General features: G+C 42.0%; 1 protein-coding gene across 5 annotated transcripts; it reads left to right on the forward strand.

Annotated features, from left to right (window-relative positions):
- The first annotated feature begins 8,263 nt into the window (after window positions 1-8,263).
- Window positions 8,264-101,590, forward strand: cfap46 (cilia and flagella associated protein 46). 5 transcript variants are annotated; one of them, XM_029698089.1, is made up of 60 exons: window positions 8,276-8,606; window positions 8,698-8,819; window positions 20,755-20,886; window positions 24,822-24,886; window positions 25,894-26,058; window positions 26,243-26,366; window positions 26,557-26,651; window positions 27,543-27,704; window positions 27,977-28,076; window positions 28,552-28,653; window positions 28,958-29,148; window positions 29,243-29,471; window positions 29,922-30,042; window positions 31,222-31,351; window positions 31,870-31,994; window positions 36,349-36,488; window positions 38,248-38,360; window positions 41,227-41,439; window positions 43,865-44,090; window positions 46,209-46,358; window positions 49,023-49,133; window positions 49,467-49,648; window positions 50,132-50,263; window positions 50,477-50,642; window positions 50,857-50,926; window positions 51,473-51,620; window positions 52,476-52,659; window positions 53,410-53,563; window positions 53,674-53,736; window positions 55,605-55,828; window positions 56,083-56,217; window positions 56,791-56,955; window positions 57,753-57,901; window positions 58,575-58,673; window positions 58,804-58,879; window positions 59,435-59,587; window positions 59,779-59,979; window positions 60,090-60,196; window positions 60,453-60,635; window positions 60,768-60,900; window positions 62,919-63,116; window positions 65,762-65,950; window positions 66,083-66,205; window positions 67,570-67,752; window positions 69,555-69,728; window positions 70,054-70,151; window positions 70,670-70,746; window positions 72,870-73,039; window positions 74,351-74,457; window positions 77,474-77,559; window positions 81,557-81,724; window positions 89,879-89,961; window positions 90,184-90,244; window positions 90,650-90,682; window positions 94,330-94,432; window positions 94,621-94,733; window positions 98,694-98,775; window positions 99,077-99,213; window positions 99,378-99,479; window positions 101,243-101,590. In XM_029698089.1, the coding sequence occupies exons 1-60, from the start codon at window positions 8,558-8,560 to the stop codon at window positions 101,368-101,370; spliced, it is 8,004 nt and encodes a 2,667-aa protein (XP_029553949.1). In that variant the 5' UTR covers window positions 8,276-8,557; the 3' UTR covers window positions 101,371-101,590. The 5 variants fall into 5 exon arrangements, with proteins under 5 accessions (XP_029553954.1, XP_029553949.1, XP_029553952.1 ...); XM_029698092.1 differs by having other exon boundaries at window positions 50,860-50,926; XM_029698091.1 differs by having other exon boundaries at window positions 8,277-8,606; window positions 89,882-89,961.
- Window positions 101,591-144,179: the final 42,589 nt, after the last annotated feature.

The following is a 144,179-nucleotide window of genomic DNA, read 5'->3' on the forward strand; positions in this document are numbered from 1 at the left end:
GATCACTATATCCAGTACAGTAGAATACAGTACAGTAGACAGTGGTGTACTTAAGTAAAAATACTTTAAAGTACTACATAAGTCTTTTTTTTAGTCTGTACTTTACTATCTATATTTGACAACTTTTACTTCACTACATTCCTAAATAATACATTTTCCCTGAAACCCAAAAGTACTCGTTACATTTTGAATGCTTAGCAGGACAGGAAAATAGTCCAATTCACACACTTATCAAGAGAAAATCCCTGGTCGTCCCTACTGCCTTTGATCTGATGGACTCACTAAACACACAACTTACTTTGTCAATGATGTCTGAATGTTAAAGTGTGCCTGTCTATCCGTAAATAAAAGAAAGAAAAGAAAATGATGCCGTCTGGTTTGCTTAATATAAGGAATTTGAAATTATTCCTACTTTTACTTTTGACACTTAAGTATTTTTCAGCAATTGCATTTAGTTTCACAACTTACATATATTTAAAACCAAATACTTTTACACTCAAGCAGTATTTTACTGGGTGACTCACTTTTATTTTTACTCAATTATGACAATTGGGTTATTTTTCCCCCACTGACAGTAGACTACAGTACAGTAGAGAAGAGCACAGTAGAGTAAAGTACAGTGCATTACAGAACAGTATAGCACATTATAGATAATATATTTATGTTTTGGCTAAATACTGTTTTGGCCAAATTTTGACTGATTTTGGCCGAAATCAGGTACTAGGCTGTTTAAAGAAAAAACAGAAACTATAAGTCTGACATAAGTATGACATATCAGCTCATCGCTTTGCTTCCACCCTTACGAAAAAAGATTGCAGTCCGATTGCAGTGTAACTGCAGCACACTAACGCCTCGATCACACCGATAGCGTCATTGCGCAAAATGGTAAGCAGCAGCATCTGGATATGTGTGCAACAAAAGTTAAACATTAAAACCTCTCTAGGGTTTGTGGGACGAAATCGTCCCACCTACTCAACAGCCAGTGGAATCCCGTGGCGCAATATTCAAATACCTTAGAAATGCTATTACTTCAATTTCTCAAACATATGACTATTTTACACCATTTTAAAGACAAGACTCTCGTTAATCTAACCACACTGTCCGATTTCAAAAAGGCTTTACAACGAAAGCAAAACATTAGATTATGTCAGCAGAGTACCCAGCCAGAAATAATCAGACACCCATTTTTCAAGCTAGCATATAATGTCACATAAACCCAAACCACAGCTAAATGCAGCACTAACCTTTGATGATCTTCATCAGATGACACTCCTATGACATTATGTTATACAATACATGCATGTTTTGTTCAATCAAGTTCATATTTATATCAAAAACCAGCTTTTTACATTAGCATGTGACGTTCAGAACTAGCATACCCACCGCAAACTTCCGGTGAATTTACTAACTTACTCACGATAAACGTTCACAAAAAACATAACAATTATTTTAAGAATTATAGATACAGAACTCCTTTATGCAATCGCTATGTCCGATTTTAAAATAGCTTTTCGGCAAAAGCACATTTTGCAATATTCTGAGTAGATAGCTCGCCATCACGGGCTAGCTATTTTGACACCCACCAAGTTTGGCCCTCACCAAACTCAGATTTACTATAAGAAAAATTGGATTACCTTTGCTGTTCTTCGTCAGAATGCACTCCCAGGTCTTCTACTTCAATAACAAATGTTGGTTTGGTTCAAAATAATCCATAGTTATGTTCAAATATCCTCTGTTTTGTTCGTGCGTTCAAGACACTATTCGAAGGGTGACGCGCCCGAGTTTCGTGACAAAAAAACCCGAAATATTCCATTACCGTACTTCGAAGCATGTCAACTGCTGTTTAAAATACATTTTTATGCGATTTTTCTCGTAAAAAAGCGATAATATTCCGACCGGGAAACCCTGTTTTCATTCAAAGACGAAAAAATAAAAACATGGTGTCGGCTCGTGCACGCGCCCCCAGTCTCATTGTTCTCTGATCGACCACTATCCAAATGCGCTACTGTTTTTCAGCCATGGCCTGCAAAGTCATCATTCAACGTTTTGCCGCCTTCTGAGAGCCTATGGGAGCCGTAGGAAGTGTCACGTTACAGCAGAGATCCTCAGTTTTCAATAAAGTCACGCTATCGGTGTGATCGAGGCGTAATGGTTTAACTGCAGTGAGACTGCAATATAACTGCAGTATGCGGCAAATAATGCGTCCAAAATTACACCTTTTTCTTTAGTTTTGCAGTGTAACTGCAGTTATTCTGCAATTACTGCTCCAAAATACCACAGGCGTCTGCAGTTTCGGCACTTTTACTGCAATTTCAAAACTGCAATCTTTTTTTTGTAAGGGCGATGTTGTGCATTATACTGCCATAAAGTCGATTTAAGCGGTACTACATTTCCTATGACATCTGGGGTGAAAAATCTTGTTTTAACTTTATGTCAATTCAATTTTTTTATATTTCGTATTAAAACTGTAAATAATGTTCTGTAAACAAATCCGATCTGGACGAGAGAAATACCTATGTAAGAATGCTGTTTATTGACTATAGCTCAGCATTCAACACCATAGTACCCTCCAAGCTCATCATTAAGCCTGAGGCCCTGGGTCTCAACCCCGCCCTGTGCAATTGAGTCCTGGATTTCCTGACGGGCCGCCCCCAGGTGGTGAAGGTAGGAAACAACATCTCCACTTCGCTGATCCTCAACACTGGGGCCCCACAAGGGTGCGTGCTCAGCCCCCTCCTGTACTCCCTGTTCACCCATGACTATGTGGCCATGCACGGCTCCAACTCAATCATCAAGTTTGCAGACGACACAACAGTAGTAGGCTTGATTACCAACAACGACAAGACAGCCTACAGGGAGGAGGTGAGGGCACTCAGAGTGTGGTGTCAGGAAAACAACCACTCACTCAACGTCAACAAAACAAAGGAGATGATCATGGACTTCAGGAAACAGCAGAGGGAGCACACCCCTATCCACATCTACGGGACAGCAGTGGAGAAGGTGGAAAGTTTCATCTTCCTCAGAATACACATCATGGACAAACTGAAATGGTCCACCCACACAGATAATGTGGTGAAGAAGGCGCAACAGCGCCTCTTCAACCTCAGGAGGCTGAGGAAATTTGGCTTGTCACCTAAAACTCTCACAAACTTTTACAGATACACAATTGAGAGCATCCTGTCGGGCTGTATCACTGCCTGCAACCGCAAGGCTCTCCAGAGGGTGGTGTGGTCTGCACAACACATCACCGGGGGCAAACTACCTGCACTCCAGGACACATGTAACAGTATAGCTTCCGTCCCTCTCCTCGCCCCGAACCAGGGACCCTCTGCACACATCGACAATAGTCACCCTCGAAGCATCGTTACCCATCGCTCCACAAAAGCCACGGCCCTTGCAGATCAAGGGGAACAACTACCTCAAGGTCTCAGAGCGAGTGACATCACAGATTGAAACGCTATTAGCGCGCACCACCGCTAACTAGCTAGCCATTTCACATCAGTTACACAGATACAGCAGCCGATGTCACAGGTAGGTCAAAAAGATCATCAAGGACAACAACCACCCGAGCCACTGCATGTTTACCCCGTTACCATCCAGAAGGCGAGGTCTGTACAGGTGCATCAAAGCTGGGACCGAGAGACTGAAAAACAGCTTTGATCTCAAGGCCATCAGGCTGTTACACAGCCATCACTAACACAGAGAGGCCGCTGCCTACATACAGACTTGAAATCATTGGCCACTTTAATAAATGTATCACTGGTCACTTTAATAATGCCACTTTAATAATGTTTACATATCTTGCATTGCATATCTCATATGTATATACTGTATTTTATTTCATACCATCTATTGCATCTTGCCAATGCCGCTCTGTCAATGCTCATCCATATATTTATATATTCTTATTCAATTCCTTTACTTAGATTTGTGTGTATTAGGTAGTTGTTGTGGAATTGTTAGATTACTTGTTAGATATTGCTGGACTTTCAGAACTAGAAAGGGAAAGGGGGATACCTTGTCAGTTGTGCAACTGAATGCATCCAACTGAAATGTCTTCCGCATTTAACCCAAGCATTTCACTTCACTCGCAATAACATCTGCTAACCATGTGTATGTGACCAGTAAAATTTGATTTGATACATGTCATTAAAAAAAATTATGTTCAGTAAGCACAACATTTATTTTGAAACTGTCACGCCTCGATCACACTGATAGTGCCTTGCATTTTGGTACACCAGAAGTATATTCATTTCCAATTGAACGCTGCATTTGCCATGCATTTTGCACAAACACTGTGTGATCGAGGCATCAGACCAGGGATTCTGTTTATTTTAAACCCTCTATGCTAGGTTAGGGGTGAAAAAACAGACTTCTGCAACCCGATTGGCTGAACGCGATATGCAACATCTAGGACTAGTATTTATTTGCTCTAGCATGATTGTGAAAAATGGTGTTTCATAAAATAAGTAGGCATATTTTTCCAACTTCTCACCATTAAATCGAGTTAAGGACGAGCGTATTACCTGCTTGGCACATTAAGCCCAGACAATAGAACCTTCGTGCCCACTAACGGCTTCCCAGGCTACAACAGCAGTTGCATACAGCAGCCTATGCACCCTATTCAGTATCCATCTGGCCAGGTTAAATTAATTGGTAACGTTATGTAGGCTAATTATAGTCCATTTGTTTGTTTTAGGAGAAAATGTGAAAGTGATCAAATTTGGTTTATATTCAAAATTATGAAATGGAATTAATCAAGTTATGACATACATGTTTAATTAAGCCTACAGCTGCATAGGCCTACCCTACACATTGCAAACATGCATAAGCAAGCTCAGCTCATCTTCCCCAGGGCCAAGAGTTTTCCCATCATAGCCCATATAAAAAACCTTTTTAAAACAGATGAATCACTGTCATAACCAATAGGGTCCAGAGTTTTAACTGGTAAGGTTAACACATCAGGAAAAACTATGGGCCACACGGAAAAACATTTGCCACCTCTGGCAAATATTATGTTGTTATGAGTAATCAAAGGCATTCAAAAAATATTTTGTATCCTAGTTTACGTCTGCTTTAATCAAGTGATTATGACAATGTTGTGTAGTGCCTGTTTATATTTTTAATTAGGTTAATTAGACTTTCTCCTCTTAGATGGGCCTCATGGTACGCTCCAAGGTGTGGCCACTGGCCATGGGCTATGTTCTTATACCTGCATGTGGGCATGGCTCAAGCATGCAGAAACTGGTAAATGCCTGGTAGACCACCTGTGCCAAATTAGCAGACATGCTTATAGTAGTCATTTTGTTATTGTACGGTTTCTGTGCTTTGATTAAAACAGTCTACATTTTGCCGACCTTAGTTGTAGTACCTATTCTTTAATAACTCTAGGAAGCTACAGTACACCTGTTTTTTCCCTCTGCTGTGTCATGTGTCACAGCTGTCGCCATGGAGAGAAGTGGACCAAGGTGCAGCAGAGTTAGTGTTCATAATTTTAATTCAAAACGATCACTGGAACACTACAAAAACAAGAAAAATACCGACAGCTAAACAGTACTGACAGCATATCACACTGAACAGAAAACAATTACCCACAACCCCAAAGAAAAACACACACTCCTATATAGGACTCCCAATCAAAGGCAACTCAACACACCTGCCTTCAATTGGGAGTCCTAATCACCAACAACCATTCACACACACACAAAAACCCTGTCACATCCTGACCAAAACTAATCCAATTGCTCCCTCTGCTGGTCAGGATGTGACATGATGACCGTGGGACGGTCGTCCTACGTTTTCAAATCACATTGCCTACAGTCGCGGCCAAAAGTTTTGACAATGACACAAATATAAATTTTCTCAAAGTCTGCTGCCTCAGTTTGTATGATGGCAATTTGCATATACTCCAGAATGTTATGAAGCATGATCAGATTAATTGCAAAGTCCCTCTTTGCCATGCAAATGAACTGAATCCCCCAAAATATTTCCACTGCATTTCAGCCCTGCCACAAAAGGACCAGCTGACATCATGTCAGTGATTCTCTGTTTAACACAGGTGTGAGTGTTGACGTGGACAAGGCTGGGTATCACTCTGTCATGCTGATTGAGTTCGAATAACAGACTGGAAGCTTCAAAAGGAGGGTGGTGCTTGGACTCATTGTTCTTCCTCTGTCAATCATGGTTACCTGCAAGGAAACACGTGCCATCATCATTGCTTTGCACAAAAATGGCTTCACAGGCAAGGATATTGCTGCCTGTAAGATTGCACCTAAATCAACCATTTATCAGATCATCAAGAACTTCAAGGAGAGCGGTTCAATTGTTGTGAAGAAGGCTTCAGGGTGCCCAAGAAAGTCCAGCAAGCGCCAGGACCTTCTCCTAAAGGTGATTCAGCTGATTTTAGTAATTTTAAATATTACTATTATACATTTTATACATACAAATTATACCCATCCACCCCCAAAAAATTGTGTCAGAGGAAACACCATAAACCTGGTGACCGTGTCAGCGTGCATGCGCCTGGCCTGCCACAGGAGTCACTACAGCATGATGGGACGTGCTGTGGCACGAAGGATATCCCGGCTGGCCAAACCTTCCCTAACTTGGACGACGCTGGGCCAATTATGCATCCCCTCATGGGTCTCCCTGTCGCGGCTGCAATGCAGTGTCTTAGACTGCTGCGCCACTCAGGAAGCTCCATCCGCAAAGTTTTTTATGCTTATCAATTGCCTTGCACAAAGTATCAAAATACTAAAATACTACACAGGACTCTTAAAGAATTTCATTTAAATGTTAATTGTATTTTTTTGATCACAGAAACAATGAGAAAATACGTTAAAATAAATAATGACAATAATAATAAATAATATAAAGCAGCCCGTGTAATCATCTGCCAGAGTAGCCCCAATCGGCCCGAGCCCCAAGTAATACATTTGGGCCAGATAACTGACACCAGAATCGGCCCGAGCTCAGCACGCCCAGCACCTCTACGAGTCTACACACTAATGCCAAATAGCCTAAAATTAAAGAAAAACCTCAATGCAGCCTATAGATATAAATTGCACAATAATTAAACATTTTTGGACTGTAAGGTATTTTTTTCTTTTTAAGTCAATCCACACATCACTAGGCCTACTGCAGATGTTAATAACATTCTCTGAAGATTATAATTCCTCACTGCAGGAACTATACAGTGCCTTCGGAAAGTATTCAGACCCCCTGACTTTTTCCACATTTTGTTACTTTACAGCCTTATTTTAAAATGTATTAAATATATTTTTTCCCTCAATCTACACACAATACCCCATAATGACAAAGCAAAAACAGGTTTAACAACATACATAAGTATTCAGTTCGGGTTTTTAGTCACCTCCCTGACCAATGCCCTTCTCCCCGATTGCTCAGTATGGCTGGGTGGTCAGCTCTATGAGGAGCCTTGGTGATTCAAAACTTCTTCCATTTAAGAATGATGGAGGCCTTCTTTGACCTTCAATGCTGCAGAAATGTTTTGCTACCCTTCCCCAGATCTGTGCCTCGACACAATCCTGTCTCAGAGATCTACGGACAATTCCTTCGACCTCATGGCTTGGTTTTTGCTCTGACATGCACTGTCAACTGTGGGACCTTATATAGACAGGTGTGTGCCTTTCCAAATCATGTCCAATCAATTGAATTTACCACAGGTGGACTCCAATCAAGTTGTAGAAACATCTCAAGGATAATCAATGGAAACAGGATGTATCTGAGCTCAATTTAGAGTATCATAGAAAAGGGTCTGAATACTTATGTCAATAGGTATGTGTTTGAATGTTTTGTAATTTTGCAAAGAATTTCTAAAAAAAACTTTTTTTTCGCTTTGTCATTACGGGTTATTGTGTGTAGGTTGCTGAGGATTTTCTATTTTTATTTTTTTGTACATCTATTTAATCCATTTTACAATAAGGCTGTAACATAACAAAATGTGCAAAAAGTCAAGGGGTCTGATTACTTTCTGATGGCACTAGCGACTCGGGGAGAGACTTTTTCTGGTCCACACGTAATTTTGTAGTGCGTTCATATTTTATTCTTTTTTTTGCAGCCCATATAATTATTTGTTGAGGTAAAGCTTTATTTGAACTCACAGGTCACAATCTGACATGATGCCAGTAAAATTTGTAGGCTTACATTAGACATTTGCTATTTTTACATGGTTTTAGGTAGCCTACATTTTTAAGTGCTACTGAATGAAGAGCGATTTGGGAGCCAAATGACCCTCTTTATTAAATGAATGGATCCAAATGAACCGGCTCACTGAGAGTCGCTTCCGCCGTTAGTTGTTGCTAAGATACGCTCCCAATTTCCTAACCACAACAAGCAGCAAGCTTAGTAGTGGTGCGACGCAAAAACTTGTCAGTAAGGCTAAGTATTTAGCTAGTAGTATCTATTAAAGTAGTAGTGACATATAAATGACTTACCAGGTTAATTAACGTTATGTTAGCTAGCAAGCTAGTTATTTGCTAAAGCTAGCCGGGCTCGGCTAAGTTAACATAGCAACCACCTGTCAAGACTGAGCATCATGGATCTTCACATTCGCCAGTATTTGACCAAGGCACGCCAACAAAAAGGTAACACACTACTAGCTAGTTTCTTAGCTAGCTAAATAGTTGACTGACAATGTTGTTGAACACGTTTCATATCATGTGGCTTTGTCTTTAGACACTGATGCGCTGAATGCAGCCTATGACATGATCCGTGAGGGGACACCTGAAGAGACAGCGTCAGATACGCGATGCTTCTGCCCGGAGTTGTACGTTATGTGCGCAGAACAAGCCCTACAGGTAGGCCTATGATGTGCTATAATGTTGCAAACAATTCTATTAGCTACAGTGTTACAATGTTGTTACATTGTTGTTACAATGTTGCATTGTTACCATTGTAAGCCGTCCCAACCTCAGCTTTCTTTTCAGCACCATGGAGTGAATCCATACCACCGCTACAAGCGGTGCCTTGTCTGGCAGCGAAACTGTTCGGAAACAGTTCAGTTGATATGGCTGACTTGCTTAAACAATTGATATGTACAAACTATGGCATAAGGGAATGATGAGCGGATAAGAGGCAATCCATAATTTCAATTAAGACATGCATGAACGAGCTAATGATATGTACAGAGACAAAATTCAGAACATGGGCCATTCTTACAGTATTCTCCCTGTACACCAAGTCAAAACCGTAGGATAAATAAAGGGGCCTATAAGCAGACAATGAAAGCTCTTATAATATTCAATTATGACATTTCTCTAAAACAGGCTATAGGCTACATGTACACCAAGTCAGAACAGTATGTTAAGCTATGAGGGGTAAGGGGACCAAATTATTAGGGTGTGGCACATTGTCACATATGTTGTCATGGAGAGAAGACCAAGGCGCAGCAGGTATGTGAATACTCATATATTTTTTTTTTTAAAGTAGTAAAGTATCCACTGACAAAACAAATAACACGACAGCAACAGTTTGCAGGCTAATCAAACGCAGTGCAAAACAACCACCCACAACGCCAAAGAAAAACACACACACCTATATAGGACTTCCAATCAAAGGCAACTCAACACACCTGCCTTCAATTGGAAGTCCCAATCAACAACACAAACATTCACATACACAAAACTGCCACGTCCTGACCCCAAAACTAATACAATAGCTCCATCTGCTGGTCAGGACGTGACACGCATGGGCTACTAACAGCTTACAACGCAACATACACTTAGTATTGCTTTCTTAGCTACAGTATACATATCTCCCTGGCATATTACATAATTTATGTAGTAGCAAACATTTTTTGGACTCACCTTGTTGTGCTGTGCTCACTTGAACAGGAAAGTGGTGCGACAGTCCTTGTGGGAAAAGTTAGTCATCAAAGTCTGGCGTTCTCTAGATTTATGGCGCTTTCAAGAAAACTGGGAACTCTGGAAATCGAACTCTCGAATCATGGCGTCAGTGATCTTCAGTTCAGAGCTCTAGAAAGAGGCCAGAGTTCCCCACTTGGAATTCTGATTTGGATGACCGTTCAAAATGCATTTTCCCAATCGGAGGTCATTTTTTTCCTGAGTTCCCAGTTGTCTTGAACTCACTGAAGTTTGAGATTTCCCAGTTCCGAGTTTCCAGTTGTTTTGAAAGCTGTAGAAATCATGCTGGATTAACAGAATGGCCATTGTATTCAACCTTTTCATGCCCATGGTGTTGCATGTGAATGTTTATTCTTTTAAGCTTGGAAAAGGGACCATTAAACCCAGACCTGGACCACACACCCACTCTCCACTGAATAGCAGGCAAGTGATTGCTTTTCAAAGCTTGCTGTTAGCCACTGATTCCTTCCAAACCACTTATTGTTGAATTTGCGATTTCCAACTTGTGGAATGTTTGTCCAATGAGCACTGATACGTTTTATCTATAATTTCTCTTCAGATGACAAGGATTGAAAAGGATTTGCCAGTAGATTGTCGACTTGATTCATGATGACTGCTTGTCTAGCTTGCTAAGATTTTGAAAGTATGATGTTGACATGAACAGTCAAATCAAAGCTACGGTAGATACAGTTGAAGTCGAAAGTTTACATACACTTAGGTTGGAGTCATTAAAACTCATTTTTCAACAACTCCACAAATTTCTTGTTAACAAACTATAATTTTGGCAAGTCGGTTAGGACATCTACTTTGTGCATGACACAAGTAATTTTTCCAACAATTGTTTACAGACAGATTATTTCACTTATAATTCACTGTATCACAATTCCAGTGGGTCAGAGGTTAACATGCACTAAGTTGACTGTGCCTTTAAACAGCTTGGAAAATTCCAGAAAATGATGTCATGGCTTTAGAAGCTTCTGAGAGGCTAATTGACATCATTTGAGTCAATTGGAGGTGTACTTGTGGATGTATTTCAAGGCCTACCTTCAAACTCAGTGTCTCTTTGCTTGACATCATGGGAAAAACAAAAGAAATTAGCCAAGACCTCAGAACAAGTCTGGTTCATCCTTGGGGGCAATTTCCGAACGCCTGAAGGCACCACGTTCATCTGTACAAACAATAGTACGCAAGTATAAACACCATGGGACCACGCAGCCGTCATACCGCTCAGGAAGGAGACGCGTTCTGTCTGAACGTACTTTTGTGCGAAAAGTGCAAATCAATCCCAGAACAACAGCAAAGGACCTGGTGAAGATGCTGGAGGAAACAAGTACAAAAGTATCTATATTCACAGTAAAATGAGTCCTATATCGACATAACTTGAAAGGCCACTCAGCAAGGAAGAAGCCACTGCTCCAAAACCGCCATAAAAAAAACAGACTATGGTTTGCAACTGCACATGGGGACAAAGATCGTATTTTTTGGAGAAATGTCCTCTGGTCTGATGAAACAAAAATAAAACTGCTTGCAAGCCGAAGAACACAATCCCAACCGTGAAGCACGGGGGTGGCAGCATCATGTTGTGTGGGTGCTTTGCTGCAGAAGGGACTGGTGCACTTCACAAAATAGATGGCTTCATGAGGCAGTAAAATTATGTGGATATATTGAAGCAACATCTCAAGACATCAGTCAGGAAGTTAAAGCTTGGTCGCAAATGGGTCTTCCAAATGGACAATGACCCCAGGCATACTTCCAAAGTTGTGGTAAAATGGCTTAAGGACAACAGCATGGCTACCACAGCATTCTTCAGCGATACGCCATCCAATCTGGTTTGCGCTTAATGGGACTATCACTTGTTTTTCAACAGTACAATGACCCAAAACACACTTCCAGGCTGTTTAAGGGTTATTTAACCCTTAAGGAGAGTGATGGAGTGCTGCATCAGATGACCTGGCCTCCCCAATCACCCGAACTCAACCCAATTGAGATGGTTTTGGATGAGTTGGACCGCGGAGTGAAGGAAAAGTTGACAACAAGTGCTCAGCATATGCGGAAATTCCTTCAAGACTGTTGGAAAAGCATTCCTCATGAAGCTGGTTGAGAGAATGCCAAGAGTGTGCAAAGCTGTCATCAAGGCAATGGGTGGCTCCTTTGAAGAATCTAAAATATATATATATTTTGATTTGTTTAACACTTTTTGGGTTTCAACATGATTCCATATGTGTTATTTCATAGTTTAGATGTCTTCACTATTATTCTACATTGTAGAAAATAGTAAAAAATAAAGAAAATCCCTTGAATGAGAAGGTGTGTCCAAACTTTTGACTGGTACTGTATATATTTTTTTTGCTAAACAGGTGTCTCAGACAGGTGGGGTTTAGCCTCAGCTGCCCTGAATGACGGGTCACCACTGCAATCATGTCCCTAATCCCACATTCTATGCGTCTAACTTTTCTTTCTGTGCTTAGCACAGTCATGTCATGGTTGTTGGTATTAAAAGGATATAGTTAAGTCTAGGCTTCTCTATAAAATGTTTCTATTTAAAGTCAGGAAGTAGGCTATTTCCTTTGAACAAGATTGAATACTCAACAATGACATATACAGCAAACAATGACATTTTTTGAATGAATGCAGAGCCAACCTAACAGGATAACACTATATTAAGAAAACATGAGAAGAAAAATAACATAATGGATTCTATAAGGATTCCTGTACAAAACACATTTTAACCGTACAGGAATTTCATTAAAGAAAAGACAAAATTGAGATGCTAAAATCCTCTCAATGAAAAGTTGAGACATGTCCTCTGTGTGCATCTGGCATTTGTTTTGAAAAGTGAGTGATCATGGTGTAAAGAGATCCTGGGGCTTGTGTTGGTATGACCTGATGTTGTACAATGGGTCACGTGTTCCCAAACTTTTTCACTCAGGCCCCCCTTCCAGGATTGGGGAAAGGTATGCAATGACTGACATGACGAGAAAAAACTGATGATGCACTTCCCAATTTGTGCATTCTACTATTACAACTTTCAAGAGTAAGTTAAAAGCCGGACTGAGTTCCTTACATTTAAAAAAAAAAGTTTGTCAACCACTGGAAAGGGGGATAAGCCGTATCTGGCTGTGCAGAATATAGAAGTGAACCACACGCCTGTTACGTTAAATGCAACATATTGGAGTCTAAATTCAATAGAGTGTGTGTTGTAAGGGCTCTCTTTCGATATAATAATGATGGAACTATCATATGCTCACTTGATCGAGGATTTAGTCTGTGCTTGAGACTGATAGCATTGAGAAAGATGTCGGCAGCAGTTTTGTGTTGAATTGCTGTACATCAATCAGTCAATCAAATGTATTTATAAAGCCCTTCTTACATCAGCTGATGTCACAAAGTGCTGTACAGAAACCCAGCCTAGAACCCCAAACAGCAAGCAATGCAGGTGTATAAACACGGTGGCTAGGAAAAACTCTCTAGGAAGGCCAGAACCTAGGAAGAAACCTAGAGAGGAACCAGGCTATGAGGGGTGGCCAGTACTCTTCTGGCTGTGCCGGGTGGAGATTATAACAGAACATGGCCAAGATGTTCAAATGTTCATAGATAACCAGCAGGGTCAAATAATGATAATCACAGTGGTTGTAGAGGGTGCAACAGGTCAGCATCTCAAGAGTAAATGTCAGTTGGCTTTTCATAGCTGATCATTCAGAGTATCTCTACCGCTCGTTCTATCTCTAGAGAGTTGGAAACAGCAGGTCTGGAATAAGGTAGCATGTCCGGTGAACAGGTCAGGGTTCCATAGCCCACTCAACCCACTCAAGTGACGCACCCCTCCCAGGGACGGCATGGAAGAGCACCAGTAAGCCAGTGACTCAGCCCCTGTAATAGGGTTTGAGGCAGAGAATCCCAGTGGAGAGAGGGGAACTGGCCAGACAGAGACAGCATGTCGGTTCTTTGCTCCAGTGCCTTTCCGTTTACCTTCACACTGCTGGGCCAGACTACATTCAATCATAGGGCCTACTGAAGAGATGAGACTTCAGTATAGACTTAAAGGTCGAGACCGAGTCTGCGTCTCTCACATGGATAGGCAGACCATTCCATAAAAATGGAGCTCTATAAGAGAAAGCCCTGCCTCCAGCTGTTTGCTTAGACATTCTAGGGACAGTTAGGAGGCCTGCGTCTTGTGACTGTAGCGTACGTGTAGGTATGTACGGCAGGACCGAATCGGAAAGATAGGTAGGAGCAAGCCCATGTAATGCCTTGTAGGTTAGAAGTAAAACCTTGAAATCAGTGCTTCATCCGGGTAGCCGGAAAGTAGAGCATTGCAGTAGTATAACCTAGAAGTGACAAAAGCATGGATTCATTTTTCTGCATATTTTTTGGACAGAAAGTTTCTGATTTTTGCAATGTTACGTAGATAGAAAAAATCTGTCCTTGAAACAGTGTTGATATGTTCGTCAAAACAGATCAGGGTCCAGAGTAACGCCGAGGTCCTTCACAGTTTTATTTGAGACGACTGTACAACCAATAAGATGATTGTCAGATTCAACAGAAGACCTCTTTGTTTCTTGGGACCTAGAACTAGCATCTCTGTTTTGTCCGAGTTTAAAAGTAGAACATTTGACGCCATCCACTTCCTTATGTCTGAAACACAGGCTTCCAGGGAGGGCAATTTTGGGGCTTCGCCGTGTTTCATCAAAATGTACAGCTGTGTGTCGTCCGCATAGCATTGAAAGTTAACATTATGTTTCCGAATGACATCACCAAGAGGTAAAATATATAGTGAAAACAATAGTGGTCCTAAAACGGAGCCTTGAGGAACACATTTACAGTTGATTTGTCAGAGGACAAACCACCTACAGAGGCAAACTGATATCTTTCCGACAGATAAGATCTCAACCAGGCCAGAACTTGTCCATGTAGACCAATTTGGGTTTCCAATCTCTCCAAAAGAATGTGGTGATCGATGGTATCAAAAGCAGCACTAAGGTCTAGGAGCACGAGGACAGATGCAGAGACTGACGCTATTAAAAGGTCATTTACCACCTTCACAAGTGCAGTCTCAATGCTATGATGGGGTCTAAAACCAGACTGAAGCGTTTCGTATACATTGTTTGTCTTCAGGAAGGCAGTTGTCTTCAGGAAAGCAGTTAGTTGCAGTGCAACAGCTTTTTTTTTTAAGGAATGGGAGATTCGATATAGGCCGATGAGTTTTTTATATTTTCTGGGTCAAGGTTTGGCTTTTTCAAGAGAGGCTTTATTACTGCCACTTTTAGTGAGTTTGGTACACATTCGGTGGATAGAGAGACGCTTATTATGTTCAACATAAGAGGGACAAGCACAGGAAGCAGCTCTTTCAGTAGTTTATTTGGAATAGGGTCCAGTATGCAGCTTGAAGGTTTAGAGGCCATGATTATTTTCATCAATGTGTCAAGAGATATAGAATGAAAAAAGTTGAGTGTCTCCCTTGATCCTAGGTTCTGGCAGTGTTGTGCAGACTCAGGACAACTGAGCTTTGGAGGAATATGCAGATTTAAAGAGGAGTCCGTAATTTGCTTTCTAATGATCATGACCTTTTCCTCAAAGAACTTCATGAATTTATCACTGCTGAAGTGAAAGCCATCCTGTCTTGGGGAATGCTGTTTTTTAGGTAACTTTGCGACAGAATCAAAAATACATTTGGGATTGTTCTTATTTTCCTCAATTAAGTTGGAAAAATAGGATGATTGACCAGCAGTGAGGGCTCTTCGATACTGCACGGTACTGTCTTTCCAAGCTAGTCGGAAGACTTCCAGTTTGGTGTAGCGCCATTTCCGTTCCAATTTTCTCTAAGCTTGCTTCAGGTATTTTCTGTATACCAGGGAGCTAGTTTCTTATGACTTTTTGTTTTTAGGGGTGCGACTGCATCTAAGGTATTACGCAAGGTTAAATTGAGTTCCTCAGGTGGTTAACTGATTTTTGTACTCTGACATCCTTGGGTAGGTGGAGGGAGTCTGGAAGGGCATCTAGGAATCTTTAGGATGTCTGAGAATTTATAGCACGGCTTTTGATGATCCTTGGTTGGGGTCTGAGCAGATTATTTGTTGCGATTGCAAACGTAATAAAATGGTGGTCCGATAGTCCAGGATTATGAGGAAAAACATTAAGATCCACAACATTTATTCCACGGGACAAAACTAGGTCCAGAGTATGACTGTGGCAGTGAGTAGGTCTGGAGAAATGTTGAACAAAACCCACTGAGTCGATGATGGCTCCGAAAGCCTTTTGGAGTGGGTCTGTGGGCTTTTCCATGTGAATATTAAAGTCACCAAACATTTTAATATTATCTGCCATGACTACAAGGTCCAATAGGAATTCAGGGAACTCAGTGAGGAATGCTGTATATAGCCCAGGAGGCCTGTAAACAGTAGCTATAAAAAGTGATTGAGTAGGCTGCATAGATTTCATGACTAAAAGATCAAAAGACGAAAATTGTAAATCGAAATTTGCTATCGTTAATGTTTGTAACACCTCCGCCTTTGCGGGAATGCGCGGCGGATATGGTCACTAGTGTAACCAGGAGGTGAGGCCTCATTTAACACAGTAAATTCATCATTCTTAAGCCATGTTTCAGTCAGGCCAATCACATCAAGATTATGATCAGTGATTAGTTAATTAGTTAACTGCCCTGGAAGTGAGGGATCTAACATTAAGTAGCCCTATTTTGGGATGTGAGTTATCACAATCTCTTTCAATAATGACAGGAATGGAGGAGGTTTTTATTCCAGTGAGATTGCTAAGGCGAACACCGCCATGTTTAGTTTTGCCCAACCTAGATCAAGGCACAGACACGGTCTCAATGGGGATAGCTGAGCTGACTACACTGACTGTGCTAGTGGCAGACTCCACTAAGCTGGCAGGCTGGCTAACAGCCTGCTGCCTGGCCTGCAGCATATCTCATTGTGGAGCTAGGGGAGTTAGAGCTCTGTCTATGTTCGTAGATAAGATGAGAGCACCCCTCCAGCTAGGATGGAGTCCGTCACTCCTCAGCACGCCAGGCTTGTGTGAGTCTCAGAAAGAGGAACAATTATCTACAAATTCTATCTTTTGGGAAGGGCAGAAAACAGTTTTCAACCAGCGATTGAGTTGTGAGACTCTGCTATAGAGCTCATCACTCCCCCTAACTGGGAGGGGGCCAGAGACAATTACTCGATGCCGACACATCTTTATAGCTGGTTTACACGCTGAAGCTATGTTGCGCTTGGTGACCTCTGACTGTTTCATCCTAACATCGTTGGTGCCGACGTGGATAACAATATCCCTCTACTCTCTACCCTACATTTAGGCTACTCTACTAGCCATTTCCTTTGGTTCACAGGAGTGTATTATTGGTCCAGAAATAACCATGTCCATATTATTCAGGGCAGTATTCAGACTTGACTTTGAGCGTAACTCAGACTTTCAAGTGAATCATTCATTGATGTCAAAGGGAGACTCGCAGATGTCACGTCTCTGAATACTGCACTTACTGTGTATAGCCCTGGTATACCTGAAATAGGACATTGAAGTGTTCAAAACATCAGATTTTATATGATCTGACTGTGTTTTTACACTGACTGAGTAGGTAACTCAGGTGAGAAATACACTACGTGACCAGAAGTATTTGGACACCTGCTCGTCGTACATATCATTACAAAGTCATGTGCATTAATATGGAGTAGGTCCCACCCTTGTTGCTATAATAGTCACCACTCTTCTGGGAAGGCTTTCCACTAGATGTTGTAACATTGCTGCAGGGGCTTGCTTCTATTCAGCCACAAGCATTAGTGAGGTCGGGGACTGATGTTGGGCGATTAGGCCTGGCTCGCAGTCGGCGTTCCAATTCACCCAATGGTGTTAGATGGGATTGAGATCAGGGCTCTTTACAGGCCAGTCAAGTTCTTCCACACCGATCTCGACAAACCATTTCTGTATGGACCTCGCTTTGTGCACGGGGGCATTGTCATTCTGAAACAGGAAAGGGCCTTCCCCAACTGTTGCCGCAAAGTTGGAAGCACAGAATCGTCTAGAATTTCATTGTATGCTGTAGTTTTAAGATTTCCCTTCACTGGAACTAAGGGGCCTAGCTCAAACCATAAACTTCCCCAGACCATTATTCCTCCACCAAAACGTTACAGTTGGTACTATACATTGAGGCAGTTAGCGTTCTCCTACCATCCACCAAACCCAGATTAGTCCGTTAGACTGCCAGATGGTGAATCGGGAGTCATCACTCCAGAGAACTTGTTTCCACTGCTCCAGACTCCAATCGCAGTGATCTTTACACTCTAGCTTGGCATTGCGCATGGTGATCTTAGGCTTGTGTGCGGCTGCACGGCCATGGAAACCCATTTCATGAATCTCCCGAGGGACTGAGTAATGAAGTGGCTGTACATAATTTGAAAAACATTTAAATGAAGAGAATCACAGTTGGCTGAGTAATTGACTGAAATTCACTACAATTGTGTTTATTTTCCACTTCGATGGTGAACTTTCTGTACTGCTAACATTCACTTCCAATCATTTTTGCTCGCATTGCTAGTCCCATTGTTTCTAATTCTTCCACATGTATGCAAATCTTTATGGGATATTACAATCCTCTTGTCTTAATCTGTATATTTTCATCCTAGCCTGTAAACTAATCCTGCCTGGCAGATCTTAATGTGCCTTTAGCTTCTACCAAGCCCCATTCCTCTCTTACATAATCTCAACAACAGCCATTAGAGTGTTATATGATGCAGAAGGGAATAGCCTATGTTGTTTAGTAAATAAAAAGTTAACACATCAAAATACTGTTTAATTCCTAATGAGCCATCCTTGTTTACAGCAATTAGAGACTCAGGCTAATGACAAATATATTGTGGTTAAGATGAGCTGAGATGTATGTTGTTTATATATGGGTCAGGTTGGATAGCACAGAAGAAGTCAGTGTGAATAAGAATCACATTTGTCTTTTGCTCAGAGATCCATGGGCCATAAAGAATGGTTGAATAATGTTTAATTCTTGCCAACAGCAATATGAGCTCACATGGAGCAAATCTTAGGCATGTAGCCTACATGCTTCACAAGATTAAGCATTATTCATATGAACCCTTTCAGAAGACGTACGGGAAATCCCAACAAAGACTCATCATGATTGTATGCTTTTGCCCAGAGAAACACGTGCCATAAGAATTGTTGAATACACCAAACTGAATATTTACAGTGCCTTCGGAAAGTATTCAGACCCCTTGACTTTTTCCACATTTTGTTACATTACAGCCTTATTCTAAAATGGATTAAACTGTCACGGCTGTCGAAAGGAGGAGCGGACCAAAGTGCAGCATGTGTGTCATTCCACATTTTATTTATACTGTGAAACTATTCAATACATAAATAAACTGAATGACAAAAAACAACAAACTGTGATGCAGAGGTGAAACATACACTACTCAAAATTATCTCCCACAAACCCAGGTGGGACAAACACCAACTTAAATATGACCTCCAATTAGAGACAACGATGACCTAATTTCTAATTGGAGATCATCCCAAACACAGCCCAACATAGAAATGCAAAACTAGAACAACCCAACATAGAAATACAAAACTAGAAAATAACAACATAGAAAAACTAAACTAGAAAACCCCCCCTGTCACGCCCTGACCTACTCTACCATAGAAAATAACAGCTTACTATTGTCAGGACGTGACATAAACAGTTTTTTGTCCTCATCAATCTACAAACAATACCCCATAATGACAAAGCAAAAAAAAAATGACTTTTTTGCTAATTTATAAAAAAAATAAATGATGACATTTACATAAGTATTCAGACCCTTTACTCAGTACTTTATAGAAGCACATTTAACAGCTATTACAGCATCAAGTCTTCTTGGGTATGAGCTTGGCACACCTGTATTTGGGGAGATTCTCCCATTATTCTCTGCAGAACCTCTTAAGCACTGACAGGTTGGATGGGGAGCATCGCTGCACAGCCATTTTCAGGTCTCTCCAGAGATGTTCGATCGGGTTCTGGTCCGGTCTCTGGCTGGGCCTCCCAAGGACATTCAGAGACTTGTCCCGAAGCCACCCCTGCATTGTCTTGGCTGTGTGCTTAGGGTCATTGTCCTGTTCGAAAGTGTGCCTTCGCCCCAGTCTGAGGTCCTGAGCGCTCTGGAGCAGGTTTTCATCAAGGATCTTTGCTCCATTCATCTTTCCCTCTATCCGGACTAGTCTTCCAGTCCCTGCCACTGAAAAACATCCCCACAGCATGATGCTACCACCACCATGCTTCACCGTAGGGATGGTGCCAGGTTTCCTCCAGATGCGACGCTTGGCATTCAGGCCAAAGAGTTCAATCTTGGCTTCATAAGACCAGAGAATCTTGTTTCTCATTGTCTGAGAGTCCTTTAGGTGCCTTTTGGAAAACTCCAAACAGGCTGTCATGTGCCTTTTACTGAGGAGTGGCTTCTGTCTGGCCACTCTACCATGAAGGCCTGATTGATGGAGTGCTGCAGAGATGGTTGTCATTATGGGGTATTGTGTGTAAACAATTTAATCAATTTTAGAATAAGGCTGTAACGTAACAAATTGTGGAAAGGGGTCTGAATACTTTCTGAATGTACTGTATATTTAATAAACCCTGTTCTGGATCCAGACCGCAGTCAGCCTGTTGAGTATGGCTGGTCTACATAGCTTTTGCCAGTGAAACACTGGCTACCATTGCAAAGTGAACTTTGTTTAATGGGAAAACACATGCATACAAAGAAGGAAATAAATCAACATCGAACTCCGATTTCTGTCAACTTGTTGAATTACAGATTAAAAGTTGAATACTGTTTGAAAACAGCATATTTCAGGGTCTGTTTTGTGTTTTTAGCTGGGATGTGCAGATATCAGCCGAGACTGCCTAATGATGTACTTTGAAGGGAAACCCCCAGCCAATCAATTCCTGTGCCGAGCGTACCTCTGTCAGGGCCAGCTGGAGTCTCCACAGAGCTTTGGGAGTGTGGTGAGGACAAACACGACTAAAAGTCTTCTGGTTTGTGGTTGTTCAGCGATGTTTGATCGTCTAAGTGTATCTTCTCTGATAACCATTGGTTTGACATTTTATAATGGATGAACAGAGACAACCTTTGTGACTCTAGCAGCACTGTCTGTATTTTCCCATAGAACCAGCAGCTTAGCATTGGTTCCTCTGCTCTGACCTCTGCATACTTCCATATGAGGCTCTGGGCCCGGTTGCATAAAACACCTTAAGTTAAACCTCTTACATCTAGATGTTCCGCTAGTGGAACACCTGCTCCAATATCCAAGGATGGGCGTGGCGTGAAATACAAATTCCTCTAAAATCCGAAAACTTCCATTTTTCAAACATATGACTATTTTACAGCATTTTAAAGACAAGACTCTCGTTAATCTAACCACACTGTCCGATTTCAAAAAGGCTTTACAGCGAAAGCAAAACATTAGGATATGTCAGCAGAGTACCCAGCCAGAAATAATCAGACACCCATTTTTCAAGCTAGCATATAATGTCACAAAAACCCAGAAGACAGCTAAATGCAGCACTAACCTTTGATGATCTTCATCAGATGACAACCCTAGGACATTATGTTATACAATGCATGCATGTTTTGTTCAATCAAGTTCATATTTATATCAAAACCCAGCTTTTTTACATTAGCATGTGACGTTCAGAAGTAGCATACCCCCCGCAAACCTCCTGTGAATTTACTAAATTACTCACGATAAACGTTCACAAAAAACAATTATTTTAAGAATTATAGATACAGAACTCCTCTATGCACTCGATATGTCCGATTTTGAAATAGCTTTTCGGTGAAAGCACATTTTACAATATTCTCAGTAGATAGCCCGGCATCACAGGGCTAGCTATTTAGACACCCACCAAGTTTAGCACTCACCAAAATCAGATTTACTATTAGAAAAGTTTGATTACCTTTGATGTTCTTCGTCAGAATGCACTCCCAGGACTTCTACTTCAATAACAAATGTAGGTTTGGTCCAAAATAATCCATAGTTATGTTCCATCAGCGACGTTATGTTCGTGCGTTCTAGACACTATCCCAATGGTAAATAAGGGTCGCGCGCATGGCGCATTTCGTGACAAAAGATTTCTAAATATTTCATTACCGTACTTCGAAGCATGTCAACCGCTGTTTAAAATCAATTTTTATGCCATTTTTCTCGTAAAAAAGCGATAATATTCCGACCGGGAATCTGCAATTAGGTAAACAGCCGAAAGAAAATACAGCACGGGGTCGACTCGGGCACGCGCCTAAGCCCTTTGTCCGCTGATAGACCACTTAGCAAAAGCGCTCGTGTGTTTCAGCCAGGGCTTTGAATTACGTCCTTCAGCTTTTTCCCGGGCTCTGAGGGCCCATGGAAGCCGTAGGAAGTGTCACGTAACAGCAGAGATCCTTTGTAATGGATAGAGAGAATCAAGAAGGGGAAGAAATGGTCAGACAGGGTACTTCCTGAACATAATCTTCTCATGTTTTGGCCTGCCAAATGAGTTCTGTTATACTCACAGACACCATTCAAACAGTTTTAGAAACTTTGGAGTGTTTTCTATCCAATGCTAATAATTATATGCATATTCTAGTTTCTGGGCAGGAGTAATAATCAGATTAAATTGGGTACGTTTTCTATCCAGCCGTGAAAATACTGCCCCCTATCCATAACAGGTTAATATCCCCGTTATCTTTTCCTTAAAGTTTCCCTAACTTTAAGTCCGTTGCACAAAACATTTTAAGGTGAATTTCCCCCTTAAAATAAGTGAAAAGTTAAGGGTGCCCATGAGGTCCCTTAACTGCTTAATTCAGTATGGATATCAATGTAAACAGCAGTGGTGTAAAGTACTTAAGTAAAAAATACTTTAAAGTAATACTTAATAAGTAGCCTTTTAGTCTATCTGTACTTTACTTTATTTATTTTTTTTGACAACTTTTACTTTTACTTCACCACATTCCTAAAGAAAATAATGTACTTTTTACTACATACATGTTTCCCTGACACCAAAAGTACTCCTTACATTTTGAATGGTTAGCAGGATAGGAAAATGGTCCAATTCACACTTATCCAGAGAACATCCCTGGTCATCTCTACTGCCTCTGATCTGGCGAACTCACCTAACACAAATGCGTTTTTTGTAAATGATGTGTGAGTGTTGGAGTATGCCCCTGGCTATCCGTAAATTTAAAAAACACGAACAATTGTGCCATCTGGTTTGCTTAATATAAGAAATTTGAAATAATTTTTACTTTTGATACTTAAGTATATTTTGATCAATTACATTTACTTTTGATACTTAAGTATGTTTAAAACCAAATACTTTTTTACTTTTACTCAAATAGTATTTTACTGGGTGAATTTCACTTTTACTTGAGTAATTTTCTATTAAGGTTTCTTTACTTTTACTCAAGTATGACAATTGGATACTTTTTCCACCACTGGTTAACAGCATTTGTTGAGGTGAATGTTGCTTTCATTTGCTCTGGTTACAAAAGGAAAACATCAACCAGCCACATACTTAGCAAAACAATGGAAGGAGCTCGCTATAGCTACTCTGTAAACTTGCTTGAGGTACTAGAAAGTAATATAAACAAGTTGAGAAAAAAGTAAATACAAGAAACGTGGTTTATTATTGTCTGAATCAATTTGGTTATCCTGTCTTGATTGTAGAAGTTCTATTTTGCTATCTAACAAAATGAAAGCAAATCTATTTGAGAGAAGTTTAGTCCGTGAAATCAGGCCGTCTCCATGGAAACCAGATACTCTTTCTGCCATACATGCCTTCAAACTACCGTAAAACCCCTTAAGTATGCCCTCGACTAAGGAAATATTTGAGGGTCTCAACTCCCTTAAGCAATTCCCTTAGGTAAGGGAACATTGTGCAACATCATAAAACATCTTAGGTAATTTTTCCATCATCTTTTCCCACAAAAGTTTCCTTAACTTTTAAGTCAGTTGCACAAAACATTTTAAGGCAAATTTATCCCTTAAATTAAGGGCCCGGTTGCATAAAACATGGCTATAAAACCCTTAAATTATGCCCTTACTTGAGGAAATGTTTGAGGGCCTCTATGCAACACCCTTACATAAAAGTGTTTCTCTTATTAAGGGTTTACTTTTAATAAATAATTTCCCCTTACCTAAGGGAATTGCGTAAGGGTGTTGCGTAAAGCCCCTCAAACATTTCCTTACACAAGGGCATTATTTTAAAGGTTTTACGGTAGTTTGAAGGCACGTAAAGCAGAAAGACTATCTGGTTACCATAGAGACGACCTAATTCACTGACAATGTCTCTTCAAAGAGATCACATTTATTTTGGATGATTGCAAAATAGAAGTTCTACGTTCAAGACAGGAGAAACAAATTGATTCAGAAGATGATAATAATAACTCGTTTCTTCAACTTTTTTTGTCTCAACTTGTTTCTATGACTTTCTAGCAAGCCAAGCTAACTTACAGAGTAACTTAGGTACCTAGCTAGCCAGCTAGCTTTGTAGCCATGGATTGTGCACCTCCGTTGTTTAGCTATGTAGCTGGCTAGATATCTATTTAGCTGGTGGATGTTTTCCTTTTGAAACCAGGGCAGAGGAAAGCAACATTCATCTCCACAAATTCTGTTTACATTGAGATCCGTAATGAATGAAGCGCGTAAGGGACCTGCACCCTTAACTTTTTCACTTCATTTAATAAGGGGGAAATGCACCTTGAAATGTTTTGTGCAACTTTAAGGGAAAAGATAAGGGGGAATTAACTTAAAATATGTTATGCAACCAGGCCCAGATCCCAAGCTTTGATATAAATACGATGAATGACTCATATAACATACATCTGTAGTGTTTATTATGATATTCCTCCTCTGCCTCTTTGTTATTGTGACCCCTCCCTTTCATACTCATTATTTCACTCTTAGGAGGAGATTGAAAAGGCTGTGATTTATTTTCTGAAGGCTATTGAGATTTCAAAGATCAAACCAAGGTATGAATCTAACATGAGTCATTTTCCTGTCTCCATAGTTGACCAAAGTGAGCCGTACCCACACTCTTTGTGACAGAAAAGTTGAATTATTTATTTGATATGTGGTCCGTCTTTCAAATTGTCTAGCAGAAAGTGGCATCATGTCAGTCTATGTTAAAATAGATCATAGAGGGGAAATATTCACAGGATGAGGACAGGCTTAGGTGGGGAGTATGGGGGATGAAGGTTCACTCTGTTGCTGGGGCACAGAAATATCCAGGAGTGAGAGACTTAGTGAAAATGTAGGCCTTTTTTCGATATAGTTCATCTCTTGGTGCGCAAACATATGGTGCAAGTATGAAGTTGCTCTTAAGATTCATATTTGTTTCACCTTAAGGGTGAAAAGGCTAGCCATAAGCAAATAGCAAAGCAATAAGAATATCAAACTGAATTATCTACTGGCTTATATGCCTTGTGACTGTACACAGATATGTTATGAGATTTATGCAAAAGGCTCTACAGACAGTAAGAGGTGCATTATTAAGTCATAATATCATATAGGGCCCACAGAGATCCTATTAAATTACAGATCTAATATGTAATTATATGTGTCAATGAAGGGCTGCCGGAACAATCCCAATTAAGACCAAAGGGAATGACTAACACAGCCCAGACTAAAGTACTCCTTCATCCCTGGAGGATAAATTAGTTTTAATTATGTTAGAAAAACTCCAATAATCTCTGCATCCTTTTTAGTTGATAAATTCCACCCTCGTGGCCTGTAAGCCATTAATGGCTGTACTCCAAATGGAGATTTACCATAGGGCTAAACTCTCCAGTCACTCATTGAAAGACTGCTATACTGTACTGTGTACATACATTTTCAATGTATAGTCAACACTTGGCCTAAATTAAAAATGTACTGTATAACTGTACTAAAAAGATCAGATAGTGTTTTTCTGCTGTGTAAATTATTGATCTCAACAACAGGTTTTCTTCTTTCTCTCATACTCTTTACTTTCGGGCAGATACCACTTTTTGGTGTTCAATGCTTCAGTGCTCTACTTCCAGATGGTCCGCCCGCTCCTGCGGTCCGGGCCACGCCAGCACCTGGTGCCCACCCTCACTCAGGTGGTCAAGGCACTGGAGGAGGTTGGGGAACAAGACTACAGTTGGAGGGCTCAGCTCATGCTGTAGGTGGCTCTAACTGTCATGCTTTGTCTCGTCATACAGTAACAATCAGTAATGCCGAATGTCCCTCAATTATGACACTGAACATTTATGAATCAAGATTTTTCTTAAAATATATTTCAGTACAACGATTTGTATTGAGGTGCAGAGTATAGTGATTGTTGTATCCATTGTCTCTACATGCAGACACCTTGTCGAATGCCTTGTGGATGCTGGGAAAGGGAAAGAAGCTTCTAGTTTTGCCAAGGCCACCTCAGACTTCATAGAGTCACATATCCCTGACCTGTATCCAAAGATATTTTCCCTACAGGTAAAGCCTCTTTTTTTTTTTCTTATGTGCTGACTAAAGTCATGAACTCCTTTTCGAATGTGGTGTCAGAGTCTGGAAAGACACAACTAGGGTCTCCCTTGTTTTGACTGTCTTTGGGTAGAGCATGGTTACATGTGGGGTTAAACTGGGTCGTTCTATTTATCTACTAATACAATTACGTTACTCCTAGGTACGACACAAGCTGTTTGACTTCACTAAAACCCCCCCAAAAACTGAAGCAAGTCCTGTTTTATCAGTCATCTACAAAATGCAGAAGCTCAAACAGTAAGTGTTTTCCCCACCTTTATCTAACATGATATTATTTGGTTTAATCAACTTAAGAGTTCTTTGTCACTTAACTTTTCCATGCCCCGTTGAGCGTCTTCGTAGGCTCAATGTTTTTTTTTTGCGGCAAAACATCCCAAGAGATTACGCATCAGAGTATGTTTCTTTTCCAACTATGAATGTATTCTGTATCTTCATTGATGAGACTGAAAAGCAATAACCACAATAACCGTTAACAAGTTGCAGCTACATATTTTGAAAGTGCTTCTGGGATTAGGTTGTGATGTGCATATTGTGATGTGCATATTTTCCTTTGAAAAAGCATTTGAAGAATCATACTGCAGCCACTGTCATTTCTTTCCCAAAGTTGTTTACAAGAAGCAAAAAGCTTTGATATCATTTTTTTGCAGCCATACACATTGTGCTTTTTAAAGACTAAAAGGTTATTGTTTGCTGTGGTATGTCTGTTTATTTGTTTGCCATGGTTTAATGAGTTGAGAGTGGGCAGTTCTTTATTGGTGGTCCTAAAGATCACGTTGCATAAGTTGATTTGGACCCTCTGTACCCACTGGACCTAGGTCATTGGCTTAGTGATATGCTGTCTTTCAGCTAGACCCGGAGCATCTCAGAGGGGACAAGGTTATTAGACCACTGATATTTATTGCCCGTTAGTATGGCTTTTGGTACTACTGAGAGGAAGACCAGCGCCCTCTCCGCAGGCGTGTACTCTACATGTCAGACTATCTCACGGTTAACAAGCTGAGCTATAGACATGGGCAGCATGAGTCATACATCACCCAGACCCTACCATCATCATGAGAATTATAAACAGTAGGTTAACATGCCCTGGTTTCAGTGTGTGTGCGTGTGTGTTCATTCTGTGTTCCACAGTAAGGTTGATGACGTTTGCGAGGCCAGAAAAGAGGACGCTGCCAGGATTAAGGAGATTTTCCTGCTCCTTATGCATTCTGCTGCAGCCCAATCCCCTGTTATAGCTTGTGGCTCCAGCCCTTGTCTTGCAGAGAGCCCCTCACCCATCCCTCCAGCTGACAGGTCTACATCTCCTCTCCTGTTGCAATACTTACTATCATCACTACAATTGGCCTAGTAATTGCCCATATTTCGTTTGACTCTATTGACCTGTTGTTGAATTCATGTGAATTGATAGTCTATATTCAACACCAATACAGTTGCTTTACATCTCAGTAGCATCAGTCTGAATATTACATCGATAAATAGTTTTTACTCTTACAGATGATCAAAGTATTGTGAATGTCTTATGAATGTCTGACTAACCATGTTAATCTTATACATTGTTTCTAAAGAGTTGCCTTCCTCCTGGAGCTAGCCTTTCTGGCCTTGCAGTTGAAACATCACCAGATGGCAGCGGACTGTCTGAGAGAGCTGAAGACTGCGGGAGTCACTGTGAGTGGCGGCCAATCACAGATAACTCTATTATCATGTCTCTATATTCCATATAGAGTAATGCAATTATGCAAACACATGCACGTAAATTGACCCAATTTTCCAGTCGAGGTCTCGACAAGAGACTTGATTAGCTAGAAGAGGCCCACTTATTCCCTTTACCATCAGTTGTATTTCTCAGTAATTCTACATTACATGTGTGGGTGGAAATGGGTATTGGGTAAAGATAAAAGTTAGACGTACAACGTCATCTACACTCTCACTTTTTTTCACAGAGCATCTCAAAGAAATAATGCTGATCAAGGATCATTATTATAGAAAATGTATCATAATGAATACGATTATGGACATGGGGGTCCTGATCCTGAATCAGCACTCTACTCTGAGACACTGTGGATACACATGGCTGGTCTCACTATAATTTAGCAGTAGAAATGCCATGCTCCTTACATGTTTTGAAATTCTCTATTTGTAGAGTGTTGGCCAGTGCATCATGATGGAGTGTGTCCAGTGTGACCTGGACCTCCAGAAGAAGCAGGAGGGGGGGATGAAGGACTACTCCAAAGCCAATGTGGAGGTGCCCTCTCCTGTGCATGAGTTAGCAACGTTAATGTGCCAGTTTGCCACCCAGAACATATTATAGTTCATCAATACAGTGTTAACTGAGCTCAGAAGAGCCTAGCACCTTTTACACATTCATTCTTTTTACTGCAAACCAAGCTGTGGATGCCATTGGGAATGTGTGTTGTAGTATCATGATGTTACAGTATTAGCTAGTTATTATACTGTTAGCGTGATTCAATATATTTGATGCACCATACTTTGTAGAATCTGTAGATGCATTAGGCAGTCCTTGCTGTAGTTGTTGCCTGGTCCCTTAGGCCCAGCTGAAGGTGATAGGCAGACTGGACAAGGTGCTGCAGAGTGCAGTAAGAGAGGGGGATGCCAAGGTGATGCAGGCGGTGTGTGCCTCACAGTGGAACACCTGTCTGCCCCTCCTTCAGCACAACCTCAGGAGGAATGTCAAGGGGGCGCTCCTCAAAGTGGCCCAAGTCCTGGAGGACACATACAGGTGACTAACCCACACACAGAGGCCATTATGTGTGTTTGTGCACTTTCATGCCTGCTTGTGTGTCCAATCTAGTGTTAACTTTGTTCTCGCTCAGTGTGCAGCTGGAGATGCGCTGTCAGGTCCACAGTGAGCTGGCAGTGATCGAGGAGGAAGAAGGGAGGCTGGAGCCCGCTCTGCTCCACCTCCAGAGGGCATTGCTGCTGGACGAGAGGGGGGTGCACCACGAGCGGCTCACCTCAGCCCTTAACCTTTTGCAGCTTCGCGGCACCCTATATCAGACCCCCAGCAGCACAGAGGACAAGGCTGCCATGCTCATCCAGCAGGTCTGCGGACCCCTTTACACTAAATGCAAAGCAGGACTGGGGAGACTTGACCTGACTTATCCTACTGTAAGGTGAAACCTGGCAGTAGGGTGAAGCAGGCATTCATTATAATTTCTGTGAAATATAGATTGTGATGTTCCTGATAGGCATGCTTGTTGTTGCCCGACTGTGTGATGAAAAGTCAAACTGTGATGATATGTCAAACTGTGAGATGGTCAGTCAGTTGGTAAAATGCTTTGAGTAGACATCAGAGTCGGCCTTACAGAGAAGAGAGATCATAGTAGGTGAAAACAGCATGCGTGTCAGTCTCTATTCTCATCTTTGTCTGTCTGTCTGTCTGTCTGTCTGTCTGTCTGTCTGTCTGTCTGTCTGTCTGTCTGTCTGTCTGTCTCTCTCTCTCTCTCTCTCTCTCTCTCTCTCTCTCTCTCTCTCTCTCTCTCTTCGTTGAAGGCTAAGAATGGTCAGCCACAGGAGGAGGTGAGAAAAAGACGGCCCATGCTGGTCAACGCAGGCCTCACCCTGGCCCCCGACGCTTTCCAGGTGGTGCTCGACGCAGAAAGCACTGCAAAAAGTACAAACTATCTTTTTGAATAGCCATTTCATTTTAGAATGACTTTTGTCTTTCACCAGCCATCTATAGGATTGCCTAATCCTCCTATGTAAAGCTCATTATTGGTGTTAAAGGTACCCTCAAAACTATGACCGAGTTTGGAGGGGGCTTAGTTGGAAAGAAAGGCTTACTTACTTCACAGCCCAGCATCCAAGTACTAGAACCATTTCTTGGAGGATTTGACTGACTCCTTGGTTCGATATTTCTGCATGACAAAAACCCTATAGCTCATATGCACTGGATCAAAGAACCTATGGAGCCCTGGGGCTAAGGGGCTGGCACTCTTTGATCTCTCCCCTCTTTGGCCCCCTTGTGCCCAGGATCAAATGAACACTCAGTTGCCTAACGACCCAGCCAGGCCATGAGACTGGAGCAGACTAGTTGCCTATACAGACACGGGTCATGACTACTTTTACCTAGCGATACCTCCTGTGTTACGAAACTAACACCTCAAGCACAAACTGGCTTTTGAGGCATAAAGGCAAAGAAACCCGATGATGAAGCCGTTTGAACATCTAAGCAACCCGAGTGACCCCGGAGATTGGAGAAATATGCTGAGCATGTGCTGAAGATGAACGAATGAATAATAGGATGTAGTGTTTGTACCATGCTGTCATTGGTCCCCAGACTGTCATCGGCAATGTGCTGTAGTGAGACGTGTCTGGCTGTATGCGAACTCCGCAAGCGAGAGCAAGGGTCTAACCTTGGAGCACTCTGCCTTTTAAAACGCTGCAATCAGACGGAGGCAGAGACCTCTTTTACGTTATTCAAGCAGGAACACTATGTGCCTCTCGCTGTTGCAGACACAGTTGTGTGGATCCTTTGTTCAGGGATGTCGTTTCTTGATTTCTGATTAATCACTGATTCCTGGATTTTCGGAGTTCATTTTCTTTTTAGAAGCCGATAGCTTAAGTTTTTTTGATTTTATGCCAATCACAACGCTGTTTGTAAGGGCTGGGAAGAGTCTGTGGCAAGTTGTAGGCTCCTTGGATTTGTTCCAATTTGAAAGTGATTGTCCATCATTGTCATATGACGTATTTTTGTATTTGTTTGTGTGTACGGCACCAATATGATGGACTATTTATCACTATTCCAATGCAGTTGGTTTCTTCATGTAAATGTGTATTCAAATGTGTTTAGTCCCCTCAGGCACCAGTGGACCTGGTGGTGTGGCTCATCTCTCTGCTAAGGCTCAGCACCACTCTGCATGTGTTGAGAAGGTACAGGGACACCTGACCAGACAGGGAGCTGGCAAGAATGACAGGGAGAGGTGTGTATCATGTAAATATGAGTGAATGTGTGTGTGCATGCGTGTTTATGAGTGAGTGAGTGAGTGAGTGAGTGAGAATATATCAAGGTTTTCTACAAACATGTGCTCTTGTCTTGATATCTTACCGGCATTAGTACAAATGAATGAACATGGTGCGTAATCAACATTTTATGAACATGAACCATTTGGTAGCTAGCAACTTTAAATACGTTTCTATGTGCTAGGACACTGATGAAGTCCAGCTGAACTATGTGGCTTATTCATTTTTTCTGAATACTACTGGTACTGAATATCATTAGTAGGAGGTTTTTCAGGGTGAGGATATGGGATGATGTGTAGCAGCACAACCAGCCTTCCACCAGGCTTCAGTAATACCCTGAAGAATAAACACATCAAAAAGATCTGGAATCACAGTGGGGGAAGAACATAAAACCAGGGCAGTCAAACTAGCTAAAGGAAACATTTATTATTTAACAATCCCCAAACAAAGTATGGATAATTGTATACATTTTTTTCAGGGTGAAATTGTGGGCAGCCTTGGCAAAGACAGCTAGGAAGCAGGAGGTTTGGGATGTGTGTCGAGCTGCCTGTCGTTTCTGTCTGCTCTACGACGATGGACGATGGAAAGCTCCTAAATCAGACTGTGAGGAACTTCCCTTTTGACAACAGAAGGGATATATATATATATATGTATTTATATTTATTTATATATATATATATATTATATATTTATATAATATATGTATTATATATTTATATAATATATATATATATATACAGTGCCAGTCAAAAGTTTGGACACACCTACTCATTCAAGGGTTTTTGTTGGCTGCTTTTCCTTCAACCTGCGGTCCAACTCATCCCAAACCATCTCAATTGGGTTGAGGTCGGGTGATAGTGGAGGCCAGGTCATCTAATACAACACTCCATCACTCTCCTTCTTGGGTCAAATATCCCTTACACAGCGTGGAGGTGTGTTGGGTCATTGTCCTGTTCAAAAACAAATTGTAGTCCCACTAAGCGCAAACCAGATGTGATGGCGTATCGCTGCAGAATGCTGTGGTGGCCATGCTGGTTAAGTGTGCCTTGAATTCTAAATAAATCACTGACAGTGTCACCAGCAAAGCGCTCCCACACCATCACACCTCCTCCATGCTTCATGGTGGGAACCACACATGCAGAGATCATCCATTTACCTACTCTGCGTCTCACAAAGACACCGCTGACGGGCCTCATGAGAGCCAGTTTTATCATTGCGCTTGATGGTTTTTGCGACTGCACTTGAAGAAACTTTCAAAGTTCTTGAAATTTTCCCCTTTGACTGACCTTCATGTCTTAAATTAATGATGGACTGTTGTTTCTCTTTGTTTATTTGAGCTTTTCTTACCATAATATGGACTTGGTCTTTTACCAAATTGGGCTATCTTCTGTATACCACCGCTACCTTGTCACAACACAACTGATTGGCTCAAATGCATTAAGATGGAAAGAAATTCCACAAATTAACTTTAAACAAGGCACGCCTGTTAATTGAAATGGATTCCAGGTGACTAGCTCATGAAGCTGGTTGAGAAAATGCCAAGAGTGTGCAAAGCTGTCATCAAGGCAAAGGGTGGCTACTTTGAAGAATCTCAAATAATTGTTTGGGAGGGTGGGGTTCTACATGATTCCATATGTGTTATTTCATAGTTTTGATGTCTTCACTATTATTCTATAATGTATAAAATAGTAACAATAAAGAAAAACCCTTGAGTGAGTAGGTGTGTCCAAACCTATGACTGGTGCTGTGTGTGTGTGTGTGTGTGTGTGTGTGTGTGTGTGTGTGTGTGTGATATAAACTCAGCAAAAAAATAAACGTCCTCACTGTCAACTGCGTTTATTTTCAGCAAACTTAACATGTGTAAATATTTGTATGAACATAACAAGATTCAACATCTGAGACATAAACTGAACAAGTTCCACAGACATGTGACTAACATAAATTGAATAATGTGTCCCTGAACAAAGGGGGGGGGTAAAAAGTAACAGTATGTGGTGTGGGCACCAGCTGCATTAAGTACTGCAGTGCATCTCCTACCCATGGACTGCACCAGATTTGCCAGTTCTTGATGTGAGATGTTACCCCACTCTTCCACCAAGGCACCTGCAAGTTCCCGGACATTTCTGGGGGGAATGGCCCTAGCCCTCACCCTCCGATCCAACAGGTCCCAGCCGTGCTCAATGGGATTGAGATCCGGCTCTTCGCTGGCCATGGCAGAACACTGACATTCCTGTCTTGCAGGAAATCACGCACAGAATGAGCAGTATGGTTGGTGCCATTTTCATGCTGGAGGGTCATGTCAGGATGAGCATGCAGGAAGGGTACCACATGAGGGAGGATGATGTCTTCCCTGTAATGCACAGTGTTGAGACTGCCTGCAATGACAACAAGCTCAGTCCGATGATGCTGTGACACACCGCCCCAGACCATGACAGACCCTCCACCTCCAAATCTATCAGTACAGGCCTCGGTGTAACGCTCATTATTTCGACGATAAACGCGAATCCGACCATCGCCCCTAGTGAGACAAAACCACGACTCGTCAGTGAAGATCACTTTTTGCCAGTCCTGTCTGGTCCAGCGACGGTGGGTTTGTGCCATAGGTGACATTGTTGCCGGTGATGTCTGGTGAGGACCTGCCTTACAACAGACCTACAAGTCCTCAGTCCAGCCTCTCTCAGCCTATACAGGACAGTCTGAACACTGATGGAGGGATTGTGCGTTCCTGGTGTAACTCGGGCAGTTGTTGTTGCCATCCTGTACCTGTCCCGCAGGTGTGATGTTCGGATGCACCGATCCTGTGCAGGCGTTGTTACACGTGGTCTGCCACTGCGAGGACGATCAGCTGTCCATCCTGTCTCCCTGTAGCACTGTCTTAGGCGTCTCACAGTACGGGCATTGCAATTTATTGCCCTGGTCACATCTGCAGTCCTTAAGCCTCCTTGCAGCACGCCTAAGGCACGTTCACGCAGATGAGCAGGGACCCTGGGCATCTTTCTTTTGGTGTTTTTCTTTTGGTGTTTTTCAAGAGAAAGGCCTCTTTAGTGTCCTAAGTTTTCACAACTGTGACCTTAATTGCCTACCGTCTGTAAGCTGTTAGTGTCTTAACGACCGTTCCACAGGTGCATGTTCATGAATTGTTTATGGTTCATTGAACAACCATGGGAAACAGTGTTTAAACCCTTTACAATGAAGATCTGTGAAGTTATTTGGATTTTTACGAATTATCTTTGAAAGAAAGGGTCATGAAAATTGGACGTTTTTGTTGTTGTTGCTGAGTTTATAAACACCACCGTTCAAAAGTTTGGGGTCACTTAGAAATGTGATATGGGATATGAGATATGGCTTTTCTTTGCAACTCTGCCTAGAAGGCCAGCATCCCGGAGTCGCCTCTTCACTGTTGAGACTGGTGTTTTGCGGGTACTATTTAATGAAGTTGCCAGTTGAGGACTTGTGAGGCATCTGTTTCTCAAACTAGACACTCTAATATACTTGTCCTCTTGCTCAGTTGTGCACCAGGGCCTCCCACTCCTCTTTCTATTCTGGTTAGAGCCAGTTTGCGCTGTTCTGTGAAGGGAGTAGTACACAGCGTGGTACGAGATCTTCAGTTTCTTGGCAATTTCTCGCATGGAATAGCCTTCATTTCTCAGAACAAGAATAGACTGACGAGTCTCAGAATAAAGTTCTTTGTTTCTGGACATTTTGAGCCTGTAATCGAACCCACAAGTGCTGACGCTCCAGATACTCAACCAGTCTAAAGAAGGCCAGTTTTATTGCTTCTTTAATCAGGACAACAGTTTTCAGCTGTGCTAACATAATTGCAAAAGGATTTTCTAATGATCAATTAGCCTTTTAAAATGATAAACTTGGATTAGCTGTGACGGTGTTCGTAAAGAGTGGACCAAGGTGCAGCGTGGTAAGTGCTCATTATAAATTTTATTATAACTCAGAACACTAAACAAAACAACAAACAAAGGAAAACGAACACCACGTTCTGCAGGCTTTCACTGAGCTGTACAAAAACAAGATCCCACAACTGAAGGAGGGGCTGCCTAAGTATGATTCCCAATCAGAGACAACGATAGACAGCTGCCTCTGATTAGGAGCCATACTCAGCCAAACACAAAGAAATACAAAAACTAGATTGCCCACCCCACATCACACCCTGACCTAACCAAACTAGACGAAATGAAACGTCTCTCTAAGGTCAGACATTAGCGAACACAACGTGCCATTGGAACACAGGAGTGATGGTTGCTGATAATGGGCCTCTGTATGCCTATGTAGATTTTCCATAAAAAAAATCTGCCATTTCCAGCTGCATTAGTCATTTACAACATTAACAATGTCTACACTGTATTTCTGTTCAATTTGATGTTATTTAATGAACAAAAAAGTAGTTTTCTTTCAAAAACAAGGACAAACTTTTGAACGGTTGTGTGTGTGTGTGTGTATACACACACACAAACTAGATGTGTGTATATATATATATATATATATATATATATATATATATATATATATATATATATATATATATATATATATATATTAAGATTAACTAATTGTATCAAGAGGAATTGATTATGAATCCTAGACTAGTAACTGATTGAAACCTAAGTAGTGGGTATCTCTGGAGGATTGTAGTGTCTGATACTCTTTGAGTTTACATGTATGTGTAAAACATGTTTTCACAGCCTAATTGATTTCACTAAGCCAGTCTATCCACAGCGCTCAACTGCTTAATTGAAATCATTAAATCATCTTACCTGTTTATTTGGGTGGAAATTAGTTAGTTATCAACCAATATATTGATAACTAGCAAGTGGCTCACTGGTTAGTGTCAGCGGTAATGGAGATTAGTGTAGGAGGGAGGAGAGACTGGGTTGTTAACAGAACCACTGATGCATAACTGCACATGCTCACTCTGGCTCACTCGATACCCTCTGGTCCCCAGGTGAGCACAAGGCGGGGGACGAGAGCCCGGTGGAGGGTGGACTCCATGGTGACCGGCGTCCATCGGCAGGGCGACTGGCCCAGAGTACGGAGAAGGACCTGCTCCGTCTGCTGGCTGAAGTCTGCTTCATCAATGCTGAGGTCAGATGACCACCTTTGACCCTTGACCCCTGTCCCTTAATATGCTGAGAAAATCTGTCTTCTCACGAAAACTTCTGTAGCCTTCAAACGGTTTGGCTTACAAACTGCTATGACCACTCTATGGTAAGATGAAACTAACGAACATGATGTTGTTCTTCATTTTTCTCGACAAGCATCACGGAACTCATCTGATGTCGGTACCGCCGATCTGCCAAGTTCTCTCCGTAGCGTACAAACAGTTTGGGCTATGCTCACAAGCCTTAAGACTCATCTGAAGGTTGCCCGGTACCACTTTAAAAAATGAATGGAAGTGTATTCGGAAGTAGTTTAGGGGCCAATATTTGGGGGGTAAATATGGATCCCAAAAAATATAAATAATTTCATGATCTTTCTTATATCTCTGATATTGGACAGACACTTTAAAACAAACTTCCTTTGTCTGTTTTCCTTCCGTCTGTTTTTCTATGTATGAATCTGTTATTCAATGCTTTTCTATGGGCTAATAGCAGTAAGGCCAAATTCAGTGTTTCATCAAATAATGTTGATTCTAAAATCCAAAATCAAATTGCTAAATTATCCTTGGTATGACCATCTTAAAATAATTCCATATGTTAGCTTACTAGAACCCAGACTTGATGCGCTGTTAAAACAAAATACAGCGAGTGACTGTGACTAGCACTCGTTGCCTCTCTCTCCTCCCTGCTGCAGCAACCACCACAGAACATCAGTGTGTGTATAGCGCTGTCTGTGTTGCTGAAGCTGCAACATAATTACATCCATTTCTGACTGAAAAGTTATGTTACCAAAATCCCTAATTTGTTTAGGAAATAGATTACATATTCCCTCAACCCTTGCTCTCTTTACGTGACACATGTATTCTTCGTATGCACATGACCAATAGGGCCTGACCTATAGCATGATCACATTAATAAACTGGTTATATCAAACTATGAATACTGTAACACATGTGACAGCAAAATGGATGCAGAGGACGTGACAAATAAACTCGAAACGGGGGAAGGCTTATTGGTTGCTCATGAGGTAAAGGGGAAGTCAGATGTGTGGAATAAATTTGACTAGTTGTGGAAAATAGGTATGGAGCAAGCGCTGTGTGCATATTAGGCCTATGTGTGCCAAACAGGTGGTGAAAAATTACAATAAATTTTTTTTGACAGTTTGGAACGATGTAAACTACACAAAATAAATTATAAGTGTACCAGAGAGTCTGTAGAAGGAGATCAAAGAAAAAGGAGGGTTATTATTATTAATATAATTTTTCTGACAATTTGGAACAGTGTAAACAACACTAAATAAATAATACCAGAGATGTTGGTCTAACAAAAAGTGTAAAGCCTTTATTACAGCATAGCAAAGATTAAAAACAGCCAAATTTGTGAAATTGTTGCGTGAGGCTTGGTGCTCACGGAATCAGTAGCCTATCAACCAAACACTCAAACAGGGAAATAAGATCTGTCTTATTTCCCTTTGTTCTTAGAGAGGTTGACTCTTCAAAAAAAAAGTGCCCCATGTGACGATACACAAAACGTTTTAAGTTTCACCTCAGTTGTCAGACAGCCACAGGAGTTAAAATCATTGTTCTCTGAGTTCACCAGTTATATTTGCTGCCTTCGATGACTATGGCTGTGTAGCTGCCCGTTTGTCTCTTTGCTATTTGTTAAGTGGTGTTATTTGCTCCTTTGAGGCAGAGTTATGGGGAGGGCAAGTCATCATCAATATCATCCGAGGTTGTCCTTTACAGGCCACCATACACAAGCTCCGCTCTGAGGGGGTACAGCTCAACACCCCAGCCGCCCCTCCTGAGGAGAGAGGACTCCGCCTCTCTGAGGACAATCCACAGTGGGCTGTCTACAGGTGAGGACACATCATCAAATCAAATGTATTTATAAAGCCCTTACATCAGCAGATGTCACAAAGTGCTGTACAGAAACCCAGCCTAAAACCCCAAACAGCAAGCAATGCAGGTGTAGAAGCACTGTGGCTAGGAAAAACTCCCTAGAAAGGCCAGAACCTAGGAAGAAACCTAGAGAGGAACCAGGCTATGAGGGGTGGCCAGTCCTCTTCTGGCTGTGCCGGGTGGAGATTTGCACACACACACTCATGTTTTTTTTTTTATTCTGTCCTAAAATGTATTTCCATTCAAAATCCTATTTGTCTTACCCTAAGCTTAACCTTAGGGTAAGGCCACAACACTTGTCCAATACCTGTTCCCCTGGGAGGCGCTCCTCTCCTGCCCCTAACTCCTCCAAAACCCAAGATATACTCCTCCTTATCTCCTTAATTGTCCATAGCTCCATATCACGTTGCTTGGTCCCTTGGTGGTGGGTAGTTCTGTCACAAGCATCGTATAGAGGAGACCAAGGCGCAGCGTGTTGCGTGCTGATAATATATTTTAATGAAAAACGAACACTTATACAAAAGAAACAAAAACGACAGCACACAGTTCCGTCAGGCAACATACAACTAAACAAAGAACAACTATCCATGAAAACTAAAGGAAAAAAGGCTGCCTAAGTATGGCTTCCAATCAGAGACAACGATAGACAGCTGCCTCCGATTGGAAACCATACCCGGCCAAAACATAGAAATACAAACATAGAATGCCCACCCTCTATCACACCCTGACCTAACTAAACAGAGAAAAAACAGCTCTCTAGGTCAGAGCGTGACAAGTATATTAAAACTGTAGTGTGACTTCCTTTGCTTTCTCATATATTATGCACTGCCGACAACATAACTATGAATTACCGTCATGTGTATTGTGTATTGAAGGACTCTGTTGCTATATATGACAAAACCGAAATGCTGAATTGTTTCAATGAGCACTTTGTATCATCTGGAAGGCTGTTTGATTCAGTGTCCTCTGTTTCTGTACAACCCTGTGTGGATGAACCAGTGAGAGCTGGTCAAACTTTTAGCTTTTTGCCATTCTCAGTGCAGGTGGTACATAAAGCCCTGAAATCCGTAGATCAGAGAAAGCCTCCAGGTCCTGATCTTTTGGATCCCTGCTTTTTAAATCTGGCAGCTGATTTCATAGCTGAACCACTTGCATATCTGTTTAATCTAACCCTGGAATGTAATGAAATTCCAAAGATCTGGAAATCAGCATTTGTCCTGCCACTTTTAAAAGGGGGAGATCCAACTCTTTTAAATAATTATAGGCCAATCTCAAAGCTGTCACCCCTGGTGAAAATACTTGAAACCCTTGTGAGTGAACAGCTAAAAGAGTTTTTATTTACTAACTCTATTTTATCAATGTACCAATCGGGTTTCAGGAAGAAGCATAGCACAATTACAGCAGCCATGAAGGTTTTAAATGATATCACTGAAGCTCTTGACAAAAAACAGCATTGTGTCTCACTTTTTATTGATCTCTCTAAGGCTTTTGATACAGTTGATCATGCTATACTAAGGCAGAGATTGTCGAGTGTAGGTCTTTCAGAGCATGCAGTTGCATGGTTTGTTAACTATCTGTCTGATAGAACTCAGTGCACTCAATTTGATGGGCTTAGGTCTGTTAAATTGTCTGTTTTAAATGGTGTGCCCCAAGGCTCTGTACTTGGTCCTCTCTTATTCACTATTTATATAAATAATTTAGACAAAAATGTCCAAAATGCACAACTTCATTTTTATGCTGATGATACTGTTATTTACTGTTGTGCTTCATCTCTTACAAAAGCTTTCCAGAACTTGCAAACTGCTTTTAATACTGTTCAACATACCTTGTCTCAATTGAAGCTTATCCTCAATACTGACAAAACTAAACTACTGGTGTTTTCTAAAGCAAGAAATAGACCTCTGAACCTTTCACCTATTACTACTTGTCAGGGCAAGGAGATTGAGGTTGTAACCTCATATAAATATCTTGGAATTTTGATTGATGATGGCCTCTCTTTTAAAATGCATATTCAACAACTTACAAAAAAATTTAAGCTGAAATTAGGATTTTATTTTAGAAATAAGGCTTGTTTTTCTTTCGAAGCCAGAATGAGGCTAGTATCAGCTACATTTATGCCTTTACTAGACTATGGGGATATTTTATATATGAATGCTTCCGCTCAGTGTTTGAGATCAATTGACACCCTTTACCATGGCACTTTGAGATTTATTTTAAATTGCAAAACCCTTACGCACCACTGCACTTTGTATACCAGGGTTGGATGGCCTTCTCTAGTCACTCGTAGGCTCAGTCACTGGTATACTTTTATTTACAAAGCCATTTTGGGTTTACTACCTTTTTATTTGGGCATTTTTATTGTTCAGAAATGTGGTGGGTACTCTCTTCGTTCGCAGGACTTTATCCTGCTAACTGTTCCAAATGTCCGAACTGAATTTGGTAAAAGGGCTTTTATGTACTCTGCGCCATCGTCTTGGAATGCCTTACAAAATACTTTTAAACTGGAAGAACTTGTCCCGATTGGTATTTTTAAATCACTGATGAATGAACTTGAGACTGATTCCCTGACATGTCAATGTTTTTAATTTGCTGTTTTTGATTTTGTTATATTCTTTGTTAATTTTATGTTTTTTACTAGATTAATTGTAGTTTTTCATGTTGTTTGTCTGTAATTTTTGTAATGACTTGGCGCTGCCTATCTTGGCCAGGACGCTCTTGAAAAATAGATTTTAAATCTCAATGAGCCCTTCCTGGTTAAATAAAGGTTTAAAAAATAAAAAAATATAAATAAAAAAAAATTGTTCCCCTCCTTCCCACTCCCAGAGATTGGATCCAGGACTTATCTGCCTACGCCACCTCCAACTTCCTGCGGGGAGCCGAGCTGGGAGCAGAGATTCGCGAGGCCTGGGTGGTGGTCAACGCAGCCGTGTACTTATGGAACTACAACAGCCACCTGGTGGCAGCTGGGGAGCAGCGACGCCTCCTGCCCACCTTCCAGAGAGCCGTGGAGCTGCTGAGACAGACCGGACACGCCGGGTAAGTCTAAGAGGAACATCTCACTGGACGGTAACACTTAAACACTACAAATTGTAACATTTTCTTGTTGCTGTCACACACTTAATGCTCATCAGCGTTTTAGTGACATAGTACATATGTGACCCGATTCAGGAACCTAGGCGTATGTTGCAAGTCACGACTTCACAGGAGAGCTGTTTGATCGTAAAAGAAAAATAATAATCAAAATGCGTTTTTTGGCAGAAATGCCTTCTCGAACATGTGAACTTTCATCTGCCTTAATATCAAACTTGTATGTAGAGGTTGCACAATTTGGGGAATATTCAGAGGTGGAAACTTTCCATGGGAATTAACGGGAATATATGGGAATTAACGGAAATATATGCTAATTAATATTAATACCATTTAAATGTAGATGTTTTTTGCATTGGATATATTTACCATATCGTATGGAGACAGAAACATAAACCTTTTACCTTATCATAAGTACACATAATTGCAATTGATTAAATCCTTCCTATAGAAATACAAAAAAACAATTTAGTTACGAATTGAACTTTAATTAAATTAGTTGACTCTTCACATGGGATGATTTCACTTAACAACAAAAGAAAGGGAATAATGAATTATCCCCAATGATCCATTGCATCTCCCAAAAGCATTTTCAACATATATCTGTAAAATGATAGTCTAGAAACTAAAGCTTTGGTTGTCTTCCTCTCAGGCTTCCATGTCTTCTCCCTGGACCTCCTCAATGTCCACCCCTTGAACATGAGACTCTGAGGCCTCATCTTCACTGTCACTTTCCAACCTTGTTGAGGATGGCTCATTGTCAGGCTCAAAAATCCTCAAATTTGCCCGGATGGCCACCAATTTTTCAACCCTTGTATTGGTCAGCCTGTTGTGTGCTTGGTGTGTGTTTTCCCAAACAAGGACCAGTTGTGCTCTGAGGCAGCTGATGTTGGTGGGATTTGGAGGATGATGGAGGCAACAGGGGAAAGAGCCTCAGATCCACAAAGTCCCTTCCACCAGGTGGCTGATGAGATATGTTGGCACCATAGGCCTTGTTGATCTCTGCACCAAACAGGATGCTCTTGCCAGCATACTTGGGGTCCAACATGTACGCTGCGGCGTGTATGGGCTTCAGGCAGGAGTCTTCACGCTTTTTAATTTATTTCAGAACTGAAGTTTCCTCTGCTTGGAGCAACAGTGAAGTGGGCAGGGCAGTACGGATTTCTTCTCATACATCTGCAAACAGAGTCTGAACATCAGACAGGGTGGTATTGTCTCCCTCAATCCATGCAATGCCTACTGCTATAGGTTTCAGGAGTTTCAAGCTGCTTACCACTCTCTCCCAAAATGCATTATCCAGGAGGATCCTCTTGATGGGGCTGTCCATATCGGCAGACTGTGGTATGGCCATTTCTTGGAGAGACTCCTTCCCCTCCAGGAGACTGTCAAACATGATGACAACACTACCCCAACGGGTGTTGCTGGGCAGCTTCAATGTGGTGCTCTTATTCTTCTCACTGCTTGGTGAGGTAGATTGCTGCTATAACTTGATGACCCTTCACATACCTAACCATTTCCTTGGCTCTCTTGTAGAGTGTATCCATTGTTTTCAGTGCCATGATGTCCTTGAGGAGCAGATTCAATGCATGAGCAGCACAGCCAATGGATGTGATGTGAGGGTAGGACTCCTCCACTTTAGACCAAGCAGCCTTCATGTTCACAGCATTGTCTGTCACCAGTGCAAATACCTTCTGTGGTCCAAGGTCATTGATGCCTGCCTTCAGCTCAACTGCAATGTAGAGACTGGTGTGTCTGTTGTCCCTTGTGTCTGTGCTCTTATAGAATACTGGTTGAGGGGTGGAGATGATATCGTTATTTATTCCTTGCCCACGAACATTCGACCATACATCAGAGATGATTGCAATACAGTCTGCTTTCTCTATGATTTGCTTGACCTTCACTTGAACTCGGTTGAACTCTGCATCCAGCAAATTAGTAGGTAAAGCATGTCTAGTTGGAGGGGTGTATGCTGGGCGAAGAACATTTAGAAATCTTATCCAATACACATTGCCTGTGAACATCAGAGGTGAACCAGTTGCATACACTGCTCGGGCAAGACATTCATCAGCATTTATCTCACTATGTTCCTCTATTTGGGTCAAAAGAAGCTGTTGCTATCGATAGGGTGTCTGGTTCATTATTTTCACCTTGAATAGAAATAGAAGAACTTTTGTCAGAGGTTGCTTGTTGTGAGCACTGAGGGAACTTTATGCACTTGGCCAGATGATTCTGCATCTTTGTTGCATTCTTCACATATATGATTTGGCACAGTATTTGTAAATGTACACAGCTTTTCCTTCTACATTAGCTGCAGTGAAATGTCTCAACACATCAGATTGTATGTACAGAGTATGACGCTCTTCTGTGCTTCCAGGGAGCCGGTCTTGTTGGTTATGCTGTGTGATGCGGTGTCCCAGGGGCTGATCCAGCCCTGGTCTGTGCCGGCTGCTGGGCCGGGAACTGGCCAGGGAAGGGAGGACAGCGGAGGCAGGGGGGAGCTAAGGAAGAAAGGAGCCGGGAAGGGAGCCGAGAGGACAGGCAGCATCCACAGCCTCCCCCTCGACCATGCGGCCCTCCAGGACATGCGGAAGGCTCTGGAGGTGTGTGTGTGTGTGTGTGGGTCAAGTAGTGAGCTAGCCAGGAGACGGGGCCATGGGAGATTCTAAAGGTGACTTGCTAATTGGGTTTGGCAGAGAGTCAGGTTCTATTATCCTTCAATGTGCTGTCAAGGGTACTCCCTCCCCTGAAGAGGTCTTAATTTGGGCTCTGCCAAAACAAACACCCTCTCTCCCACTCTGAGCTTATTGGGATAGGCAGAGGGCAGAGGTGGACCTGCATAGAGACCTGGACTGTATTACTGCAGGGCAGTTTGAGGGATCAGAGAGCTGTGCCTGTGTATTCCTCAAGGGCAGCCTCTGGTCTTCAGGTTTCCCAAGTTTCTCTGAATAAGTGATCTCTAAATAAGTTCCTTGAGGGCTGTTGAAACTCTTTCTGTCTTACATCTTAGTATCTCCAGTATCTTTCTCCTATCACTTTTTTTTGAAAGGGGGGGGCAAAAATAATGAAAGAATCAAGGCACTTTGATACATTATGCTTTTCAGAAATACTCTAAATACAACTAGGGCTCTATTTTAACAAATCAATATTTCTACAACTAGGGCTCTATTTTAACAAATCAATATTTCTAACCTAGCGCTATGGTAAATCTTAGTGCAGCCGCTGTTGAGTTGTGGTTGTTTTGAAATATTTATTATATTTTCACAGCGGGAATCATGGGCGCAATAGCTGGTGGTGGCGAGGAAAGGCTGGGTTTTGATGAATAAATAAGTTGCAGGTGTGGCGAGGGCTTGACTACTCACTGGCTAATAAATGTTCTCCATAGCTTAATACTGCATGCGGTTGTCTCAAGTTGTTTAGGCTATTGACAGTCTTTGCGTTATCATCAGCTCCAATTCATCTGGAGGGAATGGAATATTCTCGTCCTAGTCCTTTGTGGATTGATACTGTTTATTAAGTAGTGTACAGCAACAAATAATAGCAGTAACAATAAAATACATTATTTTGCTTAATGTTTGGCATATTTGCGGTCTACATTGTTCTATTTGGCTTCAACATGTAGGCCTAAATGTCTTTACGCATCACATTTTCACTTCTCCAGAAAAAAAAAATTATTAACTCCTATAAATTGTGAATTAAGCAAAAGCATGAGGGCAAAAACATAAAATATTTCAAGGCATTCTCACGAGTAGAATATTTTAGAACCTTTCATTGATAGACTGCTTGGCTAATGTATGGCCAGAATAAACAAAAAAGATACAAAGACACATTGCTGTTGAACCAGACTTATAGTAGGGTAGCCTACTGCGGGCTTGGTTTTTAATCTGGCAAATGCCAGAGCGACAGTTTTTACAAGCCTAAATTGCCAAATACCGTGCATTTGACAATAGCGCCGCCTTAGAGGCAGCCAAAATTAGAGCCCCAAGTCTGCGTGTAACCCAAGTGACTCATTCTGACATTCATCCATCTTTTACAGAGATTGATCTGCTTTGTTTTAACTATTTAATGTGAATGAAGTGCATTTGTTCCCAATTGAATCCCATTTCCTCCATCTATTCTGATTTTCTCCAAAGGGTCTGCTATATCATCAGCACATACTCTGGATAGAAGTAACTTTATCAGTGAATTATTAACTAAGTGTTCTCTTTCAGAACTGAAGATAAAAATGGTTCTCCATTTTCAACATATAGGCCTATATATCAGATAAGTCTTAGATAGCTGACTTAAACAAACTCAGATTATGCAATGGATTTTCTCTAGATACTGTCATATGTGAAACTCAGAGCTGCAAAGCCCCGGCTATGGAGTCCCAAGGTTATGAGTGTATATGGATTCGAAAAGAGTATTGTGCAGATTCACATGGTTAAGCTAGTTACTTTGCTAACTGCTATGGTTATGCAAACAGTTTTAACCCTTTTGCAAAGCAGACAGCCTAGCTGTTAAGACTGTTGGGCCAGTAACCGAAAGGTCGCTAGTTCGAATCCCCGAGCCGACTAAGTGAAAAATCTGTCTGTGTCCTTCAGCAAGGCACGTAATCCTAATTGCTGCTCTAAGTCGCTCTGGATAAGAGCGTCTGCTAAATGACTAAAATGTAAATGTAACCCTTATGCTGCTATGGTTACTATGCTAACTTTTATTTCCCCCACTTTATGGGCTTTTAGCTGTGTGACTATGCACTGCACCTGTCTAATGGCAATGTGCCGGGAGAGAGCGTCCCTATCGCAGCGAGGAAACAGGTAATTTCTACGTGGGTGTGGACCAAGAGGCTCCTCCAGCAGCAGATTGGACAGAAGCTGGACATTGATGATGAGGTACAGTAACATAACAGTCCAAGTCTCCCTTGGGAAATATGTTTTCTGACCTCAATGGGACTTCCTGGTTAAATAAAGGTTAGATAAAATCAAATAAAAACATGCTCACCCAGTCAAGTTAGTCAGTATGATGAGCTGTTCATGAATCTGCCTGGCTGTCAGCCCAGCCCAGCACCTCAAGCTCAACCTCGAAAAGACGGAGCTGCTCTTTCTCCTGTGGAAGGCCTGCCCGTTCCAAGACCTCCATCACGGTTGACAATTCCACAGTGTCTCCCTCCCAGAGTGCAAATAACCTTGGCTTGACCCTGGACAACCCTGTCATTTTCCACAAACATCAAAGCAATGACTCTTCTGCAGGTTCATGCTCTACAACATCCAGAGTACAACCCTACCTCGCACAGGAAGAAGCACATGTCCTAATCCAGGCACTTGTCATCTCCCTTCTGGACTACTCTCTGTTGGCTGGGCTCCCCGCTTGTGCCATCAAACCCCTACAACACCGCAGTCCGCCTGGTGTTCAACCTTCCCAAGTTCTCCCATCTCACCCCAGCAAGGGGAACTGCCCCTCCCTACCTATGCTCAAACCCTACACCCCAACCCAAACACTCCGTTCTGCCACCTCTGGCCTTTTGGCCCTCCCACCCCTACGGGAGGCCAACTCCCGCTCAGCCCAGTCAAAGCTTTTCTCTGTCTCTGTCCAAAACACAACTAACTAACACCCTTGCCTTTTGTAAACTAAAACTTGCACTTTACTTTTTTCTACTAGCACTGGCTTTGTTAATAGCTACTTTGAGGAAACTATAACTGAGATGTAGTTGTCTCACCTAGCTATCTTATTAAGATGAATGCACTAACTGTAAGTCGCTGTGGATAAGGCGCGTCTGCTAAATGACTAAATTACAAAATGTGGTTATTTCCCCAGACTCTGAGTCAGTGCAGTGTTAATGTGAGAAGAAATATGATTCATCACCCAACCGTCTGTATATAGTAAATCAATGTTTTAACTCAAGTTACAGTCATGGCCAAAAGTTTGGAGAATGACACAAATATTAATTTTCACAAAGTCTGCTGCCTCAGTGTCTTTAGATATTTTTGTCAGATGTTACTATGGAATACTGAAGTATAATTACAAGCATTTCATAAGTGTCAAAGACTTTTATTGACAATTACATGAAGTTGATGCAGAGTCAATATTTGCAGTGTTGACCCTTCTTTTTCAAGACCTCTGCAATCCGCCCTGGCATGCTGTCAATTAACTTCTGGGCCACATCCTGACTGATGGCAGCCCATTCTTGCATAATCAATGCTTGGAGTTTGTCAGAATTTGTGGGTTTTTGTTTGTCCACCCGCCTCTTGAGGATTGACCACAAGTTCTCAATGGGATAAATGTCTGGGGAGTTTCCTGGCCATGGACCCAAAATATCGATGTTTTGTTCCCCGAGCCACTTCGTTATCACTTTTGCCTTATGGCAAGGTGCTCTATCATGCTGGAAAAGGCATTGTTCGTCACCAAACTGTTCCTGGAAGGTTGGGAGATGTTGCTCTCGGAGGATGTGTTGGTACCATTCTTTATTCATGGCTGTGTTCTTAGGCAAAATTGTGAGTGAGCCCACTCCCTTGGCTGAGAAGCAACCAAAAACACATGAATTGTCTCTGGATGCTTTACTGTTGGCATGACACAGGACTGATGATAGCGCTAACCTTGTCTTCTCCGGACAAGCTTTTTTCTGGATGCCCCAAACAATCGGAAAGGGGATTCATCAGAGAAAATGACTACCAGTCCTCAGCAGTCCAATCCATGTACCTTTTGCAGAGTATTAGTCTGTCCCTGATGTTTTTCCTGGAGAGAAGTGGCTTCTTTGCTGCCCTTCTTGACACCAGGCCATCCTCCAAAAGTCTTCGCCTCACTGTGCGTGCAGATGCACTCACACCTGCCTGCTGCCATTCCTGAGCAAGCTCTTTACTGGTGGTGCCCCGATCCTGCAGCTGAATCAACTTTAGGAGACGGTCCTGGCGCTTGCTGGACTTTCTTGGGCGCCCTGAAGCCTTCTTCACAACAATTGAACCACTCTCCTTGAAGTTATTGATGATCCGATAAATGGTTGATTTAGGTGCAGTCTTACTGGCAGCAATATCCTGGCCTGTGAAGCCCTTTTTGTGCAAAGCAATGATGACGGCATGTGTTTCCTTGCAGGTAACCATAGTTGACCGAGGAAGAACAATGATTCCAAGCACCACCCTCCTTTTGAAGCTTCCAGTCTGTTATTCAAACTCATTCAGCATGACAGAGTGATCTCCAGCCTTGTCCTCGTCAACACTCACACCTGTATTAACAAGAGAATCACTGACATGATGTCAGCTGGTCCTCTTCATAACATTCTGGAGTATATGCAAATTGCCATCATACAAACTGAGGCAGCAGACTTTGTGAAAATTAATATTTGTGTCATTCTCAAAACTTTTGGCTACGACTGTACAGTATCACAAGGGGATAGTGAGTAATTTATTCATTGCAAATGTCAGTCTCATTGATATACTGTACATGTATGATTGTGCCTGTCAGAGATAGCGTTGTTAAGACATCTCTATGGTTTTGACTGGTAAGCCACGGTACCATTGTGATGAAATATTCAGTTGTATCTTTATCTCTTTTTGTCTTTCCAGTGTAAGAATGAGGCAGTGTCAGCCATGACACGTGTGTTGGTAGGAGTGGAAATGCTGTTATGCAACAGTCACCCCAGGCAGATAGAGTTCTCTGTCCCTAGTCTCTCTACGGTAGGTCCTGCTTTCTTGGCCAGGCGGCAACAGATGCCTTGAGACCGTACTGGTAATCAGAGCATTTGTTCATGTCTATGTCTGTGAATTTGGTAAAAAAAATGTTTCCTCAAATAAACATCTTATTTGATATGTTTTGTTATCATTTCCTTGCCCTATAGGACTGTATGCATTTCCGTCCTGCATTCTTGTATCATTAAACCCCAGTTCTATGGAAGCAGAGGACAGAGCACTCATTGCCCCTTTCTCCCTCATCTCCCTCCTCTTCTCCTCCTTCCCTACTATTTTCCTCTCCGCTCTCCTCCCCTCTCCTCTCTCCATCCTCTCCTCTAGCTGGTCCGCATGGCGTCAGACTGCAAGTGGAGTGACCCTGTGGTCGAGCTGCAGGTGTGGACACACCTGGCTTGCTTCTCTCACCAGGCCCAGGACCACAACCTGGTCATGACCTGCAGCCACAATGCACTGCAGCTGGAGGCCGCTGCAGCTCAGAGGTTGAAGGTCATGACCTATGCTCTGTAGGTGTTGGTCACTATGGTGACTTTGATTCCGTCTGTTTTACCAAGGCTGAAATGGTCAGATCTTCCCTGTATGTTTTACCTGATATCTACCCATTTCGGTCAATTTGCCTTTTAAATCAAAATATGGGATGGGATCAAGTGTTTTTTTTTACATAGCAAGTTGAGGTGCAAATGACACCTACAGTAGTGTCCACAAGAGAACATTACAATATACTCAGGGCCATATATGCAGTAATAATTTTATGTTACAACAATGTGCAATATACTATCATCGAATGACTTCAGTTAATGGTTATCTTCACGGCTTTAAGGTCCCACTCTTTGTAGGATTCTGACAGTCAGTCATTCTAAAAAATGGTGACTGTCAGTGTCTACGTTACTTTAGCAGTGACATTTTGTTATATTCCTGACTGGCTGACTGATTCTCTGAATGGCATATTTGTCAACTTATTTAATAAAAAAATGTTTGACCTTTTCAAGTTACAGCCGGTCGGCCGTGCAGGAGATGTTGAGCAATGCTGCATGTCTAAGAGGATTGAGCATGGTCCACAAGTCAAATGGACATCCTCACAGTTACAGAGAAGCCTTGCAGATGCTCCAGTCCAGTGTCAGGTTAGTTTCTGTTTTCTGTAATTCCTAAACAATAGACTGCTCATTACTTTGTTCTCTTTTTGTCTCCCCTACGTCTACCTTTATTTCACTTTGTTGCTTTGGCTACAGTATCTCTTTCTCTCTCGTTCTCGATCTGTCTTTATTTTACTCTCCATTTCAACCATCTTCATATCCATTCGTGCCATAGCAACCAATGCTTTCTCTCTTCTTCAGCTATGCGGAGCGGGCAGGTAACTCTGTCCTGTGTATGGCTACAGCGCGCCACTACTGGAACAACTGCCTGCCCTTGACTGAGACCTCACTGGAGAGACAGCAGCTCCGACAGCCTCTAGAGAAGATCCTGAAAGCCCTGGTCCACACCAGCAAGAAATACCCAACTGTAAGAACCCCATCTCGAACTAGCCTGGTCGCAGATCTAGTTTTATAGCAAACTCCTGTCGAATTTGTCATGTTTCTCTGGTACGAGCCCCTCTCCACATTGGCTTCTGTACAGTATGTGTATCATTGGTGCTGTCACTGTAAAAATACTCCTATTCAATCAAGTGGGGTTTGAAGTGTTCATGTGTATGATTCATTTTCTCTGGTGGTTTAAGCAGGGGGAAGAGAAGGGAGGGGCTACCCTGACTGTGATGCCCTCTGTAACCTCATCGCTGGAAGCCTCAAGTGAGTCCCCACACAAACTTCAAATGTTCATACCGCACAAACCTTTGACTGCTGTTTCACAGCTAACTACTACTTTTTATCCTATAATCTTGTTTCTGACTTTAATTCCATAAGCCTGCTTATTTATTTATTTCCAAAACGGCCTGTCTTGTGCTGTATCATTCTCAAACACCACTAGTAGACATGATAGATGAAGTCCCATTCCCACGCACACCAGTAGGCCATTAGATCTGTGGCATTTACATCCAAGCAGTCACATAGAGTAGTGCTTTTTCCTGAAGTTCTGTTAAGTTCTGTCACCCAACCTATTCACTCTCTACAGAGAACTTCAGGAAAAAAACGCTACTCTATGTGACTGCTTGGATGTAAATGCAACAGATCTAATGGCCTACTGGTGTGCGAATCCAAATGATTTTTTATTCTCATTCTCTATTCCTTTCTTTCTGTGTCTGTTTGTGTCTGTGCATTTGTGTTTGTGTGTGTGTGTGTGTGTGTTTTATCTATACATTTTTGTGTGTGCGCCTCTGTCTGTGTGTGCGTGTGTAGGCATGGGGAGCCCTGAGGATGACCTGACCCTGAGAGCAGCCATGTACGGCCTGCTGTTCCACATCCACGCAGACAGCTCAGATTGGACAGGAGCTCTGACGTTGCTGGAGCAGGCTATCAGAGACATGCCCCGCACCAGACACAGGCTGTGAGTGCTAGAGAGAAATGATGCGGGGAATAAGAGAAAATAATGGGGAAGGCCAGGAGGAAAGGGAGAGAGGAGAGAGATGAAAGAGGTTAAAGGCCGTGAGTACTACACTGACACTAGGAGAAAACGGGGGATAGAAATGGTGAAAGGAGAGAGAGAGAGAGAGAGAGAGAGAGAGAGAGGGAAGAGGTTATACAGGACTGAGGACTCCTATCACTGGCGTCATCACATTTCTGTGTGCTTATTTGTACGCATGTTAAAATGCCTCGATATGAATATGACGCTATAAATAATTATGTGTGTTTTATGAAATGTCATATTTTGGATATGGGTAATTCCATCATTATGGAGGCCTCAGCAAAAAAAGCCTGACCCTAATTGGGTGAATAAGCATAAGATATGTTTGATTTGTAAAATCTTTTGCTTAAACAATTCGTTTTTTTGTGGGGGGGTTTTTTCAGCTTTTGTGAGGGCTTTTCAGAGCGTCAAATCCTTAGTAATGAAAACATTAGATCTTGATAGTTTAGCCGGAGGAAATGATGCCCTTAATAAAGCATCACACAAGTTTTTCAGTGTTTGAAAAGGAAATATGAAACGTAACTTTTTCATGGCAATTATCACAATCATATTTCTGTAGAGTTACCCATGTGTGAGAATGTGATACCCTTTTCCCACTACTGAGCCAAGATAAGCTGTACTGTGCTGGCCTGGTTACACATCCACATAGTTGCTGGAAATGACAATGTGAAAAGAAAATATCTGGGCCAGCACATTATGGTTTGGGTTGGCACAATGGTGGGAAAAGGGCATGAGAATGTGAAACTGTGCTTGTCTTTCCCCATGACTGTGCCCTAGGCTCCTGTTCAAGCACCGGGTGCTGGTGAAGGCTCGGCTGGGGGAGAGTGTGGTGATAGACATGCAGAAGTTCCGGGATGAAGGGGAGCTCTACTGCTCCCACATGTGGCACCGAGTGGCGCTGTGTTCTGGGGAGATGCTACAGCAGTTGGCCTGCTTCCAGAATTCCATTACTTCTTTACTGGTAAGGAAAGGGGATACCTGGTCAGTTGCACAACTGAATACATTCAACCGAAATCTGTCTTCCGCATTTAACCCAACCCCTCTGAATCAGAGGTGCGGAGGGCTGCCTTAAACTACGTCCACGTCATCGGCGTGGGCATAGAGCATTTGTGTTTAGTGAATCCACCAGATCATGTAGTAGGGATGACCAGGCATGTTCTCTTGATAAGTGCGTGAATTGGACAATTTTCCTGTCCTGCTAAGTATTCATAATGTAATGAGTACTTTTGGGTGTCAGGGAAACTGTGTGGAGTAAAAAGTACATTATTTTCTTTAGGAATGTGGTGGAGTAAACGTTGTCAAAAATATAAATTAGTAAAGTAAGTGCAGATACCAAAACAAATGACTTAAGTAGTAATTTAAAGTATTTTTACTTCTGTACTTTATACCACTGCACATGCACAAACATATACACACAAAGACACATTCATGAGCAAACACACACACACACACCTACACCAGACACATACACATTCACTTTTGCATTTTCACTTTGAATTACTTTACATACACACAGTTCTTCAGTGTGCTCTTCGAAGTGTGAAATATTGCAGCAGTTCCTTGCCAGGTCTGAATCCAAGTGGCCCTATTGAGCTAAGGGACTCTAGTAGCATCTAGTGGAAGCTTAGTGCTATTGCAGCCAGGCTCTGTGCATTGCCTTACGCTGTAGCTTTGTATGGGTGAACCTTATGGGTTTGTTGTGTTTGTGTAGAGTGTGAAGAGTCAGTGGCAGAAGGCGGATTTCCTGTTGGAGTTTGGAGAGTGGCTGTACTGTCAGAACTTTCCCCTTGCTGATGCCCAGCACCAGATACAGTGGGCTATCGACATCCTCCTGCACATGATCACTGACCAGGAAGAGAGCAAGGGTATGTTTCTTGTCATTGCTATGTGTTTGTGTGATTGCTATGTAAAGGTCTGTTTAGTTACTGAAGAATCGTAAACAATGTCCTTTTTTTCTTTTCATTTTAATTAATAGAGAAGACCTGTTCCAAGGGAAGCAAACTGAATGAACTGGAGAGGAGAGAAAATTCCCAAGGAGGTACTGATTTCTCTGGGGATGAGTCTACACATTTATGTTGAATGCTGTGCGTGTGTGCTTGTACATGTACACCAGACTTGTGTTCGAATACTATTTCAGATGTTTTCAAATATTTTAGCAGGGGTTGATTGAGCTTGCCTGGACCCAAGAGAATATTTTCAAAACTGCAGCCCTGCCACTAGCACTACAGACAGACCAGAGCGAATGGGAAAGTATTTTAAAGATTTAAAATGTGTTTGAACCCAGGTGGACAGTATGTGGGGAAATCCGACCCGAGTTAAGCACGCGTAACTGGAACGAAATTCCCTTTTTATGCAGTTTTCTCTCTATGCGTATTCTGACCTTGAACTTAAGCATGAGAATAGAATCCTATTCACCATTTGAGATCTAAGAGGTGTGTCTACAGATACGCCTCATTCTGACTTAATTCCCTCATAATTCCACCACCTTTACTCACAAGGAAATGATGATTAAGGTCGAGCAACCTGTCGGTCCCAAGTGGAACAACATCCACTTAATTTTTTGGAAATAACACCATTCTCCCTGCACTGTAATTTACAAATTGATAAGAGCTAGGTAAATGGATTAAGCCGTTTGGATAAGGGGATTGTAAATATAAATCACAATCGTTTTAGATCTTAGGATCGCTGTAGACATGTGAAACCAGTCATATGGCAGCAAACTGAAGCATATCAACATGTCACCTTTTATCACCACAGTGAAGTTTATGAAATGCTGGCCTTATAACATGTAAGGATGACATTTGGAGATCAAAGCTATAGGCTTCTGTAGCCATGCGCAAATGACAGGCCTATAGCGCCAAACCTACCAAGTTGATTTATGATTTCTAAAATGTTTTAATTATTCCCAGACTTTTCACTGTTCACAAAATATTAGCTACTATCGGTAGCCACTGTCAATTATCCCTACATTCATGTATTACTGTCACTTTTGTTATTTTTATTTTTTATTTTTTTTGCTGGATTCCATTATATCGTTAGTTTACCTTTATTTCCTCTGTCACGTTCGTGTGGTTGTTCCTTAGGGTTGCTAGCAATAGTGGATCATATTAGGCTAACTTATTACAAGTTGTGCAATAATAGGGGTCGTGTAGCCTATTTGTGTCATTATGGAACGCAGACCATACGTAGCAGTTTAAACCTGGAGCATAGCGCATGTTTCACGACGACCGTTGTCATCACAGATCCATGATGAGTGAGTATTATTAGGGTAGATTCATACGACTACTGTTCACTCACCTATTTTACAGTCACCTTCCAATATTTCAACTATTGAACAATTGAATATGGAAACTTCAGGATGAATCAAACCACTGTATTTTTGATTCGCCAAAATATTTAGTGTGTAAAAGCTCTCAAAATATTTTTTTTTAAATAATTTGTGAATACCTTCTAACCCTAAATAATATACAAGATCAGAATATTTTTAAATCTACCAATTGATGCTGAAAAGGAGACAAATATGTGTGTACTTAGTCCTACATGGCCTTCTTGAATTGATCCCTAATATTCTGAACCGTTCTCTCCATATATTCTAGTGAGTCTGTCGATAAAAGTCTAACTAAAGGTACCCAAATTTAAAGGGATTGCTTCAGATAAATGTACTGAAAACTCTATTGAATGAAAACTCCACCAGACAATCTGTTAGCAAGTGGGAGGGTTTTCAGCAGTTGAATTACTTTTATTCAGCACGTGCAAGGGAACCATGCCTGCAAAGCCCTTTACGCATCTGCATAAGGTAAGTCTGAATACCAACTACAGACTAGTGCGTAGGAAAGGTGTGCGTAAGAAGGCGTACATTTCTTAAGTCTGAAACGGGCCCTATGTGTTTTTCCTCCTCTCTTACAGATGAGTCGGGAGAAGGGACAGGGCTGATACCAGTGAAGGTTCAGTCCCACATCGGGGTGCAGGGGGCGGTGTCTGGGCCCTGTTTCTCTGACCTCAGGGAGGTGAGGCGTCTGGACAGCCTGGTCAGAGCACACACTCTGCTGGCTGCCATGGGGGACAGGGCATCCCCCCAGCACCAACAGAACCTACTCAGGGCCTATAGCCTAGTGATGCAGATCTGGCAGGTAGGGACTCCTTTAAAACTACCACACCTAAGTTGTGTTCATGAGGGCACACCGTAGCAAAACATTTTGTAATGGACAATAGGTTCAGATAGTACCTTTACGTTTCATGTCTACTGAACACGACCCAGTAATTTCACTATGTTTTATACCAGCAGATGCATACAGTATAAGCCACAAAACGGTTTCTCTGTTTAAAAGAAATGTGATTTACGGGTAACAAAAAGACGAGTGATAGCAGTGTACTCCCATTGCAGGTGTCCATGGCAACTGCACGCGAGGTAATCAGGGAGATGAAGAATCCTCTAGTCCCACCGTCCGGGCCATGTCCCTCTGCAACAGCCAAAAAAGACAAAGATAAGGAGAAGGACAAAGGCAAAAAATCTAAAGAGGTAGACCTGACCACCTTCAGAGAAGTCCATGGCTATTTTTTTTGTTTTGTCATTGTATAGCATTGCAAATGACAAGTATTGAATGATGCGATATTGTCACGACCGTCGTTTAAATAACTGGACCAAGGCGCAGCGTGAGTAGATTCCACATTTTTTATTACTCGTGAAACTTCAAAAAAACGACGCCGATATAACGATCACGCAAACCGTAGCACACAAAGGCACTCACACAAAACAATATCCCACATTGCAGGTGGGAAAAATAACACACTAAGTATGATCCCCAATTAGAGGTAACGATTCTCAGCTGCCTCTAATTGGGAACCATACACCAACATAGAAATAAACTCACTAGAAATCCCCCTAGTCACGCCCTGACCTAAAACACCATAGAGAACCCCGAGGGCTCTCTATGGTCAGGACGTGACAGATATGTTATTTTACCATTGTACATTCTTGCCAATGTGCAGTTTAGAGTATTTGTACAGTTCAATTGTACACTTTTGCCAGCTGAAAGCAATTAGGAATGAATATTTGGCCAAGGAATACCAGAGCTCTTCTGTGTTTAAACAGCCACCCCCTACTGAGGAGAAGCCCAAAGCCCGGAGGCCACAGGATGACGTGTTGCCCTCCAGCCCAGAGGAGTGGGCACAGTACGACTGTCCCGAGGATGTCCGCCAGGCCTTCAGATATGACACCAGCCCCCACTGCATCAACAGACACAGCCTCAGCAAACAGGCAGGCACCACTAAGCTCTCTCTGACTGCCTCTGTTATAGAGCCCAATGGGGTCATGTTCATTAGGGCACACTGTGGCAAAACGTTTTGCAACGATAGTTGACAAGTTCAGGTAGTCTCTCCCTATTTCAGTCTGTTTTCGTCCTTTTGGTCCCTGATGAATATAAATTATTGAGTCATTATCGGAACAGGGACTGTTTCAATTGGCCGTGGTGGCTTAGAGTCGAAGGCTTGAAAGCCAGAAACATTGACTCGATATTGATCCTTGTCTTGACAAGTCATAATTTGTTTGTTGGAAGAGGATGTCTACTCATTGATTTTGGGAGCAAATCAGAATGTTGGCATAGACAAAAAAAGCTTATTTTAAATTAAAGACGTGTAGTGATTCATTTATCTTATGACACTCCAGTGTGACAGTATTAGGTGACACAATTATGCTTGGTAATCATACAAATTAACTGAGAACGTGCTCAGATGGTGCAGTCCTACACAGTGTCAAATATATGTTAAACGATGACCAGTCCAACACTTCATGTGATATCAGGCTGTACTGTAGTGTTTTTTTCTTCTCTGTCCTGTTCCACAAGCTGTATCACCACATGATACAGGTGGATAAAGTCTTATTGTCTATGGCTCAAAGTTTGTCCTACACGTTCTACACATCAAATTTAATCACTGTCCTGCACTTGAACTACTTATTAAATTACTAACTACAAACGCAGGATGTTAATGAAACGGAATAGTAATGATTAAGTCATGTGTTTACTTCCTTTTCTCCCTGTGTCTGGGTGGCTGCAGACTCAGAGCTTGTTCTTCCTGGACCTGCTGGTGAAAGAGCTGCAGTGTCTTTCTCTCACCCACCTGACTCTTCCCATACTGCACCTGGCGGAGGTCATTGCCCATGACCTGCTGGACAGAAGGAGCCTCTCTGACCTCTACCGTCTCAGGTGAATAACTCCAATTTCGCGTCTAGAGTTTATTCTTTCTGTTCGTGCACAGGTGCAATACTGCTACTTTCACTGCAAATAGTCTATGGGGCGTTTTACCAGACACCAAGCTAATACTGGACTAAAAAGCATTTTCAATGGAGATTCTCCATTTATCTTGCTTTTTAGTCCAGGACTAGACTTAATGTGTCCAGGAAATGGTGCATATACACTGAGTATACAAAACATGAAGAACACAATCTGTTATGCACTTTCCTTGACAGACTGACCGGGTGAATCCAGGCGAAAGCTATGATCCCTTAAATCCACTTCAATCATTGTAGATGAAGGGGAGGAGACAGGTTAAAGAAGGATTTCTAAGCCTTGAGACAACTGATACATGGATTGTGTACAGTATGTGTGCCATTCAGAGGGTGAATGGGGAAGACAAAAAATGTTCAACTCAATATTAGGAAGGTGGTCCTAATGTTTGGTATACTCAGTGCATGTTAGTTAAGGCTACTGCTTTTACTTTTGGCTTGTCAATTTTTGAAAAACAGTGTAGAGCTAAACATTCAATATGAAAGGTTTTCCACATGCGTGGTCCAAATCCTTGCCCATTTCAGAATCATTTATTTATTGTGAAATATTACCTAATAGTTTTCCCATTTATTTCCTCATTCTAACATTTTAGAATTGTGAGGAGCTGTTCTCAGCTGGATATGGAGACGTCTACAGTGTACCACAAGAAGCTCCTGAGCCTGACTGGTATCCTCGAGCAGGAACAAATGGAGTATGTGTGCCTCACTCTTTTCCACCAGCTCCTGTACATACTGAATACTAATTTGTATTGGATCTGTAGTGTTTGCCCTGATTCTTTTACTAGTGTTTTGATCTCCTGTCCATGCATTATTTCATTGCAGGTGTCGCAAAGCTATAGCTTTACAAAGAGAGAGAAACAGCCTGTATATGGATTATAATGGCAAAACGGACAATGAGGTTAGTTTCAAAGCGTCATAGCTGAAATGAACAAGCATACCATACAAGGTGTATTATCACCGTAAGGGTTTATAGACCTTTAATTGAAGAGAAAGAAAGCGAAATGAACCCTGAAATGAATAACTGTAGTTCTTAGTTTTATTCAACTTTTATTATAGTTTAAAGCATGATTGGCAAGCAGCACAGGTTGATTACAGTCAAATGCAGACAGGGATATAAGTCCAAACTGCACTTTCATAATGTGAAACCCATAACACATATCACAGGTTCATGAGAGTTTAATTAGTGGCTTGTTAAATATCAAATGGCTGTCACTCATGTCAATCTGGCATGACGATGATCCTAATTTTTTACGAGCATTATTAATGGTTGTATTTTTTCATTGCCTTACCCAGAGTTATATAGCCCATGAACAATCCTTTAGATTTACAGTATGTTCAGACTTAACTTATTGAGTTCATTCCATATTTTCCATGAGGTGCAGGGCCAGGGGATTGAATGGAATTTAAGGATCAGAATTCTGACATTGCTGCCTTTATCCATTTCTGTTTCCAGAAGTCTAAGGTTGACCACATCTGTCTGTCTGGAAAGCAGTGTGGGGATCTGTGGAGTAAGGATATCTGGCTTGATAAGGCTGAGATATGCCTTAGTATGGGACTGTACCAACCCGCCAGACAGCTACTGGCAGAGGCCCATCTGGTGGCTAAGGTTATTTCATTTTGAGTAATTTTGTCAATAGTTTGGTTTTCAATATTTCTCTTAAGTAGTCCACTGCATATTTGTGAAGTGTTTCTCTGTTTTGGTTGAAATGTGACTCCTATTTATGTGTATGTGAAGTCATAACAGTTTAGCAATTCACTTTTATTATATTTTTGTGGTCTCTTGTATTGTGTGCTCAGGAGATGGGAGATCAGGCTGCAGCAGGGAGGAGTCTGCTCTCTCTTGCCATCCTGGCCAATAAGGAACAGAACCACTCTCAGGCCTTGGCCCTGCTGGAGAAAGCCCAAGACATGGGAGGTGATGAGGACTTCTGGTACAAGCTCACCCTGGCCCTGCTGACAGCTACGGTGACCCAGAGGGGCCAGGATACAGACACCAAGGTCAAAACTATTCTATTTTATTATATTGAAGCTCCTACAAGCCTCTGCTCAATTGTCTCCTCTGAAGCAAATATTGTCCTTTTCAATGTGACCACTCTCTCCCGTTACAGACAGATCAAATAGTAAAGCAAGGCTGTGGAGCCCTGAAATCGATGCTGGAAAAGAGGCGGAACCGAGCTCCCGTGCTCAGGTTCCTGATCACGTCTCTGGAGAGCAGGTAAGGCTCTTTGATGTCTGTGTTCTCCAAATTCAGTTCTGGAAAGCTTCTGGGTTGTGCAGGCTGTCGATCCAGCCCTGCTGTAAATCACCCTATGGTCCAGAGTCAGACTCACCACCTTGATTAGTTTGATATTTGAATCAGGTGTGGTACTGCAGGGCTGGATCAAAAGCCCTGGTGTACAGTGTTCTCCCCTGTGCTGTGACCAAAACAGACCTCTAGATGTCATTGACTCACTGTGATGTCTGTCTTTCAGAGGGGCGGTGGAGCGTCTACATGCAGCCAGCCCTGTCGAGCCAGGTGAGGCTCTGTCCACCCAGTCAGTACAGAATCTCATGGCTGCCTGTGACTCCCTGAGAGCGAGCACCAGTGAGTTCTTCCGACTGGGCCACAGAGAGCAAGCTGCTGAAGCTCTCCTGGAGCACGCACAGGCATTGAGGTCAGACATCAACACAACACATCATAGTATGATCTATCCAATTTGGGATCAATAACGTTCATTCATTCATTTTTGTCTACAATTCCTCTGTTGGCCCGCTTCAAATCATTCACAGCTTGTTCTACTTTGTAGGATACTGGCTAAACACACTGACGATGAGGGAAAACTGCGCCACCTGCTGGATGCCTACTCCTTCATGCAGCAGGCTGTCTCCGTACAGGAACATGTGGTTCTGAACGCCCAAAGCCTGTTCCCATCACAAGAGGTAAAGCACATACTGTATACCTTCCCAATATCAGCCTTCATGTCAGAACATACCACACAGTTCAAACTCTTAGGTAATAATTTGGACCTATTTTAAAACATGTTGTAATTTTACTAATCATCACCACCAGGTTGAGTCAAGTTATTCGGTAAGATTCTGATCTAAGGATGACGTCTGTATGAAACAGAAAACATGTATTTATTTTATAATTTGTACCCCCTTTTTCTCCCCAATTTCGGGATTACGATCTTGTCTCATCGCTGCAAATCCCCAACGGGCTTGGGAGAGGCGAAGGTCGAGTCATGCGTCCTCTGAAACATGACCTGCCAAACTGCGCTTTTTATTACCTGCTCACTTAACACGGAAGCCAGCTGCACCAATGTGTCGGAGGAAACACCGTTCAACTGATGACCAAAGTCAGCCTGCAGGTGCCTGGCCCGCCACAAGGAGGAGCTAGAGCGCGATGAGCCAAGTAAACTACCCCGGCCAAACCCTCTCCTAACCCAGACGACACTGGACCAATTGTGCGACGCCCTATGGGACTCCCGGTCACGGCCGGTAATGACTACAGCCTGGGGTCGAACCCTGTAGTGAAGCCGCAACACTGCGATGCAGTGCCTTAGTTCGCTGCGCCACTCGGGAGGCCAGAACGCATTTATTGGAACCATATCTCAGCAGTGTTCTTCATTGTGAAGGAATTTGTCTTAATAAGCGTGCAAATCCTATTTTGCTCAGCTGTTACAGTTCCTCAAAACAGAGTTCTGGCTATCTGTCCTGGAACTGAAAGCATTTGCAAACAAATTACACTCTATTTAGAGAGTAACTGAACATGTTGACAGGGTTGAGATATTAGATTTGCTTGTGAAAAGTCCATATATGGCTTGTCAGAAAGCCTGATTCGCTGCTTGGACTCCTGTCGACCCAGGGCTGTGAAGTCCAAGCCAGTGCTGCTAAATTATTTATTGAATTCATTTTGCCCTTTGTTTCACTAGGGATCTACATTGTTACATTTTCCAAATGGATGATTTAATTATAGAACAAGGAATTCCTGAAAAGGAGAGAACCATTCATTATAAATATGCTCAATAAAAATGGCATAATCTTTTTTTTTTTTACTGAACAAGGTATCTCAGCCAAATCATTACTGAATGTGTGTGGACTCTGGTGGATCCACCTATTTGCTCCAGACCTCAGTTCATATCCGATATAGCCTACAGAATAAACAGACACACACACACACACGTTTTTTTTTTTTCAGAAACACCTGATGGTTAAGAGCCAACTTTCAAACAGGCCAACATCCAAACTGCCATATGTAGAAAAAGCATTCCAAAAGTCAATGTCAAAGATGGAGCAGACATGACTTGCACACTGCCATTTTGAAGTGCATCTTGATCTAATCATGAAAGGACATTGAAATTGCATCTTGCTTCATTATTAAACCACCTGCTGAAATCTGGAAGAATCCAGTTAGCTAGATACAATCTACTTTGAAGGTCCAATTCTGCATTTAGGATTCACAGTCTATAGCCCTGTGCTTTCAGCAAATGATACTGCTGCCCCAATAAGTTACATTGAAATGACATACCAAATATGAAAACAGCAGTGTATATGAACTCACTCTCGTGGAACCAGACGAGTGTCTGAAAATTGCATATAAAGTCTGTCACGCAAGATTTGAGTTTATTTGACCCAATCTACATTTGTTTCTTGGTTCCTTCCCTTTCGTTACGTTGTAAATGAAGGTGTCACTTTTGTTCAGTCTGAAGATGTACATCGATATACGTTTATCTTCTTCATGAACTTTTCCATTACAAAGGAGATCAAATTCAGATCTAAGGCTTTTAAAGCTATCTTGCACTGGGTTGAAAAATGAGCTGGGGCACAATAACACATTTTAACTTCTTGCATTTGCATTTACAGTCATGTCTGTGCGTGTGTTCTTGTTGCTGTAATATGTCTGTCATAATCTTTGTCTTTTTCTCGCTCTCTCTTTCTGCCCTCTGTACCTTCCACAGTGTCAGCCCTTGTCTCTCCCAGCCACGAGGAGGCTGTTGCAGGTCAGACTGGCTCTGGCTGAGCTGTCCTTAGCCATGCTGGAACAGGTGTGTGCTGAGGAGAACAGACTAGCCCTGGCCCAGGACAGGAAAGCCTCTGTGGAGAGAACCGTGGAGGAGTTTGTACGCATTACACCAGACCTCGGCTCTGTAGAGCAGGTAAGGGCATAGACAGGGGTCGTGTCCAAATACACATACTTGCGTTCTAAATAGTAGGCCTTTTGGGTATGCGAACAAATTGAATGTTTTATAGTATGTGACATTTCTGAAATATTTTATGCTTTAAATACCAGGATGTCATACTCATTTCGATTTTCATCAAGTAGAATTCGCTGCACACTGTTGAGGAAGAGAATCATATTTTCACACTCACTTGTGTTTGACAACAGTTGATAATCAGAATAGGGGATGCCCTCAATTTTTTTTTTACGAATAGCAGCGAACAAGCGCGATTTTCAAACCTGTTTGGTTTGCTTGGATAGCTAGCTAGCTAATAGTCAATGCCATGGCAAGCAAGCTAGGATCTAAGCTAGCTAGCTAGCCTGTTATGCTAGCGACGACGCTTACCGTTTAGCTAACTAACTTCAGCAAGCTAAATACATGGCTCTGAGTCTGGCTGGCACTGGCAGGAGTATGGGGTAACGCTAGTTACAGCATGGTGAGGGTGAATTAAATTATTCAACATCTTGCTAGCTAGCAACATTAGCAAAGCTAGCTGCAGGTATATATTTGCTGCCTAGCAACATGAAGTAATTTCTGGAGGCAGTGTAAACACAATGTGTTAGTCCACCAAGGCCAGCCCAACCTGGGTTGACTTCAAAGTCTCAATGGAAACGTGGATTAAGCCAGTTCCAATGTGATCGGTACCCCTCCCCTCCCCTTGGCCCTAATTACCCCTTCAATGTTTGCAGATCTGTAAGGTGGAAGCAATATGGTGGAAGCTTTACCACTACACCTATACAGACATGCTAACATCAAGGGATTAGTGCCAAGGGGGAGGGATAGGGAGCTATTTGAGACTGGTGGATAGACATAGCGAAAGAAAACTACTGGCCTACACAGTTATTGGACAAGTTACAAACAAAACAATTTCCTCAATTCTGGGAGGCTTATTACAAGTCAATGCCCGACTTGTGAGAGCGGGAGAGGAGATTGCCGATTTCATCAACTAGCGCTTTGAATTGCAAATGTTCCATCTAATATTAATGTGTGAAGCTAATGATCAGGCTCAGACAGGGACGGGCTCGTAGGATATGGGCATGCAGACTGCAGAGCACACACACTCCTCTGGTCAATCTTCAGTAGTTCTGTGGGAGGACTGCAATCATGTCTGTCTGATAGTAAAGGGCTTTTCTCCCAAAGTGAAATCTCCACCGCTATAATGGGACTGATCTGATCAATACTGGCAGTGATTAAGCTTATTGCTTGGTGACTCGCTTCATGTTGTTTCTCTCTGTTGCTGCTCCCCGTCATATCAGCTCCCCCATGAAAAAAACTAAGCGAGATCTCACTATGAGTAAGATCTGGTCTGTAGCTACAACCTTTAAGGTTTTTTTTGTTGAGAAATGGCCCGTCGTCTGCAACCAAGATGATTCATTAAACCATTGTGCATTCGATTGGGAGGTGTTTGTGTTTGTCATGAAATTCCCAAAGTTGGTACACGGGAGGGAGAACCTCCTCCATTAGAGGAAGTCCATGTTGGTTTTGGAATAAGGGTTAGGACTACCTATTGTGTAATGACCAACGCCGGGGATGAGAAGCAGGTACGGGGAGTTGAACATTTAATGCGAAACAGACAGGTAACAGGACAGGAACAGCGTCAGCACATGGGTGTACAAAGACATACGGACATTAAAGCAGAAGCCGGGAACAGAGTGGGGAACCAGACATATGTAGGGAAGGTAAGGACAGAAGTGATTGAGTCCAGGTCAGTCCAATAATCGCTGATGCGCGTGACGGGAAGGCAGGTGTGCGTTATGATGATGGCAGGAGTGCGCAATGCTGGGGAGCCTGGCGCCCTCGATTGCCAGGGGGGAAGAGCTGGAGCAGGCGTGACATAGTGCAGTGGTTCCCAACCAGTGTACACTCACTTATAAAAGTGACCTGTGGAATGCACATGGAATTTTTACTTGGGGGCACTAGTGCCGGTCAGATAATACATTAAATGGCACATGGTTACAACTGTATCGTTGTTTCAAGTCCAGTGCGCTCAGGCTGTTATTACATTTGTATCATTTGAGGGGTGTGCAGTAATTTGTATCATTTTTCATCATCTGTGAAAACCATTAGCAAAGGCAAATCTGATTTAGGTTTAGTCAGTCATTTATTTCTTAATACATGGCTCTGGGCTTAGCTCTACCACAACCTCTGCCATAGAAACAAACGGAGCATGACATTGTGTCCGTGGTTGCACCTTTTATAATGCCTAAAACCGCTCGTCTGTAGCTCAAACTGTTCAAAACTAAAGACCTATTTTACCAGAGCTACATTTTCTTGGTGCAGATTCACGGAACGCTCTTACAGGGGTACACACAAATGAACATGAGTAAGGAACTATCATACTATCAAAATGATGAAAATATTTCAAATAAACCCTATTTAATGTCTAAACTTTAGTCACAGAAAATAGATGATTTGCAGTGTTGGATCAGATGAGAGGTCATTACCACTAAATAAATTAATAGGGACATTTTAGGTGTGCTGCAGAATTTTGTAATCCATCTCCCTCCCTTCTTCCTTTATATATCCCTCCATTTCCTCTGTGTCCCCCAGTAACCACCCCATCCCCTTTGTTCCCTTTGTAGGAGTGGATAACTACAGGGAGGACCCTGGGGCAGGTAGCTTTGAGCCAGCTGGCCACGGTCAACTTCATGTCCCTTGACTGTGTGGAGACCAGAGCCAGCTCTCTGAGCCTGATGGGGAAGTGCCTGAGGCTGCTAGCCATGCAGAGAGACCCGCTCTACCCCTTCACCCTCTGGGATGGACACAACCTGGTACAAGTAACTTTTAAGGGGACTCGAAGTGACTTTTAGAGATGTCATTCCTCTTCACAAAAATCTAAGAGCTAAAAAAAAAATGTCAGTGTTCATGACCAGATTGTAAACTAATCTTGATTCTATGAACAGGAGGAGGACCGGTCAGAGTCTAAAGCCAGCCCTAAGGAGGAGGAGGAGTTAACCGGAGAGAATGGCCTAGAGTCAAGCAGAACGGAGCCCAGACAGTATGCAGCCAAATGTGCTGAGTTACAGGTACTGTATAGTCTACCTGGAACCTTTCCTCCTCTTTAATCTGGTGTCTTTAGACAAATCTAGTCGTTCTTATCTTCAACACAAGTCACTTTCTTGGCTAGTCTTGATATACTGTAAAAGACAGTCTTTATTTTAAAAGTAATCTTGGTTACCTAGAAGTAAAATTCTCTTGTGAAAGTTTGTCGTTTCCTGTTTTACTTTTGGGGGAATGCCATTAACAATTGTGATTATCTTTGTGCAAAGCAGTGATGGAAAAGGTACCCAATTGTCATACTTGCGTAAAAGTAAAGAAACCTTCAAAGAAAATGACTCGAGAAAAAGTCACCCAGTAAAATACTACTTGAGTAAAAGTCTAAAAGTATTTGGTTTTAAATGTACTTAAGTATGAAAAGTAAATGTAATCGCTAAAATATACTTAGGTATCAAAAGGAAAAGGAAAGTATAAATAATTTCAAATTCCTTATATTAAGCAAACCAGACGGCACGATTTTCTTGTTTTTTATTTATTTATGGATAGCCAGGGGAACACTTCAACACTCAGACATAATTTACAAAGGAAGCATTTGTGTTTAGTGAGTCCGCCAGATGAGAGGCAGTAGTGATGACCAGGGATGTTTTCTTGATAAGTGCGTGAATTAGACAATTTTCCTATCCTGCTAAGCATTCAAAATGTAACAAGTACTTTTGGGTTTCAGGGAAAATGTAAGGATTAAAATGTACATTATTTTATTTGGGAACGTAGTGGAGTAAAAGTAATATAAATAGTAAAGTACAGATACCCCAAAAAACTACTTAAGTAGTACGTTAAAGTATTTTTACTTAAGTACTTTACACCACTGGTGCAAAGAAAGGAAGCGAAGTCTCCTCCCTCGCAAACGGAAACTCACGGCCAAACCCCTCCCTTCCGCTAATTTCCCCCGTGTTTATCATGGCCAAAAAGGAAATGTTATTGTTTAATGAATTTTTATGATACAGCCAATTTGGACTTTGTGACTGTGGAATCTAGTGGAAACCGTTTATCATCCGCACACAGGCTTGAAAATCACCACACGAGTTTAAGCACCGCCTTCGTCCAATCCTGATTCATCCAAATAATCAATGACGAAAACCCAAAACCAAGAACTACTGTTGCTCGTAATTAGAAAATTTTATGTGCGCTTTGACAGATTCTCCCCGTTTCATCTGTCCACGAGAGATTATATTAAAAGTAACCTAAGAAGGGCAAGTCCATTCAGAAATGTTACTCTGAAGTTGGTGCAATAGATTAATAGCAGCAGGTGGCATTATGATAGCATGGTGGCATGCACAACTTGTAGCTACTTGTTTTCTCTCTGTTTGTGTGTACGTGTGCGTGTGTATTCCAGAGAAGAAGACGTTCTGCCCAGCAACTTCTGGCTCAGGCCAGTGAGACTTTAGCACAGGCCATCAGCCTCTCCCTCCAACACAAACTCCCCAGCTCCATCCTCTCAGAAGCCTGCCTCAATATGCTGGAGTGTCACGGCCAGTTTGACCCATGTGCCACTGGTCAATACCTGGCCCTGCTCCAGGTACAGTATGTACAATTGAAGTCGGAAGTTTACATACACTTAGGTTGGAGTCATTAAAACTTGTTTGTCAACCACTCCACAAATTTCTTGTTAACAAACTATAGTTTTTGCAAGTCAGTTAGGACATCTACTTTGTGCATGACACAAGTCATTTTTCCAACTATTGTTTACAGACAGATTCTTTCCCTTATAATTCATTGTATCACAATTCCAGTGGGTCAGAAGTTTACATACACTAAGTTGACAGTGCCTTTAAACAGCTTGGAAAATTCCAGAAAATGATGTCATGGCTAAAGAAGCTTCTGATAGGCTAATTAAACATAATTTGAGTCAATTGGAGGTATACCTGCGGATGTATTTCAAGGCCTACCTTCAAAGTCTGTGCCTCTTTGCTTGACATCGGAAAATCAAAAGAAATCAGCCAAGACCTCAGAAAAAAAACTGCAGACCTCCACAAGTCTGGTTCATCCTTGTGAGCAATTTCCAAACGCCTGAAGGTACCACGTTCATCTGTACAAACAATAGTGCGCAAGAATAAACACCATAGGACCACACAGCCGTCATACCGCTCAGGAAGGAGACACGTTCTGTCTCCTAGAGATGAACGTACTTTGGTGCGAAAAGTGCAAATCAATCCCAGAACAACAGCAAAGGACCTTGTGAAGATGCTGGAGGAAACAGGTACAAAAGTATCTATATCCACAGTAAAACGAGTCCTATAGCGACCTAACCTGTAAGGCCGCTCAGCAAGGAAGAAGCAACTGCTCCAAAACCGCCATAAAAAAGCCAGACTATGGTTTGCAACTGCACATGGGGACAAAGATCGTACTTTTTGGAGAAATGTGCTCTGGTCTGATGAAACACAAATAGAACTGTTTGGCCATAATGACCATCATTATGTTTGGAGGAAAAAGGGGGACGCTTTTTGGCAGCATCATGTTGTGGGGGTGCTTTGCTGCAGGAGGGACTGGTGCACTTCACAAAATAGATGACATCATGAAGCATCAAAATGATGTGGCTATATTGAAGCAACATCGAAAAGACATCAGTCAGGAAGTTAAAGCTTGGTCGCAAATGGGTCTTCCAAATGGACAATGACCCCAAGCATACTTCCAAAGTTGTGGCAAAATGGCTTAAGGACAACAAAGTCAAGGTATTGGAGTGCCATCACAAAGCCCTGACCTCAATCCTATAGAAAATATGTGGGCAGAACTGAAAAAGCGTGTGCAAGCAAGGAGGCCTTCAAACCTAACTCAGTTTCACAATCTCTGTCAAGAGGAATGGGCCAAAATTCACCCAACTTTATTGTGGGAAGCTTGTGGAAGTCTACTCGAAACGTTTGATCCAAGTTAAACAATTTAAAGGCAATGCTACCAAATACTATTTGAGTGTATGTAAACTTCTGACCCACTGGGAATGTGATGAAATAAATAAAATCTGAAATAAATCATTCTCTCTACTATTATTCTGACATTTCACATTCTTAAAATAAAGTGGTGATCCTAAAACAGGGAATTTTTATTCTGATTAAATGTCAGGAATTGTGAAAAACTGAGTTTAAATGTATTTGGCTAAGGTGTATGTAAACTTCCGACCTTAACTGTATGTGTGTAGGGGAGGGGTGTTTGTGTACATGCATGTGTATGTTTGCATGTCTGCTGTGCAAGTGTGCGTAGTTAGAGGCTGTCTTGGTCACTGTAAGATGTTCTGTCACAGTCTAAATGTTGATGTGTTAGTGTCCCTACTCCCCTTAAATTAGATATTGTGTGCTTTTGCTAATCTCTGTTCTTCTCTATTCCCAGAGCTGCTCCTGCACGGCTATGATGGCTGACATTCTAAGATCTGCTTGCACTGACACTCGTGTGTCCCAGCTCTCAGCGCTACTCAACCTACACAGCAACCTGCTCCCTTCACAGGAGGAGACCCCCACTAGTCTGCTGAAGCGAGTAGAGGACTCACTCAATGGCCTCTCCAAGGTACTGTCCCACAAAACACCCTCAATACAACAGATGTTTTCTAGGCACCATAGAGATTCACTTGAGCCCCCGTTAGTGGTTCCCCATGAATGTATTACAATAGATTAAATATGCCTTGTTTTGTTTCACACATTGAACTCCATGTGGTCTCTCTGTGGTGTATCTATCTTTCTTAGCTGGCTAATTGCCCTTTAGAGTGTTCATTACAAGCTTTGGATAAAGAATATGTATTTGCAGTTGCCATTTCAATTATGTATCAACATAAATAATGTGCTCAGTATAAATGGGTAAAAAATGTATCAACATGTAGCAAATCTGTGCCCAGACCTACAGCCACCTGACCATCAACCCAAGTCACCTGAGTCTCCTGGGAGAGCTGCCCTCTAACCTGAAAATCCTGCTGCTTCAGCACACACAAGACAGGTACATGTCAACGCGGGCTTTTAGTCTGTCTACCGTGTGTCAGACACACACAAGCCCACGAGTCTCCTCTGGCCCCATCTGTTGGTCACGTGTGGTCACATTTCTCATTGGGTTAGTTAACACACATTTTCTGGAGCTGGGTGCAATATTTCCCTGTGGCTCAGTTGGTAGAGCATGGTGTGTGCAACGCCAGGGTTGTGGGTTCGATTCCCACCTGGGGCCAGTACAAAAAAAAAATGCATGAAATGAAATGTATGCATTCATTACTGTAAATCGCTCTGGATAAGAGCATCTGCTAAATGACTAAAATGTAAAATGTAAATTTGATGACGCCACACGAGGGATACTCTCATCCTATGTCCTCTGTAGAATCAGCACAGTCGGGCTCCTGCTATACCATTTAACATACTTTACTGTAAATGCCAAACATACTTTACTGTAAATGCCACCCATACATATAAAGTTCTGTCGTGACACGGTTTGCATGGCAAATAGGTGAGATGTGTGTTCTTTTTTAGGTCAACTCTCTATGGAGCTTTCTATGAGAGGAGCAAACTTACAGAGAGTCAGAGAGGGAAGGCCATGCAGGTTTCTGGTGAGGCTTCTCAACCTTTGGGATATTTTCATGTAGTACATGTTCAGTAAGTGGTAACCAGTAGCACGCTTGCATTTATGGAATAAGATGGATGCCAACCTTTAGAGGTTTATTATTTATTTTTGTGTGTGGGTGGGATTTTCATTGCTCTGATATGCAATTCGTTTTTTAAGACTAGGCAAATATTCCATTGATATGCTGCAGCAATGCACTTAAGTGTTATCAGCATTCAGAATTAAACTATAAAGAAATAAATCATTCCAACGTAACATTTAGTATGCCGGGTCTCTCCCTAACAACAGTGCCCATGAAAGGTTGAGAGCTAATTTAGACAGAGACACATGCAAAGATGAACACTGAATAGTAAGATACCTGGACACGGACCCTTTCACCTTTCGTCTGCAGCTGCTAGCCAAGCATGGGAATAGCAGATTTTCTAATTCTAAAAAACAAAGTAACGTTTGCATATTACCTCCTCAAATGACCTTTCTGTAGACTCTGCTGTTCAAAAAGGCACAGGCTAGCATCTGGCCTTGTTTCGGGAGAATGAGATCAAATACGTTCATCACAAAGAAGAGAGGGGGAGGGATGGAGAGACATGGTTCGTACGGTCTTGAAAATCCTGGAAAAGTAATGGCATTTTTAAATGGTGTTTTCCAAGCCTGAAAAAGTAATGGAAATTAATTTCTGTTAATTCAATTTATTTAAGCACAGTTTTTAAATATTTTATCAATCAAATAAAAATCAACATATCATCCAGGATCGGAACGACACTGTGTTTGCGAGCATCACCTGCGTGTGTGTGAGACGAGTGGGCCGTTGCCCATGGAGAGAGAAACAGTCGGACATGTAGCAGCAGGTAGACCTAGCCTATAAAATATGATAGAGAACAGACTAACTAGGCAGCCAATTCAAAACAAAACTTGTACCCTCTAGTTAACTGTTTAGCGATTGATAGCATGTATTAATGTTTTCGTCATGTCCCAAAAAACTTTCCACCTACATTTGCGAATAAGCCCATACAAAATGTATTACATTTTTTGAACGATTCATATGATTAATTTAAATGATTATTTTTGATGAAATGAATGATTCACTTCACCATTGTATTAGTTGGGATCCAGGTCAATCGTGGTGAATCGAATCATGTGAATCAAAATAATAAAATGGGAATCGTGAACATTAATTTTAGGAAAAAATATTAGATTTAGCCTTTCTTTTAGATTTTCTGGTTTATTGGGCATCCAATGTATGGGACCTTGCAACTCAATAGATGCTAGTCAGCCAGCAAAGTAAATACTTCTAAAGTAGTTAAGATAAATATTTGAAAAAGAAAAGGCGAGGAGCTTAGATGCAAAAATGTAATAACAATGTTTTGACAGCCAATATGTCTTCATCAGGCTATAGGCTAAGATAAATATGACTTAACAATAAAAGCTTTATTTCCTGAAGAAAATGTGTGTGCCTGCTTCAGCAGAATAAAAAGATTTGTAGCTTACCATAGCCATTTGATCTTTGATATATTGAATGAGCACATTATTTAAAAAGGCATTAAACATATTTGATTGTATTGTTGCAATGTTTTACATCAAGGGTGGTCACCCATCCTCCAGGAGAGCTAATGGGTGTGCAGGCTTTTATTCCAGTCCCCCTCTAACAAACTACATTTTAAAAATGAGGTGGTCAACTGGACCTTGATAAACTAGCTCTGGTGTGTTTGAGCAGGGCTTGATCAAAAGCTTGCACAACCAGTAGCTCTCCAGACTGAGGGTTGACCACATGTGTTTTATACAGTTGCCTAACAGGTATTATACTTTATGGGGGGTTAAGTGCCTTGCTCAATGACAGAAGATGGTACCACCCATGGTGTCGATACCACATTATGCTTAACTTTTTTATACGTACATAGAGACGCTGCCAATTGTTGGTCATGGAAATGTGGTTAAAGGTTGTGGAGAACTCATTGAAAAGTCATGGAATTCTATCTTTCAAAATGTGTATGGAGAGAGGGAGGGAGAGACATGGAAGGGAGAAGGAAAGAGAGATGGGAGGTACTGAGCAGAGAAGGAGGATGTGGGATCGGGGGGACCAGTTACAGAGGCTGTGCTGTTCTTTTGTTGCAGGTATGCTGGTCTGTACCAGGGTCGCCAAGGTTGCTGTCCAGCCCAGGGCTCTGCTTGATCTCCGGAACAGAACACAAGCCTTCAAACGCGAGACCAAACACAACTTCTTGAAAGAGGCGCATTGGCTTTGCAATGAGGGCAGGGCGGGGAGCGAGCGTCACGTTCACCTAGTAGGTCACGAACCCTCTACAACCCCTTTATGAACCCACTACGACCCTTTGCGACCCTTTGACTTGGTTGTGCAAGTAACATTTGTAATTGGTCGCATCAATGCGACCTGCAAATTCTAGCTGGTCACTTCAGTCAAAACATATTTGGGGGGCGGCTAAAACCATGATTGGGTCGAAACAGTAGCTCAAACAAGATAACTCACATGTGCTAGTGCTTTTGGAACAACATTCAAAATGCAATCGCAGGGCATGAACGGTTTCAACACACATACTGTTGTGACTGTTAGAGAGAGGGGGGTCTCAGCTTCCTGTAGGTATTAAGTTTATTTCTCATCTCTCAATATTGACTGTATTAGCACCTTTTTTAACTGTCTATATGGGTTTGAGAAATATGGAGTGTGGGAAGTGTGCATCTGCCATTTTCAGTGATTTCATTGGCTAGTATGCTTAATTCAAAAAAGCTGTGTTAATGTATCCAGAAACCGGTGCATGGGAATAATATGATTACTTCAAAGAAAAGAGAAACCCGCATCATACATTTTATTAAAGCTTTTGTGTCGGCCTCTTGGCCTTCGTCAGAGCTTTGAGCTTTAATCAGTGACACGAGCAAGAGAAGTTTGCGGGTTTCTCTTTTCTTTGAAAACTTTGGCTTTTTTTGTTGTTTTTATTAATTACACAATGGTGAATTAGCCCAAAATGAATAATGATATTGGTACACACACACACAAAAAAAAGAATCTCTATTGAACAAAAGGAATCTGCAATTCTGGAGCCCTATTTTGAGAGTAAAATATAGCAACAATAGCCTAATTGTCAACCCAAAATTCATGGCAATCACTTTTTCAGATTGCACACAAAAATATCTTGATCATGCATTCCTGCTTGGACATGTTAAATTCAACTTATTTATTGAAACATACCGTCTAGGTAGCACTGTGAATTACTTTATGAGATGATTGCAAAAAATATATATATTGCATGACGCCTCAACAACATTATGGTGCGACCAAATCATGACCTGGTGCCACCAACTGAAAATGTTAGTGGCCCTGCTCTATTACCCCTCCACAAACCCTCTACAACCCCTTGTTCTCTTTTTCTCTATTCAAATGATCGACTGGCCTCATAAATAAACCAGTCTACAACAATATCCCGGAGCTGAATTTCTCTCTTCCCTCACTTTCTGACGATATCGGATTTTAATGTCCAAACATTGTTCAAGTTATGTAGGTCTGTGTAATCGTTGTCAGTGCTCGAGACAAGTGTTGATTTTACATGTCAGCTAGGCTTTTTCTTTTTGTCCCTGTATAGAAATCGAACTCAGAAGAGAAATTGGAATCTCATTTCAAAGCCATTGTACAAGAAATGGAGGACTATTTGTGTCCAATCCTCTCTCAGTTTGACTTCTCATGCTTCAGGTAAGTCAGTACAGGTCCAGATATTGTCCTTTATTGTACAATGGTCATTTTAGGGTAAAAAAATGTATACCGTTTTCTTAGCTGTACTGGGAGGTCAAAAACATTCTGCTGCTGAGTTCTGTTTATTGCAGAACTTAAACTAAACCCAACCCCTTACCCTATCCTTAACCAATTGGGAACTTACTGTATCTAAACATGACCAGCCTCTTTTCTTGGCTAAACCACTCAACCAATCACATTGTTTCTGCCCTTGAGGCAGAGCTTGAATAAGGAAACATTGAATAAGGAAAATTCCAATGCAGTTGATTTTGTCTACAGTTCATTATAGAGCTGGGCAATATGGGCAAAAAGCCATATTGCAATAAATTGCCTGAATTGATGCATTAACGATAAATAGAACGATAAGACTACAACATTAATGTGCAACACATTTTTTTTTTTATCCTTTAAACTACTAGCAATTCAATGGTTGTAGCCATCAATTGTCCCATTAACATCACCCATATTAGCAAACTTATTTCATTTCAAACTTCTCTAGTATAGTCTATGATCGGTATGGTCAGTGTTGATTATTTTCTGTTTACCTTCCCAGGTCTAGTTCATCATGTGTGACTTATTCATGTGTTGTATCAGCTAGACATTCACATTGCAAGACTTTGTGTCAGTGTGGCCTGTGATCTTCTTCTCTCTCTCTCTCTCTGTGTTGGTTTGGTTTTACTATCCTTATGGGACCAGAAGTCCTCACAAGGATAGTAAAACCAGGGACATTGTGTTTCATCCGACACATTGGTGCAGCTGGCTTCCGGGTTAAGCGAGCGGGTGTTAAAACCTCTTGACGGTCTCCGTCCCGTATGCGGGATCAACATCCAGCGAAAAATCCTATCGCCATATTCATAACAAAATTATGAATTTTTTTTTTTCAAATATAGGACTATTTTATATCGTTTTATAGATACACCTCTCCTGAATCGAACCACGTTGTCCGATTTCAAAAAAGCTTTACAGCAAAAGCAAAACATTAGATTATGTTAGAGGAGTATATCGTAAAAGTAGCCACATAGCCATTTTCCGACCAACCACATGCATCACAAATAACCAAAAAACAGCTAAATGCAGCACTAGCCTTTGACAATCTTCATCAGATGACACTCCTAGGACATCATGTTACACAATACATGCATTCTTTTGTTTGATAAAGTTCATATTTATATATAAAAACAGCATTTTACATCGGCGCGTGACGTTGACTAACTATTTTCCCTCAAATGCATCCGGTGAAACAGCGCTACAATTGACTAAATTACTATTCGAAAACATTTTTAAAATGTAATATTGTCATTCTAAGATTTATAGATTAACATCTCTTGAAAGCACCTGCAATGCCAGATTTAAAAATAACTTTACTGGGTAATCACACTTTGCGATAAAAGGGGATGCGATACTCAGAAAAATAGGCTACCGTTACAAGGTCAGCGCCATCTTGGAACAATCGCATATCAAATCTACTCTTGTATACTATTGTCAATAATCCCTTACCTTTGATTATCTTCATCAGAAGGCACTTCCAGGAATCCCAGGTCCACAACAAATGTATTTTCGTTCGAAAAAGTTAATCCTTTATGTCCCAATAGCTTGTTGTTGTTAGCGCGTTCTGAAGGCTGCACCAAAAGTACCGTCGTCCGTGGGACATACCAAAATGGAAAAAATATATATTTAAGTTCGTTCAAACATGTCAAATGTTGTTTAACATAAATCTTTAGGGCCTTTTTCAACCAGAGCTCCAATAATATTGAAGGGGGACGATTGCATTGTCTTTCTAAACGTTTCGAAAGGGGAGGGTAGCCAGGGGCGCCGGCATCATAATGGTGATGGCCCTCCCCATGTGACCACGTTCCACAGACTCTCATTCTGTCAGTTTTCACAGTAGAAGACTCAAACTACTTTGTAAAGACTGGGGACATCTAGTGGAAGCAATAGGAAGTGCTCAATGAACCATAGCTCATGGTGTGATTTATAGGCAAAGTGATGAAGTTGAGTCCGCAATTCAGAATTCCACATCCTGTTACGATCTGTCTCGGGGTTTTGACTGTCATATGAGTTCTGTTATACTCACAGACACCATTCAAACAGTTTTAGAAACTTTAGGGTGTTTTCTATCCACAAGTATTAATTATATGCATATCCTAGCTTCTGAGTTTGAGTAGGAGGCCGTTTAAAATGGGCACACATTTTTTTCAAAAATCGCTGTAGCGCCCCCTATATTAGGCGAACTTCAAGAAGCGCTTCTTGGCGGGTAATGTTTCGGAGGACGCTTGACTCGACCTTCGCATCTCCCGAGCCCGTTGGGGAGTTGCAGCGATGAGACAAGATCGTTATCACGAAATTGTGGAGAAAAGTGCAAAAATGTAATAAAAAAAATAAGGGTTAGGTTTAGGAGTTTAGGGTTAAGGATAGGGTTAGGTTAATGGTTAGACTGGGGTGGTATATCGTATATTATAAACTGGGTGGTTCGAGCCCTGAATGCTGATAGGCTGACCGTATGCCACGGGTATGACAAAGCATTTATTTTTACTGCTCTAAATATGTTGGTAACCAGTTTATAAAAGCAATAAGGCATCTCGGGGGTTAGTGGTATATGGCCAATATACCACGGCTAAGGGCTGTATCCAGGCACTCCGTGTTGCGTCGTGCATAAGAACAGCCCTTATGACTTTCTACAAAGTAGATGTCCTAACCGACTTGCCAAAACTATAGTTTGTTAACAAGACATTTGAGGAGTTGTTGAAAACAAGTTTTTATGACTCCAACCTAAGTGTATGTAAACTTCCGACTTCAACTGTACGTGTCTGCATGCATCAGTCTGTCTATTTGTCGAGTTAGGTGTCAGCTGTGACGTTCCTCTGTGTTCTCCGCCTCCTCGTGCTTCTCTGGTCCTTGTACATTCATTTTCTCATGTCTGGACCAGGTCTCCACTGTATCCCTCCTGATCCTCCCTGTCCTTATCTACTTCACTCAGACACCAGATGCCATCAATTTCCATCCCGGAGTCCATCCGGCCCAAAGAAAAGGAGGAGAAAGCAGGCCCAGATAAAGGTCTAGCGGGTGCGTATGGCTTGTCCCAGAAACGGATATATGCAGTGTAAGGATCAGGGGACTGATGTTCAGAATGTACTGTACTATACCTGCTCATTGCTTGTGATTAGCCCACAGCTGGATTTACTTAGATTAGATTGAGTTTACTAATTCCCCCCATCTCCCATTTCTTTAGATTTTTGTTATACCAGTTTGTTTATTGACCAAATGATGTACAGTGGAGCAACATCAGCATGTTTTTACGCAAAAGGCAAATGGTATTTAATTCCCTAAACACAATACTAACTGAAATATATATGATGTTCAAATATTTACTCTAGTGTGAGATACAGTACAGCTATAGTGTATGTAATAGAACATATAACTTACCAAATAGCTAACTGGACCAGGGCTTAAGAGACCCATTTCAGATGGTGATTTGTACTTTGGATTTTCCCTCGCACCATTACATGTATAAGTATACGCTGAGTGTACAAAACATTGGGATCGCCTTCCTAATATTAAGTTGCTCCTAGGGCTGTGGCGGTCATGACATTTTGTCAGCCGGTGATTGTCAAGCAAATAACTGCCAGTCTCACGGTAATTGACTGTTAATTAACATAAACACATTTAGCACCTCCTGGCTTCCACGTATAGACTACAAGCCACTGATGCAGACCTTTTGGAACAGCTACATTTTAAAAAGTCTAATAAATCCATAGTCTACACGATCACAATAAATCCATTATGTATTTTAGACAGGTCTAAGGAAACATGATATGGTGAAAATGTTGTATATTTCAGAAGAACAGAATAGCATACTCATTGCCCTTATGTTAGGCCCTGATCTGGCTGTGCCATATGGGTGTGGGCTACACTAGTTCATTTAGCAGACAAGATTTGCTTAGAATTCCGTGGCCCGGTTGATAGTATGAAGAATACAATTGAACACAGCTGAATAAAATAGAAAGGATATTTTCTCAACGATTTCTGAGGGTGTGCGCACATGTGGCTATTCTGTGTTGAGCGGTTAACAAAGAAACAGGTCCTCCTATATGCTTAATTTAGAGTTATTTATGCAACTTTAGTTATGATCAAAACATATAGCCCAGCGTTTGTATTTTTAATACATTGTAAGGCTGCATGATACGACTCTAATGATGATTTGAAAAAAGTTGCATGAAAGGCATGAGCTCTGTTGTTATTTGTGCAGGTTGCACACATTTCATCAGTCTCTTATTCATAACAGTTGATAATGCCTCGAATTGCCCGGCGGCATCCCCTTTGTGTGGCCGTAATGCCCCCTAAAAAATCCCTTGGGCTGAATATAATAATTAGAATTCCCTTCTCCCGGCTACGTGCTCCGAAGAAGCACCTCTCACTCACATGGGTCTCTCAGCTCAATTCTTATTAGCCAATGCCGTCACGTGATCAGGTCTTACTCGCAGGCTTTTCGTCAGCCAGCAAGATGAGTAGGTCTAACGAACAGCAAAAGCACTAGACTATCAACTTTTGTACTATAGGGGATAGTAGAGTGACAAACTCAGCAAAAAAATAAAGGTCCTCTCACTGTCAACTGCGTTTACTTTCAGCAAACTTAACATGTGTAAATATTTGTATGGGGGGGGCAAAATCAAAAGTAACAGTCAGTATCTGGTATGGCCACCAGCTGCATAAAGTACTGCAGTGCATCTCCTCCTCATGGACTGCACCAGATTTGCCAGTTCTTGCTGTGAGATGTTACCCCACTCTTCCACCAAGGCACCTGCAAGTTCCCAGACATTTCTGGGGGGAATGGCCCCAGAACACTGACATTCCTGTCTTGCAGGAAATCACTCACAGAATAAGCAGTATGGCTGGTGGCATTGTCATGCTGGAGGGTCATGTCAGGATGAGCTTGCAGTAAGGTACCACATGAGGGAGGAGGATGTCTTTCCTGTAACGCACAGCGTTGAGATTGCCTGCAATGACAACAAGCTCAGTCCGATGATGCTGTGACACACCGCCCCAGACCATGACGGACCCTCCACCACCAAATCGATCCCGCTCAAGAGTACAGGCCTCGGTGTAACGCTCATTCCTTCGCCGACAAACGCGAATCCGACCATCACCCCTGGTGAGACAAAATCATGACTCGTCAGTGAAGATCACTTTTTGCCAGTCCTGGTCCAGCGACGGTGGGTTTGTGCCCATAGGCGACGTTGTTGCCGGTGATGTCTGGTGAGGACCTGCCTTACAACAGGCCTACAAGTCCTCAGTCCAGCCTCTCTCAGCCTATTGTGGACAGTCTGTGCACTGATGGAGGGATTGTGCGTTGCTGGTGTAACTCGGGCAGTTGTTGTTGCCATCCTGTACCTGTCCCGCAGGTGTGATGTTCGGATGTACCGATCCTGTGCAGGTGTTGTTACACGTGGTCTGCCACTGCGAGGACGATCAGCTGTCCGACCTGTCTCCCTGTAGCGCTGTCTTAGGCGTCTTACAGTACGGACATTGCCATTTATTGCCCTGGCCACATCTGCAGTCCTCATGCCTCCTTGCAGCATGCCTAAGATAGGTTCACGCAGATGAGCAGGGCCCCTGGGCATCTTTCTTTTGGTGTTTTTCAAAGTCAGTAGAAAGGCCTCTTTAGTGTCCTAAGTTTTCATAACTGTGACCTTAATTGCCTACCGTCTGTAAGCTGTTAGTGTCTTAATGAGCGTTCCACAGGTGCATGTTCATCAATTGTTTATGGTTCATTGAATGGGAAACAGTGTTTAAACCCTTTACAATGAAGAGCTGCGAAGTTGTTTGCATTTTTACGAATTATCTTTGAAAGACAGGGTCCTAAAAAAGGGACGTTTATTTTTTTGCTGAGTTTTAGCTGCTATGTCAATCTACTATGCCTCATAGTACAAAAGTTGACCTATTCTGTTCAAGAAAGAAATATTCCAAACATAGTCTGGGACAGTTGTGGGATGCGATAGATTTACATTTACGTCATTGATACAAATGAATACAGTATAACCACTAGCATCCCAAAAAATTATTAAGCAATGAGGCTGACGCAACTGATCAGAACGTTTAGCTTAAAATGTTGATAAACTATTAGGCTTTTTCTTCACATTATAGGCGCAGGAATGTGCACACGGGAGTAGGCTATTAACACCATTTTTAAAAGTGACCGCAAATGTAATTATGCATGTAATGTTTTTATTAAAAAGGTGCATTCTTATGGTGAAAATGATCTTCCCCAAACTTGAAACTCATGCACTGCGTATGTATGCCAGTTAGGCTCTATACCCCTTGTAAAGTGGATTCATGTGCTTAAATGTAAGTTATTTTGCCGCTTTTGTTGTGATATAAACCTTACCAAAATATATAAGCCTATAGGCTAGGCTACATGAGGTGTGTGACTATTATTGGAAAAATTCGCAAAATGGCATGCTCTGTTTCTTGCCTTACTGCACACAACCTGGGCGTGATTCACAAGTGATAAATTATATCATTCACAAGTGAGTTAGCAAGTTTGGTAGGCTACTAATGACCATCAGCAGCATCAGTGCTTGGAGAAGCCTAATTACAGTGACTAAACGGTCACATGGAATTTTACTTCCTTCATGGCTCGTGACTGCTGGTGTGGAGGTAATACGGTCACTGTAACAGCCCTAGTTGCACCCCCTTTTGCCCTCAGAACAGCCTCAATTCATCTACAAGGTGTTGAAAGCGTTCCACAGGGATGCTGGCCCATTTTGACGCCAATGCCCAGTGCTTCCCACAGTTGTGCAAAGTTGGCTGGATGGGGATCATAGCTTATCAGAGCAGGTGTTTCTAATGTTTTGTACTCTGTGTATAAAGTATGTTGTATGGCTTTTGTGATCACATTTTATTTTCACTGTATTACTAATCAGAATGTGTGAATGGCAACAAAAACTATATATACACTAATATAAACATTTTCACAGCAAGCTGAGCATATTGTATTGATTTTTGTACACTGTGTGTGCGGGTGTGTGTGCTCACATTTATCTGTGTCTGTTTGTGTGAACAGTGGGGTCTCCTGCAGAGCTCGGGGAGTATGTCGTGCTCCTGGCTGACTGGATGCTTATGGAACTACCTCTGGAAGCGTTGGCAATCCTGCAAGAAGAGGGGCTGAGCTCTGTATCTCGTGACTTCTCACTGCAGCTCCTCCACACTCGCCTGCAGAGAGAGGAACCAGGTGAGGGGTTACACACACACACAAATGGAGTTGCAAGTACAGTTTTAATTTCATTCAGTTTTCACTCATGTGCAGATACTGTGTGTGACGGTGTGCGAGCGAAGTGTTGCCTCGCTCATTTCAATATCTCCGGTGCTGCTCGTGGCAACGTCATTTAGCTGAGTCTACCTTTAACAAAAAACATTATTTAAGGTAGTTCATCACACATGCATAAATTAGGCAACTAACAAACTTTGCAAGTGCAAATTAGCGTCTAAGTCCGTCCAGAGGGTTTTGTACTATACAAGCATTTCATCTATTCTTACCCCTCCATCCAATTGGCAAAGCTTCATTAAACTTTTTGGAATACTAATGATGTTTTCATGACAATTTGTTCAGGCAGGATTAACACCCTCTCCCACACTGTAATCTCTTTAAACCTCAGTTGGAATGACTTTGACAGTGTTTGCCTGGCTACAACGCTCCATTCCAACCATACTCAATAGGCGGACTATAATACCCCGGATCCAGACCTACAATGTGTTAAGAAACGCATTCGGGCTTTAAACTTACTGTTGAGTGAAACTTACTGTAATAAAAGAATGCAAAAGAAGCAATTATCGAAATCATCTAGCCCATTTTTTAGCTAGGTAAGTTAGCTGGTAAGCCTATCTAAACCTTGTAGTTATCATGGCCAGATTCTCTGCTGAGGCCTCTATTTGATTCGGTTGTAATGTTTGAGTCATTCAGATATCATATGAACACACATAAGACATGGCATAATGTGTAGAAATGCAGGAAATAATCTTTAAAGTGGCAAAATGTTCTCTCCGCCAAAAAGAGGGTTGTGAACAATGTGTCAAGTTTTATCACATGCACAAGTACAGTGAAATGCCTTGCAAGCTTTACCCAAAGTGGTAAACCCAAAATAGCTTTACTCAAAATAATCAATATCAAAATAGTATAACTAATACAAATAAAAATAAATATTAGGCGAAAGTGGCGGGTAGCAGGATCACTAATAGTAAACGGTATGGTAGCAACTTAAGGGTGGGACATTTTAGTAAATAAAATATTACATTTACATAAGTATTCAGACCCTTTACTCAGTACTTTGTTGAAGCATCTTTGGCAGCGATTACAGCCTTGAGTCTTCTTGGGTATAACGCTACAAGCTTGGCACACCTGTATTTGGGGAGTTTTTTCCATTCTTCTCTGCAGATCCTCTCAAGTGCTGTCAGGTTGGACGTGGAGCATCGCTGCACAGCTATTTTCAGGTCTCTCTAGAGATGTTCGATCGGGTTTAAGTCCGGGCTCTGGCTGGGCCACAGAAGGACATTCAGAGACTTGTCCCCGAAGCCACTCCTGCGTTACCTTGGCTGTGTGCTTAGGGTCGTTGTCCTGTTGGAAGGTGAACCTTCGCCCCAGTCTGAGGTCCTGATTGCTCTGCAGCAGGTTTTCATCAAGGATCTCTCTGTACTTTGCTCTATTCATATTTTCCTCGATCCTGACTAATCTCCCAGTCTCTGCCTCTGAAAAATATCCCCACAGCATGATGCTGCTTCACCATAGGGATGGTGCCAGGTTTCCACTAGTCGTGACGCTTGGCATTGAGGCCAAACTGTTCAAACTTGGCTTTATCAGACCAGAATCTTGTTTCTCATGGTCTGAGAGTCCTTTAGGTGCTTTTTTGCTAACTCTAAACGGGCTGTCATGTGCCTTTTACTGAGGAATGGCTTCTGTCTGGCCACTCTAGCATAAAGGCCTGATCGGTGGAGTGCTGCAGAGATGGTTGTTCCATCTCCACAGAGGAACTCTGGAGCTCTGTCAGAGTGACTTTCGGGTTCTTGGTCACCTCCCTGACCAAGGTCGATCTCCCCACATTACTCAGTTTGGCCGGGTGGCCTGCTCTTGGAAGAGTCTTGGTGGTTCCAAACTTCTTCCATTTAAGAATGATGGAGGCCACAGTGTTCTTGGGGACCTTCATGTTTTGGTACCCTTTCCCAGATCTGTGCCTCGACACAATCCTGTCTTGGAGCTCCAAGGACAATTCCTTCAACCTCACGGCTTGGTTTTTGATCTGACATGCACTGTCAACTGTGGGACCTTATATAGACAGCTGTGTGCCTTTCCAAATCATGTCCAATCAAATGAATTTACGACAGGTAGACTCCAATCAAGTTGTAGTAACATCTCAAGGATCATCAATGGAAACAGGATGCACCTGAGCTCAATTTCGAGTCTCATCGCAAAGGGTCTGAATATTATGTAAATACGTTTTTTTTTTTATTCACATGTATTTTTTTTAATCAGTTTTAGAATAAGGCTGTAACGTAACAACATGTGGAAAAAGTCAAGGGGTCTGAATACTTTCCGAATGTAATGTAACAAAATGTGGAAAAAGTCAAGGGGTCTCAATACTTTCCGAATGCACTGTATGTGTATTAAAGTAGTACAAAGTTAATATTTGGTCCCATATTCCTAGCGCGCAATGATTACATCAAGCTTGTGACTCTACAAACTTGTTGGACGCATTTGCTGTTTGTTTTGGTTGTGTTTCAGATTATTTTGTGCTCAATAGAATTTAATGGTAAATAACGTACTATGGCATTTTGAAGTCACTGTTAATGTAAATAACAATATTATATATTTTTAAACACTTCTACATTAATGTGGATACTACCATGGTTACATTTAGTTCTGACTGAATCGTGAATAATGATGAGTGACACAGTTAGAAGCACAAATATCATACCCCCAAGATATGCTAACCTCTCACCATTACAATAACAGGGGAGGTTAGTGTTTTTGGGGGAGTAGGATATATGTGTGCATCTGTAACTTTCTTACTCTCACTTTTGTTGGTGGGAGAGGGCAGAGTGGAGTGCCGTCGTCTGTGGATCTGTTGGGGTGGTATGCAAGTTGGAGTGGGTCCAGGGTGTCCAGGATTATGTGTGCCATGACCAGCCTTTCAAAGCACTACATTACAGATGTGAGTGCTACAGCGCGGTAGTCATTGTTACGATGCTGATAAATTACAATATCCATCCGGACCTTTGTCGCCTAGGAAATTTGTGTGACCGGACCTTCTCAAAAAGTATTTGAGTACCTCTGCTCTATTCTTTCCTAATATGGCCTGCGTATCCAAATTAATTTGTAATTTGCTTGTAAAATTCACATGACAAGTGAACTTACATTTATATCTGGGAAGGTAATTCTGATAATGACGTATGGAGAAATGTGAGCCTCACATTCTTGAGGATACAATAAAATAAGTGTCAGATAGTGTTCAATCAATATATTTTATTAGCAAGCTGCAGTGTCTATCCAATAAGTTATGTACTGCACATAGATCATGATGCTCTTACATAGAGTACCAGTCAAAAGTTTGGACACACCTACTCATTCAAGGGTTTTCTTTATTTTTACTATTTTCTACATTGTAGAATAATAGTGAAGACATCAAAACTATGTTGTAACCAAAGAAGTATTAAACAAATCCAAATATATTATATATTTGAGATTCTTCAAAGTAGCCACATTTACATTACATTTACGTCATTTAGCAGACGCTCTTATCCAGAGCGACTTACAAATTGGTGCATTCACCTTATGATATCCAGTGGAACAACCACTTTACAATAGTACATCTATATCTTTTTTTTTGGTGGGGGGGTAGAAGGATTACTTTATCCTATCCCAGGTATTCGGGCTGCGGCGTTCTGGATGAGTTGTAAGGGTTTAATGGAACAGGCAGGGAGCCCCGCCAGCAGCGAGTTGCAGTAATCCAGATGGGAGATGACAAGTGCCTGGATTAGGACCTGCGCCGCTTCCAGTGTAAGGCAGGGTTGTACTCTGCGAATGTTGTAGAGCATGAACCTACAGGATCGGGTCACCGCCTTGATGTTAGCTGAGAACGACAGGGTTTTGTCCAGGGTCACGCCAAGGCTCTTAGCACTCTGGGAGGAGGACACAATGGAGTTGTCAACCGTGATGGCGAGATCATGGAACGGGCAGTCCTTCCCCGGGAGGAAGAGCAGCTCTGTCTTGCCGAGGTTCAGCTTGAGGTGGTGATCCGTCATCCACACTTATATGTCTGCCAGACATGCAGAGATGCGATTCGCCACCTGGTTATCAGAAGGGGGAAAGGAGAAGATTAATTGTGTGTCGTCTGCGTAGCAATGATAGGAGAGACCATGTGAGGATATGACAGAGCCAAGCGACTTGGTGTATAGCGAGAATAGGAGAGGGCCTAGAACTGACCCCTGGGGGACACCAGTGGTGAGAGCACGTGGTGCGGAGACGGATTCTAGCCACGCCACCTGGTAGGAGCGACTTGTCAGGTAGGACGCAATCCAAGAGTGAGCCGCGCCAGAGATGCCCAACTCGGAGAGGGTGGAGAGGAGGATCTGATGTTTCACAGTATCAAAGGCAGCAGATAGGTCTAGAAGGATGAGAGCAGAGGGGAGAGAGTTAGCTTTAGCAGTGCGGAGAGCCTCCGTGATACAGAGAAGAGCGGTCTCAGTTGAATGGCCAGTTTTGAAACCTGACTGATTTGGATCAAGAAGGTCATTCTGAGAGAGATAGCAAGAGAGCTGGCCAAGGACGTCACGCTCAAGAGTTTTGGAGAGAAGGGATACTGGTCTGTAGTTGTTGACATCGGAGGGATCGAGTGTAGGTTTTTTGAGAAGGGGTGCAACTCTCGCTCTCTTGAAGACGGAAGGGACGTAGCCAGCGGTCAAGGATGAGTTGATGAGCGAGGTGAGGTAGGGGAGAAGGTCTCCGGAAATGGTCTGGAGAAGAGAGGAGGGGATAGGGTCAAGCGGGCAGGTTGTTGGGCGGCCGGCCGTCACAAGTCGCAAGATTTCATCTGGAGAGAGAGGGGAGAAAGAGGTCAAAGCATAGGGTAGGGCAACGTGAGCAGGACCAGCGGTGTCGTTTGACTTAACAAACAAGGATCGAATGTCGTCAACCTTCTTTTCAAAATGGTTGACGAAGTCATCCGCAGAGGGGGGGAGGGGGAGGAGGATTCAGGAGGGAGGAGAAGGTGGCAAAGAGCTTCCTAGGGTTAGAGGCAGATGCTTGGAATTTAGAGTGGTAGAAAGTGGCTTTAGCAACAGAAACAGAGGAGGAAAATGTAGAGAGGAGGGAGTGAAAAGATGCCAGGTCCGCAGGGAGGCTAGTTTTCCTCCATTTCCACTCGGCTGCCCGGGGCCCTGTTCTGTGAGCTCGCAATGAGTCGTCAAGCCACGGAGCAGGAGGGGAGGACCGAGCCGGCCGGGAGGATAGGGGACATAGAGAGTCAAAGGATGCAGAAAGGTAGGAGAGGAGGGTTGAGGAAGCAGAATCAGGAGATTGGTTGGAGAAGGATTGAGCAGATGGGAAGAGATGATAGGGTGGAAGAGGAGAGAGTAGCAGGAGAGAGAGAGTGAAGGTTGCGACGGCGCAATACCATCTGAGTAGGGGCAGAGTGAGTAGTGTTGGAGGAGAGGGAAAAGGATACAAGGTAGTGGTTGGAGATTTGGAGGGGAGTTGCAGTGAGATTAGTAGAAGAACAGCATCTAGTAAAGATGAGGTCAAGCGTATTGCCTGCTTTGTGAGTAGGGGGTGACGGTGAGAGGGTGAGAGGGTGAGGTCAAAAGAGGAGAGTAGTGGAAAGAAGGAGGCAGAGAGAAATGAGTCAAAGGTAGACGTAGGGAGGTTAAAGTCACCCAGAACTGTGAGGGGTGAGCCATCCTCAGGAAAGGAACTTATCAAGGCGTCAAGCTCATTGATGAACTCTCCAAGGGAACATGGAGGGCGATAAATGATAAGGATGTTAAGCTTGAATGGGCTAGTGACTGTGACAGCATGGAATTCAAATGAGGAGATAGACAGATGGGTCAGGGGAGAAAGAGAGAATGTCCACTTGGGAGAGATGAGGATTCCAGTGCCACCACCCCGCTGACCAGATGCTCTCGGGGTATGCGACAACACGTGGTCAGACGAGGAGAGAGCAATAGGAGTAGCAGTGTTTTCTGTGGTAATCCATGTTTCCGTCAGCGCCAAGAAGTCGAGGGACTGGAGGGTAGCATAGGCTGAGATGAACTCTGCCTTGTTGGCCGCAGACCGGCAGTTCCAGAGGCTGCCGGAGACCTGGAACTCCACGTGGGTCGTGCGCGCTGGGAGCACCAGGTTAGAGTGGCAGCGGCCACGCGGTGTGAAGCGTTTGTGTGGCCTGTGCAGAGAGGAGAGAACAGGGATAGGCAGACACATGGTTGACAGGCTATAGGAGAGGCTACGCTAATGCAAAGGAGATTGGAATGAACACTCAATGACACTCAATGACACTCAAATATAACTTTCCATCAAAGCCACCCTTTGCCTTGATGACAGCTTTGCACACTCTTCAGATTCTCTCAACCAGCTTCATGAGGAATGATTTCCCAACAGTCTTGAAGGAGTTCCCACATATGCTGAGCACTTCTTGGCTGCTTTTCGTTCACTCTGTGGTCCAACTCATCCCAAACCATCTCAATTGGGTTGAGGTTAGGTGATTGTGGAAGCCAGGTCATCTGATGCAGCACTCCATCACTCTCCTTCTTGGTCAAATAGCCATTAAAACAGATGGGTTGGCGTATCGCTGCAGAATGCTGTGGTGGCCATGAGAATAGAGAATAAAGTGTCATTGCTTCTAATAAAGCCTTGAATTGCATCCCGAAGTATGCTTGGAACGTCAACCGATCCTAATGCTAATGCTAATGAATTCTGCGAGATCTATTGCAAATTCATGTTTGAAACTCTTATTTTGTAAGAGAGTGGTATTGAAGCGCCAGCGAGCTGCAAAGTTCCTGTTAGCACATAAATTAGCCATATACAAAACTATATTGTCTGACCGAGTATTTGGCATACACTGAGTATACAAAACATTGAGAACACCTGCTCTTTCCATGACATAGATTGGCCAGGTGAATCTAGGTGAAAGCTATGATCCCTTGTTGATGTCACTTGTTAAATCCACTTCAATCAGTATAGATAAAGGGGAGACAGGTTAAAGAAGGATTATTAAGCCTTATCATTTTTCATGATAAGACTTGTTTTATTTTTGTGTTTTATTTATACCTGGGCATTTGCAGTGTATCTCGCAGCCTGTCTGGATGTAAAACAAGTGTAACAAACATCAGACATGCATTCAACATTTTGAACCTCTGAAATGGTCTTCACATGTAAAATTACAGTAAGTAAATTGTATTTAAATGTTTTATTGTAGTTGTTTTGAAGGATGATGTTTTATTAACCTTTCCAAAAATATGCACATTTGGAATTTCCAAAAGAAAAAGTAGTTCATGTTATGTTTGGGCAAGCTTAATTAACTTTAAAAAGGTTAAATGATTTGCATAACACCAGTGGGTGCTCAAAGGTTACCGACTTAAATGAGCAGAGACGGACATAGGGCATTTGGAATCTGGTGTGTGTGTGTGTGTGTGTGTGTGTGTGTGTGTGTGTGTGTGTGTGTGTGTGTGTGTGTGTGTGTGTGTGTGTGTGTGTGTGTGTGTGAGACGCGGGCACACACATGTCGTACTGAGCAGAGATTGTATGTGGATGAGGGTGGCTGGAGTATATATAAAAAAGTGACATTTACTTTCCACACCTAGGACAAACATTACCATAATTCTGACATCTATAGTTTACCACTGTGTCAAGAAGATGTAGTGCCTGAAGCACCTTTTGGAAAGCGCTATTTGTTATTCTACGCAGTAGTTTGCATGAAACATGCACCGGATGAATTTGAGCATACAAAAGACTTCCTTTGGGAAAGCAATGGTTATTTTGTTTAGGTGTCTGTCTGTTGTTTCTGGATTTAATTATAGGGTACATTTACTGAAAAGGAATTCTACAAGGCCTGACGTTTAATGGTTAACATGGAACTATAATCTTGCTTAATTTGGTCAGACGTAGTCTGTCCGCGAGAGATTACTAGTTTGCTAGTGGTCACTGCAGAAGGAAGTATTTATGGGTCGTAGGAAAACTTTCAGAGTTTCTGTATTCTTTCAGCGTCTTCAATGATACCTAAATGTCATTGGCTTTGGCAATAAACCTGAAACTAAAGTAAAGTCATTAGGATTTGTCAAAATGCTGTGTAATTTAAACTGCCAGACAACTGCTTCCTTTATTATTTCTGCATTCTGTTTGTGGCAGTTGAAAGTGACAACAAAAAGGAGACCAAAGGTGGAAAAGGAGCCAAGGGGAAGGTAGATCAAAGCAAAGCCATCAAAATGGTGAGTTCATTAAATAAATCTAGGCCTGCCTTTTTACCTGCCTTCAGCACAGGAAATTATTTAAGTCCCCTTGCCTGCCTGCCTCTATCTCCCTCTCACTACTCCACTCTCTCACTCCAAGTCAAATATGTCTCTTTCGCTCTTGCTGTCACCGATGTTTGTTTGGATGTGTCTATCCAATATTAGTCTACCTGGATTTAATCTGTGTTTCTTGTTACCCAGGTGCCGGTCAATCGTGTCTTGCCCCCCAACACCCTCCCAGTAGACACACACAACTTCAAATGTATACTTTACTTGTTTGACTTTAATAATGACCTTTAACACCTCCAATAAGTATTTCACAGATTTTCAGTGGTGAGATAATCTGTATTTCTAGGAATTCCGAGATAGGTATTTCTTAAATATCTTCCCGGTACAGCCAGATGAGGACTGGCCACCCCTCAGTGTCTGGTTCCTCTCTAGGTTTTTTCCTATGTTCCTGCTTTCTAGAGTTTTTCCTCGCCACTGTGCTTCTACCTATACATTGCTTGCTCTTTGGGGTTTAACCCTGGGTATCTGTAAAGCACTTTGTGACAACTGCTTATGTAGAAATGGCTTTATGAAATTGGATTTGGGAAATAAGATTGTTTGTAATGTCAGACCAGTGACATACTGTGGAGAAAATTGTCCTTAATACACCTCATCTAAGATATCATAGACCCTTACAACGAAGAGGAATATGGTAAGTAAGCATGATCTCAGTTGTCATTATTATGTTTCTGATTTTGCTAATAATTTCCTAAGAGAATCGTTGATCACGATACGGCCCCAGACGATAAGCTATGTTGTTCTGACAGCCCCGGCCCATATTCATAAAGTGTCTAGGATCAGATTTGACTTTTATATCATAATGTATAAGATTATATGGACAGGGGGTACCTGATCCTATCAGCACTTCTACTCTGAGACAGTTTATGACTATAGACCCTGATCTCTACTGATATCTTTGTAAACTGTGCTATGATGGGTTTTGTTGCAGTAGACACCTAGGGGCATGGCTCTCCTGAACGAAACATCCAAGAATACCATAAAGAGGTGCCTCCAATCTAGTGTAGAATATGCCCCCAAAAAGTAATTGATTCAAGATAGCACTGTTTTCCAATCCCATTTATTGATTTGATCTTTTGTTTTAATAAGCATGAAAATGTTGCCAGCGCCAAATAGACATGGTTGTAGTGGTCAGAGTTTTTAGCCTTTAGCCGACTTTTATGTTGATGTCCCTACGCATGGGTGTAGCCTGCTACTTACTTTAACTGCATACTGTGTACTAATCATACCAAATACTATATAGATTGTACTGTTTAGTAAAATCATATGCAGTAAGCAACAAATATCAATATACTACTCATCTTTATTGAGATGGCCTCATTGAATGCGCAATCGCGCTTTTTCACCGACGTTCATACATTTTTGTAGAACATGTCCCCTATTTTGATTATCAGCTGGTGTCGAACACACTTGAGTGTGAAAGAACTATTCAGTTCTGTGAAGCGAATTCTACTAGATGAAAAGCCGAAATGAGTATGACATCCGGGCATTTAAAGTATACTTGATTTTCAAAATTTCACATAATATAAAAGGTCATTTTTTAGTATACTCAAATGGCCTACTATTTACAATGCTAGTATGGGTATTTGGACTGGTTGTGTCCAAATACCCATACTTGCATCGTAGATAGTAGGCTGTTTGAGGATGCGAAATAAGAACGTTTTATGGTATGTGAAATTATGAAAATCTAATATGCTTTAAATGCCTGGATGTCATTCTCATTTCGGCTTTTACAACAGCTGATAATCAGATATGGATATGGGGATGTGCTACCAAAATTAACCAATAACACAAAACAACGCAATCGTGCATGACGCATTCTCAGTATGCAAAAATATAACGTTTTATAGTATGTACATTTTCAAAAATCGAGTATGGTTTAAATGCCAGGATGTTATACTCATTTCTGATTTTCATCTAGTAGAATTCGATGCACACTTTTCCAAAATGCATTGGAAGCGGTGGGCTGCGATTGATAGGCCCTACTTCTCTTCATGTAGCCAAACAACAAAACTAGAGTACATAAAAGGATCCGACTGTAACGCTAGGGTGTAGTGGGTGCAGAGTCAGGAGCAGGAGGCAGAGAATGCAGGGTAGTGTTATTTATTTAACACAACGGCAAAACACAAGCCGCCCCAACAGCGAACTAGAGCGCACACCAAAACAAATGTGCCCAAACACATGGGACAAAAACAGGTCGGCGCAACATACGCACTCGCACTTCAAAAATACAAATGAGCGTGCATCCACAAGCAATACAGTACCAAACAATCCCGCACACAGAGCAGGCGGGCCTCCTGGCTAAAATAGCCCAGCTAATCAGCCCAAACCAAAAACAGGTGCACACAATCAACAAAAAGGGGAAAAGGAAATCAGTGGCAGCTAGTAGGCCGGCGACGACGACCGCCGAGCGCCACCCGAACAGGAGGGGGACCTACCTACGGTAGGAGTCGTGACACCGACCCAATTTTTGCCTAAAATGACATACCCAAATCGAACTGCCTGTAGCTCAGGACCTGAAGCAAGGATATGCATATTCTTGATACCATTTGAAAGGAAACACTTTGAAGTTTGTGGAAATGTGAAATGAATGTAGGAGAATATAACACATTAGATCTGGTAAAAGATAATACAAAGAAAAAGCTTTTGTACCATCATCTTTGAAATGCAAAAGTTAGGCCAAAATGTATTATTCCAGCCCAGGCGCAGTTTAGATTTTGGCCAATAGCTGGCTTCGGTGTATGTGCAAGTTTAAGACTGATCCAATGAACCATTCCATATCTGTTCAAAATGTTGTATCAAGGCTGGACAAATATGTCTAATTGGTTTATTAATACATTTTCAAGTTCATAATTGTGCACTCTCCTCAAACAATAGCATGGTATTATTTCACTCTATTAACTACTGTAAATTGGACAGTGCAGTTAGATTAACAATAATTTAAGCTTTCTGCCCATATCATATATGTCTATGTCCTGAGGATTTTTTTTGTTACTTACAACCTTATGCTAATCACATTAGCCTACGTTAGCTCAAGCCTCCCGCGAGGGGGCGGCACCCATCCCGTAGTGGTTAATTAGGAAGATGGATTTCTGCTTTCTCATTGAAAAGTGTTTCTTGTTCTCTTGGCCTTCGTCAGAGCTTTTAAACTAAATATTAAACCATCTTTTGATTTCTGAACGTGTCGACACAGGGGACTCAGGATGTGGCTACGTTATTGATGTCATGTTAGTCAGGCCTTTTGATTTGAACATATGGATTGTTATAGTTTGTAGGCTAGGCTACCTATTGAATTATTACATTTATGGATCGAACCTTAGCAGTCACTTTCATCTCGTTCCCAATTATCAGTGCTTTAGTTTATTACGTTGTTGTCCAACGGTTCTGAATTTGCGATGCACCCAACTGTCCAAATTGTTCTGTGCAATAGCCTTTTGATTTGAGCATTTGAAAAGTTTTGGTGTGGCTATTTGATTTAATGTATATAGGCTATTTGATTTAATGTATATATGTTACAGCACTTAGGTTTCACTAATAAATATGTTGAAATGGAACCAGATTATACATTTCTGTCTTCAGTCCTTTTTAAATAGGATAGATGGGCGATATGGTCTACTATGGTATAAGTCGAATGTGATAGTGTTCCTATAACCAGCCTCAGTAGGCCTATTACTCCATTTCTATTCTATTCAGAGTTTTGAGAAATTAATCAAATTAAAATGAACTATTATCATGCTGGTTAATGTGGTTCATGCCTGTTAAATTTTGAAAAATCCACCCACATACTGCCTGCGTTGCGGCCATGGCATACTGCATCATTTTTAATAAACAGTACAGTACGTGCTAAATACTATGCAACGATGCGTACATAGTATGCGGTTTAAGTACAGTATGTAGTACGCTAGTATGGGTATTCGGACACAGCCTCTGTGTTTAGAGCTAAGACTCCTTCTCAGCAAGGAGAATTTTGCAATGATTAATGTGCTGTTTGCCAAAATCCAATGGACTATTGACTGGCCTTGACGTGTCCTCCTCCCTCCACCATCGGGTCCCCAAACTCCCTTCACACTGTACATTTTGTCAGTGCAATTTTTAGATACAACTTAGATTTAGATTATTCCATCCAGTTTCTACTATAGATTGGGTGGTCCTACAGTAATGTACCTCATCCAATGATAATAAATTATGAAGTAGCAGGAACTGTTGTTTATTCTCTGTGTGTGTGTCGTGTGCGTGTGTGTGTGTGTGTACGTTGCGGGGGGGGGGGGGGGTATATTTCAGAAGGCAGCAGCCTGACAGAGAGGATGAAGAGGACTTTGGAGGCATACAGCCAGCAGTTCACCCCACTGTGGGAGGGCTTTTTGGGGAGTGAATGCACTCCCAGGTCAGAAGTCACTTTCACTCAACACACTCATTAGCAGTAATGACACAAGTGCTCCAGTAGAGTCACATTTGTATGTCATGTATTCCTGTCCACTGGCATACCAATCTGATGGCTGATGTGTTTTACGTGATGTTTTTTCATGGCATGCTGCACTCTAAGCCACTAACACTGATGTGTGTGTGTGTCAGTCTCGCAGAGCTGGAGCAGCTGCTGACAAACTGCAGTGCTTTCATCTTCCATGGAATGGAGCGCTTTCTCGCTAACATCCCACCATCCAAGCTGGCTGCCCTCAACCTTTCTGGTACTGTATCCAATACCTACCTACTTTTGTTTGTGGTTTGAGTTTGTTTGGTCTGAGTTTCAAGAACCTTCTTGTGAAGATGTTGGACGATTTTGAGGTAGATTTTATTTTATAGTATCAGCTTTTTCCATCAAATACCGACCGTTTCAATTTTTGGATCAGAAAACAAGCATGCCCTTAACCAAAGCCAAAGCTCAAATACCAGAACACAAATAAATAACCAGAACCTGCCACATTCCAACTATGCCTCCCTCCCAGTAAGCTGCTGTTGTATATATGCCACCACTGCAGAATTAGCACAACATACCTTTTGAAGTGACCCATTCGTCTGAAAAGGTTTCCCAAATGGCACCCTATTCCCTATGTAGTGCACTACTTTTGACCAGGGCCTCTTGTTAAAAGTAGATCACTACCTTTAGGGAATACGGTGCCATTTAGGATGCATCCTGTGTGTCAGAGATTTGTTGTCTGGCATCTACTATTCCACTGGAATGTAAAAAAATTCATTCAACTCCAAAGACTGGTATTCAAAGGCATTAGGCTATAAGTTCAGAACACAGAACATAACTCTTCCGTTATGACAGGGAATATTTGTAAAGAATTATATAAAAATGTCACGTTATGTCAAAGATCTGAGGGGCTTTGGATATTATGTGATGATAATATGATTTATTTAATCAAATTAAGGATTTTCCAATGTCAGTGATGGAGAAACAAAAACCCAGATATACATTTTAAATAGTACTGTGTGTAGCTTATGTACGTAATTGGAGCAGTAGACTTAATCTCTTTAAACACATCAATCTTTAATTCCCCGAGTGGTTATATTTAGAAAGACAGCAATGTAACATCAATTAGATTTCATTATAGGCCCTTTGCTGTTACATTTTCCAAGTTTCACCAAGCACTTGTAGAAATTATACAGAGATTCAGAATGAATGGATTAGGGATAATCACTAGGCTTAGATGATTTATTAACATGATATAGGCCTAGTAATTGTTTGATGTAGGTTTAATGTGTGCATTGGAGATGTTCATCAGATGTAGCGTTCTGAATCTGTTGCCCGGAGTTGAAGTAGTTATTATAGGCACTAGAGAGCAAGCTGTCAATTAACATTAATCTCACATTGAACTGTTCCCTGGACAGGAACACTGGCATTCCCAAACCAGCAGATCACAGTCTGGAGCTGACAAGGCCCCTAGTCAATATCAATTGCGGAGGTGTGGCAGATCCATTAACGAACACCTCCGCAATTGATATTGACTAGGGGCCTTGTCTATAAACATTGATTGCCACTCAAAAATCTGTACAAGGTCGTAGTGCTGTAGTACATTTAAGAGTAAATGGAAATAGACACTTGACTAACACATTCATTGACAAAAAATAATAACATGTTTTTGTCGAACTTACAGTATGTTGTGAAAAGAATAGCCATGTTTTCGATACTGGTGTCTAAATGGAGCATAAAGCAGCCTGTATAAAACAAGGAGGAAGGGAAGCGCTGCTAAGGTACACAATAGTAGATTTTGGTAGACAGAAGGTGCTCTTTGGTAAAAGGGGTAAATTGGTCATCAAAAAGAAAGGAGGAACAAGGCACTCTTCATAGATGTAACAAACAAAAAATTGTGGGGGGGGTGATTCTCATCATGTTCATATTACATGCCTTGGTATTTTGGAGACAGAGACTCCACTCTTTCCTCAGTGGCTGCTGTCTTGATTCCTTTGTTACGATACTTTTTCACTAATCTTCCTTAAATAACTGATCACACACCCCAAAAAGCCTTCTGACTTTTCACACCTTTCAAACCCTTTTCACAACAATCAAACCCTTTTCACAGGCATGGCTCTTGGCCTTGCTTGATTTTTTTTACTTCCTCCAAAACAAAGGACGTTTTGGGTGTGGATGACACTGGGTGTATTTGATCTGATTGACAGGGGAAGTCAGGACCTAAATTCATTGACCTTCCTTCATAACCTATCTAGGGGCTACAGACGAGAATTAGCCCTTTTACTAACTCTGGTGCATTTACATTAATTAACATTTCCTTGTTTACATCAATGTGCACGGTCCCTGTCAAATAAATCCCATAAATAAATAATACCGTTCAAAAGTTTCGGTCACTTAGAAATTTCTTTTTTTTTTGTTTTAAAGAAAAGCACATTTTTTGTCCATTAAAATAACATAAAATTGATCCGAAATACAGTGTAGACATTGTTAATGTTTTAAATGACTATTGTATCTGGAAACGGTAGATTTTTTAAACTGAATATCTACATAGGCGTACAGAGGCCCATTATCAGCAACCATCACTCCTGTGTTCCAATGGCACGTTGCGTTAGCTAATCCAAGTTTATAATTTTAAAAGGCTAATTGATCATTAGAAAACCCTTTTGCAATTATGTTAGCACAGCTGAAAACTGTTGTTCTGATTAAAGAAGCAATAAAACTGTCCTTCTTTAGACTAGTTGAGTATTTGGAGCATCAGCATTTGTGTGTTTGATTACAGGCTCAAAATGGCCAGAAACAAATACCTTTCTTCTGAAACTCGTCAGTCTATTCTTGTTCTGAGAAATTAAGGCTATTCCAATCGAGAAATTGCCAAGAAACTGAAGATCCTGTACAACGCTATGTACTACTCCCTTCACAGAACAACGCAAACTGTCTCTAACCAGAATACAAAGAGGAGTGGGAGGCCCCGGTGCACAACTGAGCAAGACGACAAGTACATTAGAGTGTCTAGTTTGAGAAGCAGACGCCTCACAACTCCTCAACTGGCAGCTTCATTAAATAGTACCCGCAAAACACCAGTCTCAACGTCAACAGTGAAGAGCCGGAGTCGAGTTCCTCTGTCCGATGTCTGTGTTCTTTTGCCCATGTTAATCTTTTCTTTTAATTGGCCAGTCTGAGATATGGCTTTTTTTTTTTTGCAACTCTGCCTAGAAGGCCAGCATCCGGAAGTCGCCTCTTCACTGTTGACGTTGAGACTGGTGTTTGATGTTATTTTAATGGACAAAAAATTAGCTTTTCTTTAAAAAATAAGGACATTTCTAAGTGACCCCAAACTTTTGAACAGTAGTGTATCATTCCACCCATAGAGTGCCTTTTGGGTAGTGTAATTTGGTCCCAAAAAAACTATTTATTTTACCTAATTTCAAAATGTTGTCATAAAGAGCACATAGTCAAGAATTTCGCTACACCCGCAATCTGCTAAATATGTGTATGTTTTATTTGATAAAAAGCATGTATTCACATCTCAAAAGGATTAAATTAAGAATGAAGTGCCATTTAAAGTAACAGGATTGATGTAATAAGGCTGACGATTTCATCTTAAATCAGCCATAACTCCCTTTGTGACGGGGAATGGAATGAATTACTTAAATTGAATGTAAGTAAAAAATATATATAAAGTTAAACATTTCTAGCCTATCTATCAATGGGTAACAGGGTTGATGTGTTATGCTCAACCCGTTCAGTTTTCCACCACAAAACACCAGAAAATGGTCAAAAAGAGTCAAACCAGCTGACATGCTTTTACACTATGATTTACACTATCTTTTGAAAATATAATTTAATGGAATAGTTTGACAATATTAAAATGAGAGTTCAGTAGAAACAGGGTTTAACTTCAAATGAGGGACAAATGTAAATGAATCACTAATAATGTGAAATAAATAATAATCTTCTGAATTCTGGGGTCAAGAGGGTTGAAATCTTCCTAGAAGTCGGAAAAACATGCACTTTAGCAAGTCTTTATTCATATAAAAAATCTGAGTTTATTGAATTGTCCATGTGGTGGACAATTCATGTGTTTAGGGGCACTTCATTTAATATAACATTGGCTTTTAAAATGCAATATTGGTGCACCATTTTTACATAAAATATCAAAGGGACACAAAAGTCACTTTTTGTGGAACGACCCATGACCAGATGATGATAATGTGTTGTTATTTGTCCTCAGAGTGCCAGATGGCTGTCCTTTTCGACCTCGTCCAGAACAGCGCCAGCATGCTACGGCAATCCAAGCTAGATGTGCAAAAGAGGTAATTGCATGTGCTTCCTATGACTTTATCCAATGAAGTGAATTAAGTTGCATCCCCTCCTTCACAGCTGATACACCACAGCTGTTTGATGCCTAGTCTCAGGATGGTTATGAGAAGACGTTGGACAGTTCCTTTTTAGACCTCAATGTGTCTCCGTCTCTCTTTCTATCCTTCTTTCTACCTCTTATCTATATATTCTCTATCTCCCCCTCTCTCGCTCCCCTTTATCTATATTTCTCTTTCTATCCATCTCTTTTTCTCTCTTTCTCACTCTCTCTCTCGCTTTCTCCCTCTCCTATAGTGATGGGCACCTGGCCCTGGAGAGGCCCCTGGAGACAGCCCTGCTTCTCACTCTGAGTGGCGTCCGTTGTGTTTTGCTCAACCAGTGGCACAGCAGCCCCCAAAGGAACATAAATAACATGGACTCCGTCATGGAGAGTGAGTTCAATACACTGTTACTGATGCACATTACTGTATGTAAATTAAACACAGTTTCATATAAACCTAAACTGGGACATGACAGCTTTAAATTTAAGGTGTGATATGAAGTCTAAGAATAGCCATATTATGTGTTGTGTACTGTGTGTTTTCATGTGTTGTAGATCTCCTGAGGGTGGGCCTGACCTCTGGCCAGACTGTCCATGCACTGAGGAAGGGAGAAGTCCAGAGGACAGAGAAAGAGACAAACACTGCAGGAGCAGATGGTAGGCTATATACTGTATACCATCACTACAACTCTGGAGCTGGGCCATATTCAATCATATCTGGTAGTATTCTGTTAAGGCAGTGAGCAAATATATTGAAATTGATATGTAGTTAAATATACCCATTTGGAAGAATGTTGAGTGCTTACAAAAATGCCATGGGATGCATTTGCTCCGTTGTTTACATTTTTGTTGGTGGCACTATGCGGGAATAATGCCATTCATCAAGTGAGCCTTTACTAGGATTACTAGTGTAATCCTTACACTAGTGGGAATTGGTCTATATGGATAGGGCTAAATTGAAATGTTTCTTACAGAATAAATATGAATGGCATATGCATGACCATGGTTGCAATTGAAAGGGAACAGTTTGGAGATAATGGGAAAATTATTAGACCAAAGGTGAGTACAGAACAGTTCACCTGACACAAGACTGAATCCAAACCTTACACTGTTGATTTTATGTGCATTTTACTTTTACTGTACTTTTTTGTTGTATTTGTTGATAACTAAATCTGAAAATGTTCTGGATACATTCAGTAACCTAATAAGAATATTCCTGGAAAATGTGGGGTAGGTGCAATACAAATTACAGGGGTTTGAGTGAGAGGACTAACTGGTGTCCCCAAGTGGCCATACACCTCCAAAGTGTGCACAGTTCCTAAGCAATTTCAACTATAAGGTACTTTTTTTTAGCTTTCGTAACTGCCGTTGAGGAACTAGAGCAAGCATATTTGTAGTCGTTTAATTTGGAACACAACCCTGCTTCCCTGCCATCAGACAAGTACTGTTGTTGTTTACACAATCCAAAAACGGTCAATTATAAATCACAATCTGGGTCAGGTCGGCATGACTTGAAAGCTTGTTCTATTCCTAATATGACTAGGTAAGTTATAAAATGTAATTTTACAGCGTTAGGATTTCACAAGGCAATTAAAATACATTGTTCGTAGTTTTGGTGTGCATAGAAATGAGTCATGAGTATATTCAGATGTGTATGCCGCTGTGGATTTTCTTCACAATAAACAAACAGGCTCATGTTCAGAACAACCCAGGGTATGACGCCATGTAATCTTGTAACTGTACATAAACATAGTGATCATGAATATTGACATTGTATATGACATGAGTTTGGAAATGTGAAGTGCCCATTAGGACTCACGGGTGTTTGGCTTTTATGGCATCAAAGCAGTATTTATTATAATCCTCAACGTCTCATCTTTCAGAATACACCGAGTCATCTTCATTTACAGCATTTCCCTAAGTCAGATAACAAAACATTGACAAAAGTTGCCCAATTAACCGGGATAGATGGGGGCAACTTTTGGTCACATGATACTCAAGTTCATGATGCTCAAGTTCAGTACGGCTTTCAGTCAAAACTCATACAGCACTGTGAAGCGGAGAACCTGCACTCAACATCATGTATAGCATGTTACTGTACAGCCACTGCGTTCCAATGTAGGTGCTTATTAGTGCCCAAATCTGCCATTTTCAACTTGTATACGAGTACGAGTGTAAAGGGTTAAGTGCATGTATTCAGATGTCAATTAGTCTTGCCACCAAGCAAAATGTGATTTTTTGCTTATCCCATTCATGACACAATTCCTAGAATTAAAATGTTCTTAAAACGGAATACTCTGTCAATTATTAGGATTTAAAAGACGGAGCACATTGCGTGTGCTACCTATGTCACTCTCACTCCCTTTTAGTCCTAATGAGTCATCTCTCTCTCTCGTACTCCCTCTCTCTTTTCTCTACAGATACCATATGCCATGAGGATTTGGTAAATAGAGATGGGAATGCTCATGATGCTCAACCAAGACTGACCACTTCACCATCAGCCTTCAATTGTGTCATCTATGGACTGCCTAACTTAGTTATTACATGATCCACTTCAGTCCCTCGTAACATTCCTTCAAATTTAAGGATATTCGTAAAATTGTTTTATTAAAGGTAAACATCAACACAATGTCATCTAATAACACAGTTATTCCTAAGGCTGTACAATTACAAACAGATCCCAAAAATGCATTAGCCGTTTCTCTAAGAGACAGTTCACCATTCATTGCTTGGCTTCAGTGAATAAATAAATATCTTGTTTGCCTCCACTTGTTTCATCTGTTTTATTGCGCCTAGCAGAAATAAGCCATCTAATGCACCTGGTGCCAGTGGTGGGATAGACAGGGTTGGGTAAGAAGGAACTCTCTAAACCATTATCGTCCACTCCCCAAGCGTTCTCCCCTATGGAGCTCTGCCATGCTTTGGAATTACACTGTTATCAAAACCAATATTGTAATAAAACTCTATAAAAACATAGGGATGTATAGTACATAATATTTGGACCACATGGGTTGGTTGTGAGAGGACTAGGTCTACAGTAGGCCACAGGACAGCACCTGGGGCTGTATGTATAAAGTGTCTCAGTAGGAGGGTTGATCTAGAATCAGGCCCCCCCATGCTGTCTGTGACCTATTTCATTGTAATCTAAAAGTCTAATCTTATCCTAAATTAGCACTCTTGACACGCTGGATATATACGGCCCCTGGTCACGAATAACATTTGTGCCCCTTGACGTTCCAGCAGATGCAACTGATGTAGTTGCGTGTGTTGCTCTTGAGATCTTTCACCCTGTCGATACATCACACATAGTTAGCAACCATGTTGTTTATGGTGCTCGCTTCCGTATTGTCTTTTGGTTGTGTGTTTACTCAAGATATACCTTAACAGTCTACTCTAGATGATAAGTGGGATGTTGGCTGTTATCTGGTATCCAAGAGTCACTGTAAAACTCTTGACAGCCCTTTCTTTCCATATTTCTATGTCTCTTTCTAGCCATCTCTTGGAGATCACTCAGATTAACATAAAGGACTGAATGATCAATGAGTTAAAAACTGATCAAACATAGTTTAGAGGAGCCATGGGCAAGTCCAAAAACCATGGGCAAGTCCACCTCTCGTAAAGCAGGTATGTTGTGTGTTATTGTAGAGGCTTCAATGCTTATTGAGTGAATGTTTGCCTTCAGGCAGATTTTTAAGTATGACCACCTGAATCTCAAGGCAAAGTGAATGCGAGCCATCTTTGAATTAACGTTAAGGTTAGTCTTAGCTGTAAGCACCCTTGGTAGAGATGTTTGAACTAAGATAATTGTTTTCTTTTTCGATGTTCTCTGATTTCTGTAACATGCATGTCACACAAGTATCTTTAAATAAAAATTGGATTTTGTACTTACCGGTAAATCAACATTCTGTCGACATGAACAAAGCAGAGGCTTTGTCAGTTCACATGGTGTCTGAGAGAACATGATTCACTGTTTCAATTAAATGGGGCTTTTTGTGTGGGGTTTATTGATTCTAATTCAGGGACATGTGGTTATGCAGTGCAACCAGAATATTAACCATAAGCTTGTAATCCTCAGTTTCCCAGTATTTGTTGTTATATCCTGCTGACTTTTATCCTGCTGAAAAATGGTTGTTAATTGGTAAAAATGTTTGCTCCCTCAAACATCTTTGTCTTGTGGTGGGTGGATAATGGTCTTATACTTTAAGAGGTCCATGAACTCTGGATGTGAAGCTGTCCTCAATTACTTTATATCAAAATAGAAGGCCCTGCTAGGTCGTGGCTGTGTGTGTGTGTGTGTGTGTGTGTGTGTGTGTGTGTGTGTGTGTGTGTGTGTGTGTGTGTGTGTGTGTGTGTGTGTGTGTGTGTGTGTGTGTCATTGTGGTTGAAGGTTCCTCCAAGGAGCGTTCTGGGAATCCAGGAGACAAGTGGGAGAGAAGGAGGCAGACAGTGATAATGAAGGTACAGTAAAGGCTGGGTTCCAATAGAGGGATGAATGGGCGTTCTCATTTCTCCGTTTCCCTTGTTCAGATAATATCAGTTCAATGGGCAGGCAACGTATGTTCTTCCTATATAACGTACTGTATATGTATATGGTTTGTATGGCCTCAGGCCCAAACCGGTATCTGTAGATTATTACCCCTGAACAGCTCTGTTTGGAGTAATACATTTTGATACTATGTTCAGTAAGAGTGAGGAAGGAAGAGCTGTCTCATTAGCTTATCAGACAACTCTCAATTGATGTAACTGTGGTCATACAAACATGTGCCCATTCCATACCAACATTTAGAGCCATAAAAATGCCTTGTTTATGATGCCCTGAGATGAGCGGCTCAAGGTCTGTTACTGTAGGCAAACACTGTGTACCAGGGGTCCAATCTTTACTTCCTCTTCCCAGTTTCCAGTATACACAAGATGCTTATGATTGCACTGCATTCAATCTATAGACTATTGTCAACATATCACTGAATGTCAAGTATTTTGCAAGTACAGTATGTGCGTACAAGCCAAATCAAGGGCATTTCTTGGTTTGAAGATTGGGGACAATACTGTAATTATTCTATACTTGAGATATTTAAAGTGTAATACAAAGTTGTCAGGCAAGTATTACACTACTCTACATTTAATATACATTGTACAAAAATATAATGGGACATATAAAGTGTTGGTACCATGTTTCATGAGCTGAAATAAAATATCCCAGAAATCTTCCATATGCACAAAAAGCTTATTTATCAAAAATGTTGTGCACAAATATGTTTACATCCTCTTTAGTGAGCATTTCTCCTTTGCGAAGATAATCCATCCACCTGACAAGTGTGGAATATGAAGAAGCTGATTAAACAGCATGATCATTACACAGGTGCACCTTGTGCTGGAGACAATAAAAGGCCACTCTAAAATGTGCAGTTTTGTCACAGAACACAATGCCACAGATGTCTCAAGTTTTGAAGGATCATGCAATTGGCATGCTGACTGCGTGAATGTCCACCAGAGCTGTTGCCAGAGAATTGAATGTTCATTCTACTGCCAGTGTTTGTCAATTGAGATTGTGTGGCTGTGTGCTCGATTTTATACACCTGTCAGCAACTGCTATGGCTGAAATAGCCAAATCCACTAATTTGAAGGGGTGTCCACATACTTTTATATCTATCCACCTGTGGTAAATTCATTTGATTGGACATGATTTGGAAAGGCACACACCTGTCTCTATAAGGTCCCACAGTTGATAGTGCATGTCAGAGCAAAAACCAAGCTATGAGGTCAAAGGAATTGTCCGTTGAGCTCCAAGACAGGATTATGTCGAGGCACAGATCTGGGGAAGGGTATCAAAACATTTCTGCAGTATTGAAGGTCCCCAAGAACACATTGGCCTCCATCATTTTTGAATGGAAGAAGTTTGGGAGCACCAAGACTCTTCCTAGAGCTGGCTGCCCGGCTAAACTGAGCAATCGGGGGAGAAGGGCCTTGGTCAGGGAGGTGACCGAGAACCCTATGGTCACTCCTCAGTAAAAGGCGCATGACAGCCCACTTGGAGTTTGCCAAAAGGCACCAAAAGGACCATGAGAAACAAGATTATTTGGTCTGATGAAACCAAGATTGAACTCTTTGGCCAGAAACCTTGCACCATCCCTACGGTGAAGCATGGTTGTGGCAGCATCATGCTGTGGGGATGTTTTTCAGCGGCTGGGACTGGGAGACTAGTCAAGATCGAGGGAAAGATGAACGGAGCAAAGTACAGAGAGATCATTGATGAAAACCTGCTCTAGAGCGCTCAGGACCTCAGACTGGGGTGAAGGTTCACCTTCCAACAGGACAATGACCCTAAGCACACAGCCAAGGTAACGCAGGAGTGGCTTCGGGGACAAGTCTCTGAATGTCCTTGAGTGGCCCCGACTTGAACCCGATTGAACATCTCTGGAGAGAGGATCTGCAGAGAAGAATGGGAGAAACTCCCCAAATACAGGTGTGCCATGCTTGCAGCATCATACCCAATCAGACTCAAAACTGTAATTGCTGCCAAAGGTGCTTCAACAAAGTACTGAGTAACTGATACGTTAATATGGTATTTAATTTTTATTACATTTTTTTGTTAAAATTCTAAAAACCTCCTTTTGAATTGTCATTATGGGGTATTGTGTGTAGATTGATTAGGGGAAAAAACGATTTCATCCATTTTAGAATAAGGCTGTAACGTGACAAAGTGGAAAAAGTCAAGCTGTCTGAATACTTTCCGAATGCAATGTATGTGTTTGTTGGGCTTTGTTTATTTGTTTGTGTTGGGCTTTAGCTGAGATTATTCTTTACAGAGTCAAGTATATTTACCCAGGCCTCAATTGTTCCTTCAGTTGCACCATTCTTTCTCAGTAATTCTAATGTCATAACTTCTAATAGTAACTGTATCCACTGGCGAAATGGGAGAGAGAGTGGGGTGATTGCCATCTAAGAGCGTACATCTTTTTTTTTGCGGCAGTGCTGCCTGCCAGTATCAATCGTCTCTGATTGATTGAGAGATTCAAGGACCTATCATCGTTAAGTAACATGGTATGTAGATGCAATGCATTGATTATTTGCATTTTTGCACTTCAAAATGAATTTAGTAACTTTGTCCCAGAAGCATTAACAGCATGGCACCTCCACATCATATGAAGGAATGTGCCTACCTGATTTAGGGAACACAGTGAACAGTTGGGAGTTGGGGCCAATTTCATCGTTAAACTTTTCCTAGGTGTTAAATACAGTCTGTGAACAAATTGAAAATGTATAAATTGATGGTTTGGATTACGGTCATATTTTTCCATATTCTGTTCCAGTTAAAGTGTTGTTCAGATTCACTTAGATCTGTTGATCATATTTTTTTAATGGCTAGCTCAGAATTTGAGCTTTCCAAAAGTTGTTTATATATTATAGCGATCAGTCCTTTCGGGAGGCCCGATCATTTATTTTTAAATTCCAACATTGGATGGTTCGGTAGTTGGGTTTCCCGAGGGACTCCTAAGTTGTAAATATAGTAAAAATGAGTTTCCTGGTAATATGTATGCTTCTTTCAAATCTTGGAATGTTCTCAAACCATTACTGTCCATGATATCGGCAAGGGTACGGATTCCACATTTGGACCATTGGGGGAATGTAAAAAGCTGCCCTCCAGATCGCTAGGCATTATTGGGAAATATTGGAGTATGGGCATACCATTTCGATTCCCAGTTACATGGTTTTTCAATTTTGTGCCAAATAGAAGTTGTGTGAGCAATAATAGGACCAAAGCATATTTTATATTGTTTAAGGGGTATAGCAGTGGATATACAGTTGAAGTCAGAAGTTTACATACACCTTAGCCAAATACATTTAAACTCAGTTTTTCACAATTCCTGACATTTAATCCTAGTAATAATTCCATGTCTTAGGTCAGTTAGGATCACCACTTATTTTAAGAATGTGAAATGTCAGAATAATAGTAGAGAGAATGATTTATTTCAGCTTTTATTTCTTTCATCACATTCCCAGTGGGTCAGAAGTTTACATACACTCAATTAGTATTTGGTAGCATTGCCTTTAAATTGTTTAACTTGGGTCAAACGTTTCGAGTAGACTTCCACAAGCTTCCCACAATAAGTTGGGTGAATTTTGGCCCATTCCTCCTGACAGAACTGGTGTAACTGAGTCAGATTTGTAGGCCTCCTTGCTCACACACGCTCTTTCAGTTCTGCCCACATATTTTCTATAGGATTGAGGTCAGGGCTTTGTGATTTCCACTCCAGTACCTTGACTTTGTTGTCCTTAAGCCATTTTGCCACAACTTTGGAAGTATGCTTGGGGTCATTGTCCATTTGGAAGACCCATTTGCAACCAAGCTTTAACTTCCTGACTGATGTCTTGATATGTTGCTTTAATATATCCACATAATTTTCCTGCCTGATGATGCCATCTATTTTGCACCAGTCTCTCCTGCAGCAAAGCACCTCCACAACATGATGCTGCCACCCCCGTGCTTCACGGTTGGGATGGTGTTCTTCTGCTTGCAAGCATTCCCCTTTTTCCTCCAAACATAATGATGGTCATTATGGCCAAACAGTTCTATTTTTGTTTCATCAGACCAGAGGACATTTCTCCAAAAAGTACCATCTTTGTCCCCGTGTGCAGTTGCAAACCGTAGTCTGGCTTTTTTATGGCGGTTTTGGAGCAGTGGCTTCTTCCTTGCTGAGCAGCCTTTCAGGTTAGGTCGATATTGGACTCGTTTTACTGTGGATATAGATACTTTTGTACCTTTTTCCTCCAGCATCTTCACAAGGTCCTTTGCTGTTGTTCTGGGATTGATTTGCACTTTTCACACCAAATTACGTTCATCTCTAGAAGACAGAACATGTCTCCTTCCTGAGCGGTATGGCGGCTGCGTGATCCCATTATACTTGCGTACTATTAGTTGTACAGATGAACGTGGTACCTTCAGGCATTTGGAAATTGCTCCCAAGGATGAACCAGACTTGTGGAGGTCTACCATTTTTTTCTGAGTTCTTGGCCCATTTCTTTTGATTTTCCCATGATGTCAAGCAAAGAGGCACTGAGTTTGAAGGTAGGCCTTGAAATACATCCACAGGTACACCTCCAATTGACTCAAATTATGTCAATTAGCCTATCAGAAGCTTCTAAAGCCATGACATCATTTTCTGGAATTTTCAAGCTTCTGACCCACTGGAATTGTGATACAGTGAATTATAAGTGAAATAATCTGTCTGTAAACAATTGTTGGAAAAATTACTTGTGTCATGCACAAAGTAGATGTCCTAACCGACTTGCCAAAACTATAGTGTGTTAACAAGAAATTTGTCTAGTGGTTGTAAAACGAGTTTTAATGACTCCAACCTAACTGTATGTAAACTTCCGACTTCAACTGTAGGTATTCCCCTTGTCCAGATGGGATAGGGCAGTGTGCAGGGCGATGGGGCGGTATGCAAATTGTAGTGGGCCTAGGGTGTCGGGTCAGGTGAAGGTAATATGATCCTTAACTTGCCTCTCAAAGCATATCATGATTGTAGAAGTGAGTGCTATGGGACAATAGTCATTTAGCTCAGTTAACTTCTCTTCCTTGGGTACAGGAACAATGGTGGACATCTTGAAGTAAGTGGGGACAACAGACTGGCATAAGAAGAGATTGAATATGTACATAAACACCCCACCAAGCTGGTCTGCACATGCTCTGAGGACGTGGCTTGGGATGCCGTCTAGGCCAGCAGCCTAGAGAGGGTTAACACGCTTAAATGTCTTACTCACGTCGGCCACAGAGAACGAGAGCTTACAATCCTCGTAAGTGGCGGTGGCCCGTGTCTGCAGCTCACTGTTTTCCTTGAAGCGGGCAAAGAAGGTTTTTATCTTGTCTTTGAGCGAGGCGTCAGTGTCCACGACGTGGCTGTTTTTCCCTTGCCTGAGCCATTGAATTGTGACTCCACTTTGTCCCTGTACTGTTGCTTTGCCTCTTTGATTGCCTAACGGAGGGCATAGCTGGTCTGTTTGACACATCCATGTTCCCAGTCACCTTGCCGTGGTTAAATGCCATGGTTCACACTTTTAGTTTTGCACGAACAGAGGGAAAAACATCCTAAATGCACTTCCTGATGAACTCAGTCACCGAGTCAGTTAATACGTCAATACTATTCTCAGAGGCAACCCATAACATTTCCCAGTCCGCAATATCAAAACTCATACGTGTGACATATCTGTAACTATACGGTGTGACCTGTTTTCTGCTTGGGGAACTTCGTCACTTTCAGATATAAGTTAATTGATTTTGCATCGTTTAATTAGATTCCTCTTAACAAGCCATCACACTCCATTTGCCGTGACGGTGCTGTGATGCCGCCTGCTTTGTTCCAGGCCTCTATTGACTATTTTCACTCTCAATGTTTTCTCCTAAACTTCAGCCCTTCTCCCAAACTTCCAGTGCTGTTCTTAATATGTTAATATAATAACAAATGTATATTTGTCTAATTCTTTAACAAGTATGTTATGACATTGTTTATTAATTGCTGACATATTGTATCTAAACTGGATCTAGTTCAGGAAATTGATTGCGGCTTCCTGTCAGTGACTGTTGAATAGATCAATAAAAAAGAAAACATTTAAGAACTTTTAGCCACTTCAAAAGTCTTTGGAACATAACTGTCAATGTAAATTTGCTAAATCTACCCCGCAGTCATTCTCTACCTGAATTGATGTCCCTGAATTCTCCATTTAGTTTGGTATCTAAAGCTTATCTAGTGACTTTAATCAATATTCCACCTAAAAGGCTTTGTAGAATACACCGTTCTGTACATACAAAGCTCATTGATTGCAGCCTTGTGAATGGCTGTGAAAAGGATCCATTATTGACACATTTTCCTGCCATTTCACAAGTGTTTTGAAACAAAACTTGATTCGAATCTCCTGAGCTGGTTTGGGCCAGTATCTAAAGCTTGCCTGGTGACACTATTGCAACGACATCCCACCTCAAAGGCTTTGTAGAATAGCAGCCTTTTTGTTGTTCAAGGCAGTATGGAAGTAGAGCAATTCTCATTGACTCATCCTTGACTTGAGGCATTGCAATGACGCAATTGGTGCTCCATTGCAATTAACACTCTGACCTTCCATGAGTCATTGGCAATAGGTCCAATGTGAGTGCCACAGGTTGGCAATAGAGAACAACACTCTCAATAGAAGCACTCGTAATCTTATTTACATCTTTCACCCACTAAAATGAGACAATAGCCAAGGAGAGCAGAGATTGGTTTAGTCTGAAATGGCACCCTATTCCCCACAAAGTGCACCACTTCTGACCAGGACTATATAGGGAATATGGTGCCTTTTCAGATGCAGCCATGCTTTAACACTCTGATAGTCTTTTACTAGCGTAGTCAACATGCCAAAGAGTTTATATTCAGACCAGGTTCCAGTCTGCAAGTCTTTAGAAGCAGGAGGTCAGAATAGTACATTTACTCTGGTGCTGGAGAGCAGTGCACACAGTAATTGAGTGAAAGGATTACAGATCTCTTGATGATGTTAATGTTGTTTGCTTCCTTTGCATGGCCATGTCTGTCTTCTTGCATGTTAAACAGAAATAACAGCATTTTCCAATTAAGGAGCAATGCAATAATCCACAGTGCATATCAGTTTGCAGATCCCGAAAAATATGACACGCAACTGTGTACAAACACACAAACCCACACATAATTATTTAAAACAAGCTTTTTAATGATTTGACCAAAGCAAAGAGAGTACAGTACATTCATCTGCTCAAGGCTCTTATTTCTGCCCTCTGAATACACCAGGTGAATGGCAGGTTCAGCTCCTTGGTATCAACCAACTCCACCCTGCGTCAGGACATTGAGACCATGATAGGAGAGAAGGAGAAGTTTCAACAGCTACACAGAAAGCTGCAAAGGGTACGAAGGGGAGAAACCTCTTTTCAACATTTAGAAAATGTGTTTTTTTGTCAAGTCTGGGGTCCAGGAGTTGAAATCCGTAGTTCTGAGGGAAAAAGTACTACATTCTACAAATCATGAGTTGATTTCCAAAGTTTTGTCTGCAATGCAGTTTCTTTGGCAATTTTACTGGGTTTGGGTTTGACACAACAGAAACTATCGGAGACCTGTCGGCAAAAGGGAAATGTTTTGGACGAGGCCATTGAACTCATTAACATGAGGTACAGTAATCTTCCTTCCTCCAGCTCTCGGTGTAGTTGTGCGGAGTGCTTTATTAAGCCTTTAAGTAGGCCTACAGTCATTTAGGGCAGGCTCCGCCACAGTGGGAATGGAAATATCATGTGATACCATTTCCTCCTTCCATCAGACTCGCTGTGCTATAAAGCCTCGATCAGGCCCTATCAGGATAATATGTCAAAGTAGCATCACTCATATTGGTCCCTCATACAGGGATGTTTGATGTTGTTGAGGTGCACTGCTGTGGAAAGGGAATCTTTTTACATCTTTCTGTCCCCTCGTTCAGGGAGAAAGTTCAGATCCGCCTCCTCAGAGCCCAGGATCAGCGGCTAAAGGACAGGGAGAGGCGGAGAGGAGAGGGAGCTCCACAGATGGCTGTGCCACACTCAGAAAATAGAACAGTTCCACCAGGAGAAGACCAAAGTCAGACGAAATGACAAGAGTTTTCTCAAAGCTGAGGATAACAGAGGTGTGCTGCTGATTCATGTTGTTCCCAATCCTTGGGGGTGATCGTCCTTTAACTTTTACTAAATTCTACTATCCCCCAGAAACTTGTTTCAAATTCTGTATTCACATCATATACTTAAGATAAAATGATGTGTTTTACTTGAAAGATACTATAAGCATTATCTGTAATTTCTTGGAATGCCATTGTCATCACTCTCCCTCTCTCCCAAAAGCAAAATAGCTCATATTTCATTTTACACCATATGCAAAACCAGCTTTTGTTCCTTTAATACAAGGTCATTAATACAATACAATGCCATATGGCAGTATATACACCTAGTCCACATTACAAAACAATGCATACATTGTAAATAGAGTGCAAATGGAGTGCTCGTATATTACTTTAACAGCGTATTTCATGCTTTGTCTGAATGCCACTGACTGACAAATTAGTAGAGGCTGAAATCAGAGTTCCCCGACTAACATGATCAGTGTGGCCCTCAGACACCCTATGCTTCCAGCTCTCTACTGTTTTGTCATTACCGATGGATTTTGAAAATGACGAGCCTGTTGATTGAAGGGGCAAAACTAAGTGATATTTCTCTACCTCTCGTTAAAAACATAGAATAACATTTGAATTAGATTTCTTTCTACAAACTTGTTTGCCTTTTCTGTTCTTTATCTATTTTTCCATGTGACCTGTTGATTCATTCATCATACCTAGACATGCCCAGGCCTAGCACCAAAGCGGATGGCATAAGCAGGGTAAGGGTTGTGCTCATCAGGGCACAATGTAACAAACTGTTTTGCAAAAGAAAAGGAAAACGATGGTTCTTATTGGACAAGTTCAGGTTGTCCCTCCCTCTTTTAGTCACCCTTTCTTCCATTTGGTGTCCAATGAATGTGGACCAGGAGTTTTTATTTACCATGTGATTTGACAAGTCTAGAACTAAGGCTCAGAGCTATTTCAGGCCAGGTCATGTGGTCGGGAAAAACTCCTGGCCCTACTTACGCCTTGGCATCTGATTGGTGTTGGGCTTGGGTATCTCTTCAACAACAGTCCCTGAATGTTACTTGTTACTGTGCCTGGTGTGTGATTACACTGTGCTGCTGCTCCTCACCTCCTCGAGTGTGAGTCAAAAGAGAGCACGGAGGCCTGTGATAAGGTCTCTCAGGGCTTTGTTAAGTTGTACCACAAGCCCCTGGACCTACCAGGCAAGCCCGAAACATTTCTATAATGGAATAGGGTGAGTAGTTTCAAGGGCACAGTGTGCTTCCCATATAATTAATAGGATCTCTATGGTTCTTCCATTTTGGTAGCTACAGTTGTAGTCCTCAGACCATAGAAATAGAACTACATGCTTCACAATGCCTTGTCAGCCATTACTGAGTGTACCTATGACAGTGCAGTCAGTGATGTGGTCAGAGGCTCTCCCATTCTAGTCGTTCTATTTCTATGCCTCAGACTCCAAAGGAACTGTCCTTTTACAGGACTGCAAAAGAAGGAGAGCAAAGTGGAGCAGCAGATGTAGCTGAAATAGTATGAGTTTGCCGTGGAAAAGATTGGTGACATCGTGGAGCATAGCACCAAGAGGAGGAGCCAGCCAAGGGGAGGAGCTACAAGCCAGACCGTCCCCACAGAGGATCTGGGAGTGGAGGAAAGGAGATGGGCCCTGCTCTGGGAATCAGGTAGATCCTTTCACACTACTGATCTGAACCAAGCCAAACCGAGCCAAGCTGTACTGTACTGGCCTGCTTAAGCATCCACCTTAGTTGCTGGAACCATGCTGAAAAGGACGACGTGCAAAGAAAATATCATTGTCAGCACAGTAATGTTCAGGAGGGGACAATAGTATAAAAAAGGTACCATCCAGCCAATATCCTGACATATGGTTGGACATTCATATATATAATCTACGGATATCAATAGAAGACTTGCATAAATGTGCATGAATGCATCTCTGCTGTCCACAAATATACAGTAAGGGTAGCTATTAAAAAGACTGCCTAGTCAGACCAGTAATACAGTACTGTTTCAGCTGGCTGATAGGCATTATTACTCAAGTAGTGTAAAGCAGAGCACAGAGAATTTTCGACCGCTTTACTTGGCGATACGTCCTCAATTTCCGACTTGGAAGACAACGCCTTCTAAATGTCCATGGCTAGTTGCAGACAGCATCAGATACATGTGCTACACATTCATAGACAGAGGGGATCTGCTTCCCTCGCTTGGATGATTTTCCTGTGAGATTCTGCCACTTGCAATTTGAAGGAAAATTATGAAAGCACAGAGACGAAAGATAAATTATTTTATAATTTAAAGGTTTTTATTGGTCAAATATTTGTGCAAGCATGGGTTCCTTTGGCGTCCACGAATACATGCCAAAGGTGGTCCGTTTGAATTTAGAAAATGCTCCGTTATTCAATTAAATCCATGTTTTTCTCCATGAAATATCCAACATATTGTATATTTCAAATCTTCTCATTGATTGAGGCAGGTGAGTGTCCTTCAACGCAACACCTGATTTCTGAGTCGTGCTGATGACATGCTGCACTTTGGGGTGGACACCCGCCTGTCTCAATCAGTGAGAAAACTATTTAAATAGACAAGATAGCAAAAATGTAGGATCCAAAAGGTACACAAAAATGTAAGAAGCAGGCAAATTACATCCAAATGAAACGGTAGAAAACTGTAGCTCTATATGGCTTCTTCCATTTTATATGTTCAAAATGGCTCTAACAGTAACAATGACCAGTTTCTGGAACCAAAATGTAAAAAGTATGATATAAAAACAATATGGTGTGTGAGTACAGTATAGCTAGTCAGAATGTTCTCTCACAAGTGAAATATTCTATTCAGTACCATTAAAGCACTTCCTGTCTATTTTTTTGTGTAAGCCCACAGTCATAGCCACAGAATACAGTTACACACGTCATCATTTGTTATTAAAAAATAATGAGTCGAACAGAACAGCTCTCCCAAATGCACAGGAGGTTGGTGGCACCTTAATTGGTTTCCATGTGTTTGATGCCATTCCATTTGCTCTGTTCCAGCTATTATTATGAGCCGTTCTCCCCTCAGCAGCCTCCTGTGGCTCACTCAGGGAATATAAAATTGGCCCTTTTTCTCTGATGAACAAGAGGAAGAAGTAGAGGAACTGTGAGATGACAGATTGGACACGTACACACTGTAATTCACAGGGGGGGGACATTGAAAGATAACCACTATAATGTAAAAGCTTTGGGATTCAATAATTAGACCAATCTTGACAAGAGACATCGTTTTTCCCGTGTAAAGAAAAGCCATACGTTAGATAGAACGCCGCCGACAACTGCATTCTAAGTGTTTCAAAAAACTGAGCTGGAATGTAATTGGACAAACTGAGAAGGAAATAAGTACCGAACATTCTGTTTGTCTACACTACCTCATGGCTCCATTATGCTTCTCACTCTATACCCAATTATAAAGAGATCCTCCCTGAACTGCATTTTAAAGGCCTATTATCCTCTTCACCATTGATTACATCAAGAGACAGTGGAGAAAATCAACACACCATATGTAATATGAAGTTCCACGGTGCAAATAAAGTGTGCCGCAACTGAGAGCATTCAGAGGGGTCATCTCGATCGCATTGCGTCAGTGTTGCCGTGACAACCCCAGCCGTTGACTGGGTCAGCCTGCCCGCGTGTCAGTCATGGAGCCGTGGAGGAGCACACTGGCGTATTGTGGTTGACAGAATGAGGATGATTTGGATGGTGGACTATAAATAAATAAATAAATAAATGCAAATAAATGTTCCTGCAGCGTCCCCAGGGGCTTCAGACTCCTGGTGCTGGCAGGCAGGCAGGCAGGCAGACGGTTCCTCGGCCCAAGTGCCTCTCAGCCTTCCACCTTCCTCCTAACAATCACCTCACTGGAAGGACATAGCTGACTCAAGAGAGATAAACAGCTATGTTCTGTACATGCATTTCGATAAAGGAGGAGGTCTATGGAGAGTTGTGAATTAAGGTCAGAGACAGAACCATGGCTGGTGGATACCAGTGGGCTAGCGTCCAGATGGTGGGTATTATGGAGATATGGTCTCACTGTTCACACCATGAAACCTCTGTGAAATACACCAGTGACCGAATATTGGTATGAAGGACAACAAATGAGTAATTGAGCTGTGATACTGTACAAATGTTACAAAGGAGAATTCAGTGTCACAGCTCAAAGTGCAGAGCAGCTAAATGTAGCCAAAGTCAATTGCAGGGACAAAGGGTCAATTCTCCAGTGCTTCCCTGCAATTTACCATGGACATCTGTACATTCTCATAACTAACAGAGTGAATGTAACCTGTGCATTTTTCCCCCAAGTTGCTCTTGGGGACCTGTGCTAAGTGTGGGAGGTGTAATGCAGCTGTAGAAGGGAGTGTGCACCTGCATGTCCGTCCATCTGTCTGTCTGTCTGCCTGCAGTGTGTTTTGAAATGTAGGAAGATAGCATCAGTGTGTCTAAATGCTCCAACTTTCCCTTTACCTTCCACCTCAGAAAATTACTTGGAATTTTCAGCAGTTCACAGTAATGCCGGATGTCTGGTGACGAGCACTAGATTGCTTTTTTCTCTGCCTGAGATTTCATTTAACAGAATAAGGGCTAGATCAGTCGACAAATAAACACTTCACTTTCAGTCAATTAAGGGCATAATTCTAATGAGCCTCTAGTGGATAAACTGAGAAGGAGCTGTGCTCTATGCATAGCAACTTAAAATGAATGGATCGTGCTCAGATTCAAAGATATTAATAGACATTTCAATAGACTATTGAACCTAAATGTAAGGATACACAGAGCTGCTCACACTCTATCCCCTGGATGGCATTTAAAGCAAATACACTTGAGGTTTCATGCCTCACATCTCACACTTAAGCCTTGTTCACATTGGCAGTTTGAAGTGATCTACACACTGAAGAAGGCTGCAAAGCCAAAACGTCTGTGTATGCCAGGGTTTCCCTACTGATGGGCCGCGGGTCGAATTTAGCCCCTGGGGGATTCTATTTGGCCCCCCAAGTTCTCTGAGCAAAAAATAAATAAATATTGTAAAAACAACAGCAAATCAGCTCTGAGTGATTTTAATTTTGGAAATCTGTTCCAAAGTAATCCCAGGCTTAATAGAGAGATATATAAATGATCATATACAAATGTAAGCAAGGTTTGAAATTATTGTTTTAGTCAAGTATTATATCTGTTTGGGCTTCTTGCGGTCAATTTGCTGTCTACAAATTACTTGTAATTATATTCCGGCCCCCCACTCAAAACATTTTTGGCCTGCGGCTGAATCTAGTTGATGAACCCTGGTGTACGTTATCCCTTATGCATGTGGTAGCTAACTAGCATGTTCATTGATTACAGACAAATTAGTGAATGTGCTACAAAGCTAAACAGCTACCTAGCTAAAAAGGTACTGGCTAGCCAAAAAGGACTTGTTTTGAAAGTTGGATCATCTTACCCTTTGAGGCTTTAAAAGTGTTCTTATGGTATGATTTTGAACATTCAAAGCAACTGGGAAATGTCCATGGCAGCCATTGTTGTCACCTTAGCTTGCTACATAACTTCTGAGTGATAGGAAACAAGTGCACCACAACCAATCAGCTTACACCAGTGTGAACACACCCGTGCTTACTATGATAATTAGCTTAGACATGCCAGCAAATGACTGCTGTCTGAACACATACAGTGCATTCGGTATTTATCAATACCCCATAATGACAAAGCAAAAACAGGATGCATCTGAACTCAATTTCATTTTGCAAAAATGTTAAGAACTGTTTCCATTGAACATTCTTGAGATGTTTCTACAACTTGATTGGAGTCCACCTGTGGTAAATTCAATTGATTTGACATGATTTGGAAAAGCACACACCTGTCTATGTAAGGTCCCACAGTTGACAGTGCATGTCAGAGCAAAAACCAAGCCATGAGTTCGAAGGAATTGTCGGTAGAGCTCCGAGACAGGATTGTGTCAATCACAGATCTGGGGAAAGGTACCAAAACATTTCTGCAACATTGAAGGTTCCCAAAAACATCATTCCTAACTGGAAGAAGTTTGGAACTACCAAGACCCTATCCAAGAGCTTGCCGCCCAGCAAAACTAAGCAATCGGGGGAGAAAGGACTTAGTCAGGGATCACCAGAGTTCCTCTGTGGAGATGAGGATGACAACCATCTCTGCAGCACTCTACCAATCAGGCCTTTATGGTAGAAATGTTATTTGTCACATGCGCCAAATACAACAGATGTAGACCTTGCAGTGAAATGCTTACTTACAAGCCCTAAACCAACAATGCAGTTTTAAGAAAAATACCAACACCGTCTGGTATAGAGGTTCTGGATGGCAGGAATGTACTGTGATGTACTATGCCGTACGACAACACTCTGTATTGCCTTGCGGTCAGAGGCCGAGCAGTTGCCATACCAGGAAATGATGCAAGCAATCAGGATGCTCTCGATGGGGAATAGGTTTTGTCGTGCCCTCTTCACGACTGTCTTGGTGTGCTTGGACCATGTTAGTTTGTTGGTGATGTGGATGCCAAGGAACTTGAAGATCTCAACCTGCTCCACTACAGCCCCATCGATGAGAATGGGGGCGTGCTCGGTCCTCCTTTTCCTGTATTCCACAATCATCTACGTTGTCTTGATCACGTTGAAGGAGAGGTTTGTCGTCCTTGCACCACACAGTCAGGTCTCTGACCTCCTCCCTATAGGCTGTCTCGTTGTTGTCGGTGATCAGGCCTACCACTGTTGTGTCATCGCCAAACTTCCTGATGGTGTTGGAGTCATGCCTGGCCATGCAGTCATGAATGAACAGGGAGTACAGGAGGGAACTGAGCACGTATCCCTGAGGGGCCCCCAGTGTTGAGGATCAGCGTGATGGATGTGTTGTTACCTACCCTTACCACCTGGGGGCGGCCCGTCAGGATTCCAGGATCCAGTTGCAGAGGGAGGTGTTTAGTCCCAGGGTTCTTAGCTTAGTGATTAGCTTTAGGGCACTATGGTGTTGAACGCTGAACTGTAGTCAATGAATAGAATTCTAACATAGGTGTTCCTTTTGTCCAGGTGTGAAAGGGCAGTGTGGAGTGCAATAGAGATTGCATCATCTATTGGTCTGTTGGGGCGGTAAATTGGACTGGGTCTAGGGTTTCTGGGATAGTGGTGTTGATGTGAGCCATGACCAGCCTTTCAAAGCATTTCATGGCTACAGACATGAGTGCTACGGGTCTGTAGTCATTTAGGCAGGTTACCTGTTCTTGGGCACTGGGACTATGGTGGTCTGCTTGAAACATGTTGGTGTTACAGACTCAGACAGGGAGAGGTTGAAAATATCAGTGAAGACTCTTGCCAGTTGGTCAGCGCATGCTCGGAGTACACGTCCTGGTAATCCATCTGGCCCTGCGGCCTTGTGAATGTTGACCTGTTTAAAGGTCTTACATCCGGTGTGGAGAGCTTGATCACACAGTTGTCCAGAACAGCTGATGCTCTCATGCATGTTTCAGTGTTACTTGCCTCGAAGCTAGCATAGAAGTAATTTAGCTCATCTGATAGGCTTGTGTCACTGGGCAGCTCTCGGCTGTGCTTCCCTTTGTAGTCTGTAATAGTTGGCAAGTCCTGTCACATCCGACGAGCGTCGGAGCCGGTGTAGACGATTTGATCTTAGTCCTGTATTGATGCTTTGCCTGTTTGATGGTTCGTCGGAGGGCAAACCATCAAATAGTGGCCAGACGGAAGCCACTCCTCTGTAAAAGGCACATGATAGCCCACTTGGAGTTTGCCAAAAGGAACCTAAAGGACTCTCAGACCATGAGAAACAAGATTATCTGGTCTGATGAAACCAAGATTGAACTCTTTGGCCTGAATGCCAAGGGTCACGTCTGGAGGAAACCAGACACCGCTTATCACCTGGTCAATACCATCCCTTGCGGTGAAGTATGGTGGTGGCAGCATCATGCTGTGGGGATGTTTTTCAGCGATAGGGACTGGGAGACTAATCAGGATCAAGGGAAAGATGAACTGAGCAAAGTACAGAGAGAGCCATGATAAAAACCTGCTCCAGAGCGCTCAGGACCTCAGACTGGGGCGAAGGTTCACCTTCCAACAGGACAACGGTCCTAAGCACACAGCCAAGACAATGCAGGAGTGGCTTCAGGACAAGTCTCTGAATGTCCTTGAGTGGCCCAGCCAGAGCCCGGATTTGACCCGATCTAACATCTATGGAGTGACCTGAAAATAGCTGTGCAGCTACGCTCCCCATCCAACCTGACGGAGCTTGAGAGGATCTGCCGAGAAGAATGGGAGAAACTCCCCAAATACAGGTGTGCCAAGCTTGTAGCATCATACCCATGAAGACACAAGGCTGTAACCGATGCCAAAGGTGTTTCAACAAAGTACTGAGTAAAGGTTTAGAATACTTGTGATGTGATATTTCAGTTTTTCATTTTTAATACATTTTCCAAAAATTCTAAACACCTGTTTTTGCTTTGTCATTATGGGGTATTGTGTGTAAATTTTATCAATTTTAGAATAAGGCGGTAACTTAACAAAATGTGGAAAAAGCGAAGGGGTCTGAATACTTTCCGAATGCATTGTACAAATCCGATTTGGTCACTTGTAACACTGTTTAGACACTCAGTTATCCAAAATGGATTTGACAAAACAAAACTGATTTGAGTATTAAGGCCTGCAGTGTGAACAAGGCTTCACTAAGCTTTCAACATCAGGTATAATTATCCATTTGTGTAAAACGTATTCTCTCCGTGTTCTAATTGCACTTAGGTTATTGGTAACACTTTACTTATCAAAGCCTGCCAGTGTAATACTTGATAACTTGTTATAAGCTTATGGGCCATTATAATGTCTTATAATAATGTTTATAATATCTTAGGTCTCTCTTTGTTTGAAAAATGTTTTTTACCTCCTCAGGAGGAGTCCCTCTACTTTTGTGGAGCCCATATTCCGAGCAGTTGTAGCAGGTCCTGGGGATGGTGGAGGTGAGTCTGAGCTTCGGAGGGGCAGGAGGCTGACAGAGCACTGGCGAAGCTCCACCCTGCTGCTTGGGGTGTTAGCGGAGGAACAGGGAAGACTGAGGGAGCTGGCTAGGAAGGATCTGGAGGAGCAGAGGGGTCAGGAAGAGAAGGAACCCAGCTGGCATCGACACTGAGCTCTTGTCTAAATGCTGAGTAAGATGCTCTCTAACATCATCTGAATTAAACAAAGCCACCCAAACACCCCAGCTTTGAAAAAGACCACACATAGATTATAAATGTGTTATGTTTTTGATATAAGACATACATAAGAGCACTGAAACGTGTAATATAGCAATTAATATAAAAAAAATGTAAAGTTGCAGATTACTGTTTGAAGTCTTTCTATATTCTCTTTCCATTTTTGGAAGAAAGACCCCACTGTCAAATCTGCCTACTGTTATATATTTATATAATGGAATCAGGAACAGCATTCAGCAGAGCTGCTTTCTTGACTGCAACAGATAAGCTTTTAAAGGCCAAATTGATGATGGACATGTTATTAGTTCTGACTTCCTCTGGTGATGTCTTATAAGAGTTTATTCATTGTGTACTCAAGATACCAACCACAATGTTGCAGACAGGATTTCGTTTGCTTATTTTTCCTCAGAGATGGCAAAATGAAAATGTGTAGATCATAAAGATACAGTATATCCAAATTGTCTTAGTAATACCTTTTTTTTAGGTTAAATCATCATACACTACAGTATAGTGACAAATGCAATATTATTTGTACCCATTTGTCAAAAAGAGAAGTAATTTTGTGGCAAATGTATCTGTTATTCCCTTATCTACCCATACCCCAAATGTGTGTGTTATGACAGAAACAACCTAACAGTCTGAGTAGAGATTTGATGAGTGCTGTATTTTTATTTCTTCAAAAATAACAACTAGAACAAACACTTCTACCTTTTATAAAAGATTAAAGACTTGATTGTCTCTGCATGAAATAAACAGCCAAACAGCTGTTTCTCAATGAAGGGATTCATTCTTGTTTGTTTGTCTGTATCTTGTCTTTCCCTGTCAGGAGAGGATCAGAACTTTGCCCTCTTCAATTATGTATTGGAGCAGAGCATAATAGTAGAGGAGACGACCGAAGACTTGGAACAGGTACTGTACTGAACACTGAGAGGGTGAGCGGTTACTCACAGCTCTAGGCCTGTCACAGTATCTAACGAAGGTGGCGCCCCTCCTCGGGCGGGCGGCGCTCGCCGGTCGTCGTCGCCGGCCTATTAGCTGCCACCGATCGTTGTTTCTGTGTCTGTTGGTTTTGTCTGTCGATCCCGCACCTGTTTTGTGTTTTTCATTAGTGGGGGGTTATTTAATGTGTATTTTCAGTTGGGGTTCTCGTGCGGGATTGTTCGTTTGTTCATGAAGGACAGTTGTATTATATCCGATTTAGGAAGTCATTATATTGCCGGGCTGCGCCCCGCGCGCTGCTTGTTTTTTTGTGCGCTTCTTTGATTTCCTTTTTTTTTGTTGAGAAAAGTGTTTTCTCCTGGCGGACTTCGCCACTCGCCCTGTGCCCAACGGCTATTGCGACTGGTATTGCCTATTAAAACTCAGTTGCTCCGGCCCTCTGTCTCCTGCTCCTGATTTCATATATCCACTGGTCCTAGACGCTCGTGACAAGGCCTGTTTCCATAAAGCGTCTCAGAGTAGGAGTGCTGATCTAGGATTAGGTCCCCCCCCTGTCTACTGTATGTAATCTTATTTGTTATGATCCAAAAATCCAAACCTACAGTAGATCAGCTCTCCTACTCTGAGACGGATGGCAGAGTGAGATACAGTGATGGTTTAACTCAATTAAGATGACTAACGTCATTACTCTTATCTATTGTGATAATCATACAGATTTTTAAGTAGTCACTATTTATATTAAGCCTATATAACCTTGCTATCTAGTGTCACTATCAAAGGGCTCAATTTGAGTGGATTCATCACTGTTTTAGGACACATTTTGAAGAGAGGTTCTGGAAATAGTGTGTTAATGTACAGGTAACTGTCAAAATATTGGAAACACGGGTAAATAAGGGTTCTGACGGATCTGTTATGGTGTGGGGTGTGTTTTCCTGGCATAGTTTAGGTCCACTCAACCCCTTAGAGGGCAAGGTAAACACCAATACACAGCCATTTTGAGTGATCACCTTGAACCTTTGGTTAATCATTTCTATCCTGATGGGAGTGGATGAAAATGGGTGGTTGCTGAATGGTTTTATTAGCATGAAAACGATGTTAACCATATACAATGGCCAGTCACCAGATCTCAACTGATTGAACACTTATGGGAGATTCTGAAGCGGCGCCTGAGACAGCGTTTTCCACCACCATCAACAAAACATAAAATTATGGAATTTATTGTGGAAGAATGGTGTTGCATCCCTCCAATAGAGTTCCAGTCACTTGTAGAATCTGGAAGGCGCATTGAAGCTGCGGTAGCCCACGCTCTATTAAGACACTTTATGTTGGTGTTTGCATTATTTTGGCTATTACCTGTATCTTTCTCTAAGCCGGATAGCTTGGACCGAAGCTTGTTGCTTAGTGATTTTATAGACCCTTTAGAAACAGAGTTGGCTGTCGATAAGGCACAACACTGCACTGATACTGCTAGCTGATTCTCTGCTGAAAATAAGTGATTATAAAGCATGGGCCTGGGTGGTGGCACTGCTGGGGCCTCTGTTGCAGCTCAAATGGAGTGTCGAGCTCCAGAAGGAGACTTAGCTGGGCGACGCTCACACCAAGACAGGGCTAGAGAACTGGAGCTAGAGTGTCAGCAGGCTACGGAGGACGCCAGAAAATTCCAAACAGATGTTTAAAAGTACGAGAATATTCTGAGCCTTGTCAAAACAGGTACATATATATCACCACCACTTTGCGAACAGAACACTGTTATATTGTAGGACAAAGAAAAGGTTCAAGAATGATAGGCCAGGTCAAAGAACAAGCCCCAAGAAAAAGAATGACTTATAAAGAGCTGTGCCCAGGCTGCCAGGACTAGCAGTACCTCTGTATATCACTTCCCTTGAAACTGTTCTGTGTGATCTGCAAATGTAAGTGTTCTCGTGTTTTCAAGATATATCAGATGAATGGATACTTGCAGTAAATGTCAAATCAAGAAAGTCATTTTTTCCCAAAGGAGAACATCTCCTTTACAATGTATTGCAGTCACACCTGATTATACAGTATATGGTGCTATGGTTCTTAGTCTGTCCTGTAGGCTGGTGTACATCTCCTCTCCAGACAGTTCTGTTGGTCACCTGAGACCATCCATCCAGTAAGCCATCGACGAAGCCCCGAAACACATCAGAGTTAGCCTTGGTCCGTCGCTGTGTGACTTATGCACACTAGTAGCACAGCTGTTCAGGGGTTAACTGCAGTGTAGGTGAGGTCCATGGCGTCATTCTTTTGGGATTGTGGTGTATAGCATGAATTTTCAACTTTATATCTGGTATAAACATAGCCTACTCCTCGTCCAAGGACCTTACTTGCTATGTTCAGAGGTAAACTGACTCTGGTAGCCAAAACAGCCAAATCTAACAGTGAATTGACTATCAATTACGATACGGTTCTAGAAACATAAAGCCATCCACTTTCATATCACATTAAAATAATTTTACAAATGCAAAATATACACTTACTGTTTTAACACAGTTGCAGCCAGAGGTTTTTTTCATTTACAACCCTTTTCTGGCATCCTTGTTCCATTACGCACAGGTGTTTGGAGACACTAGATAGCTAATTAAGAACAGGTGGTAGCCTCTCTCTTCCGTAAATAAGCCTTAACATGTAAATATGGTTATGTGGGAATTGTGTTAAAAAGGTGTGTAGTAATTTTAGCTTCTTTTTTTTTTCTCTCGATGATGATATAAAAGTAAAGTTGTCCCACTGAAAATAAACTCTATCCCAAAGTTTTTTTTTTTTTAGAGGACTGAGGTGGGTTTTCCTCTGACTTTTTACCTGGCCTTTTCTCCTTTCACATTTCTTTTGATCCTGACAAACTACCCAGTCCCTGCTGGTGAAAAGCATACCCGTAACATGCTGCTGCCACCACAATACTTGAAAATACAGAGGGTTTCACTCTGTGTTGGGTTGTATTGGATTTGATCCAAACCTGTAGTTTTTAATTTAGGCCAGAACGTTAATTTCTTTGCTGGGTTGTCTTGCAGTATTACTTAAATGCCTCATTACAAACATAATGGATTCTTTTTAGTGGGTTTTTTAACACAGGCTTTCCTTCTTTTCACTTTGTCATACAGGCCAGTAAATGTGGTGTGATTGCAAAGTTATCTATCCTTTGTATTTTCAAGTATTGTTGTGGCAGCATCATGTTATGGGTATGCTTTTCGCTGGTAGAGACTGGGGAGTTTGGGTGCTTCCACCAGGGAATAACTCTGGGGTGTGAAAACATACGCAATCAATAAAATAAAATAAATGTTTGGGGGGGTTCTATAATTTCTTTCACTTTGAAAATGTGGAGTAGGTTGTGTAGATCTAATTGAATCCCTTCACAGCAAAATGTGAAGACCACGCAAGGGGTGTGTAGACTAACAGATCTTCAGACAATAGACCAATACACAAGAATAAATGAATCTTTGTTGTCAAGGATCTTCTTCGCAATCCTTTCTGCTCCCCTTTGCCTCCTCTTGTCTAATGAGAGTTATCTCTGCTTTCTATATATCAGTATGCAGCTGTGTGTGGGAAAGCACAGGCAGGCTGTGTATGCTCTGAAGCCAGTCATTAGTCAATTTTATCATGGCCCCCTTGCTCTTCTGTGGCATCTCCCATTCTCTGTGAAGGGGGATGTTCTACTCCTCACACTGATGTCCTAGCCCAATTATTTTATGGCCTCTTTGTGTGTGTGTGTGTGTGTGTATATGTGTGTGCGCGAGTGTGGTGAGTGTGTTTGGGTGCCTGAACACATGGATGTTCACTCATCTGTGTGTGTGTTCATGTTTTCATGTTTGTGCATGTGCACTTTAACATTTCCAAGGAAATGTTATTCCAAACATGTTCAGACACCTCAAGGTTTTCTGAATTCTAGGACAGGGGTTGGCCATTTAGAAGTGCCACAGAGAGAGCACTCATGCTGAAGATATGTGGTGTGTCCACCTTCAAACAGAGAGAAAACCCCAAGAGAGAGGAAAAACCGACTTACCGCCTTATTTATTTATTTATTTATGTTACCTTTATTTTATTAACAGGGAGTCCCATTGAGACCAAGGTCTCTTTTGCAAGGAACCCCTGCATATACACAATTTACAAAATAATACAAATATACAAAATTACAAACACATTCAAGTAAAACAATCAAATTCATCAGCAAAGAGGTCCCTAATCAACATTGTGAACTGCCCGAGAGGCATCAGAACATCCAGTTTTAAGGAAATCTGTAGATCCATACATGGTGGTGCAAAGAAACTAAACGCAGATTTACCTGAGGAGAGCGAAGGGATTTCCACAGTTAGCCATCCCTGAGACCAGGTTACAAGTATGTCTAAAAGTTATTCATGATGTTAGACACCTTACTTTCAGCCTAGTCCAAGCAAAGTAAACCGTGTAGTTGGGAAGTGATTATTTATCATTTACAAAATCGGGCTCATCGCTGGCTGGCCTTGATAGCTTTAAGAGGCGGAAGAGAAACTGAGCGAGACGGAGAGAGAAAGCAGGAGCAGACCTATACACTCTCTCCATCTGCATTTAGATTTATGCTGTATCTTCACACTGTTGTCCACTTCCAGAAGAGTCATGACGTTGTTACATTTTTATGAGATACCAGTGACATTACGTTCAGAGATGGAGAGATACATGACAGTTACATACCCCAAAAACAGGATTTAAATTGGAAATCAGGTGTATTTTGAATCATCATGTGCCCTTGGTCAGAATATTTCAGAATTATTATGAGAATGGATGTGTTACCCAGCACATTGTTCAACCAGGGAGCTGTCTGCTTTGTATGCCCATTTCGTTCAAGAGGAAGTGTGGAGGCTTACTAGTTGTTGAATAGTTAAGCAAGTGGCCCATTATCTAATGCATTGACAACATGCACAAATGAATGATTTACAATATGTGTACTTGAGGCCAAAGGATCAGATTAATATTTTGAGCGTGAAACTACCCTTGAAGATTAAACATGATGTCCCATACAGACAGGTGTATTATGTAGTGTGTGTGTGTGTGTGTGTGTGTGTGTGTGTGTGTGTGTGTGTGTGTGTGTGTGTGTGTGTGTGTGTGTGTGTGTGTGTGTGTGTGTGTGTGTGAAGACTGGACAGATGACACATTCACCAGAGCTGTCCTCAGCCTACTAGGACAGACCGTAGTCAAGGTGGCAGACCTGCTGGCTGCACACTACTACTAGAAACAGACAGACACCGTGAGTCACCGTGTGTATAGACATTATGGACAGTATATAAATAGAAACAGCAGCAGTTATATAGGATGAACCTTAACTAGAATACGGTAGTGGAGGCTGCTGAAGGGAGGACGGCTCACAATAATGGCTGGAATGGAGTGCATGGAATGTCATCAAACACATGGAAACGACATGTGTGACGAAGACGCAGGTAGTCAAAAACAAAAACAGGAGTAGCGTCTGAACATGAAAACAGGAAACAATACTGCCTGATTGGCGATACAGGTAGTGATGAAGTCTAGGTGTGCCTAATTCTGGGGTGCAGCTGTGCATAATGATGGTTGCCAGGTGTGCATAATGACGGGTTGCCAGGACCAGTGGTTAGTATACTGGCGAAGTTGAGCACCAGAGCAGGGGAGTGGGAGTAGACATGACAGTACCCCCCCGATGTGCGGCTCCAGCCGCAGGACGATACCAGCCAGGGGGACGGCCCCAAGGGCGAGGAGCGGGCTGGTCCGGACGGCGAAGGTGGAAATCTCGGATAATGTTGGGCTCTAGAATGTCGTCCACCGGAACCAAACACCGCTCCTATGGACCATACCCCTCCCAGTCCACCAAGTACTGGAGCCGACCCCCACAACGTCGGGAGTCCAGGAGGGATCTGACGGCATAGGTGGGGCTTCCCTTGATGTCTAGGGGAGGCTGATGGGTGTCGTGGGGGATTGCATCAGCCAGGGGACCAGGAACCCCCGGCCTGAGGAGGGAAATGTGAAGAGAGGGTGAGATCCGGTATTTAGAGGGGAGCTGTAATCGGTATGTTACCTCATTGACCCGCCGGAGGATTTTCAATGGCCCCACAAACTGGGGGCTCACCTTCCTGCAGGGAAGGCAGAGCGGGAGGTTCCTGGTGGAGAGCCAGATGTGATCACCAGGATGGAACACGGGAGACTCACTGTGATGGCGGTCCGCCTGCTCCTTCTGGCGGCGGACGGCACATTGGAGCCTCAAGTAGGCAGCATTCCAAACCTCCTCTGCATGCCGGAACCACTTGTCCAATGTAGGAGCTTCGTTCTGGCTTGACGTAGCCAGGGCTGCGTAGCCAGGGCTGGCTGGTACCCCAGGACACACTGGAAGGAAGACAGTCCTGTGGAAGAGTGACGCAGTGAGTTCCGGGCATACTCTGCCGAGGGAAGGAACCAGGACCACTTCACCTGCCGGTCCTGACAGTGACTCCTAAGGAACCTCCCCAGCTCCTGATTAGTCTTCTCTACCTGCCCGTTGGACTGAGGCCGGTACCCGGATGTGAGGCTGACCGTGACCCCCAGCTTCTGCATGAAGGCTCTCCATACCCGCGACGTGAATTGGGGACCACGGTCGGAGACGATGTCCTCCTGGAAGGCCATAGAATTGGAAGACCTGCTGGAACAGTGCCTCAGTGATCTGGAGAGTGGTAGGGAGACTAGAGAGAGGGATACAATCGCAGAATTTTGAGAATCTGTCCACAACAACCATAACAGTTGTGAAACCATCAGGCGGGGGAAGATCAGTAACAAAATGTATGTACAGATGGGACCAAGGCAGCTGAGGCATGGGAAGGGGAAGAGGTTTCCCTGCTGGAGCGTGTCGGGAGATTTGGTTTGGGCATATACAGAGCAGGAGTTGGCGTAGAGGACGACGTCCTGCGCCAAAGTGGGCCACCAGTACTTAAAGGATGTGGATTGAGTGGTGCGGGTGACACCTGGGTGTCCAGCGGCAAGGGATGTGTGCAAATCTAGTGAAGAAAAGGGCCCACCTAGCTTGGCGTGAGTTCAGTCGCCTCGTTGTCCGTATGTATTCCAGGTTCCGATGGTCGGTGAGGATGTTATCCTGGTATCCCAAGAAGAAGACAGCGGCCTGATGGAACTGGCACTTCTCCACTTTGACATACATATGGTTCTCCAGGAAGCGTTCCAGGACTACCTGGACGTGGGCGATGTGATCCTCCAAGGTGGCCGAGTATATCAGGATGTCGTCGATATACACGACCACCCAGAACACCTCGTTCACGAATGCCTGGAACACCGAGGGAGCATTGGCTAAACCATAAGGCATTACCAAGTACTCGTGGTGCCCAGACATCTTGCTGAAGGCCGTTTTCCATTCATCCCCCTCCCGGATGCGAATCAAATTGTAGGCACTCCACAGGTCCCATTTAGTAAAACAAAATGGGTCCCGCGGAGCTGTTCAATGGCGGCCGGCATCAACGGTAGGGGGTAACGGTACTTGGTGGTGATGGAATTGAGACCTCTGAAGTCAATGCACGGACGTAGAAACCCCTCCCTCTTGGCCACAAAGAAGAAATCTGCCGACGCAAGGGAGGCGGATGGGCGGATGAAACCCTGTTGGAAAGCCTCCTTGATATATTCCTCCATAGCCTTGGTTTCAGCCACCCACATCATATTGGGACTGTGCCATCGACCTGCTAACAAAGTGACCAGTGTTCAATGACTGTGTACATAGGGCAGCAGTTTCTAAGGTGCAGGGTAGATGGTAGCAGGGGTGAACAGGCCATGGCTCGGGTGGCTGAGGTCCTTGATGATCTTCTTGGCCTTCCTGTAACACCGGGCACTATAGATGTCCAGAAGGGCAGGCAGTGTATTGACGCAAAGCATTAAAAAGAGGGGCAAATCGCTGTTTTTTAAACCGCTCACACTTTCTTCGTCCTTCACATCGGAGTGCTGCTGCAGGCTCGTTGCGTGTCTTGACCAATCAGATTCACGGAAATAGCAGCCTCTGCCGAGTCCCTAACAACCAGGTGTTCCGGTTTTCAGGAGAAATGTAAAGAGAGCCTTTGACACGACTTACGCTTTTGGATGTTAACAAGGCGACATTCCATCTTAACTCCTCTTCCACACCTACTGGATTGGTTGAACAGTGTAGAAGAGAACCTCCCCTGACAAGATTTTTTCCCCTTCTCATCAAGACCAGTATGTAGTGGATTTAGTTTCAAGCGTTTCTTTTATGCCTGCTATGTTAGATTAGCCGGGCACAACCACAAAGCTCAAGGCGCTTTCCACTTTCATCCTGTATTTATTCAGCAAGCGTGATAACACATCACTCCCGACAGACACAAGCAAAGACTGTATTGCATGGAAATTAGAAAATGTTTCAGTTTGATCAACTGTAGACTACTAACAAAAGCAGTAATGTTGTGTATTTATAGCCCATTTGTTTGTGAGACAATGAGTGAATGGTATAAATTTGGTTTATATTCAAACTTGGGCTGATTAGGCCAAAAGTATTAACTGGAATTAATCAATAAGCACAATAGCTGACAGACTGACAGAGTTGATTTTTAATTAGGCCTACAGTTGCATAGTGCAGGACTACACGATGCAAACCTGCATAAAGCAAGCTCAACGCTGTGAATTTTATTGTCCATTTTATTGTTGCTTTCTCTGTGCTTGTGTATAGGAACCCCCCTAGTCTTTCTACAAAATATAATTCATATGAACAAATAAAAAAATAGCTGCAGTTTGACAAGGGTTTTAAGTGTTTTGACCAATCAGATCAGCTCTTTTGCCTTTAATTGGGCAAAATATCAGAATTTTGCTGCCTGTGTAAATGCAGCCTAATAGCTGCCTGTCAGAGATCATGCTCTACTTCTATCAGACCAGTGTGTGCCATTCTCAGTGTAAAGTATGGCCATTTTACTGTAACACCACTGTGGTAATTTACTTAAACCTATTGCATATCTATAGTGCATTCATGTCATGCTATGCAAGAGCTCATATTTATGTATCTTACTAGATGCATCATTACAATGACAGTATAGTGTCATCATTAAGGCTGTTCTAAAAAGTGTTCTTCTGCCATACCAGTGTTACTGAAAATGCCATGAGGTCAAACCACATTTTGAAAAGTATGTAATATAGCCTGTACCAGCCCCATTTCCTTCACTGGTCGGTATAGGCCCGTGACTAACATTCTTCTTCTCACTGAGGTCAATGGTGCATGAAGTTCCCCACAGGGTTGAATCCTCAAGGTACATTTTACGGATCAAATTGTGTAGTTGAGGGTAACTCATTAACAACCCTACTGGGTGTTTCCCTTGCCGGAGGGGTAGCCAGTTCGTACAGAGATCGACACAGGCACAGATACAGTCTACAAAAAGACACATTCCACTTCAGCCAGCAGAAATCGTGTTAAACAAAGCCTTACACAGGTGAAACTGTCACTGTGAGAAGCATCACTGATGTCATAGTTCAGTTAAATAGACAAACTGAAAAGCTGCCATTCTACAGTGCCTTCAGAAAGCATTCATACCCTTTAGCTTATTCCAAATGCTGTTGTGTTACAGCCTGAATTCAAAATAGACTATACACTACCAGTCAAAAGTTTGGACACACCTACTCATTCAAGGGTTTTTCTTTATTTTTATTATTTTCTACATTGTAGAATAATAGTGACGACATCAGAACTATGGAATCATGTGGTAACCAAAAAAGTGTTAAACAAATCAAAATAGATTTTAGATTTTAGATTCTTCAAAGTCGCCACCCTTTGCCTTGATGACAGCTTTACACACTCTTGGCATTCTCTCAACCAGCTTGGCCTGGAATGCTTTTCCAACAGTCTTGAAGTGTTCCCACATATGCTGAGCACTTTTTCTTCACTCTGTGGCCCAACTCATCCCAAACCATCTCACTTGGGTTGAGGTCGGGTGATTGTCGTGGCCAGGTCATCTGATGCAGTACTCCATCACTCTCCTTCTTGGTCAAATAACCCTTGCACAATCTGGAGGTGTGTCGGGTCATTGTCCTGTTGAAAAACAAATTATAGTCCCACTAAGTGCAAACCAGATGGGATGGTGTATCGCTGCAGAATGCTGTGGTAGCTATGCTGGTAAAGTGTGCCTTGAATTTTAAAAAAAATCACAAAAAGTGTCACCAGCAAAGCACCCCCACACAATCACACCTCCTCCTCCATGCTTCACGATGGGAACCACACATACAGATATCATCTGTTCACCTACTCTGCGTCTCACAAAGTCACAGCAGTTGGAAACAAAAATCTAAAATTTCGACCATTAAGGCCTGATTCACTCAGTCTCCTCTGAACAGTTGATGTTAAGATGTGCCTGTTACTTGAACTCTGTGAAGCATTTATTTGGGCTGCAATTTCTGAAGCTGGTAACTCTAATGAACTTATCTTCTGCAGCAGAGGTAACTCTGGGTCTTCCTTTCCTGGGCCGGTCCTCATCAGAGCCAGTTTCATCATAGCACTTGATGGTTTTTGCGACTGCAAAGTTCTTGAAATTTTCCCTATTGACTGACCTTAATGTCTTAAAGTAATGATGGACTGTTGCTTCTCTTTGCTTATTTGAGCTGTTCTTGCCAGAATATGGACTTGGTCTTTTACCAAATAGAGCTATCCAGGTGATTACCTCATGAAGCTGGTTGAGAGAATGCCAAGAATGTGCAAAGCTGTCATCCAGGCAAAGGGGGGCTACTTTGAAGAATCTCAAAAATAAAATATATTTTCATTTGTTTAGCACTTTTTGGTTAATACATGATGTATCCATATGTGTTATTTCATAGTGTTGAAGTCTTCACTACTATTCTACAATGTAGAAAATAGTAAAAATAAAGAAAACCCCATGAATGAGTAGGTGTGTCCAAACTTTTAACTGGTACTGTATATCAGCATCATTTTCTAAATGTGATTTTGCCTTTTGACATTTTCTCTAACACTTTTATGGGAGAAGCAGACTTTTTGAGAACAGCCATAATGACACTACGCTGTCATTATAATGATGCATCTATTAAGGTATTGTATCTAAATATGAGCTTTTGCGTAGCATGGCATGAATGCGCTATAGATATGCTATGGATATACTGTACAGTTGAAGTCGGAAGTTTACATACACCTTAGCCAAATACATTTAAACTCAGATTTTCAGATCTCCTTACATTTAATCCTAGTAAAAATTCCCTATTTTAGGTCACTTAGGATAACCACTTTATTTTAAGAATGTGAAATGTCAGAATAATAGTAGAGAGAATGATTTATTTCAACTTTTATTTCTTTCATCACATTCCCAGTGGGTCAGAAGTTTACATACACTCAATTAGTATTTGGTAGCACTGCCTTTAACTTGTTTAACTTCTCTAGGGTAGGGGGCAGTATTTTGATGTCAGAATGAAAGGCGTGCCCAAATTAAACTGCCTGCTACTCAGGCTCAGAAGGTAGGACATGCATGTTATTAGTAGATTTGGATAGAAAATCCAATCAGGAAGTGTGGAAATCTGAGGGTTGTAGTTTTTCAAGTGATACCCTATCCAGTATACAGTGACTTGGGGTTCATTTTGCACTTCCTAAGGCCACTAGATGTCAACAGTCTTTAGAACGTTGTTTCATGCTTCTACTGTGAATATGGAGCGAACAAGAGGGCCTGGAAGTTGATGAGTGAGAAAATGACATGAGCTCAGAGGCATGCGCACTCACGTGAGAGTTAGCTGTGTTCCTTTTCTTTTCTAAAGACATTGGAATTGTCCGGTTGGAATATTACTGGAGATTTATGTTAAAAATGTCCTAAAGATTGATGCTATACATCGTTTGACATATTTCTACGAACGTAAATAGAACTTTTTTTGACTTTTCGTCGTGACAATTGCGCATGCTTCCTGCATTTGGAGTGGTGGACTGAACGTGCGAACAAAAGGAGGTATTTGGACATAAATGATGGACTTTATCGAACAAAACAAACATTTATTGTGGACCTGGGATTCCTGGGAGTGCATTCTGATGAAGATCATCAAAGGTAAGTGAATATTTATAATATTATTTCTGAGTTTTGTTGACTCCACAAAATGGTTTGGTTTCGTGTCTGAACGCTGTACTCAGATTATTGCAAAGTGTGCTTTCGCTGTAAAGTTTTTTTAAATCTGACACAGCGGTTGCATTAAAGAGAAGTGTATCTATAATTCTTTGAATAACAGTTTAATATTTTATCAACGTTTATGATGAGTATTTCTATAAATTGATGTGCTCATTCACCGGAAGATTTGGGAGGCAAAACATTTCTGAACATTACACGCCAATATAAAATTAGGTTTTCGGATATAAATATGAACTTTATCGAGCAAAACATACATGTATTGTGTAACATAAAGTCCTATGAGTGCCATCTGATGAAGATCATCAAAGGTTAGTGATTAATTTTAGCTGTATTTCTGGTTTTTCTGACGCTTCTCCTTGCTTGGAAAATGGCTGTGTGGTTTTTCTTGTTAGGTGATGTCCTAACATAATCTAATGTTATGCTTTCGCCGTAAAGCCTTTTTGAAATCGGACAATGTGGTTGGATTAATGAGAAGTGTATCTTTAAAATTGGACATAATAATTCAATGTTTGAGAAATTTGAATTATGAGATTTTTGTTGTTTTGAATTTGGCGCCCTGCTATTTCACTGGCTGTTGGCAGTGTGTCCCGCAGGAGGGAGGCACGCGCTTACAGACGAAAAGTCAAAAAAGTTATACTACAGTTTGTATAAACATGTCAAACGATATATAGAATCAATCTTTAGGATGTTTTTATCATAAATCTTCCATAATATTCCAACCGGACGATTCCTTTATCTTCAGAAATTAAAAGGAACACAGCTAGCTCTCACGTGAGGGCGCGCGATTGAGCTCATGTAATTTTCTCAGTCATCTGACTCCATATGCTCTTATTCTCTCCCCATTCACAGTAGAAGCATAAAACAATGTTCTAAAGACTGTTGACATCTAGTGGAAGCCTTAGGAAGTGCAAAATTACCACATTGACACTGTATAGTGGATAGGGAATCACTTGAAAAACTACAACCTCAGATTTCCACACTTCCTGGTTGGATTTTCTTCTCAGGTTTTTGCCTGCCATATGAGTTCTGTTAAACTCACAGACATCATTCAAACAGTTTTATCCACATTTCCTAATAATATGCATATCCTACCTTCTGGGCCTGAGAAGCAGGCAGTTTACTACGGGCACGTGCGAGAGGCAGCCCCCCAAAATATTTTTTTGGGGGGGCACACGGGGAGATTGGCAGAGTCAGGTTGGAGACCTGAGCCAACTCCCCGTGCTTACCGTGGGGAGCAAGTGATCGAACACAGTGCGCAGCTACAGCCCGGTGTGCTCGGTGCAAGCTTCCCACAGTTGCCGTGCTAGAGTTGGCATTCAGCCAGGAAGGATTGTGCCTGCTCAGCGTTCCTGGTCTCTGGTGCGTCTCTTCGGCCCAGGTTATCCTACGCCAGCTCTACTCACGGTACCCCCAGTTCGCCAGCACAAACCTGTGCGACCTGTTCCAACGCCCCGCGCTTGCCGGGCTACGGGGGGTATCCAGCCAGGACGGGTTGTGCCAGTCATAAGCTCCAGACCTCCAGTGTGCCTCCACGGCCCAGTATATCCTGCGCCAGTTGTTTTGCTTTAGTGTTCTGAGTTTAAATAAATATTTATCATGAGCACTCAACACGCTGCACCTTGGTCTACTCCTTCTGACGAGCGTCACAGAGAAACAATAAAATAACAGTAGCGAGTCAATATACAGGGGCTACCGGTTAGTCAATGTGCAGGGGCAGCGGTTAGTCGAGGTAATTGAGGCAATATGTACATGTAGGTAGAGGTAAAGTGACTATGCATCAGTGGAGACTGGTGACTTGAAAAATTGAGGAGGATGGGAGACCCACGGTATGGGCGCAGAAATATTTTAACCTAAAGCATTTAATAAAGACATTTATAGTACAATATTATGGGGAATGGGAATAAGAGGGCTACTTACAGTGTTGGAAAGGGATCACAGCAGTGATTGAACAAGGGTATGAGGCATGAGTTGAGGTGTTCAGAGGCTTGACCAGTGCAGGACAGGATTTGACTGGGAAGACAAAGAACTAAGACAACACACTACACAGTTAGACAAAAGAGCTAAGAATTAATTAGTCCAAGCAAGGACTAAAATCATTGATGTGTAATGTGATTGTGTATGTGATTGATTCTACAAACGGTAATGAGAGAAAATTGATAGAGGTACTGACAGTGCCTGAAGAGGAAACATTCAATGTGCCAGTGGATGAGCGGGCACATGAGACATGGCTTCAGTTCATGTCAGGAGAAAGTTGACAACGGTAGTGGAGTGGAGTAGTCATCACTTCTTAATCAGGGAAAAGGAGGGGACTTAACTGTAAATACAAATAGCAGATACATTCCATTACAGCTGCGTGATCGAGTTTCTCTATGAACTTAAACTCAGACATCTCAAAATTCATGAAGTTAAACACAGACTGCGCATCTCGCCCACTTGACACATTAAAGTAATGTTCCTGAATACCTGACGATAACTGACAACTGCAAGCAGACTGGTGGCACCATAGGTCCCAGAGCAGTGGCGCAATTTTTAACATTGATCAGACTGAAAAATAGTTTCGTTTTCATCCGATACAGCATGTCAGATTTCTAACGTTTAGGTGTAGCATAGGCTGCTGCAACATTTATGTCATGAGTTTTTCCTTGTGTCTGTGATTATGTGTTATCATCTTTGTTAAATAAATACCAGAAGAAAGTGGAAAACCTACCAGAGCGCACACGAAAAAATGCGCTGTGTCAACCTCTCTCTTTTATCTAACTTTTAATGGATGATGCAATGGAAGCTATCACAACATTCGGAATTGTTTTCGACATCCCAGAAAAGACAGTTGAAAGTTTGATATGTTCAGCAAGTAAAGCATCGTAACGTGCAATTACCTCTGCAAGCTCCTTGTAGTTGCCCTTGGTAACGGAACTTTCCCTCTCATCGTGTCCTCTAAAAGCAAATTCTTTCATGCCCTGCTTTTGTTTTTTCATTTTGCTGAACGATCAATGTTCTTCAAGTCACTCTACCCACCTTTCGACCAAGGCTCAGACTTGACCTTCATTGCAAAACAGTCTCCTTTAATAAATTATTCGGTGACATATGAATATATTTAGTATACTGTAGTTTTATCTAAAAAAGGATAACTTTTTTAATGTTTCACTATTTACATTTTTATGAAATTTCACTGAGGAGGATGGTCCTCAGCATGGATAATAAACAGAGAGTAGCAAGAGCATAAAAATGGTGGGGGGTGGGGAGGGGATAGCGCAAATAGTCCGGGTAGCCATTTGATTAGCTGTTCAGGAGTCTTATGGCTTGGGGGTAGAAGCTGTTTAGAAGCCTCATGGACCTAGACTTGGCGCTCCGGTACCGCTTGCCGTGCGGTAGCAGAGAGAACAGTCTGTGACTAGGGTAGCTGGAGTCTTTGGCAATTTTTGGGGCCTTCCTCTGACACCGTCTGGTATAGAGGTCCTGGATGGCAGGAAGCTTGGCCCCGGTGATGTACTGGGCCATACGCACTACCCTCTGTAGTGCCTTGCAGTCGGAGGCCAAGCAGTTGCCATACCAGGCACTGATGCAACCAGTCAGGATGCTTTCTGGTGCATCTGTAGAACCTTTTGAGGATCTGAGGATCCATGCCAAATCTTTTCAGTCTCCTGATGGGGAATAGGCATTGTCGTGCCCTCTTCTCGACTGTCTTGGTGTGTTTGGACCATGATAGTTTGTTGGTGATGTGGACACCAAGGAACTTGAAGCTCTCAACTACACCTCTGAGTGACGCTGAAGGAAGAGAGGGAGAGTGCAGCTTCTAATTTGACAACAGAAGACAGACCGTCTTTTGCTGTCAAATAGGAAGGTTGCATTATCAGAATGCAATTTTTTACAGGCCGAAATAATTTTTTTGTGAAAAATTATTGTGAAACACTATCGTTCCACTTTTACTACAGATATGTTATCGACATTTTCATTTTCAAAAATTCTACATGTAGCTCCTTTAAAAGTGAACATGGCTAAATATGTAATAAGCATGCTTGCTGAAAGCACAGATTTAGAAATTGTTCATACTTTTTATAATTCTTATGCTTCTGCTGGAACGTATAGCACCAAACCCTTTGCTGCTATGGACAACTGTTTTTCAAGACAAGTCATGTATTCTGAGCCCTTTCATAAATTCAAGTACTGTTTTTCAACAACCATGAGTCATCCTTATTCTCACCTATCACCTCCCTTGTCTACTCTGGGTCTGCATTGCCCAAGATAAAAGCTTTTTCCAGGACACCGTATGTTTTTCTTAACTGGCCCAATGCTCTACCTGCTAGGCATCCTGGCGTCCTAAAAATCCACTGTAGTTGAGAGAGAAACTTTTTTTTACCTATGCAATGTACCTGTTATTACAGTTCAATTATTCTATTCAAGCATAATCCCTAAAGACTAATAACTGAAGAACGTTATTTACACTGAACATAAATATAAAGGCAACATGTAAAGTGTTGGTCCCATGTTTCATGAGCTGAAATAAAAGATCCCAGACATTTTCCAAACACAGAAAAGCTTCTTTCTCTCAAATTTTTGCACAAATTTCTTTACATCCCTGTTAGTGAGCATTTCTCCTTTGCCAAGATAATCCATCCACCTGACAGGTGTGGCATGTCAAGAAGCTGATTAAACAGCATGATTATTATTACGCAGGTGCACCTTGTGCTGGGGACAATTAAAGGCCACTCTAAAATGTGCAGCTTTGACACACAACACAGTGCCACAGATGTCTAAGTTTAGAAGGAGAGTGCAATTGGCATGCTGACTGCAGGAATGTCCACCAGAGCTGTTAACAGAGAATTGAGCGTTCATTTCTCTAACATAAGCTGTTTTAGAGAATTTGGCAGTATGTCCAACCGGCCTCACAACCGCAGACCATGTGTAACCACGCCAGCCCATCTCAACATCCGGCTTCTTCACCTGTGGGATCGTCTGAGACCAGCCACCCAGACAGCTGATGAAACTGTGGTTTTGCATAACCAAAGAATTTCTGCACAAGCAGTCAGAAATTGTTTCAGGGAAGCTCATCTGTGTGCTCCTCGTCCTCACCAGGGTCTTGACCTGACTGCAGTTCGGCATCAAAAACCAACTTCAGTGGGCAAATGCTCACCTTCGATGGCCACTAGCATGCTGGAGAAGTGTGCTCTTCACGGATGACTCATGGTTTCAACTGTACCAGGCAGTACGACGTTGTGTGGGCGAGCGATTTGCTGATGTCAACGTTGTGAACAGAGTGCCCCATGGTGGTGGTGGGGTTATTGTATGGGCAGGCATAAGCTACGGACAACAAACACAATTGCATTTTATAAACGACAATTTGAATGCACAAAGAGACCATGACGAAATCCTGAGGCCCATTGTCGTGCCATTCATCTGCTGCCATCACCTCATGTTTCAGCATAATAATGCACATCCCCATACAATTCCTGGAAGCTGAAAATGTCCCAGTTCTTCCGGGGCCTGCATACTCACCAGACATGTCACCCATTGAGCATGTTTGGGATGCTCTTGATTGATGTGTATGACAATGTGTTCCAGTTCCAGCCAATGTCCAGCAAATTCCCACAGCCATTGAAGAGGAGTGGGACAACATTCCACAGGCCACAATCAACAGCCTGATCAACTCTATGTGAAGGAGATGTGTCGCGCTACATGAGACAAATGGTGGTCACACCAGATACATACTTGTTTTCTGATCCACACCCCTACCTTTTTTTAAGGTATTGGTGACCAACAGATGCATATCTGTATTACCAGTCATTTGAAAACCATAAATTAGGGCCTTATGAATGTATTTCAATTGACTGATTTCCTTATATGAACTGTAACTGAGTAAAATATTTGACATTTTTGCAAGTTGCATTGATATTTTTGTTCAGTGTAGTAGGTCATACCTTATTCTACAAAATGTATCAATGACCAGCTCAGAAGAATGAACCAACCACATCATTTTATCAGCATCCACCATTTTCAATCTCTCTTTTGCCAGAATTAAATATTAAACCTGAAGGCCTGACAAAATGATGCCATCTTATCAATTAATGATGTGCTTCAAAGTGCAGGGGGAAATAGAAAGTGTAATGTCCTCTTTCATCCGGCAAAAAAAAGATGGATGTTGTGGAATATTTATACACGTGCAAATAGATTGGACCTGTTAAGAGTACCCAGGCTGACAAATCATTCACATGTTTACTTGGGTAGCGGCCATCTCTGACTCAACAAAATGATGTAATTTCCATCCCGGTCAGGGTTTCCCATACTTCCCTTCTCGTTTGTTGATCCTTTTCACTCCAATGCTAATCTGCAACTTTTTCAACCTAAATATTACTCACCTGGTTTTATCACTGAAGTCAAACAAATGAACAAAAGCTATCTAAAGATGTGCTGCTGAACACCTGGAAACCTGACAGTAACAGGCCATGATTGAACCTTAGTTACTTCAAAACCAGGTTGTCTCAACGCCAACAGTGAAGAGGCGACTCCGGAATGCTGGCCTTCTAGGCAGATTTGCAAAGAAAAAGCCATATCTCAGATTGGCCAATAAAAAGAAAAAAATAAGATGGGCAAAAGAACACAGACACTGGACAGAGGAACTCTGCCTAGAAGTCCAGCATCCCGGTGTCGCCTCTTCACTGTTGACGTTGAGACTGGTATTTTGCGGGTACTATTTAATGAAGCTGCCAGTTGAAGACTTGTGAGGCATCTGTTTCTTAAACTAGACACTCTAATGTACTTGTCCTCTTGCTCAGTTGTGCAGCGGGGCCTCCCAGTCCTCTTTATATTCTGGTTAGAGCCAGTTAACGCTGTTCTGTGAAGGGAGTAGTACATAGCGTTGTACGAGATCTTCAGTTTCTTGGCAATTTCTCGCATGGAATAGCCTTCATTTCTCAGAACAAGAATAGACTGACGAGTTTTAGAAGAAAGTCTTTGTTTCTAGCTATTTTGAGCCTGGAATCGAACCCACAAATGCTGATGCTCCAGATACTCAACTAGTCTAAAGAAGACCAGTTTTATTGCTTCTTTAACCAGAACAAGAGTTTTCAGCTGTGCTAACATAATTGCAAAAGGGTTTTCTAATGATCAATTAGCCTTTTAAAATTATAAACTTGGATTAGCTAACACAACGTGCCATTGGAACACAGGAGTGATGGTTGCTGATAATGGGCCTCTGTACACCTATGTAGATATTCCATTAACAATCTGCCGTTTCCAGCTACAGTAGCCATTTACAATGTCTACACTGTATTTCTGATCAATTTGATGTTATTTTAATGGACAGAAAATGTGCTTTTCTTTAAAAAACAAGGACATTCCTAAGTGACCACAAACTTATGAAAGGTGGTGTATGTAAAGACTAAATTCCTTGTAAGTGTGGCAAAGTCTGAAACTATTTGTAAACAGTTGGAATTTCTTGCTTTGAATCTTGAGGTTTCAAAGGGTATTTCTATAACTGTGATGGGCTGTTATAGACCCCCCTCTGCTCTCTGTATCTGTGATGGGCTGTTATAGACCCCCCCTGCTCTCTGTATCTGTGATTGGCTGTTATAGACCCCCCTCTGCTCTCTGTATCTGTGATTGGCTTTTATAGACCCCCTCTGCTCTCTGTATCTGTGATTGGCTGTTATAGACCCCCCTCTGCTCTCGGTGATGCATTTTCTTCTCTGATGCACCTTATGTCTAAACTTCTTTACAGTGAGATTATCTTGATTGGTGATCTCAACTGGTGTTGGTTAAAGCTGGTGTCTGGTGATTTTAAAATGTATTGTAATTCTATGAATCTTACCCAGTTGATTAACTCACCCACTCACCCAAATCTCAAATGTCCAGAGAAATCTACCCTGATTGATTTGATATTGACAAATGTTCCACATAAATAATCTGCGGTTGGTGTTTTTTGTAATGATTTAAGTGACCATTGTGCTGTTGCTGTTAGAAATGCTATGGTTCCTAAGACAAACCTACACTTTATTCGTAAAAGAAACTTTAAGAGTTTTAATGAGCAGGCTTTCTTTCATGATTTGTTTTATTTTGACTGGAGCCAGATTGAGCTTATTCCTGATGCGGAAACTGCCTGGAAATTCTTTCATGGTGTTTTTTTCCAAATAGTAATCAAACATGCCCCATTCCACAGGTTCAGAGTTAAAGGGCGGGATAATCCATGGTTTTCTTCTGCACTGTCTTGTATTATTCATAAACGCAATCTAGCCTGGGCTAAAGCAAGGAAATCATGTTCTGATGCTGTCACGCCTGCTCCCGCTCTCCCTCTCTGGCGCTCAAGGACGCCAGACTGCCTATCATTACGCACACCTGTCACCTTCGTTATGCACACTTGCGCCTCATTGGATCCACCTGAACTCCATCATTATTTGATTGCCTCCCCTTTATCTGTCTGTTCCCTCTGTTTCATCCCCGTGTCAGCATTGATGTCGTTATTTTGTCCCCTGTCCAGACGCTGTTCCTGTCCTGTTTCATGTCCGTTATTTATGAAATGTTCTCCCTGTGCCTGCTTCATGTCTCCAGCGTTGATCCCCACAGATGCTGAATGGCTTCTTTTTAGGCAGCTACGAAACAAGTGTTCTTTTCTTCTTAAGAAGGCCAAGTCTGAATATGTTATGTCTGTTACCACTGGTAACCTGAATGACCCTAGAACGTTTTGGAAGGTTATTAAGTCTACAGTATGTCTGGTAACAGTAATGTTAATGAATTACCGTCATGTGTATTGAAGGATTATGTTGCTTTATATGACAACTGAAATGCTGAATTGTTTCAATGAGCATTTTGTATAATCTGGTAGGCTGTTTGATTCAGTATCCTCTGTCTCTGTACAACCCTGTGTGGATGAACCAGTGAGAGCTGGTCAAAGCGTTTTGCCATTCTCAGCGCAGGAGGTACATAAAGCCCTGAAATCCTAGATCAGAGAAAGCCTGCAGGTCCTGTTCTTCTTGATCCCTGCTTTTTAAATCTGGCAGTTCATTTCATAGCAGAACCACTTATATATCTGTTCAATCTAACCCTGGAATGTAATGATTTTATTTTAGGAATAAGGCCTGCTTTTCTTTTGAAGCCAGAAGGAGGCTAGTATCAGCTACATTTATGCCTTTACTAGACTATGGGGATATTTTATATATGAATGCTTCCACTCAGTGTTTGAGATCAAATGACACCCTTTACCATGGAGCATTGAGATTTATTTTAAACTGCAAAACCCTTACGCACCACTGCACTTTGTATACCAGGGTTGGCTGGCCTTCTCTAGTCAATCATAGGCTCAGTCACTGGTATACTTTTATTTACATAGACATTTTGGGTTTACTAGCATTTTATTTGGACATTTTTTATGTTCAGAAATGTGGTGGGTACTCTCTTCGTTTGCAGGACTTTATACTGCTAACTGTTGCAAATGTCTGAACTGAATTTGGTAAAAGGGCTTTTATGTACTCTGCGCCATCGGCTTGGAATGCCTTAAAAAATACTTTTAAACTGGAAGAACTTGTCCCGATTGGTGTTTTAAATCATTGAGGAAGGATTTTGAGGCTAATTCCCTGACATGTCAATGTTTTTAATTAGCTGTTTTATGATTTAGTTATATTCTTGTGAATTCTATGGTTTTTTACTAGGCTACCTGTAGTTTTTCATGTTGTCTGTCTGTAATTGTGTAATGACTTGGGGCTGCTTATCTTGGCCAGGATGCTCTTGAAAAAAAGATGTCAAATCTCAATGAGCCCTTCTTGGTTAAATAAAGGTTAAATAAATAAATAAAAAAGCTCAGTGACTTTCAAGGTGGCACCGTCATAAGATGCCACCTTTCCAATAAGTCAGTTGGTGAAATTTCTGCCCTGCTAGTGCTGCCATGGTCAACTGTAAGCGCTGTTTTTGTGAAGTGGAAATGCCTAAGAGCAACAACAGCTCAGCTGCGAAGTGATAGGCCACACAAGCTCACAGAACGGGACCGCCGAGTGCTGAAGTGTGTAGTGCTAAAAAATCATCAGTCCTCGGTTGCAACATTCACTACCGAGTCAAACTGCCTCTGGAAACGTCAGCACAATAACTGTTCGTCGGGAGCTTCGTGTAGTGGGTTTCCATGGCCGAGCAGCCACACACAAGCCTAAAATCACCATGTGCAATGCCAAGCGTCGGCTGGAGTGGTGTAAAGCTCGCCGCCATTGGACATTGTAGCAGTAGAAATGTGTTCTATGGAGTGATGAATCGTGCATTACCATCTGGCAGTCCGACGGACAAATCTGGGTTTGGCGGATGCAAGGAGAATGCTACCTGCCCCAATGCATAGTGCCAACTGTAAAGTTTGGTGGGGGAGGAATAATGGTCTGGGGCTGTTTTTCATGGTTTGGGCTAGGCACCTTAGTTCCAGTGAAGATAAATGTTAACACTACATCATACAAGAACATTCTAGATGATTCTG

The sequence above is a fragment of the Salmo trutta genome, chromosome 18, assembly GCF_901001165.1.
Source record: "Salmo trutta chromosome 18, fSalTru1.1, whole genome shotgun sequence".
NCBI lineage: Eukaryota > Metazoa > Chordata > Actinopteri > Salmoniformes > Salmonidae > Salmo > Salmo trutta.

Bases quoted from the DNA above. Each gene is read 5' to 3' on its own strand.
- cfap46 (XM_029698089.1), top strand. From the start codon at position 8,558: ATGGATCTTCACATTCGCCAGTATTTGACCAAGGCACGCCAACAAAAA. The intron at 26,652-27,542 runs GTAAGTGTTTTC...TGTGTTCCACAG, and splicing joins AAAATGCAGAAGCTCAAACA to TAAGGTTGATGACGTTTGCG. The intron at 70,747-72,869 runs GTGAGGCTTCTC...CTTTTGTTGCAG, and splicing joins GAAGGCCATGCAGGTTTCTG to GTATGCTGGTCTGTACCAGG.